The sequence below is a fragment of the Mustela nivalis genome (assembly GCF_964662115.1).
Source record: "Mustela nivalis genome assembly, chromosome: 1".
NCBI lineage: Eukaryota > Metazoa > Chordata > Mammalia > Carnivora > Mustelidae > Mustela > Mustela nivalis.
Window position 1 is genome coordinate 33015371 of NC_139020.1, and position 144179 is coordinate 33159549.

Consider the following 144179-nt stretch of genomic DNA (forward strand, 5'->3'; position numbering starts at 1 on the left):
GCTGCTTTCAGGATTTTCTCTTTGTCACTGAGACTTGTAAGTTTTACTATTAGGTGACGGGGTGTGGGCCTATTCTTATTGATTTTGAGGGGCATTCTCTGAACCTCCTGAATTTTGATGCTCGTTCCCTTTGCCATATTGGGGAAATTCTCCCCAATAATTCTCTCCAGTATAAAAATATTTTATTTATTTATTTGAAAGAGAGAAGAATGAGAGAGAGAGGGAGCACGAGCAGGAATGAGGGGCAGAGGGAGAAGGACAAGCAGACTCCCCAAGTCTGGGAGCCCAATGCAGGGCTTGATCCCAAGACTCTGAGGTCCTGACCCAAGTGAAAGGCAGACACTCAACTGACGGAGCTATGCAGGCGCCCCGTAAGTCCTTCCAGTCATTGAAAAAGCATAGCATTGCACATCATGAGCTACTCAGGAGCATTCCTAAAAGTAACAAAAACTAAAATTTTTGCAATAATTTCTAAGCTAGTTACATGTACCCATATATTACAGTTCATTACAAAGTTTGACCTAATATAAATTCATCATTTATTTCTGTATCTCAGTATTGCTTAAAAATCTTTTTTATTATTGCCCATTGGTACTGCCTCTGTAGGAAGGGACTTGTTAAAGTAAAGTTAATTTAAAAAATCAAAGAACTACAATGACTCAAAAATGTTTGCCTCATTTGACATCATTTTTTAACAGAACTTTTGTGCAAGTCATGTTTATAACATAATTCATAAATTTTCTCATATAAATATTTCACCTGGGTGGCTCAGATGATTAAGCATATGACTTTTTTTCTTTTTAATTAACGTATAATGTATTATTTGCCTCAAGCATCTGACTTTTGATTTTGGCTCAGGTCATGGTCTCAGGGTTGTGAAATCGATTTCTGCCTCAGGCTCTGCGTTGGGCATAGAGCCTGCTTAAAATTCTCTCTCTCCCTCTCCCCGTCCCTCTCTTTTTCTCCTTCTCCAAAAAAATTAAATTAAAAAGTATCTATATATCTATATGTTACGGGATAAACAATTATTAACTATGGGTTAGTATAGCCAACTCTGGAACAATATTTGGCAGTTTCTTATAAAGTTAAAGACACACTGACTCAGGAACCTCATTTCTTGGTATTTATTGAAGAGATATGAAAACTTATGTTCTTATAAATACCAGTACACCAATGCTTATAGTAGTTTCATTCACACTTGCCAATACCTGAAAACCACCTGAAATGTCCTTCCATTGGCATAAGAAGACACAAACTTTGGTACATCTATAGAATAGAATACTGCCCAACAATAAAAGCCATAGGGCACTGATTCACACAGTGTGGGTGAATCTCAAAGTCATTATTCTGAATGTAAGAAGCCCAGTCTCAAGAAGTTAGAAACCATATGATTCCATTTATGTAGTATCCTTGAAAAGAAAATTATAAGAAGAGAAAAGAGATCAGTGTTGATTAAGAATTAGGGTTGTATGGAAGGTATCACTAAAAAGGATAGCAAAGAGGAGGCTTCATGGAGTGAGGTAATTGTTCTGTATCCTCATGTAATCACCAGCAGTGATTCTGGTAAAATGTATGAAATTATATACAAAAAAGTCAATTACACTGGACATTAATTTCAAATAGATATTAAAATGTCAGTTAATAATGTAAATAGTAACAAGAAAAACAAATTTTAGGATAATTTCTAGACTTTTTTCTTCATGTGAATAGGAAGTCTTTGGTCTCGTTTTAAAAATATTTCATGGGGGCGTCTGGGTGGCTTAGTGGGTTAAAGCCTCTGCCTTCAGCTCAGATCATGATCTCAGGGTCCTGGGATCAAGCCCCCCGTCAGACTCTCTGCTCCCCAGGGAGCCTGCTTCCTCCTCTCTCTCTGCTTGCCTCTCTGCCTACTTGTGATCTCTGTCTGTCAAATAAATAAATAAAATCTTAAAAAAAAAATTCATGGGGCACCTGGGTGGCTCAGTGGATTAAAGCCTCTGCCTTCGGCTCAGGTCATGATCTCAGGGTCCTGGGATCAAGCCCCATGTCTGGCTCTCTGCTCTGCAAGGAGCCTGCATCCTCCTCTCTCTGCCGGTCTCTTTGCCTACTTGTGATCTCTGTTAAATAAATAAATAAAAATCTTAAAAAAAAAAATCTCATGAACTATGAACATTTTTCTAATTGTAATATCACTTTTTGATAGAAATGAGGGTTTGATATTTTTAAAGCAATCAAATAGGATGAGAGTGCTAGTGTTTATGATTTCTTCCATCTGTGCAAACACAGTAGTGATTGGGGTTCTGAGTATATAAATTGAAATAACAATTATAAAACAAGTCAAATTACTTGTATTCCTTATATCTGATGTGATAACTTGAACCTCAAAGAATAGAGAACAAAGTTTGCAGATATGAACTGGGTATCTTTTCTATTTATCTTCTCTCTCTCTCTCTCTCTCTCTTTTTTTTTTTTTTTTTACAGGTCTACACTGTAATCTAGATTAAACATTCTGAATCATCTGTTGAAAAGTGATAAATCATACTTTGCTGGGTTATTGTGGGAATTAAATGAGAAAATGTATACAAACTCACCTGCTCATAATGTGACATTTAGTGGAACCAAATAAATGGAACTAAACAACCAAATAGGAAAAGATAAGTGAATATGAAGGCACAATCTTGCACAGGAACAAATTTCCAAAGCCTTTCAAAGAAATTTCAAGTAGGTTATTTTGTTCGAAATGTCAAGGAAAACACACACACACACACACATATACATACACACACAGAAAGAAAGAGAGACAGAGAGAGAGATTTGAAATGGCAGTTTCAACATAAATTTTCAGAGATGTGGTATCATATGTTTACAAATAATGCAAGAACTTCACAAATCATCTCCCTGCTTCTAAAGCTTGCTATTCTCTCCCACCTCCACATTCTCCTACCCACCATACACTGAAATACACTTACAAGGCAGTCTTTCACAAAGCAGAGTGAACTTTTAAAAATAAAATCAGGCGTGCCCCCATCTTGATTTTTTTGTTTGTTTGTTTCTAAAGCAAGGCGGCAGCAGCCTGTCACAGGCAGTGCCTCATTTGGATGTCTCTGGAGTCTCGGGAGCTTAACTACCTTATTTTCTCCACAAATGCAGCTTGAGAGCTTGTTGGGAGGTCCTAGCCGGGTTGGGGAGGGGGTACAGATCCTCGTATACTTCTGATAGAAGAGCAGTCCTCCTCTGGGGGAAGGTCATTCTTTCGAACCCAGGGCTGACCTTCAGGAGGGACCCACATGGGAGGGGTGAGGGAGGAAAGGGACATCTGCCCTGCTGGGTAGATCCCCTGAATCGACCCTGGTGATCAGTGGGTGAGAGATGTCACAGCCTGATCGCCCTCACATCCCAGTCTCATATACTCTCGAAAACAACCACCACCACAATAACCACAACCACAACATAAAACACAAGAAACCTGTTTTTATGACCTACATCTCTCTTGCAGATTAAACTTTTTTTTTTCACCTTTCCTCCCCTTAATCCTTGTTTCCCAGCTACAATGGCTTTCTTCCTGTTTCCTAGACAGGCCCTTCTTTCTAATGGGCCTTTGAACATGTCTTGTCTGGAATGCTCTCTCCATGATTCTTAGTCCCACTGATGCACTGTCATCCTTTAGGTCAGAGTTAAATGGGCCCTTCTCAGAAGGCTTTCTGACAACCATATTGAGACTGGTGTCTTGCAGTTACTCTCAATTCATACTTTATATTTCTTTTATATGGTTTAATACCATCTGTAATTACCTTTGTTTTTGCTTACATTTATGTTTACATATGTCATACGTATAATAATAAAAGCTTCATGATGTAGGAGTAATTATAGTACTTAGAAGAATGCTTGGCATGTAGAAGACAGATATTTGTAGCATTAATTTTGTGTTGAATTGCATTCACTTCTAATTTTTTACCAGAGAGCTCAGCTTGAACAGCTTAGAGTATATAAGGGAGAGAAAAATGAATGCATGCATTCTTATTAGTGTTTATAATCCAGGGAGAAAAAAATAAAACAATTAAAATGTGCTCAATCAGTTGATTTCTCTGTAAATACCAACTATATTTTTATCTGGGAAATTTGAGTTCAGTGTGAATTTTACCATATTTAATCCATACTACTAGTGCACCTAAGCTTCTTGATTTTTTTTTCTTACAACCTCAGTATGCCCTAAACTCTAAATTTAGTATTGAAATGCACCTGAATTTTCACTGTAATAATATGCTTTGCTTTGCAAAAGAGAGAAAAAAAATTCTACAATTGGTGACACCATTCTCAAAAATATGATTTCTTTTAGAAGTATTCTGTTGATGATACTACAAGTGGTTTAATCAAGAAATTGATTCAGGGAATTGGCTCCATGGACAAGGGAGATCAAATTAATTATTTTCTCAGAAAGAACTACCTTTAATTTTCCTTCCTTGGGGGTTAAAACTTTAATAAATGAAACTTACCCAAGGGAAGTCTATCTTTTGGGTTGCTTTGCTTGATTTCCTTGGCACGAGCTTTTTAGAGAGACAGGACTTTATCCTCCCTTTTTGCTTAACACCCTAGATGAATCTGTCTGTCATCTCTTTTAATTTAAACAGGCAACACTGAGGATTCTTAACAATACCTCTGACCCCTGAGAAGCAGGATATATAGCAGACCATTAATTAGTTGTTTGAAGTGAAAGGATATGGCACATCGAGTACCATGCCTCTCTGCTCCACTGCACAGTACCCCCACACCACATTGTCCATTTATATTTCTGACGACTACCAAAGAGCTAATGCCCTTGAGAAACATCATAAGTTAGCAAGTTTGATTGATGTACATTAGGTAGTCAATGACTTGTTCTATCTGGAGTATTTTCCTTTTTGCATGAAGGAAAGATGGTCAAAATATGTATCAGACCTTGAATCAAATTAAAGCCCAGTAGATTTCATTGCAATGCTGCTTTTTGTTTCATACATAAATTTACATAAAATTGAGTTACTTAAGATTTCATATCTGTTTCAATTTTCCTTCCATTCTAGACATCCTCAAATGAAAAGCGGTTTCATAGAACACTGCATTAATTGTTTCAGGATGGGGACACAATCAACTCAGCTGTTTTCTAATTTAAGTTCAGGAGACGCTATTGTTCTTTGTGAATTTTCTCTAGTTATAAATTTATAAATTATTCACATTCCTAGTTACTAAAAGAAACATGAATAGAGTGTTATCACAAGGCAGCAAGATGATGATGGGGAAGCCTGACTGTTCCTTTAGTATTTTTAGTGATAATTTGACCTTCCATGAGGGAATCTCCCTTCCATAAAATCACTCCATAAGAATTAATAATTATAATGCTGAGTATCTTAAAGAGAGTTTTTTTTAAGTCATCTTTTGGGTTGCATTTTGCTATGACACAATTAAGTATAAGACTATAATCTCAGTGCTTTGTTATGTTAAGAAAATCTAATTTATTAAGGATATTTAAAATTTATTAAGGATATTTAAAATTTTGGGACCAAGTAAGTTCTTAACACATTTGTAGAATGCTACATTACCCCAACTTAATGACCTACCTACATAAGGAAAATCCAGAGATGTGGCAGTTATGGGAAGATTAACTGCCACTCTTAAAATATGATATTTTTTAATTTTACCCCAATTAAATAATTGTTATATAGATAATTATAGATTTTTGTTTTAAATGGTTTCTATCAATCTACTACACTAATCCATTATGTATTCAATTGAAATTTAAACATATCCCTGTTGGGGGTGATGTTGTATAAGGAATTCACTATTTTTGGCTGTAGCCCATTTGTCATTCTTTATCCTCTCAATAATTTGACCCTAATATTTTCAATATTAGGAAAAAACTATTAAAAGTTGTCAGGTATCATCAATTAATTGTTGCCATTTTTCCTATGGTAATCCCTAAATTCATTAAAATCAGTTACTTGCAGTAACCGGATTTCCTACTTATTTGGTAATACAGTTCTCTCCTACAGATACATTAACCAGACATTTTCTTTCCCTTATAATAATAACATGCTTTTGAATCTTTCATTTTGATGTTTAGAGACCCCTTAATTCCTTTTGACGAGATAGATACATGTCTTTTCTGTTGAAACATAACCTAAGGGAGCAAATGTTCCTTTTTTTTTTTTTTTTTTTAATTCAAAAAGGTTAGTCTTATACGCTGCTAGCTCATTATCTGTTTCATTCTGTTCTGTCCTTCAGTTGAACTGAATAAAAGATGCTTGGAAAGATGAATCTTAAAGAGCAGAATAAGTTATCTTTTCAGGCAAATGGAATTCAGCTCACACTTTACTACAAACTCTGGAGGATGGTACAGCATCCAAATTTCAATGTGCTAAAAAGTATCTCTCAACTACCTTAAGCATTAAAAATAATTTCCAAGTAATCTAACCTCCCCACCAGCTATTACTCAGAGAGGTAGAAGAAGTATCCCAATGAACGGGGGCTGGGGAAGGAAGAATAAAACAAAACAAAATAAATAGACCAAAACCCTCCAGTAACCGATAGCGGAGGCTTACAAAAGCCCAAAGCTGAAAGTTACAGCCCGTGAACTCTTCACCTCTTCTGGCGCTCACCAGCCACCTGACCTTAAAATGCAGCAATAGAGGGCTCTGTGTTCAATGTCCTCAAACACTGTGTCTTTCTTTCCTCCTGGATTTTGATGAACTCTAAGGCAGTTTTATGTCCTATTTATCTTTGTAGCCCTGGGGCTTCACATACTGACTTGCTCTTTATGGGCTGATGGAAGGAGCGAAAGCAAGGAGGAAAGGGGGATGAATGAAAGGGGGCGGGGGGGGGCATAGGAGGGGCCGGAAGTAGCGAACTGGCACAAGAGCCCACCTGCTTCAGAAAGTTCCTGTGAAGGTAAAATGAAAACTTGAAGGTGGGCTGTCTGAGGGAAGAAAGGTTTCTAGTAAAAGTTAATGTTAGTTTTTGTGATATGCCAAACATTATTTAAATTATTATTTATGACCTTTTTGGTTTCTCACCATACGCCTATCAAGTTAACCTTATTATCTCCATTTTCCAGATGAGAAAATCAAGTCACAGGTAGGAGAGGTAAACCTCTTAAGGTTACAGAGCTATGAAGAGACAGAGCTAAGATTTTAAATCGGTCTGTCCAACTAAAGAACACAGTACTGTAAGACTTCCTCTAAGAAAGTATTGCTATTGTCTGATGTCATGCCAAGAAAATTATGTGTCCATATTAGTTTCAATGAAACTAAGTCATTGAAGTAGGGATTCATCAAATTTATTTCTGTTTTCCCTTCAAACTTTTTATGATTCAGCAACAAAGAAAGAAAAAACAAGAGAGAGAAACATTTCTCCTGCCTTCGAAGCCTATCTTCCTGAACTGTCTGTGGTTTTACGTGCTGTTGTTTTTGTTTGTTTGTTTGTTTAATTTAGAGAGGGGGAGAGCGTGGGGGGCGGGTGTAGAGGAAGAGGGAAAGAAAGAATCTCAAGCAGGCTCTGAGCTGGGAATGGAGCCACACGGGGCCCGTTCTCACAACCCTGAGATCATGACCAGGGTCAAAATCAAGAGTCGGATGCTTAACTGACTGAGCCACCCAGGCACCCTTGTAGTTTTAAATATTTCTTTGCTCATCACAATGTCCCAGATGCAAGCCTGCATCATGAAATATCTGACTTACAAGGCCTAGGGTCAATTATTATTTTTTAAATAATTAACATCATTTTTTCCCCCTGGAGTTACTGAAATGAATTTATTTGACAGTGGGTAGCTCTTTTGAAGAGGTCATTTTCTAGGTAGCAAAAGGATAGTTTTAGCCCACCCTGAAGAAACTGAAAATAAATATGAGCACTGTATAGTTTAGTTCTCTTATTTAACTATTTTAGGTCATATAATAATATGATTGTGTGGACTTGTCAATCTTGTCAAGCATAAGATGCAAATCCATGCTTAGGTCTCTAGTTCCCAACTGCTCCCCAGCATCTCTCAAAAGGGTGTGAATGTAGTCTCCTTAGACAATAAAGGAAAATGCTATAGCTAGATTTTCTCCATTACATTTTAATTCACAACCCAAAATCTATGTCATGGACGGACTAATTTCAAATGCAAACATTTCCTCTGTAATGGATCATTACCAGTCCAATAGCATACTAATTCTGTATATAAACATAGGCTAAAAAATATGTGATTCCAAATAGAATTCTTTGGAATTCAAGGGACCTTTATGTCCCTACTCAAATTAATTCCTTTCTCTCTGTCCTCCAAAAGGACCATGTAACTAACTTCAAAGCTTGCATTCTTGTTCTTAAAATAGATTTGCTTATATCCATAAAAATATGGTATCTATTTTTTTAATAGTTTAAGATTAATAAGTATTTATTCTATTGAATAAAGCATTCACCAATTTTTCCCATTCAACCTTGTGAATATATTCCATGTTCTTTTAAGTATGCTCAAATTTCTGCCATTAAATAATCAATTAAATTTATAAAGAAAAACTTGGTAATCTCTCATTCCTCTTTAGCTACACACTTGTCACTTTCTTCTCATCCGTTAAATCTGTAAAGTGTTTTCTATAACTCATACCCTCACCTCCAACTTACTTAATCCAACTTACTCTAACACAAGTTTTCACTGGTCACTACAGTTTTCACTAAGATGATCTATTACTTTTGCTACATGCAATGGATAAATTCACATATCATTTTACGTGACTTTTGTACATTATCACAAGGGATTATGACTCCTTTCTCGATACATTCTCTTCTGATCAGTTCCATACCTCAGATAATACAAATAATTCGGATTTTGAACTGGATCTTTAAATAGTTGGTTCCCACTTATTCTCTCCCTTTATTGATAATCACAGATTCCCTAGATTAGACATCATTTCTTGAAAGAGTCTTAGTAATTAAAAAAAAAAAAAAAAGATTCTTAGTAATCCATTTGTGACCAAATTCCCAACACTCAATGCTTTACATGTTTTTTCCCACTGTTTAGATCATCCTGTTGGCACCTTAAACATTTTTATAAAAGTAAACAATAGGGGGCACCTGGGTGGATCAGTGGGTTGAAGCCTCTGCCTTCGGCTCAGGACATGATCCCAGGGTCCTGGGATCGAGCCCCACATTGGGTTCTCTGCTCAGTGGGGAAGCCTGCTTCCCCCTCTCTCTCTGCCTGCCTCTCTGCCTACTTGTGATCTCTGTCAAATAAATAAATAAAATCTTTTAAAAAATAAAAAATGTAAACAATAACCTAAAGAATAATTTAAAAATAGTAATCTATCCAAATTTTCTTCCATTCAAAGAAATTTCTCTATAAGCCTACCACTAGAGAGCACTAATTTGGATGGTAGATTCAGATGTTTCTTCTGTGAAGCTCTTTGGCCTACATCTCACATATTGGGAGAAATAGACCTGTTACCCTAACTTCAATGTATTAGACCAGAAAACTGTAAGAATTTAACAAAACTACAGGCGCTGGATCTCAGGCAAGCCATGGTGTCTGAGATAACTGTGAAGGGCACTAAGAGCACACTACATGGCTGGCAAGTGGTCATGGCGGCCACGTTACCAAGTCACATTCTCTGCTTTGAAAAGCATAAACACTTGCTTAAAAAGCAGTTACCAGTACTCACATAGGATATGGATTTTTTCAAAATGAGAAACAGCTGTACTTCCCCAAAAAGGCAAAAACAGTTAATAGTACAGAATGCATACTCCTTAGCTGTTGTGTAATCTTAAAAATTATGCATCTTCTTTGAGTCTCAATTTCCCTAATGGTAAAATGAAAACTATGGTACTACTTAGTTGTTTCAGATGTTGAAAACTATTATTGATTTCAAGCATGTAAGTGTTTAGCCCAATGCTTAAGTCATAATAAACTGTCATTAAGTGCTCATTCTTATTAATATTTCAGTTTGGGAAAGATAGAGAAATAGTATATATTGCTCTCCTATGATGTTGATTATCCTTGAAAAAATATGCTAAGTGTGAAAGAGCTATGTCTCTTCTAGGCAGCCTTAAGAAGCCGTGTAAACAAGAAGTGAAATAAACAAAACAAACAGGATTTACTCTTGTGCAAATAAAAACAAGCAGATAAATGCATTTTTCAAAATAAAGTCACAAACGTGATCGTATCTTTCTGTATGTAAGAGATTCCTATCACCCTTATATTTACTTGATTTATTATGTTGTATTCCTCTTTGGAGAAATAGTACTAAGTAAAAACAAATGAATCTAGAGGCAAAAAGCATTGTTGACTCTGCTATAACTGGGGCTCAGGTTTGCTCTAAAAAAGAGAAAAATGATAAAACCAGTCAACCGAGCACACGTTAAAAACAAAAAAAAACAAAAAAACACAGAATCGATTTTCAAGAGAGTACAAGCCCCAAAGAATTTAAGTTGAAAATACTACAAAACTTCTCTGAGTTATTTAGTTATATTTATTGATCATGGTTATCTTTGCAAGTGTGATTTAGAACAAATAATATTCCAATCAATTCAATTTGTGGCAGAAGCTTGCTTTTGTAGGTCCTCTTTTCACATTTCATTCATTAAATTACCTCACTATTATTGGGAATTTTCTCTAAGATATCTTTTCATTGACAAGCAATATCTTTCACTATTCAGATAGAAATTTATTGAGATTATTATTTGTTTTTCATGTCAGAGCTTAGTTGCCTTGAATAATGGACATTTAAAACAACCTGGAATTATGCCAATTAAACAAACCTTTCACATAGTTTTACTAACAGATACCTCCAGAGTCGAAGAGTATATTTCTAATATATTTACATTTTGAAAATATGTATATGTGATATATGTATATAAAAATATTCTTTCTGAAAAAATATTCTATTTTAAGGAAAAAAGAAAAAAGGATATTATTGAATAATAATTACATAAATAATAAAAATATATAAATAAAAAATTACGTTTCTATTTTAAAGAAAGGACCATCTCAGTAAGTCCACAATCCTTTGTTAGGTAAAGTTTAAGTCCTTTGTTAGGCAAAGTGGTCATCACTTACATTTTTCACTGCTTACATGCTGTTATGATAACTCTGTATTATGTGTTTTCTTTTCTAATAAACAACAGTACATTGAAGAAAGAGATTGTGTTCTATTTAGTAATTTGTGCCTGGTAAGCATAGCTGAGAGCTTTGTGCAAAAGTTGTGTGCCTGTTTATTTTCACTTATATTTCACACTAAAATCAATTAAGGAATTTAAAAAATAGAGCCATAACAACAGAGTTAGCACAGAGAGTTTTTAAAAAGGAAGGGGGGAGGGGGAATTACACCAGAAAATATGAACTAAAAAGAAGTCAGAACAATATTCTTATAATTCAGAAAATTGTTGAATGAATTTAAAAATATATTTTCTAGAGTTAGGAGATGCATTTGTTATGTTGATTATTATGTAATAATTAGAAAAACATATTAGTAAATGTTATTCACTTAAACTTCAGAAAAAAATAAAATATATTCTACCCATAGTTGTTTATTTTCTTTTAATAAGTTACAAAACTAAAATATTAATAATTTGCTAACAATAAATAAAGAACATGAGTGGAAGGTGATTAATATTATCCAGCTTCCTGCTGAACAGATTTCATATGGAGCAAATGTTGGACAAAGCACCAGTCAATGTATTATTTTAGAATTAGACTATTCTCGGTCATCAATTTTTTCAAGCTCACCTTATGGCGTCGTTATTTTCAGCACAGCAGTAATCATTCGGAAATAGAGACATATCACTCTCCCAGCAAAAACCCTCCCCCACGTCCACAATTCACTCAGGCACTTATCCTGGTGTGCAAAGGCCTGCCTGACTGTGCTTAAGGGTTCCTCGTTGACCATCTCTCCTCTCTTCATTAACTGGGCTTCAGTCACTGGACCCCTTTCACACCCTTGAATTTGCCAATCATGCTTCTAACTCACTGCGTTGACATGTCCATTTCCTATGGTTTGAATTTTTTTCCTTAATATATTTGAATCTTTCATGACTTCATATAGATCTCTGCTCAAATGCTTCCTCATCTAACATAGCAGCCTGATCCACTCTCACGATATACCATACGATTAAGCCGCTTTCATCTTCTTCGTAGCTCTTACTACCATTAACATATTATGCAATAACCGTTTTATGTTCTGTTTGCCCCCAGTTGAATGTTAACTGCATGACAGCATGGATTTATTTCCCAACTCTATTTGCAGCACCTAGAAAAGTTCCTGGCACATAGAGGCCAAATAAATATTTGTTGAGTGAACTGAATTAATGAATAAATGACAAGATTAACATTAAGAACTTTCTAAAGTGTCAGTATTCAAAGTTAACACTTGAAAGGGAACACAAATCTCTAGATAACAGGCAGATAGATACCTATTAATATTGTCAAAAGATAGCAAGAAAAAATTTATACTGAGTAGTGAATACCTGAAAAATAAATTTAATTAAAAAATAAAAATTAAATTAAATCTCTGTAGGTAATTAATTAAAATACTTCTGGTATTCTGCTAGTAGAGGCTGAAGTTATTTCACCGTGAAAATGATAATTATGCATAAATTCTTTATCAACTGCTACATTAAACTATTTATATATACTGTACAATTTCATAGTCTTGAGTCACTTCCATGTCAAATTAAAATAAACCCAAGAAACTAGATTATATGGTTTATATTATGTGGATGTCATTCTAATTTTGTTTAACTTCTTTTCCTTCCTACAAGGTGAGTCGCTTAGTGTAAAGAGGAATTTCCCAATCATCAAACCATCACGGAAGACCAGGGAAGTGATTCCCTGCCAAATATGTGAAAAGTGTAGGAGTCTGATTATAAAATATTATGGTTGAAAGCACTGAAATGATGGCATTGGCCAGCAGCCGTTAAGTCCCATAACTGAAAACCAAAAAAGGAAAAGGAAAAGAGACTATTTTGATCACTTCCTTTCTCTTTCTCTCTCTCCCCATCTCTGTCTTTGTCTCTCTCCCTCTGTCTTTCTCTTTCATTCATGCATACACGTGCACACACACACAGACTCATTAATACATCCTGTATTTGGGTGATGCCTCCTGAAAATCAATAGCCAGACTATGCTGGAACCTGTAGGGAGCATGAAACTTGAAACGCTCTCAAGTAAGTGGTCAAGACTGCAGGAATAAAGGATGCCCTGGGGAGAAAAGGCTAACAGAAAAGGCCAGTTGCACAGTCCCCTAAGGCTGGTTTGAAAAAACGGTCCCTTGGCTTCCTGGATTCAGCCTGTTAAGACAGCCAAAATTAGGTTGAGCCTGAATAAAAGTGAAATCCTTAGCCCTATCATCTGCTTATAACTTTATTTCTTCTTTACATAAACGATGGATTTTCTGGAATGTTGAAAATCACAATGCATATAATCTCTTTCCTACTGCTTTTTCTCTGCCACTGAATAAAATGTAGAAGATTTACACAATCATTGTGTGGAGGCCAAGTAAAACAAGGCTGTACCCACCTCGAGTCTAGCCCTGACATAAGTGCAGCCATCTTGGCAAAGCAAAAGCTGGCACCTTGCACCCCCTTCCACCTGCTCCCCTCCCCTTGGTAGTATGTGTGACATTCCTCAGCCACCCCTGGCTGCCCTAAAAGAAAAACAAATAGTTAACTTGCAGACATCACAATCCTGCAAGACAGGAGTCTCCCTTGGTTTACAAATATCCTAACAATAGCCCAGTTTCCAGAGGCAAATACCTCAGTTCCCCAAGCCCTAACGTTGCCCTCCCCACCATAAAACTGAAGGAGGCTGAGGCAGAAGGAAATGTAAATAAAGTTAAATTTCTTCTAAACCTAAATCTCACTAACAAAGACACTTGATAGGAGAAATGTGAAGCTTTATCTCTAAACCTGCAAGATAGTGTCAGCGATCATTCCCAAGCAGATGACCCACTGATATACATCTAAAGGTTCTCATGAGAAGATTTTTATTACTAGTAATAAATAACCTTTCTCCCAACAATAGCTAGCCCCTCAAGGTCCTGGAGACCTTGCTTCTAAAATTCCTTAGAGACTAACATCATCTCCTTTGTCCTCACCGACTCCTGAGTCCACCCTACTCTGCCTTTAAAAACTCTGACAGTAGTCTGGTTCGGGGTCCAAGTCCCTACTCTGCTGTGTCAGGTATACTTGGGCCCAAGCTTAAGCTTGCTGAATAAACCCTCCTGTGTTTACATCGGCGTTGGCTCCTTGGTGGTCTCTTGGATGTAAAAACTCGGGTATAACAATTGAAGGAGCCTTCCTTGGCTTCAATTACCAAACAAAAAAAAACTTCTTCTATAAATTTGAGCCCACAGAGAAAACACAAATAGAGCCACATGAAAAAACTTTGCAAGTTTAAATATTATAATTAAGAATATTCATATGGAACAGTTCATATGGAACCAGGTATTGCTTTAATACTTTTTAGCTATTAAGTAATTTGTTCATTTTCAAAAAATATTGATTAATTAAATTAATTTAAGTTAAAAGCCAAAGTTAATTCAAATCTCTCTTTTTTTTAGTCACACATATATATGGATATATATGAACAGATATAGACAGAGTTACACATGTATAGGCAGATATTTATTTTATAGGCATGCGATATTTTAAAAGAAAATAATGTTAAACATGATAAACTATGCCTAAGTTGTATTTAAAATGCTAATTTAAAAAGAAAGGTATAAGGACACCTGAGTGGCTCAGTCAGTTAAGCCTCCACTTTTGGCTCAGGTCATGATCACGGGGTCTTGGGATGGAGCCCCACATCACGCTTCTTGCTTATCAGGGAGCCTGCTCATGCCTCCCACTTGGGGTCTCTTTTGCTTCTCCCTCACTATCTCTCTCTATCTCTCAAATAAATAAATAAAATATTTTAAAAAATAAAAAGAGGAGCGCCTGGATGGGTCAGTGGGTTAAGCCGCTGCCTTTGGCTCAGGTCATGATCTCGGGGTTCTAGGATCGAGTACCACATCGGGCTCTCTGCTCAGCGGGGAGCCTGCTTCCTCCTCTCTCTCTCTCTGCCTGCCTCTATGCCTACTTGTGATCTCTCTCTGTCAAATAAATAAATAAATCTTTAAAAAAATAAAAAGAAAGGCATATAATTATAGCAAATATAGGTAAGTCCTCCCAAGTAAATTAATCCAGGATAGACAAAAAAACAGATAATATATGATACAGACCTTTCCAATTTACAGGTAAGAAAGTCAATGCAAAGGAATTGATGTAAATCGCTCATGGTCAAAGGGCAGAACAGAATTGATACCCAACCAGTTTCTTTCCATGTAAAAAGACTCAGGAAAAGAAGCACAGAACTGTAGATTCGAGATAAATGTTCCCAAGATCTCAAAACAACTAAATAGTTGTTACAGAAAACTACAAAGTAATATAAAGAATAGTAAAAATTTTCTTTGCATTATAGAGAAATTTTAAAAGACATTTGCTTTTTGGAAAAGTAGCAATCTGGGCATGGAAAGAGTACTTAGTGATTTTAAAAATGTAATTTTGAAGTATATTATCAACAATAGTAATAAGAGCAAACGAGAGCTAGACTATAAAAATAACATGTTTTAAAAAAAAACTGTGAAAAGATGAGAAACTAGGAAAATGGAGGTAACATATCAGTAATGAGATAAATAAAATGGCAGGCAGAGGCTACAGATACAGATACAGGTATATTTAGACACATATTTACAGGTATATTTAGACACATATTTACATACATATTTAAATGTGTCTAAATATATTTAGACACATATTTAGTTTAAGGTAACTGAAAAAAAAATAGAAAAATGTGCATTTATTCCAAGTCATGAGATAAAATTTAAAACAGAGAAATGTTAACAGCAAAGGAAAATATATGATTGTGACAAATATAGGAAAATTCCAAATAACACTACTCCAGGTTACAGAAAAAGGTGATATTTTAAATTCGTGTTTGAGATTACTACTTTGTTAGAAAACATCAACAAAAGGTATTCCAAAGAAAATTAATGACCAATTTCACTTATGAATATAAATGAAAGTAACAAAAAATATTTTCAAAAATATCCAAGATTATAAGAAAATAAAATATATGAAGTCCAAATAATATTTATTCTAAAATTATATGTTATGATGCATAATTAAATGGCTTTCTGGAGGAAGAGTTGAAGGGAAGAAAATGGATATAGATCAAGCAACAGATGCTGAAACATCATTTGATATCATTAAACATGTTACAGAGGAGGGAAAAAGTAAATTGGTGAGTTAAAGGCTCTTAATAATTGCATTGAATCTATCTGAAATTATCAGCATAGATGAACTATTACACCTGAATTTTCAAATTCAAATATATACAAGTCTGGCAGAAGATATAATATAAGATAAAATGTCAAGAGAAAGAGAGTCTACACTATACGCAAGGGATTTTTTTTTTTTTTTTCATTTTCATACTCTGCTGGCCAAAAGATGCCTGTGTAGGAGAGGGATTCCCCTTATTTATTTCCACCATCCGTTTCTCTACTCTCTAGAATGTTTACTATTGGTTTTCCTGGATGAATCTCTCAAAATTTCTGGTTTTATTTCAAAGCATGTGTTTTCCTTTATATTCTGGGAGATGCGTTCGATTTTGTCTTCCAGTTTCTCTTCTGATTTTGTCTTTACTTCTAATAGTCAAAATTTTAAATTTCCAGTATCCACTTCTTAGGCACGAATTTTGTTCTCTTTTCTCAAGAGCAGTCTGCCATTACTGAATGTATGTTTGATCCATAGGTGGTCAACCCTCACTCACCTCTAACCTCAAATTCATCGATGTGAAAACCCCTAATCAAATGTAATCTAAGAAATTTCTTTCTAACTGCTCCATGCATTAAACTGCTACTCATCTTCTCACACTGATTCCCAGGCATCATGAAAGGAACTGATTCTCCTTCATTCCCACACTTGACATTCTGGGCTTCTCATTGGACTCAAAACTCTTCAGTGATCTTTCCCTCCAACTGTGTCCTATCAACTCCTCTCCACTACCATCCCCTTCTGACCCAGATGCTTTGAACATGTTAGGTATGATGACTCTACCATTTCATCAGTAAGGTAAATAGATATTGGCATTTCATTCCAGAAGCCTGAGTGAAAGACTGTACAGCTAGTTTATTTTGTTGTTGTTGTTGTTGTTGTTGTTGTTGTTTTGGGGTATGGCAACATATTATTGACTACTCCTACTTATAAAACCAGATTCTTGTCACAGATTTGAGTGTTTTTTAAAAAGATAAATTTCTGAAAGGTGGATCTCATTTTTCTTTTCCAAAGTAGAGATTGAAGCAAAAATAAAAGAGGCGAGGTGTGGGGTTGTGGGGGAAGGATGCAAAGAAAAAGGAAAGAATCTTGAGCAACATAGGTGGATATTTGGGAGATTGAAGGGATTAGAGCTACAGTCTAGTGGAGGAAGCAGACACTCAGAGCTAGCCGACCAGGACAAATACAATCCTCCCTTATCCCATCAAGATTCCCAAGAGAAAGGAGAAGAGGTTTCCTACAATAAGTCAAGTGGAATTCTTGTCAATTTTATGTGACTCTTGACAGGGTTACTCAAGGTGATTATTATGTTAATAAACATAACCTCTGTTCTCTCAAGACTCAAGCCTAATCATAAATCTAACCTTCTTGTATCTGCAATTCTATGCTCCTTCCTAAGGTATGATGTTTTCTCCACAATACCAAATCTCACTAAAAAACAACAAACAGAATCAAAAGGAAGAAAATATAAAACCCTCCACTTAATTTAAACAGTACAGCTGCACAACACTCAGAGCAAAGCTATGAAACATTGGGTCAAATGGCCTTTTTCTTTGCATCTTACACTGGTGTTGACATTGAGCCCTTGAAAACACAGGTCTTGTTGGCCAGCTGGATGTACCTCCTTGATAATTAAATTACATCTCAATGTGTAAAATAATATTTCAGATGACTCATCTGAATGGAAAAGAAAATACTCCATCCACAAGGCCCACACACTTCCGTGGTCACCCTTGGCCCCCAGTCTCTACATCTGTTGACACTAACCACACCCATGACCTCCAACTATTTGCCTCTAATATCAGTTATTCAATTACTTATATGTATGTTGTGTTGTGGAGCTTATAATACATAATTCCAGAATGCTCTTTAAAATGTAAATCCTGGCACTACTACAAAAGTGATAAGAGAATACTTATACTTCTTCCTATTAATAACAAATTATTATCATCATCATAATATACATTTATTAAGTATGTTGCTATGTTGTAGCATTCTCTTAAGTACTTTATATAAATTATTACATTTAACCTTCTTCCTACTACATGTGGTTTGTATCATTTTACAAATTTGTAAAATTCAGTTCAGAAAGTTTAGTTTTCTGAAAGTCTTAAACTAGAAAGTCCTTAAGGTTCCCTCTCTTTGTTTCTAGAAAATTGCCTATTAATCATTAAGCAAAACTACCAGCTAGTCTCTACTCAATAGGGTGTGTGCAGTATTGTTTTTTTTAATAGGAAAGTAAGAATACTGTGTCACTTACTTCTTGGAGCATCCTTCTCTCTGGCACCATACAAATCCTCTTTTTAGTAGGGTCTAGTTAAAATATTAAATGGCTGCATATTGCTTTCAGGATAAGGAAAAATTTATTTCTTAGCAATGCTCTCAGAATTCAAGAAAATCTTGCTCTGGGTATTACTCTAGTTCCTTATGAACAGTTTCCTACTTCTCCTCCCTTTTCTTTCAAGATGTCCCATTTCTTTCATGTCTTAAACATGGTGGTGATAGATACATTTATTTAAATGTATTGCTGTCTTGTATCTTTTCCCTGCAGTGAACTGTAGCTTTGTCAGCATTGACATCTGGAGTCCTGAGATACTTTAGAGTTAAACTGTGTATAACTCTATCAATGCAAAATATTTCTCCAGTTATATAGAAGGCAGACTGCTACATCACGGGATATGGAGTTCTTAGCTTTGGTAAACATTTCTTTACTGATCTTCCTTTTATGCTGACTTCCTCAAGCAGTGTATGAGAGCTTCCATTTCTCTAGGTATTGTCAGACTTCTAAGTGTTTGCCAACCTAAAGGATAAAATCATACCTAATTATTACTTAATGTGCACTTCTTGATTGCTATTGTGAAGGACATTGTTTCATATATTTATAGTCCATTTGTTTATGCTCTGAATTTGCTGGAATGTTCTTCCAAGTTTCTGTAGGTCTTGCTCATTTTCATTTATTAGTTCTTAGCACAAATGGTATCACTTTTAGAGAGGCCATCAGAGATCATCCTATATGTGAGTTCTAATTACTTTCTCAACTCCCTGAAAACAATGTAACACTGATGGCAATCCATAACAATGTCTTGTGTGATTGTTATTTGTTTACTGTCACTGTTTTTCAAAACTCAAATCAATGTGCTCCAATGTGCTCCAAGTTCTATCCATTCATGCTGTACCCCAGTGACAAAAAGGACCTCACACAAAATATGTGTTAAATAAGTCCTTGATGAACGAATGAGTTAATTACAGAACAGTTACATGGTAAATATAAAAAATTTCCACCAGAACATAATTTTCAGGAAAAGAGAGGCTTTGTTCTATTCACTGTTGGCTTGAAACTGATAGCAGGTATTCAGTATGTATTTGTGGAATTGAGTTGTCTTTTGGTTGCTCAGAATTTGCTTTTTGTTAGCTGCTGTTTTTTTATCCATATCATAGTCAAAATTGCTAAAGAAAATATAAATAGAAACAGTATTATGGTTTCCGATTAACATAAGCATCTGGTGTTAGTTACATCACGCACATACAGACACACGTTTTATCTCAGCAAAATAGAATTTGAAGTCTAATCTAAATCACAGTAAAAATTTTCCTTTAAATACAAAAATTAGAAAAAAGGAAAAGTCAATATTAATATATTAAGTATGCTTTAGTAGACAATTGAGCAGGATTATGAAGAATCATCTCTAGAGTCTTCCTAGGCATTATAAATAACTCCATAATTTTGGCAAGTGCATAAAACAGCTCACAAATGAGTTGACACTTTGCAGGTAGCAATTATGGCCTTAGGTAGGAAGTTTAAATGTTTACTTTCCTTTTTATGCATCACGAAGGGGAAAAGGTCTTCCCATAAGTAAAAAAGATAATGATGTTTACACAAAGATTATAAAGAGCCATATTTCTTTGAAAGACTGCCTGAAATCCTCACTAAAGATCAAAACACTTCTACAAAGCACATCTGAATAACGTGTGATCTGAAGATGGAGGGAGTCCTACCATCTAATCTCCGCTGGTAATAACAGAGCTTTGCCAAATATTGCTCATTCTTCTTTTTATTTATTTTTTTAAGCAGTTACTTTAGAGCAAAGAACGTTGATGATATCCTTTCCTGTAGACAAAGAAGAGGAGTGGATCAAACGGGCATCATTATTTGTTTATGTTGGCTTGCATGTATAAATACGTTTCTTATTGTTTAGCTAAGTCCATATGTGTCACAGTTGTACACTTTTGAATAAACCCATGACTTGGCTACAGCTGCCACTGGCACAGGCTTTATTACAGAGGACTTTTTGTGAATTGGAAAATAAACTCCATGGAAAAAAATTTAACTTATTCTGCTCAGCTGACCTAGAGTAGGAAACCAGGGACACTCAGTTCTTGCTGAGGCATCTCACATTCTTCTCCCAGGATAGCAGAATAGCTTAAGTATCCCCCCAAGGCGATGTCAGGAGCACAAAATTGCAAATGGAAACTGCCCCCCCCACACACACACACAATTCTTTGGAAGCCTTGGTTTACCATTTGTACTTCTGCTTCCATCTCTTGAACACATGTGTGTTTAGATACACACATGTCCAAACCCAGAGCCAAGAGGTAAAGAAAGTCACCCTGCTCATGAAGAAAGGATACTGCCATGGACAAGGTAAAAAGTATGGATACAGACCTGGAAGATGAAAGAAATTGGGTCTTCCAGTGCTTTGACCATTTCTTCCTATAACTTTCTCCAGTGTTATTTTTCACGATGTTAACATGAGTTGGGTAAGAAAACATATTCAGAGAGTTTAGGTGTCTTATTGTCAGAGGCATGGGTCTTAATACCTACTTTAGAATTCTACTTACTACTACAGCCTGGGTGTTTGTGCCCAACCCCAAATTAATATGTTGAAATCCCAATGACCAATATGATGGTATGAGGAGGTATAGCCTTCGGGAGGTGCTGAGAGCATAAGGGTGCCTAGAGCATGAATAAAACTTGTGCCCTTCTAAGAGAAGATCCACAGAACCTCCAGCCCCTTCCACCATCTGAGGACACTACGAAATGTCTCCCTTATAGAAGAGTGCCCTCACCCAGCCACAGACATTCCAATCTTGGATTTCCAGCCTTCAGAACTTAGAAATAAATTTCTGTTGCTTATAAGCCATCAGTCTGTAGTATTCTATTGGAACAGCCCGAACAGACTAAGACATCTACCTTAAGAATATAATAGGTTATATAGAATAAACGTTTCAATGTTAATTGCTCTAAGCTTTATTGGTTATAAATCCTTTTTCAGTCACATGAATAAGCTATTACAGGCTAGTAAGTGCTTGAGAAGTGTGCTAATATAAACATTATCATTAGAGTAAAGGGGATTCAGATTAAAGATTGAATCATTATACAATTGATTTAATAAGCTGCTTTGTAGAAAAATGTGATGACAATTTTCACTTTACCAGAGTTTAATGATTGTATCTTACTTACTTATTGTAATCTTACTTATAGGAAAATGTGTGGCAGGAGGCTCTAAGACATGCACCGTTTTCTGTATTTTTCCATGTAGATAGTAATCTCTAAATGGCTACATATCTATTAAGCTGAAATCCTCTTTGATACAGACTCTAGAACTAAGACTCCTAATTCAAAGACTATGACATCACTAACTCCTATGTGATGTAGTCATCAATATTAACACCAGCCTGAAACCTGAAACAAAGTTAAAGAAACATCTGATTTTAACTAATATATTATTTAATGTGTTTGTAGAAAAGAAAATATTTTCCCAATGTAAGTGTCCTTGAACTGAAATTCCAAATAGTGCAGTCAGGTGAAGTTTACGCATAGTGCTTGCATTTGTTGTCTCTGAAATTATATAGGGGAAGAGAATCAAATATTCACTCAAAAATGTGTAAAGTGCATTATTCCAAAATATATATATTACAGTACCTTTTAGTAGAAAAACTCTGAATTTTAATATTACTTTATACATTTTTATCAAATTTTTTGAACATACAAAAGGCCAGTTATTCTTTCTTTTGGTTCAGAAACTGAGATAGGGAATGAAAGTAATTGGATGACATTGTCAGTGTAATACATATTATAATCCATGTGTTCGTTGAGTCCTCCCTTAACTTACATAAAAAGCATCTTTCATATGGAATAATCTTTGAGTCAGTCATTATGTATTCTTCCTTTGAAACCACATATGGGATACTGAAGAGAGGGAGGGCGAGAAAACCAATTTCCTGGTAAAATATTAGTAATTGTGTTAAGCAATTTAAATCAATTTAAATTAGGTGGGTAAAAAATCATCATATTTAGAGCATAAGGTGATGAGGTAGGTATGATTACTCAGGAAAGACACTTAGTAACATAAAAAGATCACTGTAACATATTGTGAAAATTAGTACACAATCTCTAACAAATAAAATACACAATACAAAGAAGAAAACACTTTTGTATTATATAAAAATAATCAAGTTCATTATAAAATTCAAAAATCTAAACATCATGAACCCTGCCCAATACTCTAGACTCATTACTTACACTTTCCTTGCCCCCCTAGTCTCCAAGACATGCATTTTGTGCATACTCACACACATATTATAACGAGGTTGCATTAAATAAATTCATTTGCTTTGCTCTTTCTCATCTCTGCAGTTTTCCCACACCAATCACACTGCCAAGCACAGTTTTTCTCCCTGACCTCATCTCTTCCATTCCTTTTGAATTCTAATCACTTTTGAAGATTTTTTTTTAATGGATATTTTCCTCCTTTTTCCTTCCTTCTTTCTTTCTCTTCCTTTCTTCTTTCTTTCTTTCTTTCCTACTTGTGATGATTAAATGAGTTAACACATGTAAAACAGAATGATGGTTAGGACATATAAATGGCAATACACAGTATTACCAATTTTACTACTTATTTTCCAGCTATCTTTCCAAATATCACTTCCATCTTCCAAACTCTTCTGGCTCTTCTCGCCATGAGGTTTTTTTTTTTTTTTTTTTTTTTTTTTTTTAAGATTTTATTTATTTATTTGTCATAGAGAGAGAAGCGAGAGCAAGCACAGGCAGACAGAGTGGCAGGCAGAGGCAGAGAGAGAAGCAGGCTCCCCGCCAAGCAAGGAGCCCAATGTGGGACTCGATCCCAGGACGCTGGGATCATGACCTGAGCCGAAGGCAGCCGCTTAACCAACTGAGCCACCCAGGCGTCCCTTCTCGCCATGAGTTTTATGTGTCAAATATGCATCTATGTACCTGTCATATGTGTCTTACCACGTTACAGTTGTAGGTCTATTATCTGTAAACCCTCCCAACTGGTCTATAACTTCACAAAGAAATACTCCTATATGTTCTTATCTTATTTAGCAACTGTCAAAAAAGAGAAAAATCATAGGAAAGCAATAAAAACACAAGCATAATATTACATGAATAGGTGCATGCCAGAAGATTATATAGACTGTATACCAAATTCTTCCTAAAAATATTTGAAAACTGCCCACTATTTTTCTAAAAGTGAGATTAAAAAACATTTTAACTTCATTAAAAAGAGAGACCTAAATTTTATCAAGCAAATGGGGGAAAAGATAATTAAATTATTAAGGATGAGTATATGGATACACATTTGGAAAAAATAATAAAAATGTTTTCAGTTTCAATAGCATATTTACCATCTGTATTAGTCAGGGTTCTCCAGACAAAGAGAACTGATAGTATGTGCGTTTGTATGTAAGTATGTGTGTGTGAGTGTGTGCACACGCGCACGCACACGTGTGTACACACAGAAAAGGAGAGAGAGAGGGAGAGAGAACTGCCCCCGTAATTATGAAGGCTGAAATATCCCAGTATTGGCAGTTGCCAAGTGGAAATCCAAGAGAGTGGATGGTTTAGTTTCAGTCTGAAAGCCAGAGAGGCTTAAAACACACAAAAAGCGGATCTATCAGTTTGAGTCCAAAAGCAGAACAGAACCAGTGTTTTTCCTTTCAACTCAAGGAGGTCAGGCAGGAGAAGTTTCCTATACTTGGGGGAGGGTTGGCATTTTGTTCTCTTCAGCCTGTCAGCTGATTGGGTGAAACCCACCCACATTAGGGAGAGCAATCTGCTCTACAGTCGGCTATTGATTTAAATGTTCAACTCAATCAGTAATACCTTTGCAGAAACACCCATAGTAATGTTTAACCAAATATCTGGGAACCTATGGCCCAGTCAAGTTGACATATAAAATTAATCATCCTGTCAACTATGTAAATTCTGTCATATCAGTATCATTTGGAATTTGCTTCCTAGCTGTGCTTCCCATGGCAACTACTTAAATCTTAATTTTGGGGGGTTTCAATGTACATGTTTTTTTTAGGCCTTTAATATATACTTCTTCAGAATTCTTATATCTCTAACATTTATGGTAAGATTTAACAATATTTATTTTACTCCTACTATTTGCTAGCATTACATTAAGTACATTTTCATTTTAAAGATTTTTATTTATTTATTTGACAGAGATCACAAGTAGGCATAGAGGCAGGCAGAGAGAGAGAGGAGGAAGCAGGCTCCCTGCTGAGCAGAGAGCCCAATGCGGGGCTTGATCCCAGGATCCTGAGATCATGACCTGAGCCAAAGGCAGAGGCTTAACCCACTGAGCCACCCAGGCACCCCACATTTTCATTTTATAATCTGAAATGATCCAAGTAACACTGCAAGATTTATTTCTATCCTTCTAAAACAGGAACGACCCATAGACTTAATTACTCTTCCATACATAGTCATTAGCATATAATGGAGCATTACTAAATATGAAAAGAAGCAACTCTATGATAACCAAGAGGGACAATAAAACAACCAAAAAAAAAAAAAAAAGCCTTTCGTTGCATTTTTGGACACAAATGTTATCCAGGTATCTTAATTTCCTGGCTGTTAAGCCTGTGAGAACTTAATCCTCCAACTGAATGCTTTCCAACTAGTTTGTCCTAAGGCACAGGAAGTGGATTCTTGTCATGGCCCTAGACATTGCCACTCAGGGCAGCAATTCTCAATCTTGACTGCACTCAGAATCATATGAAGGACTGACTTTTTTTTTTTTTTAATGGTGATATTGAGTAACATCCCCAGATATTCTACTTTCACTTCTTTTGTTTGAAGTACGGGCAAAGAAAATTTTAAAAGCTCTCCAGAAATTTCTGGTGTACAGCCAAGATTAAGAAACACTGAACTGGACTGATAAAACTGCTCAAAATAGTAAATGAGAGAAGAGAAGCTCCAGTTTTCAAATTCTTGTAGTATGAACTTTTCTAAGCCTTGATCATCAGATATTTAGATTAATTCACAATCTTGACAAAACTTTTTACCCTTTTTTAATTATAGATACATGCTTTTGTTTCTACATTTGCAGCAGCGGAAAGAATAGATCAAAATTAACAGCATGTTTTCGGATTATGTTGACCTTGTTTTAGTCAAAACTTTTACTAAGAAACACAGACTAAACTTTTGTTAAAAAGTATCAGAAACTGGTAAACTAAATATCTATTCTTTCATTATTCAAGACTTTCCAAATACATATGATTCCAAGTTTGTTAAGACATATTTAATGGTTAAAATTAGACAAATTTTCAGTTAAAATTCACACTAAATCAGGCACGTCATGTACACATGGTCATCAAAATTGCCACATATTGTGAAAGTCATTTGTGCTTGAGACTTTTACAAGTATCCTCTTTTTAAAATCCATATAAATTCGGGGATACCTGGGTGGCTCAGTGGGTTAAGCCTCTGTCTTCGGCTCAGGTCATGATCTCAGGGTCCTGGGATTGAGCCCCAGGGAGCCTGCTTCCCCCCACCCCCGCCTGCTGCTCTGCCTACTTGTGATCTCATTCTCTCTGTGTCAAATAAATAAATAAAATATTTTTAATAAATAAATAAAATAAAAAATAAAATCCATATAAATTCAAAAGTGATTGTTCCTGAGGCATAAGAATATGATGATGCTATGTCCTTTTCAAAAGAAGGTTCTTTTTTTCATTAATACTCTTTACTTGTTACAGATTTGTGTTATATATTTATATTAGTCAAGATTCTCCAGAGAAAAATAATCAGTAGGGTGAGCTTGTCTGTATATAAAGGTGGAGGGAGATAAAGAAAGAAAGAGATTTTAAGGAATTGGTTCAAATGACTATGGAGGCTCATAAGTCCACAATTTTCAGAACTGGCCAGCAGACTGAAGACCCAGAGAAGATTTAATGCTGTAGCTCAAGTTTGAAGGCAGCGTGCCAGCAGAATTCCCTCTTCCTTGAGAGACATCAGTCTTTTCCTTTTAAGAACTTCAACTGATTAGATAAGGCCCACCCACATTAAGGAGGATAATCTGGTTTATTAAAAATATAATGAATGTAATATAATTTTATCTAAAATGGTATCTCAGTCCTATATTTAGACTAGTGTTATACAAATATCTGAGTACTGTGGCTTACCCAAATTTATACATAAAAGTAACCAACACAGCTTTAGAAAAGCTAAGAGTAAAAGTGAGGCTTAAATTAGTTTTGCTATCTCCATTAGCCCCTTGACAAATTCTTTAGGTTCATTCACTTTAAAACATAAGCAACAGAGAAATCCAGTTGAAAAAGAGATGAGGTGCCCAGAATAAATCCTCTTGCCCTCAGCCCCTAACCCTGGAGAATCAGTGGTTTATTTTATTATTTTATTTTTATTTTTACTTTATTTTTGTTGTGTTATTATTAATTAGAATAATCCTTTGCTATATTTTGCTGATATAAACAAAAACTTCAAGTGATATAATCAATAGTTTCCCTTGCCTTATATTCTAAATGTTTGAGTTCAATAAATATAATAAGCAAAGCAGTTCTAACCAAATACTTGGTGACCTTTTATGAGTTATAAAACAGTTCTTGAAAATCTGTAAAAAGCAAACAAGAGTGAATCATTATAATAATTTTAAGCTTCATGTGACTATAAAATATAAAGGTGCTTATAAAGCACTCGACCACTGCATGGCAAAAAATAAGCTCACAATAAATGATACACAATAAATCATAATTTTGATTACTACTCGATCTTTCTGTTTGCAAAGCAAGCAGGTAATAGAATAAGGATGAGAATCAGCTGTCTATATGAATGCATACCTTTATCTAAACCCATACCCTTATACCTTTCAAAGTCTTAAAATGGAGAATCCACTTAAATATAATACTAAAATCTTCAAAACAAATGAACAACAACAAATCACCAAATAAACCCAATATCCCTTTCAGAAAAAGGAATTAACTTCTGAATAATGTGTCCCCAACTTCAATCTGTATCTTGCAATTATATTTCTTGTCTTTAGAGAGACCAATTCACAATAACGTAGTCACATGACTCTAACCTGTCAGTGCAATATGCCATCAAAAGCGAGACAAAAGTCTACTTAGGGAGAAGTTGGGTAAAGAGCTCTTTAGGCTGACCTTTTGTTGATAAGTTGATGATGTTCTCATTAGCAGCAACCCTGCTGTTTGCCCTCAATAAAAGATAACACCCTGCTGTCAGCTCAATTTCCATTTTTGTGACTTAATGACACAATTATATTAAAGATATTTTTTCAAATGGATTAGGGTTTAAGCAAAGATAAAAATGTTTTTATAAATTTTCATTCTGAGTTCCCCCAAACCAAACAATATTTTTCACAATGTGTGATGATATAGAATAAAGCTGACAAAGAGGTGGCCAATATCCAAGTGACACTTTTTAATATGATTGTTGCTAAAGACAACAATGTGTTGCTAAACTCTCCATTACACATATTTTAATAACTTTTATCTATGTAGTGTAACTAACATTATTTCCCATAGAAGTATCATTTCAGTTTCTTTCTACCATGAAAAATATTACATCTCTGTTTTTTGAAACATGAGTAATTCTTTTTATAATTAAATTAAATGTGGATGTTGCAGGAGTTTGGTCATGAGATTTATTTTCTGAAAGGAAGTCTATCATTGTGGCAAGAAGAAAAATTAAAATCTGGCAGACCTTTGTTTAAATGTTGACTCCACAGTTTATAAGATATGTGACCTTGAAGAAGTTATAATCTTACCTAGAACAATATTAGTTGTTTCATTCAATTAAATAGTGAATGGAAAACTAGATAATAAATGTAAAGCACATGGGTTCATGATAACTGTTGCCAAAGAATAGGCTATTTAACTTGGGACCTCCAAAAAAAGAGTACACTAATGAAGGTGTTTCTTGTATTGTTGAATCTGTGATCTTGATATGAAATACTTAAATTATCTATAAATTATGATATAATTCTTTCTGCGGCAAATATTTAAGTTTGTTTATCTTCATTATGGTTCAAATTTATGTCAATAAGATACTATTGGGATATTTCTTAATTGCATTGGCCTATTTGTTTGTGAGAAGAAAGACATTAAGAAAAACCAGAAGGAAAAATAAGTAAATATCGAACACATATGGAAGAACATTGCAGTCCCTCCGATTTTACAATAAAAAGGGAGCCATTATTAGCCTGCCTTCCCACCGTACACACACACTTTCACAGAGACGGGAGAATTTAGAGAAGAAACGGCAGACCTGTGCTGGTTCGGGGGCGACAGGGGACTCATAAGACAGAACAAACCCTCACTCGGCCAGACACTCCACAACAGGGAGTTGTGTGCCCTGGTGTGAACAGAAGAGCCATTTTTAATTGCTGAAGTATTGGGAATTGGGGTGGAAACAAACACTTTTATGACCCAAAGTGAGACACCTCAGATTTTCCCAGAAATAATGATGGCCAGAGTATGCAGGGATTGGGAAGTCCTTCCTAACCAGTTAGAGACAGAGAGCAGGGTAAACCTGGAAACATCTATTTTTATGTTGCATAAACATCTGGTTTGGGGTAACTATTACATGATGTATTACCATTTTACTGTGTTAAAAGCAGTGAAGATTTGCTCATTACAAAATAGCATGTAAATATATAGGTATTTAATACACATCAAACTGATAATGAAGTATGTGAATCTAAAGAAAAAAGAGTACACAAATATCTGCAAACTACTTTTAAAAGTCTTAATATTATACTTCATTCTGCTATACACTGTATATATATATTTTTAAAAGCCTTTCAACATCCTAAGCATTAATATTCTAATATGCTTAAATTGACAAATTTAAAATCCCAAACTAATTCATTGCATGCATACTAAAAACTAAAAACAAACATTTTATTTTTTATTTTTATTTTTTTTAAAGATTTTATTTATTTATTTGACAGACAGAGATCACAAGTAGGCAGAGAGGCAGGCAGAGAGAGAGAGGGAAGCAGGCTCCCTGCTGAGCAGAGAGCCCGATGCGGAACTCGATCCCAGGACCCTGAGATCATGACCTGAGCCGAAGGCAGCGGCTTAACCCACTGAGCCACCCAGGCGCCCAAAAACAAACATTTTAAATCATTTTTGTTCTTATGTGAAATTTATTCACACTTATTATTGATATATTGTGTTTATTATATAAAGGTAGACATTTTAACTATCTAAGTTGAAAATTTAATATTTAATATTTTTCTGAATTTGTATAAAAGGTAATGGTGGGTTATTTGTTTGCATTTCTCAGTCTGCTAGTTCAACATTACAAAGCAATTTTGAACATAACTAAAAATCTTCATAGAATTCATCATAAACATTTATTTACTTTTTAATTTTTATTTTATTTGTTTTTTCATTTATTTGATAGAACATGAGTGGGGGCAAAGGCAGAAGGAGAGGACCCCGGAATCATGACCCCAGCCGAAGGCAGACATTTAACCAACTGAGCCACCCAAGTATCCCTCACCATATATATTTAAGTAAGAGCAATAAAGTACTGTTCTTTCTAAGCCAAGTGTTGAATTTTCCTGCATTTTTTTCTGTTATTTGTTTTTTTAAATTTTACTTCCAGTATAGTTAACATACAGTGTTATATTAGTTTCAGGTGCACAATACAGTGACTCAAAAGTTAAAAATAAAACTACCATAAGATCCAGTAATCAAGCTACCAGGTATTTACCCCCAAAATACCAAAACACTAATTGAAAGGGATACATACATGCCTGTGCTCCAGCACTATTTAAATTAAGGAAAACCAATGACCATTATTTCAATTTTAGACTCTCTTTTTAACAATCTTTTCCAGCAAAAGTTATTAAAATGAAAGGATGTTCATATTTATATTGTTTTGTATATAGAATTGAAAAACATTTCTTAACTTTATATTTTATTTAGCCACCTATCTCTGATCTCCTCTAACAAAAAAACCATAACTAAAGTGGGTCTCTTGGGGTGCCTGGGTGGCTCAGTCAGTTAAGCATCTGCCTTCCACGTAGGTCATGATCCCAGGGTCCTGGGATCAAGTCCTGCCATCTGGCTCCCTGCTCAGTGGGGAGCCTGCTTTGCTCTCTTCCTCTCTGCCTGCTGTTCCCCTGCTTGTGCACTCTTTCTGTGTCAAATAAATAAATAAAATCTTTAAAAACAAAAAAGTGGGTCTCCTGAAGATAATTTATAATAACAGTTCTTTGCTGTTTATACTGACTCATATTTTTAACATTTTCCTTCCTTTTATCTCAATGTTCTCAACCTTGCTCCTTTCTATCCCTACTTCATCCATAAAACGGAATGTTGTCTTCCCCATTTCAAGCTGGGCTCAGTGTCATCTTCATTCACAACCTTTATCGCACACTCGACTACTTTTATCCACTCTAGCTTTATTGATGTCACCACTGGACTCCACTTTCCAGTAATTCCTGCATGAATGCCGGTCATACCCAGATATTGAAAGCAAATGAATATGTCAATGGAAACTTTGTCAAATGTATTTATAAACATAAAGACAAGAATCATGAAAAAAATATTTAAATCTTCCATGATATATCTAAATAAAGAAGTGTTGTTTTCAAAATTTCAGATTTCCAGATCTTCAAACTACTGGAATGCATAAGTGAAATAATGAGAGACCTCACAAGTTTGTATATGGGAAACCCTTAATGTAAATGTATAATAGACATAGAAAATGCTTTTATAAGTGATTAGTAAGTTCATGCTATAAATAACAATTGATACATATTATACATCATTTCAACCTATGTTATTGTCCTGACAAATATATATGCAGACACTTGCACACACACTTAGACCATCAATGACATTGTCCCAAGTCTCTTGCATTTTCCTCTGTTTTTTTTTCCTGAGGATCTAACTTCAGTACAGTGATAAAGACATGTAAGTTGTAAACACTGAATTAACACATGACAGAATGCATAGAGAAAATAGGCAAGAGCAAAAGGTAAGCTATAGAGCCGAATAAGTTAATCCACTCTTGACATTTAGTGGAAATAAGGCTTGGTTGTAAGGCTTCTCTTACAAATCCAACATTTAAGTAAGTAACAATAGATTCTATTTAATATGTAGATTGTAGTAGTATCTAACATTTAAAAAAAAAACTAAAACACTTGGAAGAATATTCCTATCTTAACCATGGAGAGTCAAAAAATCATACTTAAGTTTCCATTATATTCTTTTAGCTATTATATTCTTTAAATGGTTTTCCAATACACAAACACCCAGAAAGGAATAGAGAAACTTATTATAATAAAAAAGGATGCACTTTTTTGAGAAATCAATAGGTAATTTTGTTCACTGATTTTTTTCTCTTCTCTTTGCCCCCAGGTACATAAAGAGAAATCGTTCTATATTAAGGCAGTAGTCTCAGATTTTTGCACATCTTCAGAAGTTCCTTAATTCAGGGTTATGCATGGGCATTTGTCATATCATAACTAATGAATTTAGGCTTACACTTTTATAAACTCTCTAAGAAACAGGGAGAAAATTTTAGAAATCAACTTCAGAATTTCTTTTACTTAGTCTACTGTGATTTAACAGAATTTTCTTCTTCAGATTATGAAGACCAACCTTCCTGGCAAAGCTCAGTAGAAATATATTTTCATTTAAAAGGTATTTGGAGGTTCTGACAAATTTCAAACATCCAGTCCACGGAGTAATTTTTATTCTTACAAATGAGTGCATGTAGTATGTAGATCGTTTAAAATACCCATACAGCATCTGCAACAACACTTTTCTTAGAGGGCACAACTTTATTTAAATACATATTTGCTGCCTTATAGACACAGTGATTCAGTCTTAGGATAGAAACCACAGCCACATAATAATGATGCCACGGAAGGACAAGCAGAGCAAGATGGTGGTTTGAGGAGAGTGCTGTGGAGAAGAGCACAAGAGGACAGGCTGACACAGAAAACAATCTGGGCCCACTTCTTAATCTGGCCCAAGATAGCCTGAGGAAGACAGCACAAAGTTGTGCTTGTTTTAGCCACAAATCATACATCACTGGGGAGAACTCCTCAATTAATTTAAAAATTAATTTAAAAATTAATTTAAAAATTAATTTTTAAATAATTTTTTTAAAAAATTAATTTAATTAATTTAAAAATAAATAATATTTTATGTGGGATCATTACTTAATGTTGGTTGAGAAAATTAAATTCTAGCTGGAGAAGTAGAAATTCATTCGTTCTTTCTTTTCTTTTTTTAGATTCGAAGTAAATGAAAATAGCATACTGGCTGAAAAACATAAAATTAATGCCTTTTAAAACTTTCTATTAACTCTGACTACTAGAGCCACATAATACCCCTAATGTGTGGTGAATTAATTATGTCTGAATATGGTCCTTCTCAGAAAATAGTTTTTAATTGTTGAATGTTTTTAATCTCAATAGAATTGATTTGCATTTAAATGAGCAGTCCTTCAAGGGATGATCTGCTTAGATTTTTTATTAACATAAAATTACTGAGTATAGACTTACCTCAGAAATACTGCAGGTTCAGTTCCACAAAAATGGGAATATTCCAGTAAAGTGTGTCAAATGATTTCTCTTTGCTTTCACAATACTTATAAACATTACGTTTACACTATACTGCAGTATATTCAGTGCCCAATAGCATTATGTCTAAAAATGCACATACCTTAATTAAAAAATACTTTGTTGTTAAAAAATGCTAACCATCATCTGAGCTTTCGTGGATTTATAATCAATAATCAGAGATTACCTTAACAAATAAAGTACTAATAAAAAGTTTAAAATACTGTGAGGATTTCCAAACTGTGATACAAAGAAACATAAAATGAGCAAATGTTGTTTGTTAAATGGTGTTCTAGTCAGGTGTTTGTTAAATGGTGTTCTAGTCTAGTCATCTGCAAAGTGAAATAGGGCAGAGTACAATAAAATGAGGCATGCTTATTTCTGTTCTGGAACATACAGAAATGATGTTTCTATATGTTATTTGTTTGTTAAACAAATTAATGTATACTTTAAAACTTATTTTCTGTGTATTTAATAAATTAACTAAATACCCTTAAAGACATAAGAGAGTTTCTATTCTAATTTAAATAAGCAACTTTTTTTTTTTTTTACTGTTTCTAGTATCATTAGAATGGGATAATTGTGTATGTACTAATAGCTAATATAAACTAATCCTCAATTATCACCAAAATTTATTGAGACTAAAATATTTTCTATGTGCCTGTGTTAATCATTAAAAGCCACTCAACATCATCTTTGCAGTATTATGGGAAATACATACACTTAATATAAGCATTAACCTATAAATTCAGGTAAAATGCTAAAAATATATTCAAAATAACAGAAAAAATAAAAATAATTTTGAAAGACATGAAAGAACACTGATGATTATTTAAAATATAATAAAAAATATAGCTTGAATGAAGCTCTTAGATCATCTGGCATCATTTTTAATTCAAAGGAATGACACCAAACATTTAATTTGTTAAGCTGCTGCTATAACCCATTACTAAATTTTGAGAATTTCTTGGTCTCTCTTTCTAATCTACTTCCTTTTCTTCTACTTCAGTTAGAAAGAGTAATGCATCAATTTTAAGAGAAAACAAAAGAAATATAATGAAAGATTATTATGTATATGCATGGACATTGATCCTATTTCTAATAGAATAGGAGTACACTACCTCTAATAGCTTTCTGTATATAACAGGAGGTACAAAGTTATTGTTAACTTACAGCTGATTTGAGGTAGCTCTTTGATTAGGGTATATAGAACCATGGTGCTTGCTGATTACTGGCCAAGATATCAATGAAATGTGTTAACACTGACTTATAAAATGCTGCTTAAAGCCCTGAAATTCCATAAGGTATTCCATGTACCAGCAGCTTGTTTATATCAAAAATGCATAAACTATATTTTCTACATCTGCATCTGTTTTGGCTACGTGACCAAAGGGCTAGAAAACATTTCAGTATATATGTGCCTTTGTTTACCTGAAACTGGGAAACCTTGAATATTTTGGTGGTTCGTGACCCAGAAATGAAGTGCTTCTTTTGCAACTGAGCAAAGGTATGCATGGATGTCTCAGAAATTCTTTATTTTTCTAATGTATTCTGACTCTTTCTCTAATAAAACAACCATAACTGTTGAAAATTATATTAAAAAATTAAAATATCTATCAATTGCCCTTAGGGTACATGGCAAAAACCTAAATATTTGTTCCAGAAAATCTTCTAAATCTCAGTGAGAGGGAAAGTCTCATGTATTTTCACTGTGATCTATTACTCCCCCCTCCTTCCCCTAGCCCCCGCTCAGGAAATTTCTGGCTTGTGTAGCCAAGAAAAAAGAGTTTCTTCTCCTCTCAGGTCCCAGTCTAAGGTCATGGTGTCCCTCCAGAATGGAAAGGCTACCAATATTTCTTGTCTTACTTCCACTCTCACAGTTCCCATAGTGTAGAACCTCCATTCCAGGCAAAAGCAGATGAAAGGTTGTGGCTGCCTTCTCAATCCAGCCCTCTGGTAGGGTGGAATATCCACCCCAGCAAGACAAAAACCCCGGGCACCGATCACCCCTGTCACAGCTTGCCCACAGGGCATGGGTTACATAATGGTAGAAGCAAGTCAAGAGGACTAGGGACTATTGCCCCCACTAGTGACCCACGCAGAAAGAAAGGCCGCCACTCTGAAAGAAGTAAACTACTCTTTCTGCCTCCAATCGTGGAGCAGTAGTGTAGAAGATTATACCATGACGAAAGGCACATTCATTGCTTTCTATAAAGGCAGTGAGTTTGTTTTTAAGAAAAGCTAGCTTAAGAGCGCTGTCGAAAACAAAGGACATTTTGTGGTAAGCAGTTATGAGGAGTCTGGTAGCGTCATGTAGCAACAAGCTAAATCATTAACCAGTTAGAAGTTAAAACAGAGAACCAGCGTAAGAAACAGGTAAGAGCCTTTATGGAGTCAAAACAGTCATGAGACTGGACTCAAGACTACCCTTGAAAGGGGCCTCAATTTAATTGCATCCGACTGTAGAGCAATTTATGCCTCGGACATTGACAAAAGCAATAGACTTTTCAATGGGGAGGTAGTGAGGCTAACAGCTCAATGTGATTCCAGTAGAGACAGATGAGTTAAATTTTTACAAAGTGATCAGAGAAAGCAGCAGCCAGAGTCCTGCTAAACCACTATCATCCCAGGGTGACTGTGTGCCCCAGTTTGTACTTACTGAGGAAAGACATCACAGGATACATATTGTGGGGGAAATAGATTTCCCTGAACTACTCCAGCCAAGTCACTGGCAAATAAAATGACAATAACAATAAGCTGCAGAGGTGGGTTCAATTTAAAGCTGCTTTAGATTTAAATATTATGGTGTTGTGGGGAGATGGCAGAGAAGTAAAGTGTCCATTCTTCAACAACATATTATGAAACATTGAAAAAATTAAAAAACAAACAAAACAGAAAAGTGTATCCCATACACAGGGAGAACAGAAGGCAATAAAAATCTTCTTTGAGAAAAGGCAAAGTATCAACTCAGCAGACATAGACTTAAAATTACTACTGTAAATATGTTCAAAGAACTAAAGATAACCATGATTTAAAGATGTATAAAAAGGTAAGATGATAATGTTTCATCAAGTTAAGAATACTTACAAAGAGTTTAAAACTGGGGGCCCTCAGTGGTGCAGTTGGTTAAGCATCCAAATCTTGTTATGATCTCAGGGTCCTGGGATTGAGCCCTACGTTGGGTTCCAGCAGGGAGTCTGCTTGAGGATTCTCCCCCTCTCTCTTTCTCCCTCCCCCTGCTTGCAGGCTCTCTTCTCTCTAAAATAAATAAATAAATAATCTTTAAAATATTAAAATTATAACAAAAACCAAATGGAAATTCTTGAGCTGACAAATATAATATTTGAGATGAAAACTTACTATAGCAGCTCAGCTGCCAGTCGGAGCTGGCAGGAGAAAGAATCAGTAAACTTGAAGACAAACTGATAAAGACTATGCAATCTAAGGAGCTGAGAGAAAAAAAAAAATGAACAAAAATGAATATGGCCTCAGAAAAATGTGGGACTCCATTATGCACGGCAACCTAACCATGAAGGGAGTAGTACCACAGGAAAGGAGAGACAGTCAGGGGTAGAAATATACTTGAATAAATAATGGCTGAAAATTTCGGAAATTTGATGCAAAACACTATTCTACCAAACTAAGAAGCTCAAGCAACTCCAAGTAAGATAAATGCAAAGGGGTCCTGTGCATCCAGCTATGGAAAAGTCAAAATATTAAAAGACAAAGAGAAAACCTTGAAAGAAAAGAAAGGAAAACGGATTGTCACATACAATGAAACCACAGTAAGACTAAAAGCCTTTTTTACCAGAAAACACTGGAAGCCAGAAAACAGTGGGATGAAATATTCAAAGTGCAAAAACAAAACAAAACAAAGATGTTGTTAGCAGGCCTACCTTACAAGAGACTAAAGAAAGTTCTTCAGAAGGAAAGTTCATAATACCCGGTAATAATTAAAATCCACATAAGGGCGCCTGGGTGGCTCAGTGGGTTAAGCCGCTGCCTTCGGCTCAGGTCATGATCTCAGGGTCCTGGGATCAAGTCCTATATCGGGCTCTCTGCTCAGCGGGGAGCCTGCTTCCTCCTCTCTCTCTCTGCCTGCCTCTCTGCCTACTTGTGATCTCTCTCTATCAAATAAATAAATAAAATCTTAAAAAAAAATAAAATCCACATAAAAAGTAAAGAGCATCAGCAAAAGTAATTATTTAGGGAAATATAAAAGTCATTATAATCGTTACTTTTCTGTTTTCTTCTAGAACTGATTTAAAAACAATTGTGTAATATAACGGGTATCTAATTATACCGTTGGACCTATAGTATTATGAAACATAAAATTGTTAACAGCACAAGGGTAAACAATATAGATAGGTACAGAGACGTATTACAATAAGGAAATGACACCAAATAATAATTTGAATCCATGGAAAAAAATGAAAAGAATCAGAAATTATAAATAAGATAATTTATGTTAAAAATTATAAATAAATTCATTCTATCAGTTTTGTTAAAGACATAAAATCATATAAATTGCATAAATATATCATACTTGTCTAATTTTAACCATGTATTATTTGGTTTTAATATATGTACAGTATAATTTATGCATATTATATACAATAATAGCAGTACAAAAAGGGAAAATAGGAATAGAACTTTGTGGAAGTAGTATTTCTATATTTCATTGAATTTCAGTTAACATAAATTCAAAGTAGCTCATTAAGGTATTCACTGTACTCTATAGGGCAATCTTAAAGAAAACAAATCCAAAAAACTATATTGAAAAATTCTTGCAAGGATTAAAATGTTATAACAGAAAAACAGAGGCCACTCACAAAAGACTATATATGATATGAATCCATTATCACAAAATGCATTAGAAAAGGCAAATCTGTAGATCTAGAAAGTAGACTTATGGTTGCATAGGTCTTGAGAAAGATGGTTCAAGGGATAGAGGAGAGACTAATCAGCATGAAATTTCTTTAGGGGGTGATTACAAATGTTCAAATTCATGGGTAATGAGTACACAACTCTAAGAATATACAAAATGCTATTGAATTGCACACTTTAAATGGGTGCATTTCATGGTGTGAATTATATCTTACTAAAGCTATTTAAAAAGAAATAAAAATATAACTGCATTTCTGTGTTCATAACTTTAATGTTTTGTAACTTTCAGAATTCTTGTTAAAGTTGACTTCATTAAATGCAGAAACATAAAAAGTTTGTTATGCTAAAGGAGAATGTGCATTATAAAACCAAAATATTACTTCCAGCTGCATACTAAGATAAAGGACTTCAGCATTTTTTATATTTTTATGCTTTGTAATATCAAGAACATTAGCTTCCCAAATCTTAACTTACTTATTCAAAATAAAGGAAATAAATACCTTAAGTGATGGAAAACACCCATCTTTGACTAAATGTGAAATTATCTAGGAGCTGCAGAAAAACGTGTAAGTGCACACCTTTTAAGGTCCTTCAACTGGGCCAATTTAATTTTGGATGAGAGAACAGACAACAAACATCACCAAAATTTCTAAACACCTCTCTTAAATTCTGCTATGAACTAAGTAATCTGGAGAAGGGGGTTGCTAACTGTAAACAAATTGAGCTTTAGAGAGCTAGCTGCAAATCACCTATGTGTAGAGCTTTTTATGTTTCCTTTGTGGCCAACAAAATTGAATACTATTGAGAGGTCAGGGAGAAATGAGTATTTCTAGACAAAGAGAGTTGAGAACCACAATGTCAAATTCTTTTGAATGCAGTATAAGAGATAAAGAAGTGAGAAGTCATTAAATGCCTGCAAGTAATCCCCTCATGGGACTGCTTTATAGAGAACAATAAATAAATGACTTTATGTATCAGGCTATTTGTCCCAAGTAACATAAATCTCTTTAAATAATCCATCCTCCCATATATATCAGTCTGAAGTGTCCATTATTCCTCATGTGGGATTTAAATAAGATTCTGAATATTTCTTTGTTATCTGTCAATATACTTAACACAAACGAATTGCAATAAAGGAGATTTTAATAATAATTATTATAATGCCAATAAATTTAATATTCTATATATTTCAAAGGTGTTTATTCTCTCCAGCTAATACCTTTGTGCAGTTTCTACTGAAGTTGAATTATAAATTAACACTGGGATCCAACTGAATATTAGTTTCTTTGGTTTAAATACTTATGCTTGTTAATTAATGGTATATTGAATGCATGCCTTCTCTTACCAAAGTTTCACCTTTCTATTTTGATTTCTGAATCAGTATTACTAAGTTCAGTTAAAACTACAAAATATATATTAGGAAAAATGAGGGACACATCACTTCCACCTTTATATCACAAACACAGATGTTGATAACCACTGTTAATACTTTGATACGTGTCCATATAACCAGCCAATGATTTTAGCCCAGTGGGATCCATGTGAGACTTCCAATATACATATCTATAAGATAATAAACTTATGTTACTTTTAAGCCACTGCAATAGAAAACTAATGCAGGTGCAGTTGCAAGGCTTTTTTCTTCTACCAAGATCAAGTGAGGCCTCCCAACTGATGAGCTGTTGTAGAGACACGATGGTTCTTACTGCTCTTTGTACTCCCTGTCTGAGTTCCCAAGACAGAGGGCAACTGTGTTATCCAAAACGGGCTCCACACATAATATAAAAATTAAAGGATTGTTGTGATAACTAGATGTGAATTTCAACTTTTAACAAATAGTCTTTATCCATCTTAGTTTTCTTAATGCCTTTAATGTCTCAAAGTTGCATTTGTGTGTAATTTAGCTTCCCTTTTAGGTAAGTGTGTATGTAATGAGGAAATTCCCAACATTAAAATATTTTGAGAAACCTAATGCTGGTAAAATCTCCTCTTGCAATTTTATTTTATTTTATTTTATTTTTAAGATTTTATTTATTTATTTGACAGAGATCACAAGTAGGCAGAGAGGCAGGCAGAGAGAAGAGGAAGCGGGCTCCATGCTTAGCAGAGAGCCCCATTTGGAGCCTGATCCCAGGACCCTGAAGTCATGACCTGAGCTGAAGGCAGAGGCTTTAACCCACTGAGCCACCCAGGCACCCCACTTATCCTGCAATTTTAAAGGCCATAATCAGAAAGGATCATGACGTGTCAAAGATCAGTGGACCTCCAACAAGATAGTCGAGAAGTGAGAATTTCTTCAGATTTCTAAATATTCTTTGAGTCTAGTACCTTTCTTTTCTTTCTTTCCTTCTTAGGGAGAGAGAGACAGGGTGGGGGGAATTAGGGCAGAGGGAGAGGGAGAGAGAGAATCTTCAACAGGCTCCACCCCCATACCTGATATCATGACCTGAGCAAAAATCAAAGAGTTGGACACTTAACTGACTGTGCCACCCAGGCGCCCCTCTGAGTCTAACATCTTAAACAAATATTCTAAGCCAATCAAAAAAGACAATAAAGGAAAATATTTTGGGTGACTATATTAATCAGAATTCTCAAGAGAAACAGCACCAATAGATGATATCAAGCTATATCAATATTTATATCTATCTATCTATCTATCTATCTATATATTGACATGTTTTAGGGAACTCACTCACGCAATGTGGAGGCTTGGCAAATCTGAAACCTCATGGGCGTGGCTGATAGACTGCAGACTTAGGAAAGAGTTGCAGTTAAGTACAAAGGCAGCACGCTGGAGAACCTTCTCTCGTTCAAAAGTGAGCAGTCTTAATTATCATGTGATCTCTCTAATAGGAGGAATTTGAGAGGCAGGGCCAGTGGTTGTGGGGGGTAGGGAGGGAAAAATGAAATAGGATGGGATTGAGAGGGAGACAAACTGTAAGAGACTCTTAATCTCATGAAACAAACTGAGGGTTGCTGGAGGGTGGGGAGGGTAGGGATTGGGTGGCTGGGTGATGGACACTGGGGAGGGTATGTGCTATGGTGAGTGCTGTGAATTGTGTAAAACTGATGATTTACAGACCTGTACCCTTGGGACAAATAATACATTATATGGTAATAAAGTATGCTTGGTAACAAAAGTGGTCAGTCTTTTGTTCTATTCAGGCCTTCAGCTGATTGGATGAGGTCCACGCACATTATCACGTACAATCTACTTTACTCAAAGTCCACCTATTTCAATGTAAGCCTCATCCAAAAGCACCTCAGAAACACCCAGAATAGTGTTTGACCAAATTTCTGGGCTCTGTGGCTCAGACATGTTGAACATAAAATTAGCCATTACAGTGATCAAGAGTTACTTTATTGACAGCTCAAGAACAAAGGGAATAACAACTGTGGCTTATCAAGTAGAACTGCCTGTCACCGGAGTGACAGTGCAATATTATCTATTGATCTTTTATTTAATTTAGAAGTGCTCTTAAAGCACATTTATTTCAGAATCTGTAAAGACACTTTAAAGAAAGGAAATCAAATTCTATATCCAAATTTGCATAACTTAAAGATCACTGCATTGTTTCAAATCACATGATTTAAAGCATTGCTCTCAGTAAAATCTGTACTTTTGAACTTTGCTGTTTAGATTACTTTCCACAGTGTTAATTCTCTTTTTTTCTTCAGCACATTGTCTTTCTTAGAAGCAGTTGAAAGTGTACCAATTAATTACCTTTCCTTTCATTCTAGTTCACAATGAGGTTTTTTTTAATTTCTTTTTATAACCTCATGCTAATTTTCCACTTCAGTTAATGTAACACAAAACGAATCGGTCCTTTTCAAATAGGTAAAAATTAGCTCAATATTTCTTTTCCTACTAAATTATGCACACCTTTCTTATGTATTTCAAACTCTTAAAAATTACAAGTTTAAATTCAAGTATCAGCCAGTAACAGAGTTTAATTCTCATCTATCATTTCCATTTATTTTAGACTACTGTCTCTGTCCTTTCAATGATTATACTGATTTAAATATGCCAAGTTATTAAATGGCATGTCATTGCAGCTTGCAAATGACAAGTTAAAGATGGTGGCTTGAAAGGCCAGTTACTGCTGCCAAGGGTCAATTTGTTGATGTGGTCACCATGCATCAGAGTGTCCTTACTTCTCTGGCATCATAACCATATTTCAGATTCCAAAACTGATTATTATCCAGATTCAGAAGTGTCATTTTTTCCTCACTTACTTACTTAAGTAATCTTAAAATACTTTTGGTTTGAATATCAGAAGAAGATATAGAGCTTTCTAATAATATGTTTTCTTGTGTTTGATATTAAGAGATTCTAATTTCTGAGATCAATAGACTTTGAAGCCAGAATTTTTCTTCACAATGTTGATTTGTAAACACAGAATCAGAGAGTGCTGAAAATCATCTCATACACATGGTGGTTGCCTGCTGAGCTATTCATAAATAACTCTGGTTGTCTGAACATGTGTCTGGCAGATTCTGAGTCTTTCTTCTCTGACTACACTTAGATGTCAGTGCCACATTTTGATCTGTGGTTTCCTTTTTGTGAAACCCAAGCTGATTATCCCTGTTGTCTGAAGGTACTCCTTCTTTCCACTGGGTTTGATACAACTAAGAAGAGATTTCTTGAGATGTTTCTTGAGATGAACAAATAAATAATCTATATGACAAAATCCAATATAATTAAAGCATCTCATTTCTATATATTTGAGAGTCATAGTATTGACCAAAGACATGATCAACAATAAGTTTTTGAGAGTCATAGTATTGACCAAAGACATGATCAACAATAAGTTTAGATCCATTAGAAGGTAACTTTGTGATACCATTTTAATCTAATGATCTATAAAACACAAGAATCTGATGCACTGGTAATCATTAACAAATATAGATATTTATCTATAGAAGAAAAAGGAATTTATACATAAGTTCCTACTTAGCAAGTGATGATTCATGGTGGTTTCCTTTTTTTGACATTAGTATATTGTGATTATAAAATACAGGATTGATGTAGAAAATGTTGGAACAGAATTAGCAAATTCAGTAGAGTTGGAGATGTGGTAGAGGGATAAGAGGTAGGTGTAGAGGCTAACAACCCAGAAAAGAATTTGGCCAGTACTTTACCATGGATACCTCATGGCAGGAGTTGGGCCATAAGAGTAACTGCAGGATAGTCTATGTATAAAAAAAGAAAATAAAAATTACTCATATTTCCAAATGCTCACTTATGTAATATAATAAAATTTGGTAATGATGTTTTATATGAAAACATAATAAAATATACATAGTAAAATATAAATATATTGCTTCTATAAATGTGTTTATAAATTATTTTCTCTAGAATAATTCAAATCATCTGTTATATAATCATGTTATTGCTCAAAGTTCAAAGTTCAAAGTTCCCTTCTATCTCTCTCACACACACACACACACACACACACAACTTGGTAAGAGTCACCTCAAAATCATAGGAAAATAGACTATACAACAACTAATATTTAGACAACTAGATAGATATCTGCAAATTAGATACAGACGTCATACTCTATACCAAAATAAATTCAAGCTGTTATCATAGATTTATAGATAGACTAGTCACAGAAACTTCCTAAGGAATCATACAAGAACTATATATTCATAAATTACAGAAGTTCAGTGGAGTCAGGATATTGAGCACAAGACCAAGAATATCATCCGGGGGCAGGGAGGGGGGGGGACAATCTCCAGGAATTGTTATAGACTAAATTGTATCTTTCCCTTAAAACAAAAAAGTTATTTTGAAATCCTAACACTTGGTACTTTAGAATGTGGCTTTATTTAGAAATAAGGCCATTAAGGGCACCTGGATGGCCAGTTGGAAGCATATATGACTCTTTATGTCTGGGTTGTGAGTTCAAGCCCCATGTTGGGTGTAGAGATCACTTAGAAATAAAATCTTCAAAATAGGGCCATATATAAATAGCTAAGATGAGGTCATTCTAGAGTGGAGTAGTCCTCTAATCTAAAATGTCTGGTTTCTTTATAAAAGAGATGGCCTTTTGGCCATAGGAAGACAGAGACATACAGTGGGAACTCCATGTGACAATAAAGTCAGAGGTGGAGTTCCTCAGGGGCAAGGCAAGGAATGGGAAAGAGTGCCCATGAACCACCAGAACCTGGGAGGAGCCAAGGGAGGATCCCCAACAAATTTCTGAAGCGGCAAGGTCCTGGGCACACCTTGATTTCAGAAAGAACAGAGATTAGGGAAATTCCCTTCTATCTCTCTCTCACACACACACACACACACACACAACTTGGTAAGAGTATATATATATATATATAAATAAGAGAAGGGGCGGCTGGGTGGCTCACTCAGTCCTGTGTTAGGCTCCCTACTCAGTGAGGAGTCTGCTGCTTCCTCTTCATCCGCTCCTCCCTCACTGCCGCCCCTGCTCATGCCCTCTAATAATAAAAAAAAAAAAAAAAAAAAAAAAAGGAGAGAGATTTATTTAATGTCGTGGAAAAGTGGCCTGTTAAAATAGGAAAGAAAATTTTAAAACCATAAAAAGACTGAGAAAACTGACTATATTAAAACAAAGTCTCAGGTAAATATTCAAATAAAAAGATAAATAAGAAATGAGATAAAATATTATGTAACCTAAGTGATATTACAGAGTATAAGTCTTTTCTATGTAAAAGTCTTTTATGTATAAGTCTTTTCTATATAAAAAGCTTAAATAGTTCATATGAAAAAGACCAATACAATCAAATAAAAATGAACAAAGGATCAAAATGGAATAATAGAAAATGAAATATTAGTGTTTTAATCACATGGAAGATGTTTAATGTCACTTACATGATAAATCTAAATTAAAATAGAATGACATACTTATTTTACCTATCAAGAAGATAAATATCAAATATTTGACAGTATCCCATATATTCAAGAACTTGAGGTAATAGGTACTATAATAGTTTAAATGTGTGCATTGGTATTTTCTGTATGAAAGGCAATTTTCACATAACTTCCAAATTATAAATGTATGTATCTTTTGACTCAAAACTGTATATCCTATGATTATACTCAAATTTATAAAATGATTATGAATATACAGGATTATTCATTGTAACATTGTTTTTAATAGAAAAGTATCTGAGGCAATTTAAATGTCTATTAATAGAAAACTGGTTGAATAATCTGTCACTCACTATGATAAACAATATCATATCTCATAGCTATAAGTAAACTAAGAAACAATCAAATGAATCAGAATGACAAAACTCTTGAAACTAATATGGAACAATCCCCAAGTAATATTGTCATCAAGGAAAAACAAAATGTGCTACAGCGTACATTCTGTATGCTACTATTAATAAAAGATACACAAACAACATGCACATGCATTTGTACACATACACAAAATGTATATATGTTCACATCTATATACATATTTAACCGCTTATGTGTGTCTAAGTGTATATGTGTATGTATATCTAATAAAATACAAAATAAATTGGTAATATTAGTTCTGTTCTTCATAAAAGAGGAATTTCTTGGACTGAACAAAAACGCGACACCTTTCATTGTATATATTTTTTGGTATGTTTTGAATTTTTTGATGCTTGTAAGTAGCAAATATACTAAAATTAATCTTTAAAAAAATAAAATGGATAATGGCATGACCTTTCCCCAGTTTCAGACCCAGTTATTTTATGGTCTTATACATCCCTTTAAGTGCACTCATTTATAACTGGGAAGCTTGGAGCATAAAAATAGTCAGTGAGAAATATTAAGGTAAAGCAGGCCTTTGCATAGAAGTGGGTCAATGTGGGATTGGAAAAAACATTTAAACTGGGTTGAGTTACCCAATGGCTTATGAAGACTTATGCAGAATGTGTAATAAGTTCTTGCAGGATTATCACAAACCAGTGAATAAAGAAAATTCAACCGCAATGATGCCATGGTCCGATCCCTATTCACATAGTCTACTCTGGTCTTAAATAATTAATAAATGAGATATAAGAGAAAGGTACAGGGGCTCCTGGGTGGCTCAGCCAGTTAAGCATCTGCCTTCGGCTTAGGTCATGATCCTGGGGTCTTGGGATTGAGTGCCACATCCTGGTTCTCTGCTCAGCGGGGGAGTCTGTTCCTTCCTCTCCTGCTGTGCTCTCCTCTCACTCTCTCAAGGAAAGAAATAAAATCTTTTTTGAGAGAGAAAGGTCCACAAACGCAAATGCTAGTTGAAGGAGTAGAATTTAATCCTTGTCTGTCCATGAGAACTTTCTCAGGAAAAAGGATGAAAATTTCAGGTCCTAGCTTAAAACTGGTACAAATTTTGCCACTTTTCCCATCAAGATAGGAGGTTTATTCCCCTTTCCCTTCAGTGTGGAGTGGCCCTATGATTGTTTAAGCAGTGGAACATGTAGAAGTGACATCATGGCAATTTATAAGGAGACCGGACGCCTCTGATTCTTCTGTTTTGACATGCATGTTCTGGGAAAGCCAGCTTAGAAGAAATGTAAATACCCAGAAACTAGCATGCTGTCAGAAAGCCTAAACCAGCCACCAGCAGAGACCACAGGAGAGAAGGAAGGAGGCAGAGAATGAGGGAGGGAGGGAGAGATAGGCAGAAAGAGGGAGAGACATTATCTCAGATGTTCTAGACTTCTAATCGAAGGTTTGAGGCGTGTAAGTAAAGACCACATCTTGTTAATCCAGCTCTGACAGTATCACTAACATGGCATGAAGCATTCAGCTGAACAAATGAACAATCAGAAATATGAGAGAGGGGGTGCTTGTGTGGCTCAGCGGGTTAAGCCTCTGCCTTCGGTTCAGGTCATGATCTCAGGGTCCTGGGATCGAGCCCCGCATCAAACCCCACATAGAGCCCTGCATCGGGCTCTCTGCTCTCTGTGGGGAGCCTGCTTCCCCCTCTCTCTGCCTGTTGTTCTGCCTACATGTGATCTCTCTCTGCATCAAATAAATAAATAAAATCTTTAAAAAAGTATGAGAGAGAATAATAAATTGTTGTTTGAGCCACTAAATTTGGGGAGGTCATTACCTAGTGGTAAATAATCATAAAAAATTATTTGTAAAATTCTGTTACAGCAATTATAACCCTCTCCCCTACCTCCTGCCAACCCCACATCAGCAAACTATTCTCTGACACCAGCTGGGTGTCCTATCATTCATCTCAAATTTGACACTATCTACCTGGAGATAGCATCAGATCTCACAGTCTTACAAGGCTGTACCCCTCACACACATATCAGTTGAGGGGGCAGATTGTTGCTTATGCTTCTGATGAACTGGCTATAAATCAAAAATTCCATTGATCCTTTCCTTGGGTTTAGTTAATTTTCTAGAGTGGCTCAAAGTCAGTGAAACCTTTTTCTTAATAGATTGCCAGTTTATTATAAGGGGATAAAACTCAAAACCAGCCAGGTGAAAAAGACACATAGGGAAAGGGATATGGAGTTCCCGTGCTCTCTGAATGTGCCACTCTCCCAAATCTCCACTTGTTCACCAACCTAGAAGCTCTCAGAATTCCATCCTTTCAGTTTATTATGGAGGGTTCATTACACAGCCGTAATTGATTAAATCAGTAGCCATTAGCAAGGGATTCAACCCCTAGCCTCTCTCCCCTCCCAGAGGCTAGGGAGGTGGGATTGAAAGTTTTAACCCTCTGGTCACAGACTTGGTTCCCCAGGCAAATAGTCCCCATCCCAAGATAATTTAGGGATTTTCCAAAAATCAATCCATTAACATTATAAAAGACATCGTGTATCATGCTCATCATTTAGGAAACTCCAAGTAGTTTAGTATCTCTGAGGAAAATGGCAGATCACATATATATTTCATATAAATCACAAAATCAGTTTGTGAATGCAAATTGATGCCATAAAATTTTTGTAAAAGAAAATTAAAAAAAATTTTTTTAAAGAAAATTTTTGTAAAAGAAAATAAAAATGTGGTATTGATTGATTTAAGATTGGGCAGCAGGCAGATATCAGAATGGCCTTCAAGCGACTGTTAATGAATGTGGAAATGACAGGTAGGAATTTATTATGATGCTTGTTTTTTTAATTTTTTTTTTTAAGATTTTATTCATTCATTTGACAGAGAGATCACAAGTAGGCAGAGAGAGAGAGAGAGAAGCAGGCTCCCTGCTGAGCAGAGAGCCCAACAGAGGGCTCGATCCCAAGACCCTGAGATCATGACCTGAGCTGAAGGCAGAGGCTTAACCCACTGAGCCACCCAGGGGCCCCCATGCTTGTTTTTTAAAAGAAATGTGCTTTTCGGGCACCTGCGTGACTCTGTCAGCTAAGTGCCCAATTCTTGTTTTCGGCTCAGGTCATGATGTCACTGTTCTGGGATTAATCCTGTATCTAGCCCCATACTCAGTGCAATCAGCTTCAGATTCTTTCTCCCCATTCCTCTCCCTGCCTCCTTGTCCCTCCCGACTCATGCTAACTCTTTCTCTCTAAAATAAATAAAACTTAAAAAAACAAAAGGAAGGTGCTTTTTTTTTTAATATTTTATTTATTCATTGGACAGACAGAGATCACAAGTAGGCAGAGAAGCAGGCAGAGAGAGGAAGAAGCAGGCTCCCTACTGAGCAGAGAGCCCGATGCGGGGCTCAATCCCAGGACCCTGGGATCACAACCCGAGCTGAAGGCAGAGACTTAACCCACTGAGCCACCCAGGTGCCCCAGGAAGGTGCTTTTAAGTGGAAATGATAGGCAATATCCCCATGTTTGCTATGGTATATAATATATTTTTGTTGGATTTGTGGATTTGGCTACAGATATTTCCAGGCAGAACTTTATAAGGGCCATTTAATTTCTTCTAGCTCTATGTGATCATGTCTAGATAGAGAAAAAAAATTAAAGAAGGGACTGTTCAGTCTCAAGTAGAATCTAGAAGAAACTTTTTGAGGCAGGATTTGCAGTTTTCAAAAATGAAACATTTTCTCATCCCAAATCTCTCCCAGGAATATACTCTGAAAGTAAGAAATTTCCCCAAGGACAATGAATTATTTCAGGACACTAGTCATATTTTCAAGAGAGGCTCTGAGACCTTCTGTGAAACCCTCAGGAACATGTAATGATGTGGTTCATAAATCCTCTCAGCTAAACATAGTCCTTTACATGCGCTGACTCTTAGCTCAAAGTTTAGAAGAGAATTGTTGAGGTGTAGTAAAGTGGGTTAAGTTAAAGCCTAAAGGTTTTTAAAGTAATTTTATCCACTGAGACTGAAAGGAAAAGAGTTCAGAGTGTAAGGAGATATTTAGGCCCCCAACTTTTTATGGACAGGGAGCAGGCTCCCAAGATTCATCATCTTAAAAACAAAACAAAAAAGGAAGGAAGGAAGGGGGGAGGAAGGGAGAGAATGAAGGAAAGGGCTAAAGGAAAGACTTTTGATTATGCCAAAGAAAATGACTCAAAAAATAGAGCCAAGCTCTTAGCAGGTAGAGTTAAGACCAACAGAAAACCCCTTCTATAGAGCAGGAACAGGCTCTAATCAAGGGATTAATGACATGATCAACTTATTTCAGAATTGCTGGACCCCTGATTGCTCCTCTCCTTAATTTGGAACATGTGTCAACTACACTTATCCTATGACTGTCCCCTTTGTATGTCAAGTGTGAGGAAGACAGATAATTGTCCCTTAGTTCAAAAAGTCTTCAGGTCAATAGGAATAATACTCAATATTCCAAATCCAAGCAATTGCACCCAAAGATTCTTACTGTCATCTGGAGCTTATTTATATGTTCTTAAAACTAAGAACTATACTTGATTCCATAATGGGATGAATTTTGAGAATTTTAAGAGGGGAGTGAGTATATTTTGAATTTGTTATAAATATAACATATGTCCCAAGGGTAGATTAAAGATCAACAGACATTTTTGGTTACACTGTCCACCAAGAGCTGAATCTGGTCTGCATGTGGGGTTATTTAACTAGTAGAAAGTGTCAGAAATGATCTGTTCCTTTCAGTTCTAGTATTTAAAGTGAAAGGAATTTCTGTTTCCTATTTAAGAACACATATTCTGAGGGTAGCTAATTGCAGGGTAAGGAGTTCTACTAACCTGAGAACTGTGTTCTGCAAGAGAACCCAAGATTGCCACCTGGAAAGGCTTCATTGAGGAAGACAAAAATCTAGCCAACCTTTAATTATCCATTTATTACATTGACATTAGTTTCTTATTGCTCCTGTAACAATTTACCACAAGCTAAGTGGCTTGAAACAACATGATTTATTATCTTACTGTTTTTACGGTCAAAATAAAAATTAGTAACAGTGACTTAAACTCAAGATGTGGATAGGTTTAGCTCCTTCTGGAATCTCTGAGGGGAAAATCTGTTACCTTGAATCCTATGGTATCTAAAGGCCATGTGCATTCCTTGGCTTCTGGCCATTTTCTCACAAGACTTTAGTCACCATCTTTCAGCAAACACATTATACACCATCTTGCAGCAAACACTATAAGAAAGAGATATTGTACTGAGTTCAGTCAGTGCCCAGAAAAATGAAAGATAATAAAAGCATACCTCAGAGATGTTGCAGGTTAGGGGTTTCTAACCACCACAATAAAGTGTATATCACAATAAAGTGAATCAAATTAATTTTGGGGTTTCCCAGTGTATAGAAAAGCTCTGTTGACAACTATACTATATTATATTAAGTGTGAAATAGCACTATGTCTAAAAAAAAGTACATTCCTTAATTAAAAATACTTCATTCCTAAAAATTCCTGTCATCTGAGTTTTCAGTGAGTCATAATCACTGATCATAAATGGCTGTATAAATAATTTGTTTAAATTCAAAATATTGTGAGAATTACCAAGATGCTACACACAGAGATATGAAGCAAGCAAATGCTGTTGGAAAAATGGCACCAATAGACCTGCCCAAGGCAGGTTTGCCATAGAATGTTAATTTGTAAAAAAACAAACAAACAAGCAAAAACCTCTGCAAAGCACAAAAAGGCGAAAGGCAATAAAACAAAGTGTGTCTGCGTTACATTGTTATTTTTAAGCCACAAAGCTTGAGTTTGCTTGTTCTATAGCAGTAGATAACCATAATTCTATAAATGACGAGAAGACCAGAATTTTCTCACTAGGTATCCAAGTAGAGAAATGAAGTTGTATCCCTGGATCCTAAGTAATCCAAGTTAAAAGAGGAGGGTAGTTCTCCCTTGGGAGGACTTTTGTCCTGTAGTTTTCTGGGCTTACTACAGTTATTCTCAGACACTGTGATAAGACTCCTATGATTATATAAGGAGAACTATCAATGCAGGACAAAAGAAAGCAATCCATCCAACTGCTAACATATACTCTAAGGAATACTGTTATTTCAATAGAATACTATTGATGTGTATATAATGAATCAGTGAAAAATATTGCCACTTCTACATAAATGATTAAATTATGGATGTCTCTTTTGCCTATATTTAATTGGTTCTTCTGAATGGAAATATATCCAAAATGCAGACTGTGAAAAATGCAAAACTCTATAGAATCTCTGGAAGACTACCGATTGTTCTTCAGTACCTGTTTTCCCACTCTCAAATAATTATATTTGAATTATGGGCAAACATCTATCAGGGACCATAGTTTCCAGCTTCCTTTATATAATGTATCTGCATCTTGACCATAACACATGAGTGCTCTTCTTTCTTTTTGTTTTCCATTTGTGGGTGCACACAGATTTGTTTATGGAAAACAATATCCACATGCTAGGAGGTTGTTGGGTGATGCGATGAGATAAAACTGGGACCCTAAAAGTCTTTGTGAGTTTGAGTGGACCTGCCAAACAGAAGTATTAACTTCCAGACTATTTAGTTAAAAAAAATCTACTACATTTGTTAAACTACTATATTTTATGATCAGTATTTTTAGCATAGATAAAAGCTAAGTTCACACTATCTGCCATAAACTGTATTTCAACAATTATGCCCCTGGAAAAAATATACATAAAACAATAAGAGAAATGATAACTGCAGTATTCTTGTATCATAACCTGGGTTAGCTAGTAACCAAGGAGAATGGGTAGAAGTTACCTAAGAGAACAACAGTCATTTCTTCAGATATGATAATTTTCCTTATATTGATTATTTTTTGTTGTATAAGAAATTACTCCATATTTAGCAGCTTAAAACAAACATTTCCTATATTGTTTTCTGTGGGTCAACAATTAGTTGTTCTAGGAACAACTTATTTTGTATCTCTCACTCAGGATCTCTCATGGGATTGGTGTAAAACTGTTTACCAGGGAAGCAGTCATCTCAAGATTTCATTGCAGCCAAAAGATTCACTTCCGAGCTCACTCCTACGGCCACATACAGGCTTTAGTAACTTCTGGGCTCTTGGTTTGAGCCCTCAGTATTCCACATGGGTCTCTGCATAGGACCACTCACAGTAGTGCTGCTCTCGCCACTAATGATGAGAAAGAGAGAGAGGAGAGAGCAAGAGAAAAAGAACTCAGTACAAAAGTCATTGTCATTTTAGGCGTGACCTTAGAAATGAAATCCTGGTACTTCTAGTTGTATTCCTTAGAAGACAGTCAATAAGTTCAGCTCATTTTTTACATTTTTTACACTGTTTCTACAAAACAGTGAATATCAGAAGTCAGGAATAACTGAGTGGCCATCTTAGAGGGTAACTTCCATAGTAGAGAAAGAAATTTTAGCAAACTCAAGGACAATGGTTTTGTTTGTTTGTTTGTTTGTTTGTTTATATTGGCATTTATTAACAGCTTCCTTTCCATCTTTTTCATACAGGATAGTTAGGGAAACCTGCTTTTCCACGGGAAAGAATATAGCACATTTTCACAGTGCTGCCTCAACCATGTTCGTCCTTTCTTCTTATTTTCATCAGGTCACATGATGGAAACTGAACTAAGAAATCTCCTTCAGGCTGTTGGCAGAATCCATTTCCTTGCAGCTGCAGGCTGGATGTCCCTATTGTCTTAGAGCTGTGAGCCTGAGACTGTTTTCAGTTCCCCAATCAGGTCCTTGCACAGGGCCTTCTTCACCTCAGCAAATGGAGGATATGTCTTTCAAGCTCTCTGACTTCTTTCTGCAACCAGCAGAGGAAAGTCTCTTTGCTCTTAAAAGTTTTATGTAATCAAGTCCAGTCCACCCAGATAATCTCCCTTTCTTAAAGTCAAATAAGCCATAACAACCTAATCATGAGAGCAAAATGCACCACATTCACAGTTTCAGGGATTACACAGGGCAAATACATTAGGGGAAGACATGTTAACATAATGCCTACCATACAATCTATGGCAAACACAATAATAGAACTAGAATTCCAAACTATCTATCAAAACAGCCCATTGACTCACATTTCAGTAGGTTAGGGAATGTGTCCTACAGCCCAAAGAAGGAAAAAGCTGTGCAAAAAATATTAGACTGACATTTATGCTTATTTCACCCAAAAAGATGTAATAGGGCATAAGAAGGGAATGTGGAACTGAAACAAAAGCAACACAAAATTGTATGCAAGAAACTAAGAGGGGAAGACAAGGGCTTTCCTGAGTGGGGAGATGTGATGTGATCAGTCTACATTTCTGAGTTTACAAGAGAATTACCATTTGAATGTTTCCCATAGGAGACAGCTGAAATGACTAGAATGGGAATGGATTATGTAAATGATCACAAAATACACAAAAATTACTTTAAGGGGAAACATTTTATTTAAGTTATAATTATTTCAGGAACAGTAATCAGATTGCATTTCCCAAAGCAGGAGTCACAGAATCCCAGACAACTGGGACTGTCTTCTGAAAGTGATTCATTGCTCCATAGTGAGTAGCACAAAGAGGTTAAAGGGGCCAGGTAGGCACATAGAGGCTTAAAAATTTTTAAATGGTATATCCTATTCTTTATTTCCTCTTTAGTCATCTCTGCTTCTTTGAGTCCTTCACTCCTTTTGCTTCCCTTGTAATCCAGAGAATTTCTATTAGTCCAATTCTGCTATCCTGCTGCCCCACCAGCTTCATATTCTAATCCTCTTGAATGAAGACATTTCCTCCTCCTCTGCAAAGAGAAAACTAATAAATTCATGCCCGTTTATTATGTAAACTTTTTAAAAAATATTTTATTTATTTATTAGACAGATCACAAGTAGGCAGAGATGCAGGCAGAGGGTGGTGGGGGGGAGCAGACTCCCCACTGAGCAGAGAGCCTGATGCAGGGCTGGATCCCAGGACCCTGAGATCATGATCTGAGCTGAAGGCAGAGGTTTAACCCCCTGAGCCACCCAGGCACCCCTGTAGATAAACTTTCTACAGAAAAATTCTCTCCTCATCTTACTTTCAACTCCAGGTAACTTCTCCCTCCTTCTCTCTCTGTCATACAGAAAACAAAACTTCTAAACACAAATAAGGAAACAAGGAACATGAGTAAGATTAGTAATAACTTAGAACTTAAAAAGTGTTAGATTCTAGAGATTCAAATATAGAACAAAATTCCTTTTCTGTCTCTGGCTTGGACAAGAGTCTCTCCATCCCATGAAGATGAAGAGCTCTTCTGGGATCCACTTGCTGGTTTCCCTCGTTGTCTGGGTAAGAATAGAGTGTCAGGCTCCTTCCAAGCAGAGGCACAAGAAGATGCTTCCTGGAACAGGGGCATTTGCTGTAGCATAATCTCTTACTGAGTTAGCTGGGGAAACAAGACCCTCTCTACATCTGTCCCCCCAGTGCAGAAAGCAGTGAAAACCCCATCTGCAGGAGATAAACCATACAGACTAAAATAGCATCACTAAATCCTGAAAATTAGATTGTCAAAGGAATCACAGATCCTCAAGAGTGGCCCAGGATCTGCATGATAAATAGGTTAACAGCTTGCTAAAAAATAAGAATTAAAAAAAAATTTTTAAATTAAATAAGATGCCTCTAACGTAATAACCAAAATGTCAGGATACAGTCCCAGATTATCTGTTATACCAAGCACCATGAAAATCACAACTTGAGTAAAAAAAGAAAATTGACTGAAGTTGGATAAGATAATCAACTGAACCCCAGAAATGGAATTAGCTGACTGGAGTTTTAAAGTATCCATTATAAAAACATTTCAACAACCAATTAAAAATTCTCCTGAGATAAACGAACAAAAACCTTAACAAAGAAATATAAATTATAAAAAGAAACAAAATTTAACATATAGGACTGAAAAATACAGATTTTTAAAAGATTTTATTTATTTATTTGACAGAGAGAGAGAGCTCACAAATAGGCAGAGAGGCAGGCAGAGGAGGAAGGGGAAGCATGCTCCCTGCTGAGCAGAGAGCTCGATGTGGGGCTTGATCCCAGGACCCTGAGATCATGACCTGAGCTGAAGGCAGAGGCTTAACCCACTGAGCCACCCAGGCACCCCAAAATACAGATTTTTTTTAATGTGCTATATGGGCTTAATAGAGTGGAAATGCCCAAGGATGAAAATCAATGAACTTTTGAATAGATCAATAGCATTTATCCAATCTGAACAACAGATTAAAAATAGACTTAAAAAAAATAGGAGAGACTTAAAGACCTACAGGATGATAAAAATTTCCAACATTCATGCCATAAGAATTCTGGAAGGAAAGGAGAAAGAGAATTGGTTACCAGAGTATCCAAGGAAGAAAGGAAGGAAGGAAGAAAGAAAGAACAAACAGAAGGAAGGAGGGAAGGAAGGAAGCTAAGTACCTCAATTTGGTGAAACATATAAATCTCATATATGCAACAAGGTAAGCAATTCTAAAACAAAATTAACCCAGAAAATATAAACCAAGAAATATCATATTTAAACTTCTGAAAACAAAAAACAATGAGAAACAAAAAGAAAGCAGCCAGAGAGAAATGGAACATTACATATAGGGGAAAATCAATTTTAAAGACAGCAGATTTCTCATTAAGAAAGTGGCATAATATTTTTCAGCATTGAATAGGAAAAAACTATCAATCTCAGATTCTATAGCTGGTGAAACAATCCTCCAGGAAGTTTCAAGGGGAAGAATGACATCCTCAGGTGAAGGAGACTAAAAGGATTTGTCATTAGTTGACCTACCCTTGAAGAATGACTAATGTGAGTTCTTCAAACTGAAAGAAAATGACAAAAGAAGGAGTACTGGAGGATCAGATAAAAAGAAAACGTAACTGAACAAGCAGAACTATTGGTAATTACAGTAGACTTATTCCCTTCATTCTTGCCTAAAAAAATATGTGACAAAAATTATAACACTGCCCAATACAAAAGATAATTGTTGGAAAGAATAAATAGAAATAAATGGAAGTTAGATTTCCACATTTCATGCCAAGTGATAGAATGTTGATTGTGATTAATGGCTTGTGTAGAGTGCAATCCAAAGAACAACTAATAAAGAGACTATGTAACTATAAAGACAGAATTCCCCCAAATAGTCTAATAACCCTTAGGAATGCAAGAAGAGAGACCTTTATTCATAATAGCCAATATATGAAAACAATTCAGATGTCCATCAATGGATGCATGGTTTATTAACTGTGATATATCCATACCATAATTAGCAATAAAAAAGAACAAACTCTGATACATGCAAAAACTTAGATGAATATCTGGGGAATTATACTTAAGGGAAAAAGTCAATCCCAAAAGTTACTTACCGTATGATTTAATTTATCATTATCAAAATTTAACATTGTCAAAATGAAATAATTTTAGAAAGGGAGAAAAAAATGTCAGTGGTGGCCAAGCATTAGAGATGAGGAGATGGATATGCCCGTGAAACTGGCATATCCTTATGGGGATCCTTGTGGGGATGGGACTATCCTGTATTTGCATTATATCAATGTCAGTATCAATATTGTAATATTGTACTACAATAGTGCAGGATGGTACCATTGGGCAAAACTGCATAAAGGAGACATAGGAAATCTCAGTGTTATTTCTTACAACTGAATGTTTCATAGTAATTGATGGAGTGATCAATATAATTTACCTTCATACTTTCATGAGTTGTTTCATTTTACTTTTCTGTTTTTACTATATATCTTCACGGTATCAACCGAACCTTCTCAAACATCCTCTATGTGTGAAATAACGATTATTCTGAATTTGGGCATGAAACTGCAAAAGCCATTGATTTTCCACAAAGAGCTTAAAGATGCCATCCCAAGTCCCTGTGAAAGAGATGCCTGGGGACCGAAGTGTAATTTTCATAAGTCCAAACATTTGATGAAATTAAGGCAATTCTGTAGAGTTTCTTTGCCTCTTGGGTGAAAATGCTATTTTGAAAGAATAAAGCATATCTAGATGAAAAATACAGATGGAGACCTAGAAAGGGCACTGAAAATATTCTGAAATTCTGTCTCATAGAATCTATAATGCTTTAACTAAAACTGTTTTATTATAAAATTTATAATAAAATGTATAATAATAATATATATTTATATATAATAGAATGATATATATTAAAATTTATTATAAATTTATAATAGAAAAATATATGGATTACTATAAAAATATGGCCTATGTTTTTTAATATATTTTTCTATCTTAAAGTATAAGTAATTCAGTAATCTGAATAAGCATTCAGATAACACAGGTAATAAACTCCCATGCATACCAAAACTTCATGTCCCATGATTGCTCAAAAGATAATAATCTAATACTTAAAAAAGAAGGATTTTTTTTAAAGATTTTATTTATTTATTTGACATGGAGATCACAAGTAGGCAGAGAATGAGGCGGGGGGGTGAGGTGGATGCTGGCTCCCTGACAAGGGAAGTACCTGGTGTGGGGCTCAACCCCAGGACCCTGAGATTATGACCTGAGCTGAAGGCAGAGGCTTAACCCACTGAGCCACCCAGGCGTCCCAAAAGGATTTTATTTTTAAGTAATCTCTACAGCCAAGGTAGGGCTCAAGCTCACAACCTCGAGATCAAAAGTTTCAGGCTCTATTGACTGAGCCAGCCAAGCACCCCTCATCTAGCTCTTTAATACCAAAAACTGTACTAAATTTCCATATGAGGGAGAACATGCAGCATATGTCTACTGATATCTTCAAATAACCAATAAATATGAAAAATAAGAATACTTCAATAATACCTTTCCTCCTAGATTATATTTGGGGAGACAAGTTCTATGATCTGACAAATAAATGATTCACTCAGATAATATTTTCTTTATTACAGTAGACTTTCTAATGATTTCAGTCATTTTGCTACCACGTAACTCTGGAGGAATCTTGAAGGATCACTACCTTCATGTAGTTACTGATTTATTTATGCCATCATTTGTTAAGCAAATATTTATTTCCCATTTGCAGTGCTCAGAACATGGTGTTATGTTATGCCAAAGAGACAAAAATAAATCAGACATGCACTTGATCCCTAAGGAGCAGAACACTAGATGTTCTTTAGGAAGAGATGAATTTATTTTAAAAATCAAATTTGATGTGAATTTTCCTTCCCCCTCCCCCAGATCATCAAAAGGTTTGGAGGAAAGCTTGGTTTGGAGAAAAGTTTGGCAGGACATTTGCACAAAATGTCCTCTCCTGGTTTCTCAGGTAGTAAATTTAAATGTCAATGGCTTCAAATGTGTAATTAGTTATAAAAATATATGCAGTATATACAGGTTTATACAATTGTTTTGAAGCAAAAAGAAAAAAAGAAAAAAAGAAAAATAATCCAAACCATAGATCACTCAATTAAACACCCTTCTCTGTAGGGGCAGATACACTTGTACTAATCTAATACAGTTCAAGTATACAATAAAATATATTTCTTGTAAAATTTACAAACATAAGTCGATTTTTTTTTCATAAGTCTGTATTTAAGAGAGTGAACAAATAAAGATGACTTAATAATAACTAATAAGAAAAAAATCCTGAAGATACCAAAGCAACTAGTAGAAAGTCTCATTACACCTGGTATCAGATTCTGTGGTACTTACATATTAATTTTTGCAAGTTTAGGGAGGAAATGCATGTCTATATTATCTCTGCATCTTATTAAAAAAGCAAATTAAGGGGCGCCTGGGTGGCTCAGTCAGTTGGTTAAGCATCTGCCTTTGGCTCAGGTCCTGACCCCAAGGTCCTGGAATCAAGGCCCAGATCAAGCTCCCTGATCAGCAGGGAGCCTGCTTCCCCTTCTTCCTCTGCCCCTCCCCACTACTCAGGCTCTCTCTCTCACTTGGCTCTCTCTCTCACAAATAAATAAATAAAATCTTTTTTAAAAAGGCAAATTAAATAAAACTAGCCTTAATCAAAGAAACTCTATCATAAGTGATGTTCTTTTATTGTTTTTAGAATAGTTTAAAATTGTATTACATTCATATTATTCAGGCAAGCCTTCTTTAGCAATGTGCATCTCAATACCATCTTTCTGAATTTTACTTTAAACATTTTAATGAAATTATTTAAGATATTATTATATACAAATGGAGAAATTATTTTTCTCTGACTTAAAAAAAAAAAACCACAGCGCAATATACGTTATTTCAAATCAACAGTTATTTCCCCATGACATCCTACCTGAATGATCAGAAATTAAAAGGAAAAAGTAATGTAAAGGGCTTCTCCACACTCACAGAAGTGTAAAGAGATGCAGCTGCTCTAGCTTGAGGAAACGATTATAAATTATTAGTGTCAATCAAAGACGTTGATTTCCATCTCCTGATTAAATCTATACAAAAGATCTTCAAACGTACAGCTCAGCTGCCACCAAATGACAAATCAATCAAGAAAGACAATGCAAGTGAGTGATTAAGCTGCGGGCAAAAGATAATAGTATATGTGGGTGGCATTTTCCCTCTGATTCAAAGCCCTGTTATTAATTAGAGAATGGGATCGACCATCTACTTTTATTTAAGCATTAAGAGATTTCAATATAAGCAACCTGTACCCTATAAACATTGAAACAACAAGCTTTTTAAGTGTGTTTGCTTAAGAAAAAAAAAATATTATAGGTTTACTTAAAAACATTCAACAAATATGGGTGGGCAGAAATTGTTTTGAAGCAAAAAGAAAAAAAGAAAAAAAGAAAAATAATCCAAACCATAGATCACTCAATTAAACACCAAAAATGTCAAGCTTTTTTCAAATTTTCTAGATTGATTTATGCTCTTATCAGGTTGGTTGTCATGTCCAATAGGGTTTGATTTCCATCACTAAAAGTCAAAAGACTTCAGGCAGTAAGACAAATGAAACAGGAAAAACGCTGGTGACATTGAATTCATAGCTAAAAGAGAAACTTTACTTTGGGTCACTTAAGCATGTATTGTTTTTATCTTTATTAACAAATATTTTTGAGAAGTCCTTTTCCATCTGACATTTAACATCATTTGTGATTGAAATGAATATATCTAATGCCAACTAGCTTAGTGTAAAGGACTTTATATCTATTATTTATATAGTCATTGTAGGAACTCAATATTTAATAATTTTACTTTAAAATAGAATAAGTATTTTGGCATTTAATTTTACAAATAATTTAAAATTGTCTTCATAAAAACATTGCTAGTATATCAACGTACAAAATACTTCAAAAGTAATCAAATTGTTAATTTCTATTTAAATTCATGACTACAAAATACTATCACTTTTTAAAAAACTGGACACTGTGATGTTATGTATAAAATATATTGAGAAGGGAGCCTGGGTGGCTCAGTGGGTTAAGCCGCTGCCTTTGGCTCAGGTCATGATCTCAGGGTCCTGGGATCGAGTCCTGTATCAGGCTCTCTGCTCAGCAGGGAACCTGCTTCCCTCTCTCTCTCTCTCTGACTACCTCTCTACTTGTGATCTCTGTTTCAAATAAAAAAATAAAATCTTTAAAAATAAATAAATAAAATAAAATATATGGAGAAATTTTAATCAATATTTATAAAATTACTTTTGGATACTTGCATGAAATAATAAGCATATTAATATTACTAGAATTAGCTGATATTAGGTATTTATGTATACTAATCCTCATTAACAATACTTGATGATAAATTATTATTCTTATTTCATACATGAGATGTGTGAGGTACAACAATCTCCATAGTTACATAGTTACCTAGTGACTAGGGCTAGTTTTTCGAATTACCCATACATCTGTTTTTAACATTTAAAGAGTTAATCATGATTTCCCTAGAGATGTGAGCAAATAAGTAATACCTGGAAATACTTGAGGAAGTGCAATTGCATTTTTCCTGAAATTTAGAATTCCAGTGACATCCTCATAGTACACTGCCCTCTCTTCCCCATGTAAGCAATGGCCACAAAACAACCCTTTATGCATCTTTACTCATTGAAATGGAACTATTTGGAACTCAATTTAAGAAATGCTTGTAGCGCAATGCTCAATACCCTGCTAAGCGCTTAGCTGTCTACAATGTTGGCTTCTAAACTTTGGGGCCTGAGACTTCTTTAAATAACAAAAAGCTTCATGGACTCCCATACAATATTACTTGGGCTAGGTATATGATTACAAGTATTCATAGCCGAGTTGAAAATTATAAGTTCAAAATCCTAATTTACTACTTCGAAAAGGCTTTACTTATGTGACTCTGTACATGATGTTAACATCTTTTAAGTACACCTTCTCAGCTGTAGAGAGAAGGCAGCAATTATATGACTCCTTCTCCCTGCTTTTGTAGGTGAGTGTGCGCATGTGTGCTAGAAATAAATGATATGGGGCACCTGGGGGGCTCAGTGGGTTAAGCCTCTGCCTTCGGCTCAGGTCATGATCTCAGGGTCCTGGGATCCAGCCCCACATCAGGCTCTCTGCTCCGTGAGGAGACTGCTTCTCTGTCTACTTGTGATCTCTGTCTGTCAAATAAATAAATAAAATCTTAAAAAAAAAAAAAAAAAAAAAAAAAAGAAATGATATTGGAGCGCCTGGGTGGCTCAGTGGGTTAAGCCTCTGCCTTTGGCTCCGGTCATGATCTCAGAGTCTTGGGATTGAGCCCCACATCAGGCTCTCTGCTCAGAGGGGAGCCTGCTTCCTCCTCTCCCTCCCTCTGCCTGTCTCTCCGCCTCCTTGTGATCTCTGTCTGTCAAATAAAAAAAATAAAATCTTAAAAAAAAAAAAAAGAAAAAGAAAAAGAAAATGTTTAAAAAAAAGAAATAAATGATATTAATCTATGTAAAGCTGACTGGCATAAAATGAAAGCTCAAAAATAGGAGTGCATTACTGAGAAATAGGTATAATCTCTGAAACGTAAAAGTTGAATAGCATTTGAGATTAGTATTTAATTAACAGCAATACACACTTGGAAAATGTGTAGCTCTTAGTAGCTCTTAGTGCAAGATATTTATTTACTGTACTATGCAGTGTGTGGCGTCGACTCGGATTTATAATCCCTGGAACACTCTGGAGAGTAACCGTTCTAGGCACTGCAGAATGACTGAAGGTTTTTGAAGAGAGGAATGACAGTAAGAAAGGTGTAGTTAAGGAGATAAATTTTGCAGAAAGACTGAAGAAGGGATTCAGGCAAAGAGAGAGAGGTGGCAAGATCAGTGAAAAGACTGCGCTATTCCCTGAGGGCTATGTGCATGTAAGCATTATTTCACTAGAAAGTCAATAAATGACTTCAAGGCAAGAATTTCATCATATGCTTTAAAAAATGCTCAACTATTTTCAGCATAAATAGAATAAATCAAATCAGAGAAAGTTCTATGAGGAAACACAAATGGAGAGATAGGAGAGAAAGTTATGAGGGATAAAATTCTTAACATACTGCTGAGGTCATTTTTCATTGGCACCGCTGGGGTCCTGCTGTCGCTGGAGGCCTCAGGTCCAGTGCGGCCCATATGAGACCAATCACATAAACCCTGATGTGGAGTGAAAGGATGCGGAAAGTTGTACTAACTGTAAGACCCAGACTGAAAAGAGCTAGCATAGATTCCTGGCAGATTACTCCCCTAAATTGCCATCCAAGTCATTGGAATATTGTTTACATTCAAACCACTCATGAAATACAGGGTCTGTGCACCATACCTGCATTTAGTATTTTCACACAGCATCTCCTAAAGCAGATGATTTGGTACAAAGCAACTTTCACTTGAGGATATAGAGGAGTCTATGATCAATCCTGTGTGTATTTTTACTGAAATATGGATTAGAATTAAAGAATAGATTGAAATTCAGGGTGATTAATAGTAAATGAGATTTAGATAAATAATGTAAAAAATTGTAGCATCTTCTCAGAGAAGAGACAACATTATGCTTATTGCCCTATTGCTAAATCCCAGGTTTGTTAATTACCAGATAAAGCAATCTATTTTAATTGCATCTAATTAAGATAATTTAGACTCCAGGGTATTGTTGTTGAAAAAGAAGGAAAATAAGGATAAAAAATGTTATCGAGGAAGGCAATTCTCTTTGTATTTGCAGACATTTGTTAAAACTAGTAATTAAAAAATATAAATAATTGATTTAAATTAGAAAATGTTTAGAAGAATTCTTTTGAAAAATAAGGCTGTCTATATATTAATATAATGCATGAAAATTTATTTAATAACAAGTTTTTAATTATTTCTATTATATTAAAATACCAGTCTTTGCTGACAGTGCAACTCACTGTTCTGAAATACAAGGCAAACTTAGAGACGCGTTTTCAATAGGTCTCTTCACTATTCATGTCAGTGGTGCTATCTCACAAAAAACTTATGAAACAAGTCTTTTTCATTGGCCCTTTCCATATATTTGCCCACATTATATTCTTAAATATATATATATAATTTATTATTTAACTATATAATATAATAATATATAATTATTAAACAATAATATATTAATAATAATTATTAAATAATAATATGTATCACATTTTGTTTGGTACTAAATAGGTTTGTAGTATAGCATGTGGACTTGTAATTCCACCAATTCAGGGGTAGTTGTAGTAAGCAATATTCCTTAAATGAAGCTGTGGCTGTGGAATATTCCATAACTGACATGCCATATATATGGTTTTAGCATGGTAATAAAAAGATAATTTTTTCCTTATTATGCTGCCAATAAATCCCAATGTTTTAAAATTCTTCATTAAAAGATCTTCTTTAGGGGCTCTTCCTGGGTGGCTCAGTGGATTAAGCCTCTGCCTTTGGCTCAGGTCATGATCCCAGGGTGCTGGGATGGAGCCCCACATCAGGCTCTCTGCTCAGCAGGGAGCCTGCTTCCTCCTCTCTCTCTGTCTGCCTCTCTGCCTCCTTGTGATCTCTCTCTCTGTCCAATAAATAAATAAAATCTTAAAAAAAAAATCTTCTTTATGCCCATTAGAAATGTAGTTCCTAAAAACAGTATGGCAGGCCTTAAAAAAAAATTCCCATTTTATTACAAGAGAAATCCACGAGACAAATTATTCCATTAAGAAACTTCAGTCCAACTAAGAAAATAAGTAATCTTTCAGAATTTTGCTTTAAAGATGCAGATGCATGTCTAGTAACAAAAACAGACACCTCATCATCCACATTTGATTTCATTCTCTCTGAGAATCAAATAGAATAGATTTTGGTTCTTTGATCTTAGTATTATAAAGCAGGAAGAGCTCTCAAAATATCCTGTGCAGTTTATTTTTTAATCTCCATGTGATAAAGGAATGTGAAGAGTCCTATAAACTTTATTAGAAAGGTACTACAATATTTTTTCACTAATAATTAGTTTATTTTTAAAACTGCAAGTGTTAAAAATAATAATTATCTGATTTCATTCTAACATTAAAGTCACACACAGAAGAGGAAATCACTGTAACCATCAACTAAAGAATGGAAATGGTCTAAGCAGGAGAGATCATAAAATGTTATTTTGATATAATCCTTTAATCATATTCATTCAAAAATGGTTATTCATCGCCTATTTTGTTCCAGACCCTGAGCCAAGCATTTGGTGTTATCATTTTCAAGCCTCACAACAAGCTGGTGAGGTCGTTAGTTTTCTAATTTCATAGATGAGGAAACTAAGATGCAGGCACGTCTCACTTGCCAAAATAATGAACTAGTGTGTGGAGCCAAGATTCAATGGGAAGTCTATTGCCAGAGCTGATTAATTCTCCACCATAATTTTTTCTTATTCCCAAGAAACACGGGTAGAGATAGTGAGGGGTTTATAAACAAGGCTTTGTCCTGTTATGTACAAACTGACTATGTACTTAAGTAAGAAAGGGCGCTCAACATAGCACACCAGGGCATCTGACACGAAGAGCCCACAATGTACGAAATACGTGCTCTGAATCTGAAGAGCAGAGATAGTTGTTTGAGGTGATTGACTGGACATTTCATAAATAAAATAGTTTTGTCTTTGTATTTTCTTTCCGCCCAAGACTATATATCAAATTGAATTCTCCTCAGCTTTCAGGAAGCATTGCTTATAATCTTATTGTTAAGAGATAATTGACCAACTGTCTAATAAAATGAAGCATGGAATGGTAGCAACTGTAAGATCATTGCTGGACATTCACTGTTTTTATTGAGGGATCTCCTCTCTGTGGCAGCCTAACTCCACACCCATATCGCCCCACAGAGAAATACACAACAACCCTCATAATACATGCGGACTCTGGACCATTCTGAGGAGAACTGAGGGAAGCCTGAAAGATGAGGAAATGTCACTGTCAATCATTTAAAAACACGGGGCATGGAAAGTAGGGTAATGGTACTTAAGAACTCCTATCCCTTTCAGAGCATCTTTCAAAAAAATAAAAAAATGCACAGCAATATTCTGTCAATATCCTATAGTTGCAGATGAGGAATTAGAGAAAGATGGGGCTGTGGACTTCAGAAGGATGGTAGAGAGTATTAGTGGACAATATTACACTAGTATTGTGTAATATTCTACATGTGGGTTGCTTGGTTTAAGTTCTGTGCCCTCTGTAAAGCCTGGACTCATTGGGGTGTGTGGAATCAAGACTGGTTCTGTGGACACAGGGTTCAGAGCCTCAGAGAGGAAACTGTTCTTCCCAGCACTCCCCACACAGGACAATGGAGGGTTGCAGTGGCAATCAGCAAGAATTCCTGGGGAGAAGATGGTTTGAGATTAGAGTTAGAATTCATGTTGTGAATTTCAACAATGATTTCAATATGGAGTTCTTCCACTGGTAAATTTAGGAACCCTTCGGTAAGGAAGGTGGTGGTGTCTTTTACTGCTAAAAATAACCAGTGCTTTCTGGAAGATCAGTTTCACAAAATTAATTTTTTTAAGATATGCTTTTATCACAGTCAGTCTCAACTCCTCATTAATGAAAGAGCCATCACGGTGTAACATTTTCCGAGTTACAGTAAGCTGAAAGTATTTTCATGAACAAGTTTAGCATCTCCACACTAGTTTTTCTGCAAAAGAAAATACTTAAAGGTATTTTTTAGAAGCCAAGGGATGATAACCTTGGACAGAGACCTTGTTTTTTAAATCAGATTTTAGATGGAATTATCTAAAATGAATATGTGGCTCATTCAATGTCACTCCAGGGTCTGGTAAATATCAAGGGAAAGTTATGTGGTCAACAGGGATCTCCCGAAACTTATTTGTATCAAATTAAGATACTTAGGGAACTCCTGCTCTATGGAATGCACTTCTAAGTTTTGTTACTGCAGATTTAGCTGTGCTCTGAAGCAGCAGCTGGAGGTTTTACTTTTATAGTACCTAAACTAGACAGACTGACTTTGGAAGTAGCTATTGACTTTCTGTATCCTAGGCAGTTTCATATCGATCTTGAGGCAACTCAATTACCCACACCTGGAAGAGGCAATGAATTTGAATAGTGTTCATGGCTTTTTTTTATACATCTTTTTCCCTCTTTGTGAAGGGCAACGACTTACACTCTGCAAAATGAATCAGCGAGGAGATACTCTTGCTTTCTTCTTGAAGGTAACAGGAAAGAATCTTTAAGATAAAGCACTTGCTAGCCCAGTGGGGAGGTTATTTATGAATACATATTCTATTCAAATTTCATAGTCTAAATGATTAAAACATTTTCCTTTTTTTTTTTTAATTCTAGGCTAGTTAAATGTTAAACCTCAAATAGTTGAGATTTTAAGAAGTAATGTCTCATTGTCCAAAATTAATAATAGAGAAAACATTATATACAGAGGAGAGGAGAAACATGTTGCAGGATAATTGAATTACTTTTTATTGAACAATGGCAAGGTGATTTCTTTTTTTTTTTTAATGTATATTTTAATATAGAATTGTAGCATTTCAGACATTAGAAGACATGAGAGAGTGAGCTTTCTAATAAGAACTGGGGTGCAATCTTGGTGGTGACTCCATCAGATTCTACTTGTGTGATGTCTGGTAAGTTATTTGACGCTATGATTCAAGGAACTCTAGGGCTCCTGGAATAAATTTGGATAATTACCAGACTGTCTCATAAGGGCTGCTATGAAGAGTAAATTAAATAATGCATACAGATGCCTTATACCAGAGCCTGGGACAAATTAAATGACCAAACGTGTAGTTAACAAGTTCAGCTCCATTATTTTACAGGTAAAGTAAGGCAGGGTAATGTTAAAATACTTGATTAAGGTAACAAATCTAATTAAGGACAGAATGGATTAGAAGCAGTGCTTCTAGCATTTTGAAATTTGTCATTTTAAATAGAAGTATGTTTAATTCTCATATTCATGTCTATCTTACTTTTCAAGTTAAGCATTATGCATATTTATTGAGCCCTTCTTCTCTTCAAACCATTGACCTAAATACTGGGGGAGATATATTCATAAATCAGCACTCTTATGGAGCTTATCATTTAATAGAAAAAAATAAGAATATAAGACGAGGATTATAAAATAGGCACAACATTCTATAAGAGGAAGGATCACTTTTAGTTAAAGGCAATTGAAAAAGATTTCCTACATGATTTGTTATTGAGAAGTATTTTTTAAATGGATTTCTGTTTTCCTTGACAAAAGCTTATTATAGTTAATTGGGCTCCTTGCACTTCCTTCTAAGAACATGTTACATTAAACTGCTGTGTTTTCACTCACCCTATGCTTCACACCTTTTTGTTACTGCCATAAATACTTTATTTCAGGATGAAGATATAATCACCCAGGAGTTTCAGAGTTTAAAAGCCAGAATCACATCATGTTGTGAAAACGTTTAAAAAAATGAATAATAAAATTGCTTGGTGTCAGGAGATTGTCTAGCCTTTTGTTTGATCATATGGATTTTTACACCACTGTTATTTAATCCATGTAAAAGAAATAACATTGCCTTTATCGCTGATTTTCTGCCCTTATATCTGAATAGCTCTGTATTTCATTTTAAAATAATTTTTTAAATAAGGATTTTTCATAGTATACGATTAACTTTTTAATAGTTCTCTCTACCTTCACTCAGCTTTAACCATTTTCCATAACAGCACATCCTCCAGGCTGGTAGGGACACATCTGAGCTCTCTCAGCTCTCTGGACCCTGGTACTTGCCACAATAAGTGGTCATCATAAGTATTTCTATCCTCTCCCTACTGGAAAATGACTTCCTAGAAGGCTAAATCTGAGTCCTTTACCTTTGACATTCAATAAATGTTTTCTGAATGGATCAATCAAATGGAGCTCTTTTACAAGGAGAATTTACCCTGTATAGCTGGAGTACAAAAGAGGTTAAAAAAAAGAAAATCAAGAGTAGTCAAGGGAACGATTTATACATTAATAATTTTGAGAAAGAACATAGAAAAATACATAAAAGATTGACTATCCTGAAGTAGGAGAAAAGGAAGACCAAAAACATGAAGGAATCTAAGGTACTAGTAAGAAAGTCATTAAAATGGTTTGCTTGCTTTGATTTTCTCACTTAATTATAATATATCTGTTTGCTCAATATACTTGGATGAATAATATTATTTAAACATGTTTCACAAATATGAAAGCAGAAGATGAGTAATAATTATGAAAGAAAAAGTTTGAAAAATAAAACTCACTTTAAAAGGAAATTTCTAAAGATTTGACTAAAAGCTAGGATGCCCTCTGGTGTGCATAGATTTTAAAAACAGTCTAATACCTATTTTTCATATGTATTCTCTAAGCACTAATTGCTACAAAAAATTCCATGAGTAAATGCAACAATTCACAACATATTTAACTTAAAAAGACCCAAAATACTAACATAAAGATATTTAATGAATTTTTAAAATGTAAATGGAAATCAGCCTAATCTTTTTTGTTTATGTGTGAGGGTAGTGATTTCTGACTAAAATGCCAAAGCCTTAAGTTCTCTATGAGCTTGTCTACAACGCATCACAAGATTATGAATAAACATGACTGGAAGAGTATGCAGATTTCCTAATAGAAAAGCCATGAATGTTTTAACACCCAGGGGTTCAAATTATAATAAAGGGATAGCACCTGTCACTGGAGGCAAACTACAAGATCACCTTTGCAGTCCCTGGGGCAATTAAATCACTGACAATTTAGCCTTTCTCTGGCAAGTAGAGTCTCCAAAGATTTCCAAATATACAAATATAAATCTCAGAGGGCCACATGTAGTACAGTTCCCTTACATTACGCTTGTTCATTATTAAGCACTTTTTTCCAAATACCTTATTAATTTTTTTTAAGGAAGCTTGTGTTGATTTCCTGTATTTTATTAAATTATGAGAGGAGAGATTACATGTCCGCTTCTAATCATGACAGTCGATCACTAATATGATAGGACCTTTCCGTTTCAATAGAACATCCCTCTACGTAGTACGTATGCAGATGTGATTACGTATGCATTACGGCTCTTGTAAAAATATTTCAATTCATTTACCTAGTGGGATACTTGTCCAGGAAAAATATAGAGAAAGATTACACTGAATGCTCTGGAGGAACGAGGTAGCATGTTTATCCGTCTGAGAAAATACGGGAGCTGCTCCAGCTTACAGGAGGGTTCTGAGGGCTTGTTTCTCTGGAGGGCTTTCAGCATCAACAACACCCACCATCCTGACCACAGCTTCCTGCTCTATGGAGACATGGTTCAGGAGGAGCTTCCTGGGATGGAGGCTGGCCCACTCACGGCTGAGCGGCATGAAAGGGAGGAATGCAGGAAGCAGAAGTGCAGGGTATAGGAATCCGGAAGGAAGTAGAACCCTAAGGTAGAAAAGACAAGACCCACAGCACTAGCAAAGGCATGTGTAGCTTAAACATCCCAAGGAGGAACACTGCAGGAGAGAGGGGTAGTACCTTCTTCTGAGGAAAATCTCTACAGTCATAGTAGGGCAGCTGAGCTTCTAGAAGATGACATACACCACCGGTCCATTCACAACAACCTCAGTTTTCTTTTTTTTTTTTCTTTACCGTCCTCAATAAACCACATTAACTGAAGTTACCTTAGCAACTATCTTTTCTTTATAGCCTAAAATGCTCAGTTAGATTACTTCACTGTACTCTAGCGACCTCACTGTTCATGCATCATATATTTAATAGTGTCATTTTCAAAGATGGTCCATTACAATGGCGAAAGGGGAGAGAGAGTTTAAAATATCAGGAAATTAGTTCTGTGAGAGCAAATAATTAATGACTAGTACTACAACATCTAGTACTGAGAAGATCAAGTTTTAAATCCTACAGTGTTGCTAAATAGATGATGAAAGTAAAGAATGGCAATCAGGAATGAATCCGTATATCCCATAAATATTTTTTAAAGCTCCTCTTATAACCAGACCCTGGGTGGGTGCCTGGGTGACTCAATCAGTTAAGTGGCTGGTCATAATCTCAGGGTCCTGGGATCAACTGCTGCATCAGGCTCTCCACTCAGTCAGCAATGAGTCTGCTTCTTCCTGTCTCTCTTTGATCTCTCTTGCTTCTTCTCTCAAATAAATTAATAAATAAAATCTTAAAAATTAACCAGACTCTTTGTATTAGCTACTGGAAATTGAAATGTTAAAAGATTATGTCCTAAATTATGAAACTTCACATTATTAGGAGAATAAGATATGTAGAGAAGTATTTAAATGTAAAAATTAGTAGTGAAAGTCACAAGTTATAACATATCCTGGGGCAACTGGGTGGCTCAGTGGGTTAAGCCTTGGCCTTCGGCTCAGGTCATGATCCCAGGGTCCTGGGATCAAGCCCCACATCAGGCTCTCTGCTCAGCAGGGAGCCTGCTTCCCCCACCCCTCTCTCTGCCTGCCTCTCTGCCTACTTGTGATCTCTGTCTGTCAAATAAATAAATAAGATCTTAAAAAAAAAAAAAAAACAGAAATAGATATTGAGGTCAAATTTGAATAAATAAAGCTCTATCTGGAAAAGTATAAGATGGATACCAAAGAATATGCCTTTCAAATGACCTAAACAATTTCCATTTTCTTTTTAAATAGAAGCTATGGCTTTTTCATACTAAGTTGAGAGGCTGGTAGCCTTAAATAATTGTCCTTTTAAACACTGTCATTTAAGAGAAAGATAAAGTTTTGATTTTAAGTAAGAAATGTGTGTGTGTGTGTGTGTGTGTGTGTGTGCATGTGTGTGTGTGTGCATGTTTGTAGATGTATACACAACAGTAAAACACATTCACATCCAATTGCTGTTAGTTGGAAGTTATAGATTTTGTTGCTTAGAAATGACAGCTTAGCTGAAAACACTTAGCCATCATGGTTGTAAAATTTAACAAAGACATGCCTTGTGATGTGTATTACCTACAGTCTAGTCCAAATGATGAGTGTAGTTTTATATGCCAACTATATCATTAAAAAATGCTATTTGGAGTATAATTCCTAAAGTTTATGGGCCATTATAAATTCCTAAGATTTCTACTAAAATTCATTATTTTTGTGCTCTACTTCAAATGTACTGAATGACATTTTTCCAAGAAGGGATTGTGATTCTGTATTTATAATCATTTCCCCCAGTAAGTCCTAGACTCAGATAAATTTGGGAAACATTTTTCTAAGGGATAAAAATGCATAATGATTACTTTTATTGTGGTTTCTTTGATTGCTAATAATTAGAAAGGACTTGGAAGAGAAGGGGAATGTGCACCACAATACTGCTTCTCAAATCTGTCCATTAAGAATCACCTGCTAAGTTTTTAAAACACAGATTTGGGGATCTTGCTTCAGATGTAGCTGCTTAAAAAACTGTAGGAATTTTAATCTTTTAAAAACTTCCCAGATAAGGGTGCCTGGGTGGCTCAGTGGGTTAAAGCCTCTGCCTTCGGCTCAGGTCGTGATCCCAGGATCCTGGGATCTAGCCCCGCCTGGGCTCCCTGCTTGGCAGGGAGCCTGCTTCCCATCCTCTCTCTCTCTCTCTGCCTGCCTCTCTGCCTACTTGTGATCTCTAAGTAAATTTAAAAAAAATAATAAAATAAATAAAACACTTTTAAAACTTCCCAGATAAAAGTTTTATTAGCACTATCTTGGGATCTTCACTCTGAGGCTTCTTTGAAGAGCCGAAGGAGGGGAAAATGTCCAGGTAGACAAATAACTAAATTTGCATTGTCTAGGATCCTAACAGTTTTTAATTTATTTTCATCTATTTCTTCTCCTACTTGACTTATACCTTACCATTGTGCCTTTTATGTTTTATACTCTACACTAGCCTTAAAGTTATCTTTGTAAAATGCTAAGCAGCTCAACTCATTCTCATTCCCTTCCTAAAAAATTTCTAAGGATCCTCTAAGTTTGCCCAAAAAAAGTCCCAAAACACCTCAGTATTGCTCATTGATATATTTATTCTTCCTTCCTTTCACCAAACACCTATTAAATATCTACTATGTTCCAGACAATGTTCTGTGTGCCACATACCGACTCATACACATACACATAAACACACACGCACACACAAGTCCATGATCTCATGGTGCTTTCCCTTTAGAAGTAGGAGACAGAAAATCAAATAAACACTACTAGCGTATATAGAGCACTATTTCTATGATTCACCAGATAGCAGTAGCCAACCCAGTGACTGACAGACATAGCATCTAAAGTCCACTGAAGTCTAGGAAATCCCTAAATGGGTACAATTAGGGATATGTTAGCCTCTGAAACCAAATGCAAAAATTTGTATACATATGCATGTTCAGAATTTTTTGAGCTGAATGTCCATTGTTCTTACCAAGTTGATCAGATGGGTGGTCACTGGTCCTTAAAAATTTAAGAATAATCTTACTGCAGATGTGTCTGACAAATCCAAATGACTTAGATCGCAATCAGAAGGATGTATGAGTTTCCTATTGCTGCTATAACAAATTACCATAAATTTGGTGGCTTAAAAACTACACAAATATATCCTCTGATAGTTCTAGCAGCCAGACATCTGAGATCTGTTAAACTGAGCAAAAGTCATGCTGTTGGCTAGACTTGGTTCTTTTCAAGGGTCCAACTGAAATCTATTTCTTTGATTTTTCCAGTTCTAGAGACTTACTTCTATTTCTTAGTTTGTGGCTCTTTCCTCCACTTTCAAAATATGTTACTTAAATTCTTTATTTCTGTCATCCTATCTCTTAAGATTCACCCCAATTTTCTGCTTCTGTCCTATAGGGACACTTGTAATTATATTAAGAGCCTATTGAAATAATCCAGGATAATTTCCCCTATCTCAAGATCCTTAACTGAATCACATCTTCAATGTATTTTTTGCTATATAATAACACTAACAAATTCTGGGAATTAGGATGTGGATATTTGGGGGAGAGATTATTGACCCTAGGGAATTATTTAAGAAAGATTGTTAGATTATGTATAATCCCTGAAATCATAAATTCTAAGTGGCCATTTCCTTCTTGTAGCTATAAAGTCACCCAGTTCCTTTTAGACAAATCTTATATAGCATAATATAGCTTACATCAGGGGTGTGCAAAATTTTCTGTAAAGTAACTATTTTAGGCTTTGTGTTGTAACTACTCAACTCTGTCACTGGACTGGGAAAGCAGGCACAGGCAATATGTTAATAAGTGGATAGAGATTTGTTTGAATAAAACTTTATTCAAAAGAAAAAACAAGGGGTGCCTGGGTGGCTCAGGGGGTTAAAGCTTCTGCCTTCAGCTCAGGTCACTGGGATTGAGCCCCACATCGGGGTCTCTGCTCTGCAGGGAGCCTACTTCCTCCTCTCTCTTCCTGCCTCTCTGCCTACTCGTGATCTCTCTCTGTCAAATAAATAAATAAAACCTTTTTTTTTAAAAAAAAAGAAAGAAAAAACAAGCAGTGGACAGAATTTGGCCCATAGTCTAAAGGTAGATGACCCTGATTAAGACAACACAAACATACTAAGTATTTATCCAACACTGTTTTATATGAGGTTGTTGTTGGTAAAAGTGTAACATGTTGCATCATCTGGTGTTTGGAAACAGACAGTTTCACATATCATTTCTCTCACTTGTATTATAAAACTAGAGAAATTTATCTCTCTAAACAACCATATATGTACAATAGTCACATTTACTTAATTGAGTTGTTTTTAAAGTATGTTATCATATGTAAAGCAAAGGGCACATATTAGGCACTCAATAAATATTATTTCATATCATGTCCACAAATAGTTTCTGAGGTATCATTATTATTTCACTTGACTATAGAGACATACCTACAGGCTTAATAGAAAATAGAGTATATGTGTATTATTTTAAACATGGGTAGGTATTCAAAAGTATTAAAAAGAAGTCACAGTTAATATTTAGCTGTATGTTTGAGATCTTAAATTTGAGTTTAAAACATTATTTAATAATTACTAAAAATAAAATTTAAAACTAGACTTTTTATTTATTTTCTATTATAATAGTAGAAACAATTTATACATCTAATTTAAGAATAATTTAAATTTAAATAGCATGTACTCTTGACTTAATTAAAACCCAAAATGTACCATTGTGTGTTTTCACTGCTCAAGAAGTACTAATGACATTTTGACAGATGGACTTGGCAATCAATTAAAAGTCAAATTAGCTTTCTTCTTATTATGAAACCTTTCAGATACTTTCAAGGAGGATTCTGTTTGGATTAGACAGTGCTGATTGGTGATTTGATATTTTAATACATACTCTTTTCTAATTCAAATGTCAAAGTCCACTTATTCACATTAAAATATTATTCCTATGAAGTCAATTTCACACAGTACCAAATGAAGTGAAATATTGCCAGAGCTCAATTATTTTCCTAGTTTATAATATGTATAAACTCACAGAGAAAGTACTCACTTTTATAATGATAACATATGAAATTATTTTGACCAAATTATCTAAAACATCATGACTTAAGAGAGGAAATAACTTCTCCAATTTGTCCTGTACTGGAGGGCTATTAAAAATTGTTAATATTTTGACACTTACTGAATAATCATATAAGCCAAATCAAACTTTTTTAAGCTTACTTATAGCAAACATTTTTCTTAATAGAAAATTTCAAATCATGTAAAATCTGGTTTGAAATAGAAATGATATGGCATTGCTGGTTGTTTTATTTCAAATGCCAGATTAGAAAGCTAGATTTCCTCTTTTGGTCTCTAGTGTTTTATATCATTCTGATGAAGAATTCTCCATTTTAAAACATTATAAAATAATTGCTAGAACTTAAACCCAATTCAGAAAAATTATGGATACATTTAAGTATCTTAAAAGAAAGTACTTGCCTTACATGTTAATTCTAAAATATTATTCTTATAGTATTTATTTTCAAATAATGGAAAACTGATAGTTTTAAAGAAAGTTTTATTTAATATTTGTGTGACTATCAATAGTTCTAATTTTATTTGTGATCATTAGTTCTAAGCATGTAAAAGTTGCTGAAGTACAAGCTATTATTTACATACTTTATTAGATGCTGTAGATACCAAAGTGTTGAGTAAGTCATGATCCTTTCCCTTAATTCAAAAAAATTATAATATAGTAGCAGAAAACATGCAAATTGTACTATTATTTTTCATTCATGGTTCACCTGGAAATGAATTATCCTTAATCACTGACTGAATCTTTGCTTTCATTCATTGTTCAGCTATGCTGTGCTAGAAATACAAAAATGAGAAAATAACATCTGCCCATGGAAAAGTTATATTCTTTAAAAAAAAAAAAAAAAGATTTTATAGAAGCGCCTGGGTGGCTTAGTTGGTTAAGCAGCTGCTTTGGCTCAGGTCATGATCCCAAGGTCCTGGGATTGAGTCCCACATCAGGCTCCCCACTCAGTGGAGAGCCTGCTTCTCCCTCTCCCTCTGCCTGTTGCTCCACCTACTTGTGCTCTCTATTTCTGTGTCAAATAAATAAATAAATATTTTTTAAAAAAGGTTGAATATATTTTTTCAGATTTTATATATTTTAAAAATATATATATTATATATATATATTTCTCTGTCAAATAAATAAATCTTTTTAAAAAAGATTTTATATATTTATTTGTCAGAGAGAAAGAGAGCACAAGCAGGGGGAGCAGCAGGCAGAGGCAGAGGAAGAAGCAGGCTCTCCACTGAGTGGGGAGCCCGATGCGGGACTTAATCCCAGGACCCTGGGATCAAGGCCTGAGCTGAAGGCAGATGCTCAACTGACTGAACCACCCAGGTGGCCCGGAAAAATTACATTCTAAGTAAGGATTAATCACTGGCACTTAAAAAGTGAATTAGAGTTCCATGAAAATAATTTGTTTTTAGTATGGTTACATAGTTATTTGTATATGATAAGAAGTATGCATCTTTAATGAGTATAATGGTGAGAAATATTAGAAAAGATACAGTTATTTGATAGGAGAGATAAAATACGGACGATACTTATGTATGAGTATATGTATGACATATATAAACATGAAAGTCTTATGCCTCTGGGAGATTTTTGGTATGTTCCGTGGAAGAGAGGGCATTTGAACTGGAGCTTAGAGAGTAGACAGCATTCTTATAAATCAAGATGAAAGAGATCTTCCAGAAAGAGAAGATGGGTCAAGCAAATCATTAATGATGAGGGAGGAATAAAGTCAAATTTGGGGTAAGTTAAATGGCTCGGTTTTATTTGAGTGGAGTCCCAGGGTATATGGTGTGGAGTCAGGATGCACTTGATGAAAGGAAGCTCCTGAAACAAATTAGCACTTCACTCCAGATAGAAGGACAAGTTTTTGAGCAGAAATATGAAAGAGAAAGACGATTTTGGCAGCATTTACTAGGATGGGCTACAGGTTAACAGAAACGAGAGATTGAGAAACAGTTTTAAAATAAGATACGCAATGGATTAAGTGAGTGATGAAAAAATCATGGAGAAGCACTACAGATGGAAGAGAAGAGTTTTGGTAGGATCTCCCCACCCTCAGTACAGGATTGCAAAATGGCTCAAACCATCTTGGAGGCAGAACGGTCAGCCTTCAGGACCTTGCTTTTCATTTATTTCCCAAGTGACCTTTAAATTTCTTTTTCTCCCCTGAGACCAAGAACTATTAACAGCACCCACCTCATAGACTTGGGAGAATAAAATGAGATGTGTGTGGAAAATGCACAGAACAATGTCTTTTAGAGGAGGGTGGTCAAGATAGTCAGAGAGTGTCTAATGGCTTAAATGAATGGGAGAGCCAAAAGAATAAATGGAGTGTAACTGAGGTTTCCATTGATTGAGCCATGAACAGAAACACAAAGAGCTGGAAGGAAAGAGGGTGATAAGGCATTGAGCTAAACATGGGACTAAAAATCTACACCTGTTCTTCAAATAACTTGCATTGTTAGTTCTCACTATATATTGACAGTCTTTTTTCAGACTTTGCTAACTTTTCCTAATTGAGTTATTCTATTCTAAGACACAACTGTTTTTATTAAAAGCTTCTGATATTTCGTCCCACTTTTACCACTATAGAGCAGTTGGCTCGCTTCTGTCCCACAGGTTTCCTTGTCATTCATCGCCTTCTGCTGTATTGATGAAATGACTTTTTGTGAATTTGTATTCAATCTAACACCTCCCTTTCTAAAAGGTAGGACCTAGAAAAAAGATGCAGTTTCTGGGGCCAAATAGATTGTGGCACAGCTGATCTTTGTTGAAAATCTATACTGATTGCAATAATGGATTGATCACGTAGCCATCTGCATTGATTGGTAAGAATGCTGAAAATTTGAATAAACAGTCATTTTGCATTGAAAACCATTGCCAAAACCTCGACGATTAAAATCAACTTTCTTTTAAATAGAGGGCAAAAGGAGAACAAAAGCCAAATTAGGGGACAAAAAAGATATCTTTGAACAAGAAAAATAATACCACTCCTTTAAACACACTTTTATTGCTAAACCTCTGGTACTGCCCAAGGAATCTGAATATGTTTTAAATGATAGCTCTGAAAATATGTGGATAGATAATAACAATGAAAAGCACTTAGAAAAATAGAGCTATACAAAAAACATATAGTGAAATACATACAGATAAGACTTTGTCAATTATGAAACCCCCAATATAAAATTGTTGAGGAAAATACGCAGTTGCAGGGGTTTTTTGTCTTTTTTGCTTACTAATATTAAGCTCATGTTCTACCTAAAAGTATGTATATATGTATATCTCAATTCTAGTGCACAGAAAATATTTTTCTTATAATATTCTCAAGTTCAAAACTAGTTTTTCAGAAAAATGGCACTCACGTCTTGGTTTCCGCTATTGTTTATTTGTGAGAAATAATAACACATCTGTGGAAGAGTTTTAGAGTTTATTTAGTTTAATACAAAAAAATTTGTTTTGTGAGAAGTGGGATTTGAGTGACATTATTAATTTTTATTCAGGATGTGTGAACTTCTTGTTCAGTACTCAGAGAAAAGTACCTACCTCTGAGAACAACAATGTGAAAACATATATGGTTATGCCTTAAGTGTTGTTGCAACATCTTTAAAATAACCAGAAATTTCAATCAACAATGCAAATTATTTCCTTTGATTTTAACCCATTTCTATCTCTATTTGAAGAATCCAAGTGCTAAATCTTTCTTTTCCTTACTTCTAAAACAATACTTCCATAAATGTTTTGACTGACTTATCAGCAATTCTTTTTGCGTATAGACAAAACAAATTACCTAGATAATTAAATATCTTGGATGTGCCAGGTGTTTATGACAAAAGTTCTCTGTTTGAAAACTATCCACAGCTTACTTAATCATCAATATTTTAATTTTAAGCAAACAAAAACCATAAATAGTATTACTATATAAATGCTATAATAAATAAATGCTACAATCGTAACAGTACTAGAAGACACACATTACTGATAACTAATAGATTTTATTAAAGGGGGCACCTGGGTGGCTCATTTTTGGTTTTAAGCATCCCATTTTTGGTTTTGTCTCCGGTCATGATCTCATGGGTCCTGAGTTCTATTGAGTTGGGTGCCATGCTCAGTGGAGAGTCTGCCTAAAGGAGTCTCTCTCTCCTTCTCTCTCTCCCCCGCCCCCACTCGCTTGCACTCTCTCTTTCAAATAAATAAATCTTTTAGAAAAATATGAATTTGAAAAATTAAAATACTCAAACTATACATATTAGTGAAAATGCATAAAAGAGAATTTTGCTATACCATATAAACCAATATTAACTATTGGTTTCTACTTAAATTTGTGTATACTTTCCTTCTCTATTTTTCTCAGGAAACTAAATTCAATTTCAAAATTAAAAATTTTATCATGGATGGAACTAGAGCATATCATGCTTAGCGAAATAAGTCAAGCAGAGAAAGACAACTATCATATGATCTCCCTGATATGAGGAAGTGGTGATGCAACATGGGGGCTTAAGTGGGTAGGAGAAGAATAAATGAAAGAAGATGGGATTGGGAGGGAGACAAACCATAAGTGACTCTTAATCTCACAAAACAAACTGAGGGTTGCTGGGGGGAGGGGGTTTGGGAGAAGGGGGTGGTATTATGGACATTGGGGAGGGTATGTGTTTTGGTGAGTGCTGTGAAGTGTGTAAACCTGGTGATTCACAGACCTGTACCCCTGGGGATAAAAATATATGTTTATAAAAAATAAAAAATTATATAAAAAAAAATTTTATCTTAAAGGAATTTTCTATCAAAATTACTCTTGGTTATTCTGTAGAGACTTCAGTATTAATTTTATCATTAAAGGTGAATTTATTTCTTTTATTTACCAATCAGCATGAAATATAGGATTGAGTTTTAGAAGATTACTTAGTCATTGTTGCTAAGACTGGCAAAGTATGAAGATCACAATTTATATATTCATATATTCTTTCATGTGCTCTGTTGTAAACAAACAACATTAAATACTCTTATTTATCTTTGATGAACATATACTCTGAAGTCTAATGAAGAGATAAAACATCTTTTTCATTAAATATTTATTAAAATAATATTTTCTATGCTCACCAGTGAAGACGCACAGTTTTAATACAAAAAGATAACAGGGCAAATTCCAGAACCCGAAGGGACTGAAGTGATAGAAGCCTTATATTTATCAGATCAGTAATATTCACTCCTACTCTTCATCAGATAAATACAAATAAGATATGATGTACACCATATGATTTCACTCATATGTGGAATTTAAGGGAAAAAAGCAAAGAAAAAGAAGGAAAAAATTTTTATAAGGATTTTATTTATTTATTTGATAGAGAGACAACACAAGTAGGCAGGAAGGCAGAGAGAAAATGATTTTTTTAAGGATTTTATTTATTTATTTATTTATTTATTAAGATTTTATTTATTTATTTGACAGACAGAGATCACAAGCAGGCAAAGAGGCAGGCAGAGAGAGAGAAGGGAAGCAGGCCCCCTACTGAGCAGAGAGCCCCATGCAGGGCTTGATCCCAGGACCCTGAGATCATGACCTGAGCCAAAGGCAGAGGTTTAACCCACCAAGCCACTCAGGCGCCCTAAGAAAGAAATTTTTAAGAAGACTTGCTACTATAGAGAACAAATTGATTTTATTAGGGGAGAGGTTGTTGGGGGATGGGGGATGGGGATTAGGTACTGTACTTGTCCTGATGAACACCAAGTGTGGAAGTGCTGAATTACTATATTGTACACCTGAAACTCATATAACATTTGCATGAAAGGCTCCATTCCTTTAAATATATTTTAAGAGAAGTCCAGTAATATCAAACCATTAAAAACAGTTTACAGTTGTAAAATTCTCTCCTCCTTCCCCTCTCTTGGTCCCTCTGTCTCTGTCTCTCTCTCTCTCACACACGCACACACTTGTGCATCCACACAGACACACACACACACGCATACTTATGCGGACATACACAGTTTTAGCTATGTATAATAAATAAGTATAATTATCAAAATTAAAGCAAGTCATTTTTATCCAGTTGTGCTACCTAATTTCAAAGACTATTATCAATAATTATACACAGATTATATTAATTGTATTAAACATAAGTAACTAGTTCTATATCTATAAATATATAGATAGAGAATAGGTGATAAGTGTAGATGATAGAAAAATGATCACTAGATAGCTAGACTGATGATAACGAGCGAGCTACCTAGCTAGATGATAGACAGGAAGACAGATTTTGTACATGTATTTTTTTGTACATGTATTTTCTTTAAAAACTGTTCACTTTAATTTATGAGTTTAATTTTCTTTCACAATTGCTTCCACTTCAAGTATATCTCAGTTCAGTTTCTGCTTTGGGGAAAAAACACATTTCCTTTCTTTTTTATTTTCTAAATAAACTGACAAAGCAACACATACTTATGGAAAAATGTACACAGGGAATTTGTTCAGTTTTTCTTCATAGCAGGAAATGGGTGCCCTCTGCTGTCGATCTGTAGATTATTTTAGACTGTATTTTCTTGCTACCTCTGAAAAGAGTGAAAACTAAAAATTTGTCTTTGTACCATGGAATGGCATGATATATAATATGTATATGTAATCCACACAGTGTAGTATTTAATTATGTAATTTATTATGTAACTTGTCAAGTCTATAAATATTTAATTTCCACTTGGTATTAAAAAATGTGAGGGGACAGCACATTTTTTAGATGGAGAGGTAGATGGAGAGATAGTTGATTGTGTGTTGATATGTATATGATAGTAGGCAAAGAAGATAAAAGCACAATTTTTTAAACAAAAAAGCAAAGAATTGTTTTAAGTGAATACTGAATTAATCTTTAAAAAAGAATTCTTAATTTTCCACTATGACCAACATCTTATATATTACATAGAACACAAAATATTTTTCATTGATTTATTAAATAAAACAAAAGGACATTATCTGACTGACTTTTTCTATTTTTCCTAATTCTGTTCCCAATCATACAAAAGTGCTTTTAATAAAGCAAGGTGAATGTTACATAAGCAAGTTGTAAACATTGAAAACTATTTTCTCATCATTTAATTTCCAGATTTCATTATTTATGCTCAGATTTTCTATTACCTCCAAATTATATTATAGATAAGGAAATATGTCAATAAATGCTCACATTTACAGAAAAATATCAGAAAATATTTAGATACACACAAAACAATTTTTCCTTGTAATTACACTTTTTTCAGATACTTATGTATTCATTCAAAAACTATTTATTACATATCTATGGCCTAATTACTTTGCTAAACCTAAGCATAAAGCCATTAAGTCATCACCTTGGCTTCGGTGAGTGGTTATTACTTTCTTATAGTTTGTTTATACTACTTAAAATATCACCACCCATTATATGTAAAAAAAAATTGGATTTTTTTTTCAGAAGGCTTATTTCAAAATTTTTATTTTTTTCTCTCCCAAATTACCTGCACTGCATCTAAAGACATATGGATACATACATATGTGTATGTGTATACATAGAGACAGAGAAATTATGTTTCTACCAATAATTCCAAAATTTAAAACAACAAAAGATAACATATTTATTGCCATAATACTAATCCACAAGTTTAAACAATAAGAACCTCTTTCAATGTTGTATTTACATACCACTTAGGAAGAAATATTCTTCTCCCCTTATTGATCTAAAATGATTTCCTGTATAGTCTAATAATTATACCTAACATGTACCTTTAATAACTTATTCATTTTTGATATATTTTCTGTGACATATTTCTCTAAGCCAAGAAGAAACTGTTTCCAACATGATCTTACTCATCTCTCCTTTTTTTGTATGTCCTTAGAAGGATGCCTTCATGTCACTGCCCATTTATTTTGAAGTACTTACATATCTTGAGATAGATTAACCCCAAAACCCTGGGTTGATGCAGTGAACAACAATTCATATAAGAATTATGGACTGTGAGTTAAAATGTTTCAAATAAGAATCATTTAAAAAGGATATATGAGTAGCAGTGAAGAGTATTTAGTTTTTTTCTAATAAGATAGCAGTGAGTATTCCAGCAGCAGAGATAATGGTAAACTACTGGCAAAAAGACGTATGCCTCAGAAATTCCAAATAGTGACAATCCAAAGATGATCTCATTAAAAATATTTTTTAAGGAAAAATAGCATATCCGACTGATGTCCCATTATATCTGTAGAACTGAAATTGTGCCTTTGATACAGATTTTAAACTCCACAAAATGTTCTCTGAGAAAGATAATTTAGTGTGTGTGTGTCTGTTTAATAGAGTAATATTCTTTATTTAACTTCTTGATATTATTTGATGTGGACACACTAATATAGTTTATTGTGTAAAATAATAATTTAGCTTCTTTTCTCCAAGTTGCTTTTGAAATTTGTCATTGACTTTTTCTTGGTGCTTATATAAACTTTGTTCCTTGAACATTAATCAAAAAGAACAGGAAAAAAATTTTTGCATTTCTAATAAATAATCTTGTTATTACAAATAAATATCCCTTAAGGAAATAGTGTCTTAATGTAACAGCTCTTGCCTGTAGCAATTATTTTCTGTGACAGTAGGAGCTAGAAGTATAGTACTATTCCAATTGCTATTATCTCATATATTTTCTTTATAAGTCAATATATAATGGCTTAAACAGTATTAGGCTTCATATAAGAAAGAGTAAGAAATTTTGCTTAATATATCCATTTTACAATCTCTTCTGTCACTATTTCCAAAAATAATTAGCATTTAAGCAACTTCTTTAATTTTCATTTAAATTCTGTTTTGTTTTGTTTTTTGTTTTCTGGTTTTTTTTTTTTTTTGGACCAACCTTCTGATTCCTAGCAGTCTTGGGGGACTGGTGGTCAAGATGACAACCCAAGAATCCCAAGCAGTCAAAACACAGCATAGTGTAATCTAAGGAAGAGAGTAAGGCAGAGGCGGTTATTTAAACACAAAATGAAAACACAAAAGGACTTTTTGAGCAACTATTTTTTTTCCTAGTTAAATTTAATTTTATTTTGTGTGTTTCAAAATTCATTGTTTATGCACCTCACCCAGTGCTCCATGCAATACGTGCCTTCCTTAATACCCATCACCAGGCTCATCCAACCCTCCACTCCCCTCCCTTCCAAAATCCTCAGTTTGTTTCTCAGAATCCACAGTCTCTCACGGTTTGTCTCCTCCTCCAATTTCCCCCAACTCACTTCTCCTCTCCATCTCCCAATGTCCTCTGTGCTATTCCTTATGGCTCCACAAACAACTGAAACCATACGACAATTGACTCTTTCTGCTTGATTTATTTCATTCAGCGTACTCTCCTTCAGTCCCATCCATGTTGATACAAAAGTTGAGTATTCATCCTTTCTAATGGAAGCATAATACTCCATTGTATATATGGACCATATCTTTGTTATCTATTCATCTGTTGAAGGGCATCTTGGCTCTTTCCACAGTTTGGCGGCTGTGGCCATTGCTGCTATGAACATTGGAGTATGGATGGTCCTTCTTTTCAATACATCTGTATCTTGGGGGTAAATACCCAGTAGCGCAATTTCAGGGTCATAAGGTAGCTCTATTTTTTAACTCCTTACGGAGTCTCCACACTGTTTTCCAAAGTGGCTACAACTTGCATTCCCACCAGCAGTGTAAGAAGTTTCCCCTTTCTCCACATGCCCTCCAGCACTTGTTGTTTCCTGTCCTGTTGATTTTGGCCATTCTAACTTGTGTAAGGTGGTATCTCAATGTGGTTTTAATTTGAATTTCCCCTAGCTAATAGGATCCAACAGTACATTAAAAAAGTTATCCACCATGACCAAGTGGGATTTAACCATGGGATGCAAGGGTGGTTCAACATTCACAAATCAATCAATGTGATAGAACAAATCAATAATAGAATAGAGGAAAAACCACATGTTCCTCTCAATTGATGCAGAAAAAACATTTGACAAAATACAGCATCTGTTCCCAATTGAAACCCTTCAAAGTACAGGGAGAGAGGGAACATTCCTCAACTTCATAAAATCTATGAAAAACCCTCAGCGAATATTATCCTCAATGGGGAAAGCTGACAGCCTTCCCTTTGAAATCAGGAACACGACAAGGTGTCGACTCTTAGTACTGTTGTTCAACATAGTACTAGAAGTCCTAGCAACAGCAATCAGACAACAAAAAGAAATAAAAGGTATTCAAATTGACAAAGAAGAAGTCAAACTCTCTCTCTTCACAGATGACATGATATTTTATATGGAAAACCCAAAAGACTATACCCCCAAACTACTAGACCTCATACAGCGATTCAGTAATGTGGGAGGATACAAAGTCAATGTACAGAAATCAGTTGCTTTCTTATACACTAACAATGAAAATATGGAAAGGGAAATTAGAGAATGTCTTGGGATTTTACTTGCCCTAGTTCCTAACATGTTGTAGAACGTATCTAGACACTTCCACTAGTCTCCTAGCTCTCCTCTCCGTGTCCAGCTATAGCTCAGCAGTCAGACCCAATAGAGGGTCTTCTCCAGGCTATCATACTTCTCATTCAAAGCTATTTACCTGAACTTAATTTCTAACTATTTCTTTGGCTTCACCCTTTTGTTTCCCAAATGCAACTCTGGCTCTATCCTTAACAAAGCTGGTTCTTAATAATCACTAATGAGATTGTCCATGTGATAATATATCTGAAAGTCCTTGGGTTCTGTGGCTATAAAATGTCAAATTTTATCTACATTAGTTGAAGAAGCCAACTCACCTTTCATCTCATTTAATCATCCTCATTTTTTATTAAACATTATATCCTATTCCTAGCTAGCTTGAGGGCAAAGTCTGTATTCAGTAGTAAAATCCCAAGGCATACAGTCCCTGACTATCAAGGCGGAAGATGTTTGCTGCAATTGTATTTTACACAAAATCCTATTTGATTCTTCATGATAATGCCTTATAATTACTAGGTTCCAACTTTAAAGGCTGAAATAATTATGCCTGCAATGATAGGTGACAGATAAGTGTTGTTTAAATTGATAGATGAATAAATCAATGCACAAAAGAAATGAACTGCCTCATCTGTAGTTTGAAAGATTGTCTTAGATAACTTATTTCACAATGTTAAAATACTCCCAAACAGATTTCTCTTACGATGTCTAAATAATGCATCTCTGGGCTTTCCCAATAAAGTTTAGCAATCATTTAAGAATGTGAGGTTATGCCCTGCCTGAGAGCCCAGGCTTCAGTGTCTAGAAATCCAGTGTGGGACATGAAGGTTGGAAGAACATCACTGCTGCACTTTGACTTTTAGTAAATTGTTCTTACATGACCCCCTCTCCTAACCCCCACCCCCAATCCTGTTCTCTCCCTCCATAGGAAGTCTGTCTGCTTAGACTAGGTAAGGGGAGACAGTTTCTCTATCTTGCCAGTGTGGTAAAAGGAGCAGCCTGCATGGGGAAAATGTGAAAATCTGCTACTGAAGTGATGCTTAAACCAATTTTCAATCAAACTCTTTAGTTTCATATCCTCTCCCTTCAGAGGTGCTTCGGTGGTCTATTTGTTGAGAAATTCTATTGTTTTCTGTGTAAACAAGCTTGCTTTTGATTGGTCCCTGCATGCAAGCAATTTACTTTCAATCTTTCTCTTTGAACTTTCCCTGCTAAAGCAGATGCCACTTGTTTGCTTGCTCCCAACATTTTATTGACAGCTTTTATTTGCTATAAAAATTGCTCATTTTAGCTTTCCTTTGGGGCTTATAATGCTTATCTTGCCTTTTTTTTTTTTTAATTTTAGCTAGAGGAAGCAAAGTTGGGGTTGTACATCCAATCCTCTGTACAGATGTAGAATATGATTCATTAACAACGAGTTAACTATCTGTGTGGATTTTAGCTATCACATCTCATTTTTGTGAGTCATTCTCATAGATGTTTAGAAAAAAATAATCTTCCCTATAACTTTGTCTCATTTTTTCTTATGGTAGTTATTTTTATGTGTTAACTTGACTGAATCACAAGATGCCCAGATACCCTGTGAAACATTATTTCTGGGTGTGTCTGTGAGGTGTCTCAAAGACATTAGCATTTGAATCAAGAGAATGAATGAAAGCACTTAGCTTTCCCCAGTGTGGATGGGCATATTTTATTATATTTATAATATATGATAATTATTATATATAATAATTTCTATAGTTAAGGTACTCCAGTAAAGACTATAGTTTGATTTATTAATTGGATTTCTAAAATAGAAAGGAAGATTTTGCAGAAAGACATCCCTGTCCATTTTTCTACAAAAATATAATTTATTATTATTTTAAGTTACAACATGCATTAGCTCTGGAGAGACTTAACAACAAAGCATATAATAAGGCTTGCTACCTGTTTCCATGTGCTACAGCATGCTGAGTGAATAGTCACCTTTTTATAAATTTGTATTTTTCAGTTTTAAATCATTTCAATTTTCAATTCTCCATGCATTTCCTTTTTCTGTAAATTACCACAGTTGTATATTTTTTAAAACCTACTTAAAAATTATTTTTGTAAGTAGAGTATATAACATTACCTGCAACCATGTGACCTTCAAAAAAGGCAAATCCATTTTTTTTGACAATATATATGTGTAGGATTTCTTTACATGCATAGTTACATTCCAAATTATATTTTTGAGATATGAACATATGGTGTTATACTAAGAGAGTTTGAATGTTACTAGTGCTTCAAACTTTTAATTTGTTTTTATGCTCACTGTAACAGAATAATGGTTTTATTCCTGCTCTTTGGTTATTTTTCCACTGAATTTTATTGCATTAGAGAAAGCTTATAACCTCATTTCGCTTACTTACTGCTAAGAGCTATTCATGTGTCAAAAAATATTTTTTGAACATGTCAAACATAAAATGATCAGGTACAAAGGAAGAAATTGGCAGTGGTTTAGGCTATAGGTTATAGTTCCAGAAACTGCTGATTTATGAAAAATTCAAATTATGCAATTACATTGTTTATCCATGTCTCTAGTGTTATTCATAAAATGAACATTGTTTCAGCATTATAACCATTTGAAACTTAATTCACATGGTAGATACCAGATTCTGTATTCTTTTAAATAGTGATGGTTCTTCTTTAAAGGTGACCTTATTCATTCTCTTAATCTTGTTAGAAAAATATATCAATAGTCTCAATAATTAAGGATCTTTAAAAATCCATCCTCCACTTCCAAATGCATAATAGAATAAGAAATTAAGTCATCTCCTTCATAAGATATGTTTATAGATTCCCTTCTTTAAAAATTGATACTTAGTCTTATTTTCTGGTTATTTTCCTTTAATTTTAATTTATCCATTATGTGGTTTAAAACAAAATCTGCCTTAAATAATGAAGAGATTATTTCTATTTCAAATTTTTTATCAGTATGTATTTGACAATAAATATATATTTGTGAATTCTATCCTTCATATTTAGCAGGCTCTGGAAGTGCAAAAATAGTATTTCATCCAAGTCCATGAGTATGTCAAAGCATAGTGTAGTAGAAAGTTTTCCAGAATGCTATTTGTGGAGGTAATGGAGGTGCACCATGCATTCTTCCAACAAGCTGTGACGGTCTGTAGGTTGGCATATAGTCTCTAGCTATCTGTGGCACCTTTAGATCCCCTACAGTGTTCATGTTAAGGCCGTATCTTCCATGGGTGCCCCAGCCAATGAATAAGCATGGTACAATTAATGCTTCAGTTTTAAATTATTTCAATTTTCAATTCTCCATACATTTCTTTTTTCTATAAATTACCACAGTTGTATATTTTTCCAGTTACACAATTTCTACACTCAGCAGATGTAACCCAGTTCTGGGTTACATCTGCTGAGTGTAGAAATTGTGTAACTGAAAATTACCCCCCCCAAAGGGGCTCCCCATGGACCTGGAAAGAAATTTCATGAAGCTGCCCTACAGAGTAAGATTACCCTTAACATTTTCTTCTTCGTTTTTTCCTTCCTTCATACATCACTATCTGAAGGTCTTCCTAACTCACTCTTTCTCCTCTCCCCTTTATTTTCAAAAAAACAATTCTCCCAATAAATATTGACTTTGTTGAATGTCATCTCAGCATCTGTTATTGAAAGATCCAAACTGATGCACTGTTTTATGTAGTAAAATTACAAGTTATATTGAGACAAGAAGGTATGAGGGTTATATTGGAGAAAATATGTCCTTATTAAAACTCTGAAAAAGATTGAAATTGAGAAATAGGTATAGCATGTTATTGGATATTGGGAGAGGAAATTTGAAGATTTCATTTCATATTATGGATGTGAGGAATACTCACCATCTACATTAATTAATCTGACTGGGATTTGGGTCACCACCATATTTCCCTGTGACCCTAGACTTTGTTTGTTAACTACTTTAGCCTCTTGAAAATTCCTATGGACATTTAAGATAACATATATAGAGTATTAAGCTCATTTAGACACCTAATACCAACTGTTCTAATTATTTCTGATCAATGAATGCAATCATAATTTAAATTGCATTTATGTAAATCAAACCCAACTATTACAAATAGTTGGGTTTACAACTAATACAAAGAACAACAACAACAAAAAAAAGCAAAGACAGTAATTTTCAAACTTTAATACATGAAAAAATATATCTAGGGAAACATTTAAAATGCACGCTTCTGGCCTCTCTGACCCCTCCCTTCCCTAACCCTCAGTTTGTTTCTCAGAGTCCACAGTCTCTCATACTTCATCTCCCCCTCCAATTTACCCCAATTCACTTTTGCTTTCCTTCTCCTGATGTCCTCCATGTTACTCCTTATGTTCCACAAGTAAGTGAAACTATATGATAATTGATTTTCTCTGCTTGACTTAGTTCACTCAGCATAATCTCCTCCAGTCCCATCCATGTTGATACAAAAGTCATTCTGATGACTGTGTAATATTCACTGTATATATGGCCCACATCTTCTTTATCCATTTGTCTGTTGAAGGGCATCTCAGCTCTTTCCACCGTTTGGTGGTTGTGGACATAGCTGTTATGAAAATTGGGGTACAGATGGCCCTTTTTTTCAATACATCTGCATCTTTGGGGTAAATACTCAGTAGCACAATTGCAGGGTCATAGTGTATCTCTATTTTTAATTTTTTGAAGAATTTCCACACTGTTTTCCAAAGTGGATATACCAACTTCCGTTCCCACCAGTAGTGTAAGAAGGTTCCCCTTTCTCCACACCCTCTCCAGCATTTGTTGTTTACTGTCTTGTTGATTTTGGCCATTCTAACTGGTATAAGGTGGTATCTCATTCTAACTGGTGTAAGGTGGTATCTCTGTGGTTTTGATTTGAATCTCCCTGATGGCTAGTGATGATGAACATTTTCTCATGTGTCTGTTAGCCATTTGTATGTCTTCTTTGAAGAAGTGTTTGTTCATGTCTGCTGCCCACTTTTTGACGTGATTATCTGTTTTGTGTGTGTTGAGTTTGAGGAGTTCTTTATAGATCTTGGATATTAGCCCTTTGTCTGTAATGTCATTTGAGAATATCTTCTCCCATTTCTGTGGGTTGCCTCTTTGTTTTGTTGACTGTTTCCTTTGCTGTGCAGAAGCTTTTGATCTTGATGAAGTCCCAAAAGTTCATTTTCACTTTTGTTTCCTTTGCCTTTGAGGACATGTCTTGAAAGAAGTTGCTGTGGCCGATGTCAAAGGGGTTACTGCCTATGTTCTCCTCTAGGATTTTGATGGCAGTGATTTGCTTTTTTAAGAAGAATCAAAAGTGTTTCTGATGTTGGTAGTCTGTGGAAGAAATTTTGACCCAAAAATGTGTTCTGTTCATTTAGTATATTGAAATACATTAATTCATATATTAATTTAACATAAATACCTAAATCAGTTTTCAAGCTTAGAACTACCTGGAGTTAATATATATTTTTTCATAAATAAAAATTACGTTCACTAAAGAAAAAAAATCACATCATCAAATGTAATAGATCTTGCAACACTAGTTATACTATTTTTATGTGCACAATTTCTCTCCACTTATAAACTCTAATAGAATTTGAATGTGTAACTTACTCATTCCAAGTAGCACAAATATTTTCCTTTTTATAAAATATATATATATATATACATATATATATATATATATAATATTTGAGAGAAAGTGCATGAGCGAGGGGAGGGATAGAGGGATAGGGAGAGGCAAAGAATCCCAAGCAGACTCCATGGTGAGCACAGAACTTGACACTGCGCTCAATCCCATGACCCTAACATCACGATCTGAGATGAAACCAAAAGTCAGATATCTAACTGAGTGAGCCAGCCAGGTACTCCTAACATAAACATTTTTAATTGCCAAAATACATGACTTAACATCTATTTTGAAATTCTAGCATCTTTCATCATATGTAATTCAATAATCTATATCATTATAATTTTACTTCTGCATCTCTAAGTACCTAATAAATCTATTTAATTTTTTTATTTTAACAAATTATTATGGGAATTTAGAAGTTTTAATTTAGAAGCTTTTCAAATTACTCTATTACTGTTTCTAAATTTTCTTTGTACAAGTAAAAACATCTTGACTTCAAATTGTAAATAAAGTGGCTCAATACAAAATGCCTAACTATAACCTTGAATTATAATGAACTACATATTAATTATGAATTCTGTAGAGCTGCAAAGATTCCCTCCTAAGAACCTGCAAATGAATTTATTAAACAAATAGAATCAACTATAATTCTAAACATAAATATAGAAAAAATTCATCTTATAAGTAAATCAAACCAAATATTATTACATGGTGTGTGTGGGGAAGTGAGGATGATTTGAAAGGAGTTTTCCAGTACTGTCAACAACTTGCATGCATTAACTATTTGTCACATATGTCCTCTTTGAGTCATTCTGATAAAACCTGTGGAGACAGGAGTTAACAATGTAGTTTTTAGTTAAGAGGGATCTGGAAAACAAATCTCTAAAGAGTGTATAGAACCCATTTTGTGTCAGGCAATGCTATTGGCTGTAGGTCATTTGTATATGAAATAGGGTTCCCTTAGTGTTTTTCTTTTATTTTTATTTTTTATTTAAATTTTTGGTAGTTAACATACAGTGTAGTATTGGTTTCTGGAGTAGAATTCATTGATTCATTACTCACATACAACACCCAGTGTTCATCCTAACAAGTGCCCTCCTTAATGCCCATCACCCATGTAGCTCATCCTCCACTCACCTTCCTCCATCAACCCTCAGTTTGTTCTCTATCATTAAGAGTCATTTACAGCTTGTTTCCCTCTCCTTTTTTTTTCTTTTTCCCCTTCCCATATGCTCATCTGTTATTTTTCTTAAATTCCCTTATTGTTATTTAATGACAGGTTTATGCTTACATTCGTGGTCACTAGTTTCTGCCTTTTTTTTCTTTTTTTTCAAGGTCAGCAACATCCACTGCAAATTCTGTAAGTAATCTACTGGAGGAGAGATTCAAATTCTCTTATACACTGTCACAAACTTGTCAAATGAAAATCAAGTAAAAAAAGTAAGAAATGTTTGCTGTTGGTGATTCTTTTCTCTACAATGATGATTATTAATGTTGATCAACATGTTCAGTATAATGGAATGAAGCCTGATACTATAGTTTAGTATAGTATTCCTAGTGTGGACCATGTTGAGGTAAGTAATGATAGACTGAGACTATTTCTAAATGAAACAATACCTAGACAATCCAGATAATGGGTTGCAGATATCCTGGCATAGAATAGTATGACTTTTTTAATATGAGTATATTCATCATTACTTGAATTTAATTTTTATAAGCCACAGATTCTAAGATAAACTTGCAAAATTATATTAATACTGCCCAACTATAAAAAAATAAGTACTTTTATGGACCTTATTTTCATAGAATAAATAGAAGAGAGGGAATATGTGTGGTCTACAATGATAGATTTGAAAAAGAAGGAATATAATTTCTTCAGTATACAGAAGCAAAAGTGATAGTTTAAAATATGTGCCTCAAGGCTGTCAAAGTGAATCATTAAATATTACCTTATGAAGAGCAATCTATAGATAATCCAATATTAGAAAATTAAGTTGCTTAAAAATCAAATATTTTGTAAGTTGCTTACAAAATATCACATAGCTTACTGCAAAACACGTTTGACCTATGATCTGTGCAGTAAGGCGGAAATAGTTATTAAAAGAAAATAACAAGCAAACAAGGACTACATCAGACTGAGGGTGGCTGATAAAAAGGATTGATAAAAGAGAAAACCTGTGAAGAGGGCATGGACGCCCATTAAGGGCAAGTTAAAGAAATACACAGTTTATTTGTGTATTTGTTTATTCAGGTTATTATGGCATTAATAAATAGGTTGTTGCATTTCTGGAAAGTTACCAATATTAAATATTTGTCTGATTATGTATGATGACTAAAATTGCAAAGACAGAGGACATAATTTGCGAATTATTTACAAACAATTTTATTATCTGTAAACAATTTTGCTTCTAAAATTGACCAATTTCCTTCAGTCAATATTCTTTGCTAAATGTCTCTTTCATGGCTTAAAAGAGGGTTTTTTTTTGTTTTGTTTTGTTTTGTTTTTGCTTACTACAAAAATGCAATATTATGGCTGTAGTTGGTATGAGAGAATAGTATATTAATTTCAGTAAAAATTAATTTGAACTTTGAAATATAAATTAAAATTTTAAATAATCCCCTTTATATGAAATGATTTTAATTATTATGAGGTTATATTCAATATATTTAAATGACTATAGGTTCAATATTACTGCTCATAATTTCTCCTATCCGATATCATCTATTCCTTTTTTTGGTCTCTGTTTAACATAGAACTGAACAGGGGTCATAAATTTATCCTAATAAAATTTCATTTTCTCATAATTCTTAGGTTTCCGGAATGTACCTTTAAGAAGCATAGCCAGAAAAAAAAAAAAAGAAGAAGAAGAAAAAGAAGAAGGAGAAGAGTAACCAGGATAAATATCTATTATTGTTGTACAAGAGCCAAATATTTCAAAATCCATCCCCCCTCCCAAGAATAGAAGCATGAGAAACATGCAGATTGAGTTTCTTCCCTTTAAATCTAACAAAATAACGTTAATTGCTAAAATAATAAAATGAAGAGAAGGAATGAAGAGCAGCAATAGAAAACCTCTTAGAGATTGTCAATTTAACAAATGATTTGTAAATTACAAAATCTTTCATTATCAAATGTATTCACCCTATGTCCTGCTGTGGCCTAGCTGTTTGAAAGTAGTTGCTTTTGAGAGTCTGCCCTGTTGGTGTCATCCCTGCAATCACATAAAAATAAAATCCTTCCGTGATTAAGAACCCTAAATACAATTTACTTCCGAGAGTTGTTTTGGGGAAAAAAAAAAATACTGGAAAAATTTCACGTGAATATTCAAGAGGGAACAATGATGCTGAAGGATTACATAGAAAGGAGAAAGGAGAATTTGAAAATGCTAATTAAGGACTTTTTGATTTGCATATTCTGTAAATAGCTCTACCCAAAAGATCAGCCCAAAGTGTTATTACTTGCAGAACTCTGATTGCCATTAGCCTGGTCCTGGCATCACTACCCTCATTTGTATACAGATGGCCTGGGAAAATGGCATAACCAAATGCTCTTATGACTCTGGCCCCCTCTGGTCTCTCCCAATCAGACCAGTGGTATAATTAAGATAATGTCCCTCCTGCCATGAATTCAGCTGTTGCCTGGCAAAACTATTTCATATTTTTATTTCTACAATTAAGCAACACTTAAAGAAAATGAAAATTTTATTTTAAAGACAACCTTAGGGGTGCCTGGGTGGCTCAGTGGGTTAAGCCTCTGCCTTCAGCTGAGGTCATGATCTCAGAGTCCTGGGATCTAGTCCTGCATTGGGCTCTCTGCTCACTGGGGAGCCTGCTTCCCCTTCTCTCTCTCTGCCTGCCTCTCTGCCTTACTTGTGATCTCTGTCAAATAAATAAATAAAAATCTTTAAAAAAAATAATAAAGACAACCTATATTCACTTCTGGGTTCAACTCCTCCCGAATATCAGTATTTTTACCTATGTCTCTATGTAGCTATCTGTAAACATAGATGCGCACACATATCTCACAAGCACACACGCCCCGATTTTGCTTTTCTGAGAATCAGTTTTTATAAAGTAAAAAGCATATGATAATCACTTTCTATGCTTCAGCTATTGATTGGTCCTGGGATACAGAAATGAATAAGATAAAACCTTTGTCCCCATGGAATTTACTTTCTAGTGGGGAAAACAAACAATAACCAAAGTGATAAGTATACTAAAGTGTATGCTCATAACAATTACCAAGAAAAATAAAGCAGGGTGAAAGAATAATGATAAACCGGAGTAAGACTGATGGGTGAATATTTGAAAAGATGTTTGGGAAGTATCTCTTTGAGGAGAAAACATTGAACACAGTAAGGTTGAGTCCCTTGTCCAAGGTCAAATTCGAGGAAATTGTAAATCTAACTACCACTAAAATAATGCCTTAACTATTGTGTGGCATTGGACTCGAGCAAAATATTGATAAAATATGAATGGCCATGTGAATATTTAAATGGTAAGTTCCAAAAGAAAAAAACAACATTTCTGTATCATTGTTTTCCCTTGCTATCCATTGATGGCTTATTTTGCCAGATATTAAGAAATAGCTTATTTAGGATATGAATTTACATTTCTCAATACATTTTCTTGCACACTATTTTAGTATTAAGCCCTAACAATAGTGCATTAATCTAAATAAAAATGATGCAGAGTCAGTACAATCCTATTTATGAGAAATTATGGGACCACTAACACTTAATAAAATTCCATTTAAATTTTAACTTATAAGGCAAATTATACACCTAGAAATGCAGAGACCAAGGTTGTAAGAATGTTCTGAATGCCTCTAGCGCAAGATTTTTGTACCATTAGGAAGACTATAGATGAACTTTTAATGGAATCATCCATTTCAATACCATATTTAGGAAGGATTTTTCAGGTTATTTTTTCTTCTGGATGGAGAATACTCAGTAATAATTCTTTCAAACAAGGATTTCAGGTCATACTCTTTGATTTCCTAATTTCTATAAAAAATGATTATTTTGTCCCCATGTAGCAGGCATAACTTTTTTAAATTTAGTAACTTATGCTTTCCACTTTGAAGATGCTATTCCATTCTCATTTCATGTTATTCACTAATAATGAGGTCTGTTGTCATATGTTTGTAGGCAATGCATTCCCCTGGCAATTTTTAACATTTTGCTTTCTTTCCTGATGATCTGAAATTGAACTCTTATTCACTGTGGATGTATGTGCATGCCTGTGTGTATATGTGTGTGTGTGTATGTGTGTGCCTAGGAGATTATATATATATATATATATATATATATATATATATACACACACACACATATGTACACGTGTATATATATATATATACACATATGTATATATACACACACATATATATACTGCACGTAGGATATATTTAGGATATATATATGCATCTGGATGTGTATATTTGCCTTTATCTGTATTACTGTTCTTTCTTTGGGGCCTAGAATATAATGGGCTATTACTTATTCAACTATTACCTTTTTATCTAATCTCTATATTGTCTCTTCTGAAAGTATAAGATTGCTGTTTTTAAGTGTCATGTCTATGTTTCTCCAAAACTTTGGAGAAGATGTTCTCCAAAACTGTGATATATATTTCCATGTTGAAGGAACTACATTTTTGGAATGTTCCTGGATACCTTCAACACTTCTCCCAGGAGCAATTTACCTGATTTGTTAATTTTAAGAAAAATACCTGGTAATCTCTTCTCTTTCTACTTGGTATCTAATCTGCCTGCAGAAAACACATCCTTTGGTTACTCTCAGGGTACCATAAACTGTCAATGAAGTTGTGCTTAAAGGAGATGGCCTGCAGGACTCTGTGTCCCCTGATTGCTTATTATCTTTATTTCTAGTGTGTTTATGCTTCAATTTTTTGAGCTTGTTCTCTTTTCATAGTATTAACTTTTCCCTATGAGTTTATGCCTCTTGCTTTTGAACATTTTTTTAAGACTTTACTTATTTATTTGAGAGAGAGAGAGAAAGAGAGCACAAGCAGGTGGAGGGGCAGAGGGAGAAGGAAACGCAGACTCCCACTGAGCAGAGAGCCCATGTGGAGTTCAGTCCCAGGACCCATAGACCGTGATCTGAGCAGAAGGCAGAGGCTTAACCAACTGAGCCTCCCAGGTGCTCTTGCTTTTGAACTTTTAAGATCAATTGTTACTGTATTCATGTATGGACTTCACTGACAGCCCCAGGGCAGGGGGAAGCAAATATCCAAATATCCGTGCCCACAAGTCCACATTTTGAATTGCCTTATTAAGAAGAAGAAATGCCCCATCCTCAATGTCATAAAAAGAAATGTGTTACCAGTCACCTTCGGCTTCATTCTGTCTCTTTCATCTTAGCTCTTTATCACTGTTTCTGCTTGGTGACAGATCTCCTTCCTTTTTATTAATGCCTCCCACCACTGGATCCAAACTAAGTAATTTATTGGGCTTCCCCACCCCCACCCATCCTGATTCCATGTTTCATCACCTCCACACCCACAGAGCCCTTGATGCTGAACCTACATTGTGTGGCAGGAAACTAAAATGTTTATCATGTCCTATGGTTTCTAACAGAAATGGTCAGTTTTCAGTCTTCAAGGATTACTCACAATTCCTGGCTCTTAAAGGTTTCTCATTTTTCATTGCTAATGTATCCATTTCTTTATTTTTGTTCCTTTAATTATTTCTAGGATGTGAAGTGAAATGGAAAGACTGCAATGTACACTTAGTTTACCATCTTGACATAAGAGGATTGCTTCAGATTCACAAAAAGAAAATTTATGTTGACTCAATTAAAATATTTTTTTTTTGTTCACTGGTAAAAAAAAAAAAAATCACAACCTTTAATTACACAAAAAAATGAAAATGATCTATTTATCCATCTCATTTCACAGTAAAATCCAATATGAGTAGACACTCTTTTTTAATATTTTTATTTATTTGTTTGAGAGAAAGAGAAAGCGTGCATCATGTGTGTACAGGAAGGGGAAGGGAAGAGGCAGAGGGAGAAGCAGACTCTCCACTGAGCAGGGAGCCTGATGCTGAGCTCAATCCCAGGACCCTGAGATCACGACCTGAGCTGAAGGCAGACACTTAACAGACTAAGCCACCCAGGCACCCCAAGTATATACTCTTTTAATAACATTATGTCAATGACTTATATTCAGCTACAAAATAATTAAAATACAATCATGTAAATACCAATTATATAATAGTGTCTCTCTCACATCATTTTTATTATCTTTTAAAGTATTTCTATAAAGAAGTGTCTCTATTACATGCTTAAGCATACATTTATATTTTTAGCTGTTGAATTAGGCAGTAATCCCAATTAATCAGCTTTAAGATACAATAAAAGTGTACCTCCAAGAAATAAAAATCATTCTAGATTTACAATGTTTGAAAGCCGATCTGTGTTTTCTTTTTTTTTTTTTTTAAAGATTTTATTTATTTATTTGACAGAGAGAGAGATCACAAATAGGCAGAGAGACAGACAGAGAGAGAGATGAGGAGAAGCAGGCTCCCTGCTGAGCAGAGAGCCCTATGCGGGACTGGATCCCAGGCCCCTGGGATCATGACCTGAGCCAAAGGTAGAGGCTTAACCCACTGAGCCACCCAGGCGCCCCCCGATCTGTGTTTTCTATTTTGTACTTGTTGTCCTTTATAAGTTTTTTCTCCTTATTACAGGGAAGAACCTAGAACTATATTTCCCAGAAATCCCTTTAATTCTACTTCCTGGTTAGGTGCAGCCAACCAGAAAATCGCACATATTTTAGAAGTTAGAAGAGAAGGATAATTCATTAATTCATTTTCATCAGGTAGATAAGATCATTGACAGTGGCTTCCAGAGAGTGAGTCCTCTGAAAATTGTCTTCGGATTTTCTGTTGAGATCATAGTGGAAGGTTTCTGGCAATGCTTGGACTTAGGAATCTCCTAAAAGTGGCCTCCTCATAGTTCTTCACAGCCTTTCCAACCCTTGCATATGCCTCTGTTCCTTTGCTGTATTAAATCTCTGTCTACCAGAAATACTTAGAGTGATTTCTATTTCCTTAATTGAGCCTATTATAAATTTTGTACAACTTGTACAAATTACATCAATATCAGGATTATAGATGATTACTAAGTCCAGTGATTAAAGTAAATATTACAATTATCTTTTCACTGCTTCCACCTGTCTTTAGTAGTAATCTACAGATTCTATATAAGGACAAAGAACACTGAAGTAAAGTGCCAGAGGAGAAGCCTGGGGTTCCACTTAACTTCACATTCACCCTGCATTGTGCAGTTCAATTAAAGTAACGTAGAGCCCACAAGGATTTTATTTGGACTTCAATTTCAAGGACTACTCTAAAACCATTATATTGTTCATTATAATTCCTGGAGTTATTTATTCAGAAATTTCATTCATCTGATGATTACTCTACAGCCAGTGAAACTTAAAATATGTTCATATACTCTAATCGAATCTGAAGAGTACCTATTTCAGGAGTAATTTATGATAAACTCCTCCAAGTAACAATTACTAATGAATGCTGACAACTGTAAGTGTGCTTAGCAGTAAGTTCAGTAATATATGCAAGACCTAACAATAATTTCAAAATGTGCCCAGTGAGGAGGACACATATGATAAAATATAAGCTTTAAATGGATGGAAGTGAAAATACATGTTTTTATGTCTTTTTTAGATTATGTTAAGTTGCCACCATACATTACATCATGTTTTTGATGTAGTGTTCAATGACTCATTAGTTGCATATAACACCCAGTGTTACAAGAGGCGTCCTCGTTAATACCCATCACCAGGCTACCCCCCCGCCCTCCCCTCCGAAACTCTGTTTCCCAGAATCCATAGTCTCTCATGGTTTGTGAAAATGCATGTTTTTAATGTTTTTAATGTTGAATGAGAGTAAGCAAAAGCATCTATAGAATGATTTTATTTTATCAAAAAATATATATCAAAAAATGTATAACATAAAACCACAATGAGTATAAGTGAATTCAAAAGTCAAGGGGTTAAAACAATGACCTCTGGGGAACTAGGTGGCTTAGTTGGTTAAGCAGCAGCTTCCTTGGGCTCAGGTTGTGATCTCAGGGTTCTAGGATTGAGACTCAAGTTGGGCTCCCTACTCAGTGGGGTCTGCTTCTCCATCCCTCCCCCTCTCCCTGATCGTGCTCTCTCTCTATTTTCTCTCAAATGAAAAAATAAAAGCTTAAAAAATAAGAGTAGAGGGGTGCCTGGGTGGCTCAGTCATTTAAGCTTCTCCCTTTGGCTCAGGTCATGATCCCGGAGTCTGGGGATGGAGCCCCGCACTGGGCTCCCTGCTTCTCTCTCTCTCTCTGCCCTCCCTCTAACTCCTGTTCTCTGACTCTTTCTCTCTCTAAAATAAATAAATCTTTAAAAAAATAAAAAGGAGTTTTCCAAAGAAAACATCACATTTCAATATTATCAAACAATAAATTAGACCTAATTTGAGGGAAAAAAATAACTAACAAATAATATTTCCTTTTCCAAATGATTTGGCATAAAGAGCATGCAAATTTCATGAAAGAAACTAAATCACTTCCATTACTATTTCTTTTTTCTTACAAATAAGTGCTATGCTTTTAACAACATTTTAGGGGATGAGAGATATAAAATCAATTTGATATTAATATTTCCCTAACGCCCTGAAATACAGTATGTGTGTATATGCACTCACACCCATAATGAAGAGTTGCGAATAGTCTATATCCATTCAAATCACCTTGCTGCCTTTCCTCAATAAACTGCATGGCTGAGTCTCCAATAACTCTGGGAGGAATAGGCATTTCTAGTCACAGGTCTTTTCTAATTGACTACGGCTATGCTCAGTTTCACCTCATTGAAAAGCCTATTAGAACAATTCTAAACTCTTTACAACATTTACTGGATCTTTTTGTTAAGATTTCTCAGGTTGTAACACTCATGGGCCAGAATACAGTGTACAGATGTATAAAGCCAAAACTTTAAGTGCTTTTCCAGAAAATTTCTTTCTGTAACATCTTGATAGAGTAAGTGGGTCACATGGATTCTTAAGGAAAGAATTTCCACTATTACATGGCAAGAAGTACTTAGGCTTATCCTCAAAGGCAGTCTCAAAATTTAGGTAAACTAAGGTCTCATTTTCCCATATTCTTTCATGGAAGGGGAGCACAAGAAAAAACTCCTCTATTGGGGCATTTTTTTTTTTTTAATCTTTAAAGATTTATTTGTTTATTTGAGAGAGAGACAGTGTGAGCCAAAGGGTGACAGCAGAGAGAGGGACAGAGGAAGAGGCAGAGGAGAGAGAGCCCGACGTGGGGATTGATTCCAGGACTTGAGCCAAAATCAAGAGTTTGATTTTGATACTTAACCGACTAAGCCACCCAGGCACCCCTCTATCGTGGTATGTTTAATGGCTGTGGTCTGTTGTTGGCCTTCAGGAAACACATTTGTTTGTTTGTTTGTTTTGGTCAAACAGTACCAAGTAGAAAACTTAATGGTATCAATGCCAACGTATATGTCACTGCTTTTACTGACATTCTACAACATCCAATCCTATCATTGTTGACATATTTCATGAAGTTGATATATCAATTTTAAAGTACAGATCAACCTGTGTACAAAAAATTGTGTTTATATTAACATCGTATTAATATATTAACATCAAATATTTTTTGGCAGTTCTACTTAAGCATGGGCAGCAAATACCACTGAAATTTTTTCAATGTACTTTCCTCTATACTTTCTGGAGCGGATTCTGGAGTTTCCGTTGAGTTTATGTCCATCACCTACGTCCAGAAAAACCACCTTCCCAAGACCCCAAAGAACTCAGTATTTTTTTCCCAATGACAATCCCTTTTTACTGCCCTAAAGATAGCCATTGTCCTGGGTTTAAAATATCATTATTTCTTTTTACTTAGTTAGCAACCATGCTTCCATTTCTAAATAACCGAATTTGATTTTGCTTCTTTTGGGAACTTTATATAAGTGAACTTATATGGTTTGTACTGGGGGGGTGCTTTACTTGCTCAATTTTAAGTTTTTAAGATTTTACACCTTTTTTTTTTTTTTAAGATTTATTTATTTATTTGACAGAGAGTACAACCAGGGAGAGCAGTAGGCAGAGAGAGAGAGGGAGAAGCAGACTCCGGCTTTTTTTGTTGTTGTTGTTTGTTTGTTTCCAAATCTTGTGAAACTTTATTGATGGTTTACTATCCAACTGATCTTACTGCATGCACATAGGATGACAAGAGAAAGCTGCATCACAAACACTTTTTTTTTTTTTAATAAGTTTTGTTTGGTTTTGTTTGAAAGCAGAGTTGTTAAAGCAGATTGGCAGGTTCACAGGGGTGAGATGATAATTGACTGAAGGGCGCCATAGGGCCTACGCTATACACGAGGAGATTAACCTATGGCAGGGAACTACTGGAGGTGGCTGGCCGCTGTTTGTTTTTTATTTATTTATTATTTGTTTTTTATTTTACAAATACAGGAAGACCTGTGACAGATACCCCCACTTAGGTTAACTTGTAAACAGGACAACATAGAAAAAGTCCAAACAGAAGTAGTACGAACTGCAAGTTTTTGGCTGTGTCACTCTGGCCCTGTTTGGGGGGTGGGGTGGAGCTTTGTTCTTCCAGGAGAGCAGTGTACGAGTGGGGAGGGTGAAACCTATTTTTTTGCTTCCTTCTTGAGCAGAGAGCCCAACGACATAGGGCTTGATTTCAGGATCCTGGGGTCATGACATGAGCAGAAAGGGTTTGATTCCAGGACCTTGGGATCATGACCTGAGAAGTAGGCTCCCTGTTGAGCAGATAACCCAATGTGGGGCTTGATCCCAGGGTCCTGGGATCATGACCCAAGCAGATGCTTAACTGACTGAGCCACCCAGCCGCCCCCTCTCCTGCAGCTCCCCTGCAATTCATTTGCTTGGAAGATTTTATCAAGAATCTTGGAACTAATTTATGGCTAACCATCTGACTTTATTACTCTTTGCAACACCGGGTTACCAAGGTTTACTTCTCTCTGTGACAGGGAATATAGGTATTAATGAGATTTACAGTTAAAGGAATTCGATTGACTGGGATTCCATGAGAGAGAAATCAACCACTACGGTTATTTCAATGAAGAGAACATAATAATAGAAATTTTTTAAGCAGGACATGGAGAATTGAAAAAGATCAAAAGACTGAATTGACAGAAGTAGTAATTGCAAAAAATAGCCATTTCCAACAAGTCAGGAGAACAGAGGAGCTGGGGTTGTGCTGAGTCTGGAAAACTAGGGAAGGGGACCCATAGGTTAATAATCTGATCTCTGAGGGGTGCCGCCAGAGGAGCTTGGAGGCAGGGGTTTCCACATTGGAGCTCCGGCCTCTAGAGGGCAGCACTGCGGTCTTGCTGCTGAGTGTGTCTCTGGGAAATAGGGGAGATGGCTCTGTTAGACTGGAAAGAAGCTTGTCAGGGAGGTGGTTTTTGCTGGGACAATGACAACAGGGACAGAAACCAGAGGAAGGAAGAAGCCAGTCCCTTTTCAGTTTTTGAGACTTCTAGTCTCCCTTCCTGCCCTGGACTGACAGACCCTAATACACAGCCAGCTGAAATGAAGAAATGCCATTGGTAGACTCCAGTGCAAGCAGGACCAAACAGGGTATAGAAAGACACATTTAGAGCTGGAAACCATAGCTTAATAAGTCACAGGAAGACATTAATTTAACGGTTGTGCCTGGGGTGATACACTGATGTAAAGCTGAGGGTGACTGGGATTGATAGAGGCGGTAATCACAGGTAAGAATAAACTTAAATGAAGAAAATACCAGTACATTATGATAGAGCATAAAATTTAAAATACTTAGAAACAAAGTGATACATCAGCTTCCAGCTTCATGTAGATTTTTTTTCAGTTCTGTTTGTATTAATTCCAAAGAACAATTTAATCACAAACTTTATGCATATAAATTATAAGATTTTGTCATACTAATGGAGAGTAAAATTTACACAAACAGAAGAAAAATTTGGTTTATTTTATACTTACTAATTCATGAAAAAAGTCAGTGTATATGAAGAAGCAGATTGTGTATATGTGTTCTTGAGATCATATGAAATATGAAACCATTTCATATGAGACAATTTTACCTTCTGTATATAGCTAGAGTCCCACAGAAAATGCAGTCATTTTTTTTTCCAAAGTCACATCCAGATATGCCTTTATTTATGTGGACAAGCTTTCCCTAGAATTTTTTTTTATAGTTTCCCAGAAAGCAACTTTTAACCTTGCAAAGGTAAGCATAGTAGTCATCATAGCATTCCTAAGAAAAAGTCTTGTTGTGAAGTTAGCAATTATAAACCACCAGATATCGAACTGTTCACTGAGGAGAGGAGTACAATTTCACAGGAGCTAGAGAGCTGTCTCAGAGGAGTGATTAAAACTATTTCCTTTTTAAGGTTTAATATTACTACTGCAGACTCAGATGAATTGAAGTGGTTCCAACTGCTACTAGCAAGAGAGTAAAAAAAAAAAAAAATTCCAAAACAGGGCATACCAAGAAAGAAGTTTGTCTATACTGACTTTAAACACAATTCTAAACTTAGAGGGTCTATTAGGAAGAGCTAGTTCCAGCCCAAAGTGGTTGAGGTAGAAAACGTTAAACATGGAGATATACGGTCACTGAATTTGAGGTTTGGGGATACATGCTGAGCATGACAGTGTAAATCAAGAACACTTTCAAACCTTTGGATCCCGAAGCCTGAGCAAGAATGAGGAGGAAAAAGAACAGTGGATGAGTCAGAGGTTATAAGTAACAGGTTTTCGATGCCAAAAATTTGAGCACCATAAATATGAAAGCACCCAAAAATCAGGACCTAATATATTCATAAAACTTTACTCTCTACATTTGGAAATTAGATGCTGGACTAACACTATTGTCAAAGTAAGTTCCAGTATTTTAGATAATTTTGGACTGTGAGGACTTCTAATAAGATTATATGGTGAGAACTGAGTGATTAATAGGAAACATAAAAAAGGTAGACATTCTGTTTCAGTCTGACAGAGTAGACCCTGCTAGCTAGGCTACCTGTGTCATCATAGTTTCAATACTGTAAGCTTGGGTTGTAGTGACTTAAGATATAAAGAATCCCCTTATTTTCCACGTTTGTAAGTAAATACGCAGGTTAAAAGCCTGGCCAAGAGTCTAATCCCAGGGACTGGGACAGATTGAAAGAGGAAAAACAAACAAACTGAAAAACAAAAACTGATATCATCTAACTTATTCCAGAAGAGTCACCCAGAACTCAGTATCTTCAACAGAAGCATTCAGTGCCATCACTCTTTGACAGCAAAAGGAAGAGTGATGAGGTAATACCAACTTGATATTTTATGTGTATTAAAGATAAAGATAGGGGAGGGGCGCCTGGGTGGCTCAGTGGGTTAAGCCGCTGCCTTCGGCTCAGGTCATGATCCCAGGGTCCTGGGATTGAGCCCCGAATGGGGCTCTCTGCTCAGCAGGGAGCCTGCTTCTTCCTCCCTCTCTCTCTGCCTGCCTCTCTGCCTACTTGTGATCTCTGTTTGTCAAATAAATAAACAAAATCTTGGAAAAAAAAAAAGATAGGGATATGTCCCATTTATCTTCCGATTTTATACATGTTTAGCATGTAGAAAGTAATCCATAAATATTTGTAGAAGGAAGGAAGGGGAAAAGGAAAAAAAAAAGAAAAGAAAAGGACAAATTATGTTTATCACTGTCAATTCAGGATCAAACCACAAACAAAAATAGGTGCAGTTAAGAATAGGTCTTAATTACATGTAACTAGAAGCACTAAATCCTTACACTTAAAGCACTCATGTGCATCCAATTTCATTTTAGAACTATTATGCATTGAATAGCTGAAGAAACAGTACCAAAGGCATACATAAAGGAAAATGTTGAGATTCATTATAAAAATTCATATTTTTATTCATAAAACTTTAAATATCATAAAAGAAATTAAAGTTGAAAATTACAAACTGAATAAAGATAATTGCAAAAGATATGACAGGTTACATGGTAAAGCCTTCATGTATAAATAACTTTTCCAATTAATAAGACAAAAGAAACAAAGGAAAGGATATGCACAGGAACATCTTCATGATTAATAGATATAGATAGGAATGTATAATAATTAAATCTTTAAAATTTGTAAAGACATGATATACTGTCAAGTAAAAAAAAAAGATTGTTAAGCAAGCATCACACATGTATACACTAACAAAATGAAAACTTTAAGAAAGAAAAATTACTGAATAATAAAGAACTTCCAAAATGTGGTCATTTATCAGTATTGAATCAATACTTATAACTCAAATGGTTGAACTAGACATAAAGAGGGAAAGTTGCATATTAGAGGAGTATTGTGCTCTAATTAGAAAGAACAATGGAGGGGCGCCTGGGTGGCTCAGTTCTTAAGAATCTGCTTTCAGCTCAGGTCATGATCCCAGGGTGCTGGGATTGAGCCTGGCATAGGGCTCCCTGCTCCGTGGGAGGCCTGTGGCCCTCTCTCATATCCGTGTTTGTGTTCCTGCTCTCTCTCTCTCTGCCAAATAAATAAAATCTAAAAAAAAAAAAAAAAAAAAAAAAAAGAAGAACAATGGATTTGGTGTAAGTTAAAACTGGATTCAACTATATTTTTGTTCTATATGGACATTGATACACAGGTACACATCTAAATCCCTGCTTAAGTGTCACTATGTCTCTAAGATTCAGCATTTGTATAGAGTCAGAGGGGAGGCATCGGAGGGCGAGAATGGTATATTCAACTTTCTGGTATTTTTTCCCTGATCTTTGCGTTTGTCATGTTTCCTTAAAGTTGTTTTGTTTTGTTTTTAATTACATTTGTTCTAGTCTCTGTTGTCCATAGGATTTTCATTTATATGGCAGTATATTCTACCTATATTTTCCATTATAATTTAGTCTTTTACCTTTTTTGTTATTGTTATTTTTTGTATTAAGAAAGTCTTCCCGGAGTGCCTGGGTGGCTCAATGTTAAAGCCTCTGCCTTCGTCTCCGGTCATGATCTCAGGGTTCTGAGATCAAGCCCTGCATAGGGCTCTCTGCTCAGCAGGGAGCCTGCTTCCCTCTCTCTCTCTCTCTGCCTGCCTCTCTGCCCACTGGTGACCTCTGTCTGTCAAATAAATAAATAAAATCTTTAAAAAAATAAATAAAAAAGGAAAGAAAAGAAAAAGAAAGTCTTTCCAGGTTGGAAAATAGAAAAAAAACAGTCTCAGAGCACTATCAGGTTTTCATTTTTCACATTTCCCTCCAGTACAAATGTAATTTATTTTCCTCCATGGTTAAGAATGGTTAAGAACCATGTCGTTCCTTGTTTAAATAGAAAAATTGTTTCCCAGCAGCAATTTTAAACTAATCTTAGTATTTCCAAAATGTTATTAATAAATAAAATGATGCATATCTTTTAAAGTAACAGGTTTAAATAAGATAATATATGTAGAGTATACATTTGAGTGCCTGGTACATAATGCTATTCAATTAATTGTTGCTATATATGAATAACTTAAATAATTTTACAATAACCAATTAATTGTCACTGATGATTAACAAAACGTGTTATATTTTTACATGCAATGTTGCCTGAGCTTCTTAATCACTTTCAGCTGATTAACTGATGATTAACAAAACGTGTTTTATTTGATATCTAAGTCTTGGGGAAATACTAGTCCAAATTCTAATGTATTGCTTACTTAAAAAAAATAATGCCTAAATTCTTTAAAGATAATGGGGCAGCCTATCTTTTGCTAAAATAATTCTAAGTTCCCTTTGAACTTCAGAATACCTATTTTATAACTGTTTTGACACCAAGACTTTGACATATTCTGAGATTCTGAGATATTTTTAATAAGTTTAATTTTACATATATTTATAAGGAGGCAAAATGTGCCCTCTATACTTTGCCTCTCTGTGTGACTCTTGATAAGCATGTATAAGTGGCCATGACAATACCATAGGTATGTGAATGCACTTTCTAATAAATGTCACGAGATAAATCTTTCCAATGACATTATTAAGTTAAAATAAAAGAGAAAAAATTAATAAGTTTAACTTTCTGGATAATAAAGTTATCCTAATCATAGAACAGGATAAATTCTTTTAACTATATTTAGATTTTATACATAGTTTATCTTATTTTACTCAACAGGTTATCAACCAAACTTTATAACTTGAAATAAAATCTTTTAGCGATTTTCTATTGATTAAAAAAAGGGCCACAAATTCTTTGTCATTCCTTCTATGAATAAGAGTGATCCTCCCCTAACTGTTACGTTCAATAGTTTCATCAAAGAGACACCATAGTCAATTCCAGGCTAGCTTTGAAAAGAACTGGCAGCTTCAGCACTAGAATCTTGGAGACCTTATCTGCCATGTAAGAGACAATATGGAGAAACCTGGAGATGACATTGACAAAGAAAGTTGTCCAGCTCAGTCCAAGCTTTTAGCCATATCCACCAAAGCACTAGATATGTGAAGGAAGAAACGATAATGGAAATGGACCTTTTACTTTTAGGCATAGTTTATGACACATAAATTAAACATAACCCATACAGCCAAGCCTTCTCTGAATAACTGACTCTAAAAATTGTGAGCAAGTTTGCCAACCCTAAAGAATGTGCACCACCAAGACAGAACTGTGATGTGTACTTTGGACTTTGAGTGATTATAGCATGTCAGTGTAGGTTCAACAACTGTAATACGTATACCCCTCTGGAGAGTGATGTGATAAAGGGAAGAGGCTATGCATGCATGGAGACAGAGGATATGTGGATTTATATAGAGAGTACATGTACTTCCTCTCAGTTTTCCTGTGAACCTAAAGCTGCTCTTAAAAAAAACCCAAGTATTAGGAAAAAAAAGACAGCAAAAACAAAGTGATTCTGAAACCAAATTTCTGAGGTGTACATGATTTAAAATGGTCTATTCTTGTTTACACATAGTAAGGGGTTAAATTTTGAAAATAAAAAATAAATTGATTCTTAATATAAATGAAATATTTGAGTATTTGAAACATAAGTCAAGCAGAGAAAGACAACTATCACATGATCTCCCTGATATGAGGAAGTGGTGATGCAACATGGGGGCTTAAGTGGGTAGGAGAAGAATAAATGAAACAAGATGGGATTGGGAGGGAGACAAACCATAAGTGACTCTTAATCTCACAAAACAAACTGAGGGTTGCTGGGGGGAGGGGGTTTGGGAGAAGGGGGTGGGATTATGGACATTGGGGAGGGTATGTGCTTTGGTGAGTGCTATGAAGTGTGTAAACCTGGTGATTCACAGACCTGTACCCCTGGGGATAAAAATATATGTTTATAAAAAATAAAAGATTAATAAAAAAAATCCAAGAGAAAACATTTTTAAATTAAATTAAAAATCTGAAATTCATAGATTACCTTGCACACCTAGAATATCTATTCTTAAAATAATGTAATGCAAATATTAGATGTATGAAACTAGATATAACTAGTTTATCTGGTATAATTAGATATATTTACTCTTACAGAATTAACAAGCTAAGTCAAACATACAAATCATACATAAATCTATAAAACATATACCACTGCAAGTAGTATTAATACCATAGTTTCCAAACTCTATGTGGATTCTAGCTTGAGATAACTTTTGGAGAGTTATTTGAAAAACTGTTTCAACTAATTTAGCTGATATTGTTATTATGTAACACTTTCCAAATAAGCAGAATCTCAGTACTTCTAATGCTAATTATAAATCAACATCAATACTGAAATGTTTCCAGGCAGTGAACTATACATATTGGACAAAATGTCCAATCAGTCCCATCAAAGTATTTTTTTTTTTAACCTCTCGTCACTGACAAGGGACTGGAGGACTTTCCTGAAGATAATTGCCAAAGACAGATATATATTAACACGGAAAATACATGTAAATTGACGACAAAAAGCAGAGTTTAAAATTGTGGTTCATAGAGAAGTGACCCTATATGAGCATTAAAGTAAGTGGAGATCAATAAATATCTGATCACTCTGACAACATCAGGATGGCAGAGAAACAATGAGAGAAATGTAATGTATTAATCCTAAAGGCTGACTCTACCCTGGAAGGGAAATGATATCTCTGTGTCATTGAATTTCACATGAATATTTATGTCAAAGTAACAGTGCAATGTTTTGAAAACATTGGGAAATCTAAAATCTAGAAATTTTGTATAAGAGAAATTATCTTTGCATTATTTTATTAGAATATATCGTTCTAATGAGTAATGAAGTAGAATTGTTTTCACCAATTCCTTTCCAACTTAGATAATATTAAGACCATAAAATAATTTTAACTGTATTATCTATATGACTAAGGGTCATGATCACGTAACTGCTTAATTTGTGTAAGTATGCTAATAACTACTTTCTAATGTGGCATAATATATTTGACAAAAATATTTTGACTAAAGATATAATCTTTTTTTCTTATAGAAACTATTTAGTTTCTACTTATTCTTAGTTTCAACTATTCAGTTGCTTTCATCGCATGATGCTAATAGAAAATTAGTGATGTAAATTATCAACGTGAGTTTCCTAAATATGAGTATTTTTGTAAAAGAAATAATATTCTAAGTACTTTGGCAAATGTATTTCTCCCTTCAGTTTTCTTGGTAACAGCTAACAAAACACATTGACCCACAAATTATTCCTGGAAGCATTATATATCTTTTTGTATGATAAAGCAAGCTGCAGCAAAGAGATACGTATTCTAATAAGGTGTTTAGGTTATATTCCCACTGCATATATGCAAGTGTTTGCCAAAGAAAATTAAGCTGGAAAGCTATCATTTTCTTGTTACTGATAGAGTTCATCTACATTCAGTTGCATTTTCTTTTTAATATATATTTTACTATCAAATTTCTTCAATTTCTTCCCTTCCTTTATACTAATGTTCCCTTATTCTCTCTCTCATTATAATGGTCTTAGAGGATAAAGCATATTTCATGAACATTTAAAAGAGTGTTGAGCGTGATAATAAACTTCAAGATCTTTTCTCCCAAATGTTAATAGCCATTTTAATAAACACAAGCCAGGCACTGTGTTTTATTTTCTTTTAATTATCTAATATCCCCTCGTCTTCCAGAGCACCCAATTAATGTCCAACATCAAGGGCACCTCATTTTGCATAAAGCTTATAAGCATTAAGAAAAGCAAGAGAACTAGGCAAATATTGTGTGTATAATATAATTATAATAATTTTCAAATTATTTGTGTTTCACATCTTCACTACCTCTGAGTTTTCCAAAGAAGAGACCATATGTTATTCATAATTGGTATCACCATGGCATATCTCAGTGTCTGCTATAAAGGCAATTTTGCAAAACTTATGGCTGAAGAAATGGGTGGGTGAGTGGATGGATAAATAGACTGATAAGTGAATAAGATAATGCATTTATTCCCCCAGAAGAAAATTATGATAGAAAACTTGATACCGGACATAAAAATGCTTTATAGCAGTATATATTGTCAGAGAAATAATGTGTCATAATTCTTAGCATAAATTTGGCCCACTTTTGTTCAGCATAAGCAGAATAATTATATATAAGAAGTTTTCTGAAATAATTTTGAAAGGCAATCTTAAGTAAAATCTTTAGATTCATTGATGTCATCTCTCAAAAGGAAGTACTGGGACAAGCAAGCAATTATGCAAGTCAATCATTTACATGAAGAGGCATAAAAGCATCCTGCAGTGACAGAAAATTAATAAGAATCAACAATTAACTTTATTTCATCTATTCAAACATCTTAGATATTGACATATGTTACCACACCACACAATATCATTTGGAAATTAGAGTGATGGCATCAAGGAAAAAGACCATTATTCTCTCCATTCAAACGTACTGAAAGCAAGAGCAGAAATCAGAGTTAAATACAGATTTAAAACATGTTGTCACATTAGTTCATTTCAGCTGACTGTTCAGCATTCTTTTTACATGCAATGTTGCCTGAGCTTCTTAATCACTTTCAGCTGTATTCCCTTACCCCTCACAAAATGACCTCTTGGCAGAGTTGCATTCTGCCATGTAAATGTTCACTAGCGACAATATCAGCACTCATTCAAAGTGTGATCTCTTCAGATTTTACCAACAGAGCAGCCATTAAAGGTATTCAACTTTATGTCCAAGGAGAACACCTATTCTTATTTACCTTTCTTATTTTACCTTTTATATTGGACTGTGTACCAGGTTAACATTATTTTGCAAAGAGCATCGCCTTCAGATAGCCAATGAACCTAGGTCCGATTACAAGTGTCCAGATGTATGAAAGAGGAATACTTATGTGGAGAAATGAATGACTAAAAAGAAGTTATACTTTTAGAAAACAAGAAAAGACCCCTTGAGAGAAAGAGAAATACAAGCAGCCCAAATAGAAATAAACTCAGTGGGTGAGGGAGCGCAAAGACCAGTGTGTCTCCTGTGTGATTCTTCAGAATGCAGTGGTGTTAAAAAGGGTAAGAGATTGAGGAGTTCTTTATACATCCTGGATATCAACCTTTTGTCTGTACTGTCATTTGCAAATATCCTCTCCCATTCTGTGGGTTGCCTCTTTGTTTTCTTGACTGTTTCCTTTGCTGTGCTGAAGCTTCTGATTTTGATGAAGTCCCAAAAGTTCATTTTCGCTTTTGTTTCCTTTGCCTTTGGAGACATATCTTGAAAGAAGTTGCTGTGGCTGATATCAAAGAGATGATGGCCTATGTTCTCCTCTAGGATTCTGATGGATTCCTGTCTCACATTGATGAATGGATAAGGAAGATTGTGGTCCATATACACTATGGAGTATTATGCCTCCATCAGAAAGGACGAATACCCAACTTTTGTAGCAACATGGACGGGACTGAAAGATTATGCAGAGTGAAAGAAGTCAAGCAGAGAGAGTCAATTATCATATGGTTTCACTTATTTGTGGAGCATAACAAATAGCATGGAGGATATGGGGAGACAGAGAGGAGAAGGGAGTTGGGGGAAATTGGAAGGGGAGGTGAACCATGAGAGACTATGGACTCTGATAAACAATCTGAGGGTTTTAAAGGGGCGGGGGGTGGGAGGTCGGGGTACCAGGTGGTGAGTATTATAGAGGGCACGGATTGCATGGAGCACTGGGTGTGGTGCAAAAATAATGAATACTGTTATGCTGAAAATAAATAAAAAATAAATTTAAAAAAAAAGGGTAAGAGAGTCAGAATAGGCCCAAATATATCAGGGTAACGCTATTTTAGCAGTGTGGGAAGCCATGGGCTAATCTGCAGCCTCGATGTGACATAACCTGGATCACAACTCCTTTTCTGACTCTGATTCTGACACTCCCGCCTCCTCTTTCTCTTAAGATACTCCTTTTGAATACATCGGGCTCACTTGAAAAAAACAGGAAAATCTTCCCATCTCAAAATCCTTCACCTGATTACATCTGCAAAGTTTATTTTGCCATATGATTGATTCACAAGCCTGGGATTTAAAATATGCACATCATTGGAGGTCCTTATTCTACCGTAGATATATAGCAGAGTCTGGGTTATACTACATAGATTAACTTCAAAGTCCACATACCAGAGCCTTTCTGGATATCATTACCCTTAGAAATTACTGCAAAGAGGTGCAGTTTGGGGAAGAAATGATACTAGAGTACTAAATGTATACTCTCTCATGAGTTGTTATTGTGGCCAAGTCTAACTCAGAACTATGTAAGCAAGGGGATTCTGAGAAATATATTCGCCAGTTTAATCAAGATACAATTAAAAAACACTTTTCATTTACATTGTCATGCACACATTCTCTTACAAGTGATAGTCTAATAAATTTGATGCAAGATCTAATATTTCAAAATTGATCTAAACTGTCAATAGATAACTCTTTATAATTCAAAAGACCACTTGTATATAAGGCACAAATATATCTGTATCTAAATGAAAAAGTCCTCCCTGAAGAAAATCAAAGAGGACAACCATTTATATGTATAATAATATTGTTTAAGAAATGTTTCATACTTTTTAGGAATGTGTACTTAATTATAACACTGCCTTTTTTGCTTATTTTCTGTTTAAATGAAGCACATTTTTTTCAGCAGGTGAAATAGTTTTAAAATCTCAGTTACTAGAGATATAGAAATGCTAAGTTATACATCATATTTGTTGACCTAATATTCTTTACAGTTTCTCCAAAGATTATTTATTTGTAATTCACTTCTCTAAATATAAATGAAATCAGACTGCTCCAATTTTTCTCCAAGGGCCAATTTTTGTTCTAAAATACTTTGATTTTTCTATGAAATTAAAGCAATATATGAGTGTTCTATTCCTCAGACACAGTTTTAATAGCCTTGTTGTTTTCTTGTGATCTTTTAAAACCATAGATGTAGAATTCTTTCCAGTGGGTTATCACGCCCTTAATAAAAACAGTTATCTATTCTAGTACTAAATTTAGAATATTTCAAAGAAAAATGATCATTTGGGGATGTAAAAATTAGGTATATGTTTAGACTCTGAAATCTTGGGACATTATTTGTGTCATATACAACATTGATTTTTGGTCTAATGATCCCTACCACAATTTTCTTTCCAGTTTCACAAATTTTGTTCCTAATGTAATGTCCTTCCTGCTCAGATAATAGAGCAAATACTGTGAAAATATCATTCCTAAAATTCATTTTACATAGAATCATTATATATTTACAATATTTTTATGGTGAATTACACACTTCCATAATTAAAATACTAATTATTGTTCTTTTTGACAAATACTGGAACTGAAAATAAGAATGCTCAAGTTTTACTTTGGAGAGTATGATCTGGAACACCAAATACAGAACAGAATGTTTGTAATAAGTCTAGTGTCTTTTATATTGTGCCAACTGCATCTTTTGTACATTTGGATTGTATTTTTAAATGGAAGCTTTGTTTCCATCATAATTATATTGGCCTTTCAACTTACAAAAACAATATTTCCTCTATAGACATTTTTACATATGGAACTTCAGGCTTCATTTCTCAGGATCTGTGTACTTTTAGGAGATATATTCACAGCTCACTGAACAGCCAAGTACGCTTCTACATTTCCTGGTCTCACTTGCAGTATTAAGAAATGTTTTTAAATGTTTAAGATAGTCAAATGGTACTATTAACTGTGAAATTGGTTACATTTAGCTCATAATATTGTAGTTCCACAAACATGAATCTCAAAAACTACCATTTGCTTATTTAGGTAATTCTGAAAAGAAATGGAAAATGAGAGAAGGAATAGAAATCATAATTAAGTAAAAATAAAGAACATGTTGACTGGCACTGTTCTTTACTGCAAGAATAAACCAGAGGACCCACATTCATATCTGCTTTGTCAGTGTTTTTTTTTTTTTTTTTCCTTCTGGAAGATTTTGTTATAGAATATAAAGAAAGGAAATTAAGTATTCTCAATTACAGTGTGGAGAATTCTATTTTGAATTTCTCTCTGCCATAAGATTTTATTTTATTTCGCACAATACGATAGAGCTAAAATTAGCCTGGAGGAAATTTTCTATGTGGAAACATGATAGAAACCAAAGATTGGAAAGTATGCTAAAGTCTTCTGGCAGAATATCTTTGCTATTGGAAACCTATATTCTTAATACAGCATTGCTACCAGGTGGCTCTCCAGCACATATTAGAGTACTTCAGGGACAGGAAACTCATTGGCTATGGAAAAAGACTTACCTCTGGTCAGATAAATTTTTAGAAATACTTTGTAATTCAAAATCTGAGTTATTTTACTCTGTTTCCATAGGTCTTGTTTCTATCCTTGCAGATATACAGAACAAGTTAACTCTTTTTGCTTCCTCATGGTTACCTATAACGGAAATGAAATAAAATGTGTGTGTGTATTTCTGATGACTAACTAATACCAATATGGAGGCACGGGCTTCCTATAATCTTATCTAGTCTTAATAAAAAGATCTAAGCAAAATTTCAACTCCTCTTCTCATTTACCACCTAGTTAGAAAGGCAGAATTCTAATGCTGATCTTTCATTAATAGACTGCAGTACCAATTATCTGCTAAGAAATATGAAAGAATCGAGCACTCTGCTATACCCAGCAACCTATACCGACAACAACAAAAATGAATAAATAAATTTTTTAAAGGACAGAACTGGGATAGATAACTGAAAGTAGGAGAAATTCATGAATTCATTTATGCTTTTAGCTAAAATGCATCCCTCCTCAAGTCAGTCTGAAGCTGTTAGCACGGCAGGGTGTTGCACCTACTAATGATTCCACAGCTGGCACGTGCATGGCGTCAGTGTTTATTGGCATCCTCTAAGTCAGTTATTTTTAAGAAGCTCTCTTCCAGGCCTCTGAATAAATTATCTATCAAGTGCAGCAGTGCATGACAACACCCAAAATACAATTTGCAGTCTTGCACAGGCTCTCATTATTTGGTGTAAATGAAATCCCAAGTCATTAAACTTTTTAAAAACTGAAGGCCCCTTTTATTAAAAATATAAGCAATTGAAAGACCTCTTAGGTCATTCTTTCAATCCATGCCATGCATAGTAATAAGCCTGGAAATTCGATCTATCCCTCCGCAATTGTTTACTTTTCTTTGAAAGACAAAAGTTTCTGTCAAACACATCACAGAAAAAGTTCAAGCAGGCTAGTTTCATCTATTCCACTGGGAATGTGCCCAGAAAATTGGCCAAGAGAAAAGACAACACAAGCAGTGATGATAAGAAATAACATACTCTGAAATTTACAAAGTTATAAGTCAACAGAATACATAGGACGTCTGCTGAATAACTATCAGCGGTTCACACTTCTTTGTGTCTGAAGGTTTTTCTCCCCCATATATGCTGTAAACTTTTTTTAAAAAATGAAAATAAATAAATAAAGGAAATGGAAAGAGCTTCTCCTTGATCTGCTTATATGAGCCTTATCAATTTCAGGCAAGATAGCAATACTTTCTTGACAATGAATTTAAACGTATTTGCAGTCTCTCTGCTGTTTACCATGAATTTTGATGATGCTTTATATGAGCCTCAGAGCTATTTGATGTTGCTATACTTTTAATCCATGAACTGAGACTCATAACCCATCAAAAAACATTTAGTTACAAACCAATATGGAGTTAATGTTATCTACCACAGCTTGTTTTCTTGTTGGTTTACCAGTGCAGTAAACACACACTATGATACAGTGTAACATCTTAATAACTGTGAATGTCCAGGAAAAGCATTAAACACTCACTTATACATTAACCAAGCTTAGGTGTGATTTCACTCTGCATTATCGATATGTTTTAAAGACGCAATTTAACCCCTGTGCTGTATCAGAATCTGCGGAGCAGGAGAAAGAAATAGCTTTAATGGGTTTATCCAGAAAAATCCAAATGTTTAACATTTGATTAGTGTGGTTCTCTCCCACTATTATTAAGTTCCATGAATGAAGACACTTTCATTTTTTTCTTCTCTAGTATATTTTCATTAATTAACATCTTCTTGGCATGGTCGACACTCAGCAAGTGTTTGTTAAGGAAGGGATAAGGAATATATTCTAAGGAATATAAAATATATATTCTAAGAATATATATTCTAAATATATATATATAAATATATATATTTTATATTCTAAGGAATATATTCCTTAGAATAAGGAAGGAAGGAAGGAATGTAACTGGCATATTCAAATTGTTGAGTCTTTCTGGGTTCAAATGACCCTACCAGAACAGGGCATACTTTGAAAACGTGTCTCAGAAATAATTAAAAAGCTTTTGCTGTCCAAAGTATTCAATGACAAATTTAATAAAAATACTGGCACTGAAAGAAATTTAACGTGAAAGCAGAAGGATTCTAAACAATCCCACTCTCTTGGTACTGATGTTCCCATGCAATATCTTCCCCTTGAGCAGGCAATGGACCTAACACTTGCTTCTAATTTGGCAAGAGTGATAGAATGTCAGCTAGTTATGATATAAAAAGAAAATCTCAATTTCCCTCCATCAACCCCCCTCTCTCTCTCTTCTCTAACACACATACACACACACACATGCACATAAATGCACATACTCCTCAGACTGAAAAACAATCGGCCATGTTGTAAGCAGCCTAGAGAGAGGTTAAGCCTCCTTCCAATCCTGAGATGATAAAGTCCTGAAAGTCTGGCTGCAAGTGAGAGAGAGTCAGAACCACCCAAGCTGTTCTAAAATGTCTGACCCACAGAAACCATGACATAGTAAATGCCTTGTCAAACACTAAATTTGGGGATGATTAATTATGCAGCAATAGGTCACTAATACCTTGAGATATAGCACCTAGTCTAAGGTTTAACATACTTATCAAAATGGAATCCATGGACATGGGAGATTTTCATTAAGAAATTTCTTTATTTTGGCTGACTCTTGATTTTGGCTCACATCATGATCTTAGGGTCATGAGATCAAGCCCCAGGTTGGGCTCTAAGTACAACACAGAGTTTGCTTGAGATTCTCTCTCCTCCTCTCGCCCCCCCCCCCACACATGCATTCTCTCTCACTCTTCCTCGGTCTCTAAACAAAAAATTAAACATTTAAAAGAAAAAAAAATCTTAATTTTAAGTTGAAATATACCACCTTACAATTTCGATCTACTAGTTCCAATTTGATGGTAAAGCAATAAACCAGACAGATCATTTTTCCTGGGATATTAGAGACTATATTCTAGTAAGGGGGACAGAGAGTAAGCAAATTTTAAAATGAACAAAATAATTACAGACTCTTTATTAGGAAAGAACAAACAAGCTAAAAGAGAGGGAGTGTTTAGAGGAGGTCCTATTGGTTGGTGTGAGCAAGAAAGGCAACTATGAACAGATGATGTTTGAACTAGGTTTAAAGAATAGGAATGAACTAGTCATAAGAAGATCTGGGGAGAGATCTAGTGAGGCAAATGGAGGAATAAGGATAACATCCCAGAAATGAGCAAAGGATTGATAATATTTAAGAAATAGAAAACAAATTAGGTTGAGGCATGGCGAGAAATGGGATAAATGACTGGTTCACGATGAGTAAGGAAGGCTAGCAGGGGCCAGATGTTGTAGAACCCTGGGAGCCAAGAAAAGGATCACTTTTTTAAACACAACCGAAAGCCATTTCAGGGTTTTAAACAGGAGACTATCATGGCTTAAGTAAAACCCTTATAGTTGGGCCAATTAAGACTGTTCAATAGGTGTGCATATGAGTTTCTCAGATATATGAGGAGAGGAGTTAACATTGACTTGGATTATTACATAGAAGTTAAATTCTCTGCTCGGGCTCTTAGGGGAAGTTTGGGCTCTCTTTTCTGAAATAATTCTCAATCAAAATATCACACCGTATTCAGAAAGAATGGTGATCGCCTCTCTCTGGAATCTCCTTTCTTCTAGTAGGCTCTGGGAAGCCTCATGCCTAAATTTAAATCCCGAGCTTAGGAAGTACTGCTGAAACAGTTGTTACAATATCAGAAACATAAAATGAGGTGTAGGTTCTAGTGTAAGCACCCTAGATAGGCGAGAAGTTCTGAACATGCCACCAGAAAATACCAGTCCACAGCAGTACAGTTTAGAAGATGTTCTACAGCTGAGTGGTATTCCTTGGCTTCTCACATCACTCCTTAGTCTTTGGTCAAACATAAGGAAAATGCATTAAGGTTAAAATAGCTGGGTGCTTTGGTTAACTATTACTGTGTAACAACAACATGTAAAATCTCAACAGCATAAACAGTAACAATTATGCAGTTTGCCAGGAGCAGCCCTGCTTCAGACTGTGAGTCTGCTCCCCATATCTCCTTCTGGAAGCCATACTTAATGGGTGAAGTTACTTGGGACATGTACTTATTGCGGAGATTGGAAGCAACACTCAGGTGGATGAAATACATGACACTTCCTAATGCTTGTGTTCATAAAGGACATATATTGACTTTTCCATTAATCAGATCATGACAGATGACAAAACATTATCAGAAGGACTGTGCTCCATACTTCCCCTATGGAAAAGAAGGTGAGAGAGGGAAAGATTATTTTCTGAACATCAGTCTAACGTACCACACTGTAGGCGACTCATAAAAATCATCCTCCTTTTATAAGACTGAATGGGTATAGGCAGCTTATCAGGCTACAGAACAGCTGAAATCTGTGACTCCTAGTATAATGTTCATTCTGGCCTCTTTCCTTTAAGTCTTTGCTCCTTAGTTCTCTTTGTCCAAGTCCATACAGATCACTACCTATGTTCAACATTGTCTTCATTCCATATCTTATGTTGTACCAATGATATGGAGCAGCACATGAATTGCTGGCCCAGGTAATAAGCATCTCTAACAATTCTAAGCCTTAAACAAATAATAATAAGCATACAGTTTGCTGATTAGATTCTCTTTATCATAGAAACAGAAAGTGGTGTTTTCTAATTCCTAGCAGAGAGAGCTTCTACATGTGTAGTGAGCAAACTGTATATTGAGGAAAGTATATTGGGATCACACAAGGACTTGCCCCTCTAATCAGGGGTAAGCTGAAGGCTATATCACTCTCCAGAATTGTCACTGAGGTTTTGGTAGTGTCGCCATTGAACTTATTTTGTGTCAGGAGTGGGAGAGTGGTAATAGGGTATGTAACACTTTTAAAATAATAAAACATCTAGGGGCGCCTGGGTGGCCCAGTGGGTTGAGCCGCTGCCTTCGGCTCAGGTCATGATCTCGGGGTTCTGGGATCGAGTCCCACATCGGGCTCTCTGCTCAGCAGGGAGCCTGCTTCCCTCTCTCTCTCTTTGCCTGCCTCTCCATCTACTTGTGATTTCTCTCTGTCAATAAATAAATAAAATCTTTAAAAAATAATAATAATAATAAAACATCTAAAGTATATATGTTGTCTCTGGAATTAGACATCCCATATCATTTATGGCTATATTTTTTCTTTGAAACCTCCCTCTTTATTCAGGAGAGAGAGTATTTGGCAAATATATGAAAGAATCAGAAATGTTTGCCCTTGACATCAAACTCTAGGTTCGTTAGCACTTAAGCCTCTATTACTGAATCACTACCTTGTAATAAAAACCATCTTAAAATGTCTCACATGAAAATTAATTTTTATGTGTAGATAAATTTCCTGTTGGTAGAAATTAAATTTCAATCTCTGCTCTTAGTATAATGCAGGCATTATATAAGGTTTTGTTAAGCCATCATCATATAAAACAAAGTGGCAATATGTAAAGCACATAAATGTGAGGAAAAACCTTTCAAACTTCTATGTTATTATTTGACGAAAATTGTTCATGTCATGAGCAAATATATCATATTGAAAACCATGTATTTGTTTCTGAATACTGTTTTGAATGTAAATTTTAAAACTATTTTATATAGAGAGAAGAAAATCTACCCATATTTTCATATAAATGTTAATGGTGGTACGTTAAGAATGTACATTAATTCTCTAACAGTTTCTTAACACAATTTACCTTTAATGAACATACATCAAGTTTTCAAATATTTTACATTTTCTATGGTAAGCTAGCTAGTGTTTAAAAATTGTAAAAGTGAATTACAAGGAAAACTGACATGTATCCATGCTATTAAAGGAGACTTTAGATACATTTTTCTGACCTCTGCCCTATGTGTGGTTATTATAAAGGTTGATTTGAGAAAAAAAATCAAACTTGTATTTGATAGTTGCCTCAATTGGCTTGTCTTTGTCATTTTATATATTTTATGGGGAGAAGCAATTTTATTTCCTTGTCTTGAGGTGCTAAGTAACTTCTATTTTTTAAGTTTCCAAAGTATTTAAAAGTTTGTCTTTCTACTTTGGAAACTCTTATGTTTAAGATTAAAAGATTATAAGTCTTCAGCTGAATCCTAGAGGACAAGTTCAAATGGCATATTTTAACAGATGAGGAAAAGGTGGTAGAGATCAGCTAAGGGGCTTGCTTATGGACATATATCTAGTTCCCAGCTAAGCTGAGACAAATGGAAAATGTTCTCATTATCTTGTGCTGTTTATAGTTTCTCCACAGATTCTTGACGCCTTCCATCCTTCCCACACTCTGGCACCATCTTCTATCACTGTCATTAAATTCATTAGCAAACAACGATTTCTTCAGTTGAGAAAGTGACTAGAAACACTGATTATATTTTTATCAGATGCTCTCAACAAGGAGAGGAAAATATAATGTGTAAGAATTCATTTAGTGAATTCTTAGATATCATGTATATAAAAATGCATGGCTAGGTCTCACAGCTCTGGACCTTCCAATCCTTGGGCCTGTTTCGGTTATCCACTTTGATATCCACAACACCAGAAAGTCTTAAAATGTCTTCTATGTTTTTTACTGTTATCTCAGAATTATTTAATGGATCACCCTTTTTACTTCTTTACATCCAGTTAAGAAAAGAACTCTCAAGGAATGAGTTCTCAGCTTTCTTTGCTTCCTTGTACTCGGAAAGTATAATCTAATAGCCGAACTTATCCTCCCATTTCTGTGAATTACTTCCATTTCTATGTCTAGCCTTCCACTTTCCCATGCTATACCTGCATTTCCCATTGAAATATCCATTATAAATATTCTGAAAAGTTATTCTAGCTGTGTCACTAAGTCTTCTCTCTCTGTCACACACACACACAAGCATATATACCACTGCCTTCTCCAAATTTGTATCTGTTACTAATTAGCCCCACTACCCCCTTTGTTATGATGATTGAAATCTCCAAATAGCTTACTTTGTATCTCTCTATTGACTATCACATCTAACAATTGCTAATCCCCAATAATTCACAAAATATCTTTCTGTCTATCCCTATGATGACAACTTTAACCTAGAAATGAAGTAATTTGTCATTCAGTTGATTATAATATATTAAAAAATACACATCTTTCTTTAACCTCTCTTAACCCTAGAATATTTTACATATTAGTTTTATTGAGGAACATATTACTTTCTTACTTAATATCTTCCGCAGCCATAAACAACCACTAATCTAATCTACTCTTTGTTTACATTAGATTTGCATATTCTAGACATTTCATATGAATGCATTTCTATACTATGTGCTCCTACGTGACTGGCTTCTTTGACTTGGCATAATGGTTTATAAGGTTCATATATGTTGTGGAATCTATCATTACTTTATATATTTTTATTACCAAATAATATTATTTTATATGCTGGAGCATACTTCACTTACCCATTCACCACTGATGAATACAAGCCTCCATTTTGATTAGGGTCCAGTGGGAAATTGATAGTGAGAAAAAATTATAAATGTTTAAATGTTCATATTTTTATTTAGCCTCAGAGTTTATGAATGTGTCTTTTTTATATTATATTCAATTAGCCAGCATATACTACACTAAAGTTTTTGTTGTAGGGTTCTACAATTCATTAGTTGTGTATAATACTCAGTGCTCATCCCAACATATGCCCTCCTTAATATTCATCACCTAGTTACCCCACCTCCCCACCCGCCTCCCTTCTGTAACCCTCATTTTGTTTCCTGGAGTCCAGAGTCTTTCATGGTTTGTCTTCCTCTCTGATTTCGTCCCATTCGATTTTTATGAATGTGTCTTAATAGCCTTTGACATCAGGGTAAAAAGAACAAAACAGATGAAGCAGTTTCACTTTCAGTTACTGGTCATTATAGAAATAAATTTACATGATTGAAGAAATAGGGAAACTGAAAAAATAGTGGGGGAGATTCGGTATAAAAAAGTACCAATTATTCGCTGCCCCCTGTTACAAATAAGAGTTTTTAACAGACTAGCCCTTTTTATAAAATTTGTTTTTTTACCTTGGGAAGAATAAGGAGCAATACTAACAGAGCAATCTCTGTAATAAAAGATTGCATTAGTTCTTAATAGTAGGCTGAGTCATATGAAATTGCCATTTTGTAGATGGAAAAATATTGTCTAATATACACAAGTCTATAAGAAATGGCTGAAATCCATAGATGGGAAGATATATTTCTTCATTTACTTTAATAAATGTGACAGACTGATACTAAAATGAAAGAAATTTATAAGCACTGCTATTATAATAAACAAATACTATTAAAAAAATGACATTAGAGATATTTCAAATGTCTTTTTCTCTTCCTTTCTTTCTGAGAAAATTCACACCCCAAACTCCTTCTGTGTGGGAATTCAACCTTCACAAGCACTAAATTCTCCTCAACTCCAAAAGCCCTGGCTGATAAACCAAACTGAGCTTATTTATAGGCTAGCTAGTAACTTATGATTTGACTCAGAAAAATAACCTTGGGTAAATAAATTCACTAACAAGAATTTAAAATAAGAGAAAAAAAGTAATGACGAAAAGAATAGGCAGAAAGAAAGTAGCCCATACCTAGGCCACTGCAGTCTCTCAACTATGTGAACCTACTTTCACCATCTTTTGAATTCCCATACAAAGTTTATGTATCCTAAACAAACAAACAAAAAAACCCTATATTTTCTTGCTTGCCTTATCCTCATAAATATTCCCAAATACCTTAATTACAAGATGGCCTATAAAAAGCATAAGGGAATTTTTACCAGTTTTAATATTTTGTTAACCATAAAGTCTGAAGAAAAACAACCTCCGCCTTCAGGTATGTTTGTGTCATCCCTGACTGTTTATTTAGATGGTTCATAAAAAATTTCACCCCAATTTTATTTGGAAAGAATTCCTACTCAAAGAAGTTATATTGAGAAATCCAACCGATATTACATTGTACCACATAAACTTCCTGCATTATCCGCAGCCCAAAGTATCACACTGTAAAGTTCTTGGTGCCTTTCAATTGAGTATGCTTTACAGCTCACCTTATGAACATGAAAATTAAAGAAAAATATCCATTTTTATCATTTATTCCTGTTTGAAATTATTTTTTGTCAGCAGATGAAACATGAAATTACTTTAGAAAGGTACTAAAAGGTAAACGTGTTGCTAGATAGCAAGAGTGAAAAGAGGTGAATAGTAAATACTTTTTAAAGACAATTTTTTTCAAAAAAATATAAATTTTAGAAAATACCAACAAACTGGAAGAAAACATTTAGATGGACCATCTAAAATCTATTAGCCATCCAAGGATAAGTACCATTAATATTCCAAAGTGTAACCTTTCAATATTTTCCATGCATGTTTATTATTTGTGGGTACACACCCACACACACAGAAATATATACACATACATATACATACACATATATATGTTAAAAGCACAAGGATATGGTGTACACTGTACTTTGTAACTAGCATTTTTAAACATCTTTGCAGATTTCCTAGTATTGTATTATATGATTAGAGGCATGCATTTGATTTATATTTTATATTAAATTGTTATAACAAATACTTAAGGTATTGAATTTTTGACATAATTAAAAGCACAGGGCCTTTAAGATCCAAACATTTATTCTCAGTAAAGGTAGTAAAAGATAAGAAAAACTTATATTCCCTTCATGCCTCTTTTTCTATTCCAGGATTAGTTTTCTCAGAGATACAGAAAATAAGAAGGATTGTAAATGAAATATAAAAGGTGAATCAATTTCTTTGGCCAAAACATCTAAAGTTATAGAGTTTGTATAGAGTTTAGAGTTAAATTAGTAGCTAGTACTAGTTTACAAAAATAACTATAATGTAAAAGTCAGAGAAAGACAGACATTGTAGAAAGTGTAGAGAACAACCCATGGGAATTTTGTTCCTATGAAGGACTGAATTCATAATTACCTATGGAATCATCAGAAGAGCTAGGATTGAAATTTTAGATCATTACATTAGCACAGATGATCAGAGAGCTGCTGCTTTTTTCATCTCATAAGCAAAAGAAAGAGAACTTCGAATAATTGTATTTGTCTGGGTGTATTTTGTATGTTTGTTTTGGTTCCTTTAAATGAATATTTCTAGTGTCTGAATCATTACTTCAAGTATCATAAAGAAAAACCAAAAGGAAAAGATGACTCAGGAGACATTAGAAATGTAACTATTCTGGGGGCGCCTGGGTGGCTCAGAGGGTTAAGCCGCTGCTTTCGGCTCGGGTCATGATCTCAGGGTTCTGGGATCGAGTCCCGCGTCGGGCTCTCTGCGCAGCAGGGAGCCTGCTTCCTCCTCTCTCTCTGCCTGCCTCTCTGTCTACTTGTGATCTCTCTCTGTCAAATAAATAGATAAAATCTTTAAAAAAAAAAAAGAAAGAAATGTAACTATTCTGTCCTCACTTCTATTCATCATCTCTATTAGCTTAATTACATTATAAAGATTGTTCATTACCTACACGATGGCAAAATCCTTAATAAAGCTAAACAGCATTCTCTCCAAACTATTATCTAAAGGCTTAAGAGCTTCCAACTGGAATAAAGGCAGAGGGGTTAAAAAATGGAGGGGGGGTGTTGAAAATAAAATACAAATAAAATGAGTAATATTGCAGAGTCTGTAATGTAGTCATTTTTAGATTAAAGAGGCAGCACACATTTTAAACAACCAATGAAATATTATGGTATAGCGAAATAAAAATTTCAAACTTAAATTTTTTGAAGCATGCAGCACTGGAGGCAAACAAAAATAAAGACAAAACAAAAACAAAGGGTAACTAACAATCAGTGTGGTACCTGAGTGAGTGTACAGACATACCTTTTTTCCAGGGTTTTGTTACATACCATAAAATAATTTCAAAGCATCACTGTGAAAGATTTAGTCAGTGTTTGATTGTGCTGCAGGCGGCCAACAGTGACTAGAATTTCCCCAGCTATTTATTCAATCTATTGTTTGTGCACTAATCTATGAAATTTCATAATGAGTTTGCATTTTTCAATCATGTTAACTTCCTCTTTTTGTTGTTGTTGTTGTTTTGAATAGTTCATCCATCCAAAGAAAAGAAAGCTGGTGTTATAGCAATGTATTTAAACACATTTTAATGGGTGAAAATGTATATTATGAAAACAGTAAATTTATTACCACTTCCTTGTAGAAAATTGTTTCAGAGACATTTAAAAAAATCATTCTGGTTTCTCTTTCCGAAATGATCTAAACAGCGAAAAACATCAATAGAGGGCACTAACAGGCTGTTCTGGAAAGCCTTTCATTTCAGCGCTTGTGACAATGAAACCTAGCTGAGAAGGCAGTACTTTTTAGCTGTATAAAGCAGCAGATGTTGTACTGGAAAGAAAAGAAAAATAAAAGCATCCACATTATCCTTGAGCCAAAAGATAAATTCACAAACCTAATCCATTAGAATGTGACTCACTTTTCCTATATCAGATCTTATCTACTAGCTCTGTATATTCTCTTTCTAACATATTTTATTTTGTCTGTGGCTTTTTCAAGTGAAATTTATTTCTAGCTTTAGACCTCACTGCAGATAACCAAACTCATCAAAGAGTGGATTTAGTCATGCAGTCAATTCTTTGGTCATTCTATATTGATGGAAGTATATAGGGATATTCCCAAATAAGAATGATCTACAAATAATCATTGGTCTTGGCATCCTCTGTCTATATTTTGCTTGTGAGATCATTTTTTATATTCATCCTAAAATGATTATAGAGGGGTGTCTGGGTGGCTCACTGGGTTAAACCTCTACCTTCCGCTCAGGTCATGATTGCAGTGTCCTGGGATCAAGCCCCACATCGGGCTCTCTGCTCTGTGGGGAGCCTGTTCCCCCTCTCTCTCTGCCTGCCTCTATGCCTACTTGTGATCTCTCTCTGTCAAAGAAATAAATAAAATCTTTTTAAAAATTCAATACAATACAATAATTATGGAAATGTATGGCTACAGATAATTTTTAAAACCAACAAATAGTAATGCTAATCCAGAGAGACTTATGTAAACATTTTAGAGCTCTAAAACATGGGCATACTGAAGAACAGGCCTTGCTCTACAAGCTGTGTTTTTCTGGACTTTGGAAAACTCTTTCTGACTTCCAGGAAGTTGAGAAATGCAGTCCAACAATGTGTCCAGAAGCAGGAGAAATTGAACATGAGTGAACAGTGTTGGTGACGAAGACAGGAATATAAATACAAAGACTACAGGTAAGTTAGGGATCACTGTGATGGTGCTGGAAAGCAGCTGAAATTTATAATTCCCGTTATTTGATAAAATCAGTTTATTTATTTTTTTTTCCAAATTTAAGCAATATGTTCCCATGTGTCTATAAATGTGGTCCCTTCCGATAAGGACTCCTGGATTTTTTTTTTTTTTGGGGGGGTCAAAGTTTTGAGTAATTGTGTGATTTCTTAAAAACACACACACAGGGGCACCTGGGTGGCTCAGTGGGTTAAAGCCTCTGCCGTCCGCTCAGGTCATGATCTCAACGTCCTGGGATGGAGCCCAGCATCAGGCTCTCTGCTCAGCAGAGAGCCTGCTTCCTCCCCTCTCTCTCTGCCTACTTGTGATCTGTCAAATAAATAAAATCTTTAAACACACACACACACACACATCTAAATACAATACCAGCTGCAGAACTACACCACACTGGGGCGGGCCCCTGGGTGGCTCAGTGGACTAAAGCCTCTGCCTTTGGCTCAAGTCATGATCCCAGGGTCCTAGGAATGAGCCACAGGCTCTCTGCTCAGCAGGGAGCCTGTTTCCCTTCCTCTCTCTCTGCCTGCCTCTCTGCCTACTTGTGATCTCTGCCAAATAAATAAACAAAATCTTAAAAAAAAAAAAAAAAAAAAAAGAACTACATCACGCTGAGAAACACTTGAGGAATCAGGAGAGAGAGATCTGCATGCATACACTACTTCCACAACTTTCCAGGAGTGTGAGACCGTCACACATGTAGTTAATGAGTCCACTTTACCTCGACCATAAAATGAACACAATTTCCAGCCACTTAAGTCGAACTGAGGATTAAAATGATAATAATAATATATATACATACTTATGTATATATACATGTATGTATGTATATATACATAAACACCTGGTGTATTTTGAGTTCTCAGTAAATCCCAATTCATGTCCCTTACATTCTTTTCTCCTAGATATAGTCCCTTCGGCTATACCAGTTTTTAATTGAATATAACATGAGTTGGCATAGACAATATTGCTTCTATGATCACCTTGCCACAATGTGGTTTAAGCTTGTTTTCTCTTTCTTATTGTCTCCTAGGCAAATAAGAATAGAAATAACTTTTATTTTCATTACCTAAAACATAATATGAAAATTGAGTGTAGCTGGAATTAGGAGAAAGCTCTTCCACTAAATAATCATCATTAGTAAGTTTTTAAGAAATTATATACATATGTGTATGGGGTAAATTAAATTTAAAATCCTGTGTACAGATGTGTTCCTTATTAATATAGTGAATAATTATTGAAATGGCAACAACATATTGATGCCCATAACTAAATACAATTTTCTAAAAGTTCAATAAGAGTAAGTAAACACATTTATCTTTAGGACTTAGTAATGATTTTTAAGGTTATAAATACATATTAAAAGCCTTATTTTAAATATGAAAAACATGAAATAGTTTGGATATTTGTCTCAGGTAAAGGGTGCAATGGCAAAAATTTTTATTTTCTTAGTTATGATCTAACACTTCAATTATAACCTGCTGGTTGTTTGCATGTAGTGTTTCAGTATGATTAACCTTACAAAAATTTCTCTCATTTTCAATAAGCATTTTCTTGTATGTGCAGTTACATAATCAAAGAAATACATTTTTCTCTGAAGGTGTTCTAACTTTAAACCTTGAATTTCTGGGATGCCTGGATGCACAGTTGGTTGGGTGTCTGACTCTTGGTTCTGGCTCAGGTCATGATCTCAGGGTCATGAGATGAGCCCTGCTTTGGGCTCTGCGCTCAGCGGGGAGTCTGTTTGAGATTCTCCCTCTCCCTCTGCTCTTTCTGCTTGTGCTCTCTCTGTCTTTTCTAAAATAAATGAATAAATCCTTAAAAATATCTTGAATTTCTTTAGCATTTTTTCCTATATCTGTATGACTCAGGTTCTTCCTATATTTCTGCCATTATTCAATTCTTATATACTTTAATTTAAGTAAATAAATGCTTAGACATGCATATATTTTTAACCAACATTCAGATTCTTTCTGTCACCTTCTAGTGTCAACTCTAAAATACTTAATAGGTGGTGTTGAAATGGTAATCAGATACCTGCATATTCTTTTTTGGGGGAGACAGGCATGTGGAAATCATAACCAGAGAAATGTACCTGAACATTCAATAGATCACAATATACTCTAAAAACAAATGGATGCCACCAATAAAAAAATTTAAAAATTAACATTAGAAGCAATACATCTTCTCTTCTATATGTGTCTAATTATTCTGGCAAACATTTTTCTTTACATTTATTTAGTGTGCATATATACACACTAAATGTGTATATATATACATATACACACACATTATATGTGTGCATATGTGTGTATATACACACACATGAATTGTATGTGTATATATATATACACAAATAAATATGTGTGTGTATACACACACACACACACACACACACACACACACATTTATACACATGAAAGTTAATTTTAACTGTCAGTTTCACTCGGATACAGTGCCCAGACATTTGGTCAAACATTATTTTGAGTGTGTCTATGAGGGTGTTTCTGGATGAGACTAACATTTTAACTGCTAGACTAAGAAAGCAGATTGCCCTCCCAACATGGACAGGTTTCATCCAATCAATTGACAACCAAATAGAATAAAAGGTTGAGTAAGAGGGAAGTCCTGCCTGACTGGTTGAACAGGCATATAGATCTTTTCCTGCCTTAAGACTCCAACTAAAACATTAGCTCTTCTTGGATCTTGAGGTTGCTGGCATTCAGATGGGAGCCAAACATCACCAGTCCTGTGTCTCCTTACTCCTGACTGCAGATCTTGGGATTTATTAGACTTCATATTCATGTGAGCCAATTCCTTACCAAAAAAAAAAAACAAAAATAAATGTCTATATCGCATCTATACTGATGTCTATCTATAAATCTCCCATTGGTTCTCTTTCTCTGAAGAACCTTATGTAATACACCATATTACACAATTAAAATAGAATTTGAAGCAACATAAAATGTCATAAAAACTCTTGAGATTTTCTAGGTGTAACTATTTTATTCTTTATAGCATAGAAATATAAAGTTTATTTTAAAAAGATTGAATGAATAATTTACAGTTTTGGAAGAAACAATCCCTGAGAATTGAAGTGCTAATGTTTTATATTAAAGAATGTCAGTAAAATAATAAGGGATGAACAATTGATGACATTTATAAACCTTGGTTAATATCACTGTATATTTCTGTTTCAGAAAGACTCATTGTTGATGTTGAGAAATGTTGTTTCTTCAGAAATTAATACATACTATGTCACAAACCATAGGAAAAGGGATTTTACATATTCCTTCATTCAAATGTTTTCATCAACATATAAAAAACAATTCTGTATTCTCCTAAATGACTCCCAGAAAAGATATACTGTCAAAAATCATACAGATGGGTGCAAAATGTTTACTCACTGCTATTTTACTGAATACATTTTTTTTTAAAGCACACAGGAACAGAGACAGAGCTGTGAGAGAGACACCGAAGAAATAGAGCCATCCTATCTATAATGTTAGAAATCAAGTCATAAGTTACAGTTTGACCCATAAACATTGCAACAACTGAAAAATTAAATACAATATTAATTTGAATGAAAACTGAGGGTATACAAACTATCTGATGTATAAAATATGGCTCACAAGCATCTGTGTAATTTTTAAATATATTAAATGCTGTAGATATAACACAAGAAGGTTTATTTTTTTTCCCAGAAAGCATAAATTAGAGGCACAATCTAGCAACTTCCCCAGACAATGATCTAGACATCAGGATTTTATGAGCAAAATCATATTATGAAGAAAGATTAGAAAAACTTTGAAAATTATGAAGGAAGCCATAGTAAATTTTAACTTGTAACTCAAGGAGGAAAAATATAGACAACATATGTATTCTCTAAAACTCTGAAACAGGACTAAATAAAACAAACACAAAAGTTTTATTGTGTTTCTCTCTGCTGGACTCCTTATTTTGCAAACTGAATAACAGATGGCATTTAAGAAGATATATCCACCACCGTGTCAATAATTTCACAGTCAAGTTGGCAAGATTAGCAAAAAGACAATTTTCAAAATGGCTCTGCACCCAGAGCTACCCTACAGAACCCTCAGGAATGAAACTTCCACAATAAGAAGCTTGCTTTGATTTTGTCTTTGTAACACCATAACTGATTACTTTAAATAAATGATCTACAGTCTTACTATTCAGAATTGATGACTTCCCTATTTGGAATTGTTCAGCTTTAAATATGTTTAATAAATCTCAAATTAATTAGAATATAAGAGCTTCTAAGTTTTAATATTTTTATTCTAATGCTGTCATAAAATCAGTATGTGTTAAATATCACATTAATGACTCCAGGAAGAAATGACTTCTAGAACATGACTTCCTATTTTTATTCTTTTCTAACTTACATTTTTAATAACTTACATTTTTAATATTTTCTTCGTGTTTGTAGGAAGATAAAAATCACCTTAGAACATAAAGCACAAATTTATGAGCCCTATTCTATCTTCTAAGTCCTCTTTCTCTGAAGTAAGCACTCTTAAATATTTGTTGTATAACTTCCCAACTTGTTTCTAACATTTATATTCACATAGTTCCTCCTTAAAATCCATCACAGAAGATATGTCATAGTAGTTATATTTTTGTGTAATCTTTTATCCCCAGATGACAAAATATCTGAAAAAAATCTTCCATGTAATTTCACAAAAATCTACCTTGTCCTCTATTTTATGTATGAATACTTCCCCATTTTTTTCTTTGTCTAGTAGAAACAGCAAGCACAACACTATATTTTAAAATATACATCTGCACATCTATGTGTATATTCCTAAAGTCTAGATTCTTAGAAGTAAGTTTATGGGTTAAATAATATGCATACTGATACTTTAATAGAATCTGTTAAGTTGCATTCTCAAAAGTTCATATAATTTTACATTCCCACAGCATTGTTTGAAAGTATCTATTTCATCTCAATTTAAAAACTTATAGTTTTTTAAATAAAATTTATATCAATGCATTATATAAAATGGGGTAAAATACTCAAATATACACTCAGATATACATTAAAACTTATTATTTCAATATTTTGCCAGGTTTTTCTATGTAGTTCTTTTTCCTGTTAGTTCATAGAAGTTTCTTGTATATATGAAAAAATACTTCATGATATACTGTAATAGTGAGGTTTCTGCTTTTGCAATGCTTAATAAAAAACAAGCCCTGAATTTTACTGGGTTACAAAAATAGCCCTTTCCTTTTTTGATTATAGGTCCCCAGATTAGCCGCATTTTGGCAAACGTGGCCTGGTCATAACTGGGCTTGATTCCAGGCTGGAGGTCAAGTTCAGGTATCTTTGCATGCCTTATCTAGGAACCATTAGCTACCTGGGTGTATGTTTCACTGGGCATGTTTTTTCTCATACTGACGATAAAAGTGCAAGAGAAAAACTGTAAGCACATAAACACATTTAAAACCTCTTTTGGAAAACATACATATTACGTTCCTTCACATACCACTGACCAAAACAAATCTTATTAGGCCATGTTCAGTCATGAAAAAGTGGAAAAGAAAGAAATTTGTGAATAAGTGATCCACATCAATTGCTCATGCTCTCATTTCTTTACAAGTTTTTAAATCTATGCATTGCAGTAATCTGTTTCTTTATGAATCTGGATTTTGGGTCCTACTTAAGCTTTCATGCTGATCATGAATTAAGTATTATCATCCTATATATTTTTTTTTGTAGTGCTGACTTTTGCATGTTTCATTTGCGGCAAGTTTTGTATGTGTTCTTTTTAAACAAAAACCTTTTCCTGTGGACTTTAACCTATCTTTCCAATTGCCACAACATAATTTTATTAAATAATTTCTGTATGAGTTTGAAATACCATCTACTTCAAATGCTAAATTGCCATGTATAAATTGGTTTATTTCCTGTATTTTTTTCCTGCTAATCTAATTCTGTATTTCTGCATCAAAGCACATCATTCTTATTTCTGCAACTTTAAAAAAATGCTTGACAGGGCCACCTGGGTGTCTCAGTTCATTAAGCATCTGCCTTTGGCTGAATTAGATCATGATCCCAGAATCCTGGGATCCAGCCCTGCATCAGGTTCCCTGCTCAGTGGGGAGTCTACTTCTTCCTCTCTCTTTACTCCCTCTTCCTCTGCCTGCTACTCCACCTGCTTATGTGCTCTCTCTCCCTGTCAAATAAATAAACAAAATCTTAAAAATGTTTGCATAGTAAATCAAGTCCTAGATCACTGATTTTGACTGTATGTATGTATGTATGTATGTATGTATTTATTATTTATTTTTTGACAATTTTCTTGCCTTTTTCTGTTTATTTTCTCTTGTGGGTGATCTAAAGATTAAGTTTTCCTCAGTCAATGTAAAAATACTCTTGGAGTTGGGGGCGCCTGGGTGGCTCAGTGGGTTAAGCCGCTGCCTTCAGCTCAGGTCATGATCTCAGGGTCCTGGGATCAAGTCCCGCATGGGGCTCTCTGCTCGGCGGGGGGCCTGCTTCCCTCTCTCTCTCTCTCTCTGCCTGCCTCTCCATCTACCTATGATCTCTCTCTGTCAAATAAATAAATAAAATCTTAAAAAAAAATACTCTTGGAATTGTGGAAACGAAATAATACAAAATATCTTATTTAAATTGAAGCACCTGAAATTACCAATCATTCCCCTTTTTAAACCCAGTGGAACAGTAATTTATTATGGTTCACCTACTACAGAAAATTAATTTAGAATAAATTACCTCTATACAATATTGATCATTCCCATCCCGGAATATGACGTATTTTTTTTTCTCTTCATTATATATTTTTGTATAGTTTGGTTTTATTTTCATCTAGCCTTTTATTTTTAATTAATTATATTTTTAATTTTTAAGTAATCTCTACACCCAATATTGGGCCGAAACTCATGAGCCCAAGATCAAGTCACGGGTTCTGACTGAACCAGCCAGAAACCCTTCATCTAGACTTTTCACTTTTTTTTTCTCTTAGATGTATTATTAAGGTCTCTGAGGTTTAATCTGTTGTTAAATAATGGCAACTATTTTGCATTATATTTCTATATTGTTACTGCTGATTTACACGAAAGATGTTATTTTTTATAAGTTGATACTGAAAGGAAATTAAGCATAGTGGTTAATACAAAATGCTCTAATGTCATACCACTTTGGTTTAAACCTCAACTCCCCTTATTTGATGAATGAAACTAAGGAGCTAGTGTCCTTTGCCAATTTCCTCCTCTAAAAAAGTATAACCATAATACCTTCTGCAGTGACGTACAATTTCTGAAATTCCTCTCTTTTATTTTATTTTCCTCTTTAAAGAGCACCTCCTCACATCAGCAGCATGCTTGTGTGTGTGTGTGTGTGTGTGTGTGTGTGTGTGTGTGTGTGTGTGTCTAGGGAGAGGTTTGTCATTGGAAGGGATGTGGGAAGCAAGCCTGCAAAAGCAAATTTTGCTCCTGTCTATGAGATAATTTTATTTTCTTGCTTCAGTAGACCCTATTCTGCTAAACAACTGAGCAAAAGGGAACTAGCAGTATCTGAAAGCTTCCTTAGGGTCAAAATACTATACAATCTTTATTCAAGGGTTAATACACAATGTCAAAACATCACCCAAACATCCAGCAATGCACAGATTTACAGAAACTCCCTGCTGCAAATGTGAGAAGGTTGAAATATCACACTAACCACATGTAATACATTCTAAGACAGGATAGCATAAAGAGAATTAATGGATAGGGCTGGCATTAGTTAAGTAGGCCAAATAAGGCAATGTAATTTGAGGAACCTGTGAGAAATTTGGGCAAAAAAGACAGATGAATGGATGAGATTTAATCTTACACTTTTAATTGGGCAAATAGGGTCCTAACTTATTTGAGTGTGTCTTTTTTTATTACTTTTTTATTATTGCGTTTTTTAGTGTATAGCTTAATGGTTATTATTATATTCACAGAGCCAACCTAAATAAAGAGGAACACTGAGTTCAAATTATCAGAAATTAGTTTTTGAGGTGGGCTATATTTATGAACAGGAAGTGCAAAAAAGGAGAGTAGAAGCAGCTAGAGTCCCAAGCAGTAAAACCATTTGCTTGAGGAAAAAGACAGGTTCTTGGTGGGTGTTCATTGATCAAGGAATAAATTTTAGTTTTTTGTAAATCACACATTTAGGAAAATTAGTCTCTCAGTCCTTCAGTTTCCTTTTCCTGAGGGCACACGCATGTGATTCTCTATTTTATAACCCTTAATACATTTTATTTATTTTTAAAGATTTATTTATTTATTTATTTATTTATTTATTTATTTATTTATTTATTTTAGAGAGAGAGAGGATGAGTGCACATCTGAGTGGGGAGAAGAGTACCAGGAGAGCATCTTCAAGCAGACTCCTCACGGAGCATGGAGCCCGATTGAGGGCTCTATCTCACGACCCACTCATCAGTCAGTAGAGATTGATGCTGTTTCTATTTTTTGCCTATTATGAACAGTACTGCTATAAACATTTATGTACAAGTTTTTGTTTGGACATATAGTTTTGGCATAGACTCAGGAGTGGAACTGGTGGTCACACTACAACTATATATTTAATCAATTGAGAAACTGCCACCTTGTTTGCCAAAACGGCTATACCATTTTTGGTTTCCCACCAGGAGTATTTGAGTTTTCTGATCTCTCCACACCCTCACTTTATTTTTCATCATTTCTGCTACCCCAGTGGGTATGGAGTAATATTTCCATGTAGTTTTTATTCATATTTTTCTGGTAAATGATAATCCTGAGCCTCCTTTTATGTACTATTGGTCATTTGTATATTTCCATCAGAGAAATGTCTATTCAGATCAATTGTCCACATTCTCTAGTTGAATTATTTGTCTTTTATTCATTGAGTTACAAGCATCCTTTATGTATTTTAGATATGAGTTCTCTATCTGATATATGACTTGCAAATATGTACCTACCTTTTATGATTTGTGTTTTCTTTTTCTGGATTATGTTCTTCAAAGCACAAAGGTTTAAAGCAATTTTCCCTTTCCTTAGTGGTTATTCTGTTTATTGTCTCCAAGTAACTCATTTTAGATAAGATCCTGTATTAGATGGCCAGGGTGTCATAGCAAAGTATCGCAACCCAGGTGGGTTAAACAACAGAGCTTTTGTTACACTGTTCTGGAGGCTAGAAGTACAAAATCCAGATGTCTGATGGTTGGTTCTTTCTGACAGCTGTGAGGAAGAATATTCTATGCTTCTCACCCAAGCTTCTGGTGCTTTGCTGGCAATTTTAGCATTTGAGGCTTGTAAAAGCATTATTCCAATCTCTACCTTCATCTTCACATGGCATTCTCCCTAAGTGTGTGTTTGTGTCCAAATTTCTCCTTTCATAAGTACATCAGTTTTGTTAAATAAGAGGCCCTTCCTACTCTCCTATGGCTTCATCTAAACTTAACTAATTACAACTATGCAACCCTAATTTCAAGTAAGGACATATTCTGAGGTACTTGAGATCAGATTCGGCCTATGAATTTTTCAGGAATACAATTCAACCCACAGCACACATATTACCAAATAAATAAACACTTACCTAATTCTTATTCAAACATTACTTGGCAAAATCTTCAAATTAATATAACTATATATAAAGCAAACTCTTTCTCATACATTGTCTTATTTATTTTTCTCATAACCACCTGGTATGATAAGTAATACTTACATTTTATCTCTATTTTATAGATGAAACAAGTATGATATCTAGAGAGATTTGATTCGCCCCAGTTTATTATGTTTCTATGTAACAAAAACAAAGGAGCACCATTTCCCTCTTTATATCCTCACCAGGGCCTTTTATACTAAAGGTAATGCTTATGACTATATCTATCTATTTAATGGAAAGGCAATACTAATAAAAGCCACAATACTTATATACTTCTGCAAATATGTGGGAAATAAATGGTCTAGGAAAATGGCATAAAATTTTACCCAATAAGCCTGTGAGTTCTACTCAGCCAGATAATCTAGGAAACACAGAGTGAATAAAAAGCATTATCTTTCCTTTCAATGTACTTATCGTCTATTAGGAAAGTTCAGCATAATAATAGAAAATAATGGATAAAAAAATAAGATCAGATAAACTATGATGAATTGTTCAATTATGTGATTTAGGTAGTGGTCAAAGGAGAATTAAATTTGGGTGGATTGGAGTATTCTGAGATGCCTTTATTATGAAAATTGGACTGGAATTAAGGACTGATGTCAGGAAATGGATCCTGAAGTCATGGAAAGGAGGAAGAACTATGGGTGGGGGCCAAAAAAATATGAAGAGAACTAAAAAATTGAAATTGTGAATCTTCTCTCTAAGGAAAAGGGGCAACTCAGATTACAGTGCCTGGAGAAAACAAAAATTATAGACAGTAATAAAACTTGTCATTCTCATTTCAATTTATATGTGTTGATTAATAAGTGACTGCACTCATACCTATACATTTTTAGGTTAATTCCAAAGCATTCACATAGCAAGAGAAGCACTCTCAAAAATAAGATCAAGTTTTCACTTCATGGTACTAAGGACAATTAGAGCTTCTTCAAAGTAGTGTGAACTCCCTAGTAGTGCTTCACTAGTCTTCCTACTGAGTAGGTACAGAGTGTTGGCCAGGAAAGAGCAAAGTTCTCCTCTAAGGAAAATCAACCCTAATTTGGCAGGTTGGTACTTTAACCTCATAGCCTACTCAATCCATCTCTATTTTTCTGGAACTACCAACAAGGCTGCCAAATGTGATCCATGCACTTGTCCACTAGAAACTGAATGGGAGCCATCAACTCATTTCACACAGGTCAGCAAACAGCAATCAAAGGCTAATGGCTTTCTGTCACCACCAACCCAGGGTAGGTGCAAAGGCCGACCTGGAGGTTAAAGGCTCTGCATCCCATTACCTATCCCAGGAACTATCTGGTCCCCCTCTAAAAAGCAATTTACTTGGTACAAAATTGAAAGTACTACCTGATTTGCTTCTTTTCCCAGTGCTACTTTCAAAAATGCCTAGAAGTTTCTAAAGTGGCAGAACTGATGGGCTGGCCTCTTTTCTAGGCATTTGGCAGGTGTGAGGGAGCAGTGGTGAAAAACTAATAAAGAGAAATGTCAAGTTACGTTTTGCCAAGAGGTGAGTCAGCATTCAGTACATGGCAAAGACTGTTGACTTAAAATCCTTATTCAATTGTTGTTAAATGCAGAATATAGTCCCACAAGTCTTTCAAAGAAAACCTTTCCTTAACAAAGTAACCACTAATTGGTATTAGTGATTAGAGATAGGTTTGTTGAAAAGAATAACTTTTCTGTCTATGGCATTAGAAGATTGGGACTGTGTAAAGAGTAGCCAACTTAAAAACATGTGATACTTATGCTCTATCACTCTAGAAATGTTGTCCCAAACTGTTAAGTATGTTCTATGTGTCTTGTCCTCACTTTTCGTCTTAAAATTAATATTAAGCTGCCAAAAATGCAAAATCAAAAATCATGGCTGAAAATACTCTGAAATTAATAAAGATTAAGTTTTGGGGGCTCCTGGATGGCTCCGTGGGTTAAAGCCTCTGCCTTCAGCTCAGGTCATGATCTCAGGGTCCTGGGATCGAGCCCCACATCGGGCTCTCTGCTCAGCAAGGAGCCTGCTTCCTCCTCTCTCTCTTTCTGCCTGCCTCTCTGCCTACTTGTGATCTCTGTCTGTCAAATAAAATAAATAAAATCTTAAAAAAAAAAAAGATTAAGTTTTGGGCACCTTCAAATGCATACCCAAAGCTCCAGTAAATTTTATTGATTTATGTCATGATTTTTTCTTCAGGAAAGTCCTTCAAATTATGTAATACTCAGGATCCAAATAATTTGGGTGTACCTCTATCAACTGATCAATCACGTTATGAACCTGTAAAACCTATAAATATGTCTATCTGTGCTTCTCATTCTACATAAAACTCACTAGAAACAATGTTCAAAAAGATTCTTCTCTGTGGGCCTCTGGGGGGAGACACAGCCCAAAAAGTGGTGGTTGCAACATTTTTCTCATTCTAGTTCTTAGCATAACTACACACAGAAATGCATACCACATACAAGTACTAACACAAATGCAGAGATAAAGGTAGAGTGAAAACAGATACTAAGATCTGAGAAATGCTCAACAATTCTACTTAAGAAATTTTAAAATATCTTATTCACTTTGATGTCTAATTGCTTTCAGCCAGACATAAAATTTAGTTAACACAGAAATTACATAACTTTTAACAAAAAATCTCCAGCTTGTCAGTAATGCTTTGTAGGGTAAAATTATTCTCAGAATTCACAAAGGCCTTACAATACCCTGTATCACTTATCTTATACTTCAGCTCAAATAATAACCATACTGACTCATCATGGTCTTTGATTTTCCCATACATTGTGCATGTGTGTGCAGGCTACATTATTCTAAGTTAATTATGTATTATTATCAGGAACACACTATTTTTCTAATACATCATAAAAATCCATTCCTAGAATTATCTTTAAAATATTAATATATGAAAAAATATCACATAGAATCAAATGAAAGTTTAGGCATCTCCTGAGTCCTGTTGTTTTAACAAACAGATACAGCTTAAACTCTAAAATAACTTCCCTGAAAAGGTACTTTTTGGTTAATGCTTCATAAAATATTCTATTCACATTTAGAGAAAAGTTCGGAAAGTGCAAATGTTTCTCATTTACCTAGCTTCCAGAAACATTACTATTATATACATTTGTGTGTGTGTGTGTGGTGTGTATATACACACTATGTATTATTATATATTATTTAATATATACTATATTACTATGTGTATACACATCATATATACATATATACATATATATAGATGTAAAAATCATAGTACCTTTTTCAAAATCAGGAAATTAACTGGGGTCACCATTATGAACTAAACTACAGACCTTATTTAAATGGTACTCATTTCTCCTCTAGTGTCCTTTCCAGGATCCAATCCATGACTGCACACTGTTTTTAGCCCTTGTCTCCTTAGTCCCCTCCAATCTGTGACAGTCTTTCATTCTGCTGTTTCTCTTTTAATAGAAATTTCATTCATTTTCTGAAGCAAAATGATTGATATTGATTTCTACTGATTATCTATTATAACAATGATTTTTAAAGCAACTGTGTTCTTTTTATTCTCCAGTGAGTAATTTTTAAATTTTTATTCTTTTTTTTTTTCAAATTTTTATATCAATTCCATTTAGTTAACATATAATGTAACATTAGTTTCAGGTGTAGAATCTAGTGATTCATCACTTAAATACAACACCCATGGTTACAATGATTTTATTATTATGTCAACCATTGGGTTAAATGCGAAATCAATAATGCTGTAAAAATGCATAAGACCACACAAATACTTAGGGTCACATAAGAAAAAATACTCTGAACGTTATTTATTCACATAAAATCATAAATTGTTTCCATTATCTCATTATCACAATATCTGCTAGGAGTAAGTGTTGTTCAAACCCATTCTATGTGTGATAAAATTGAGGCACAGAAAGGTCACTTGCCCAAAATCACTTAGCTGTTCAGCAGAAAACCAGAATTTTAAAGCATCTTTTACTATAATTCATATGCTATAGATAATCTCCAATGCATGAATTTTGCTAACAGCTGCATTGAATAGATTTTTGTAGAATGTAAGACCTAAAACCTAAAGAATCTACATATACATTTCTTCCCTCTTGCACAGCTTCAGCTGCCCATCTACAATCAAGTATGACAAAATCTAATAGAACTATTGTGTGCCAAGCCCTAGTGTGATCAGTTGACCTTCAACTTTGCATTTGTTTCTCCATTATACAGTGTCAAATACTATATAAACATAAGTCCTAGCAAGCCCTGAACACACAAGTAAGTTACATGAAGTGACCCAAATGTCTATGATCCACACTCCTGCCACACCACCTTCTTTCTCTCAGCCTACATCTAAGGCTTCATGCGGAATTCCTGACATTCAGGTGACAAAGGGAGGTAAGACTTAGTCCTGCTTTAGAGATGGTTCTACATGATATGCAGACACCAGTCAAAAGTGGAGATCTATAGCACCACAGCTCATTTCTGAGACATCCCTGAAGGATAAGGATGAAGGGAAATCCTTCATGTTCCTAGGACAGAACATCAAGCAATATACTTGGTTTATCACTTTGCTTGGAAGTAAAAATGGTCAGATGTGCAATCGTAGTTATGTACTAATTCATGGGTTCTGGCCCATGATTTGACCCAATGGTCAGGGACTTAGAAGGAACACGATGGGACAATTAGTGAAAAGGAAATCTGAAGAAAAAGTACGTGGATGGACCTCTCCCAATGGGCAAAAATTGTGTGTCCCATGTGAATGTTTACCAAATGGTGACTGCAGCAGAGGAGGATTCTAATAAGTGTTTTTCACCTGTTCAATAGATACCAGTCAACCTTCTTCCTGGCCACCATTATCATTGCCCAATGCATTCATGAACAGAGTAGCCCTGGAGGAAGGGATGGAGGTTATCCATGGGCTCAGCAACAAGGATTTCCACTCACCAAGTTAGACTTGGATAGAGCCACTGCTGAGTGCAGAATCTTCCAGCAGTAAAGACAACCACTGAATCCCACACATGGCACTATTCCCCAGGGGGATTAGCCAAGTTGATTGGACTAAACAGCTTCCATCATGGAAGGGGCAGTGTTTCATCACTGGGATAAAGGCTGACTCTAGATATAGATTTGCCTTCCCTGTGTACACTGCTTCTATTGAAACTACCATTCATTGACTAACATAATGCATCAATGACCATCATGGTATTCCACACAGCATTGCCTCTTATCAAGAAATGACCTTCACAGAATTTTCCCCACCATCCTGAAGCAGCTGTCTTGATAGGACAGTGGATGGCTTTTGATGACCCAGTGATGGTGGCAATATCTTACAGAGCTAGGGCAACTTTATCCAGAAACTGTACATGTTCTTAATCAGCATCCAATATATGATGCTATTTCTCCCACAGCCAGGATACATGGGTCAAGAGATTAAGGAGTGGAAACCAGAACAGCACCACTTACTATCACTTCCCTAGCAATCCACTGGCAAACTTTCTGCTTCCTGTTCCCATGGCCTTGAGCTTTACTGGTCTAGAAGTCACAACAATGATTCCACTGACCTGGAAGTTAAGACTGTCTAAACTCCTGATACCTCTGAAATAGCAGTCATGAAAGGGAGTTATCTTACTGGGGGAGGTAATTAATCCTGGCTACCACAAGGAAATTAGACTGCTACTCCATAATGGAGGTAAAAAAGAATACATCTGGAATATAAGAGACCCCTCAGGATATATCTTAGTATTACCATGCCATGATTAAGGCCAATGGAAAACTATAACAACCAAATCCAGGAATGATTACTAATGGCCAGACACTTCAGGAATGAAAGTTTAGGTGCCTTCACCAGGTAAAGAACCATGAGCAGCTGAGGTGCCTGCTGAAGGCAAAGGGAATATAGAATAAAGAGTGGAAGAAGGTAGTCATAAATACCAGCTATCAACACACATCTAGTTTTAGAAACAATGACTCTTATGAATACTCTTATCTTGTTATGAATGTAAGTGTGCATATAGATATAGATGCATGTAGATATATAAAATAAATGCATATATATAGATGCATATAGATATATAGATATATAAAATACCTTTGTTTTCCTCTCCCATTACATTATAATGTATTATATATGGTATTGACTTATCATAATATTTAAGTATTATTAATTTTTTATTATAGAATTTAAGTTACATCAAGAAAAGTAAACATAACCTAAGGACTTTACCTTTTCTTCTAAAGAAGTGGCTACTGTGTTTTCAG